Source organism: Notolepis coatsorum (assembly GCF_963971535.1).
Source record: "Notolepis coatsorum genome assembly, chromosome: 7".
Taxonomy (NCBI): Eukaryota; Metazoa; Chordata; class Actinopteri; order Aulopiformes; family Paralepididae; genus Notolepis; species Notolepis coatsorum.
The window spans coordinates 45,749,380-45,893,558 of NC_140171.1; the positions used below are offsets into that span (position 1 = coordinate 45,749,380).

Genomic DNA, 144,179 nt, shown 5'->3' on the forward strand with positions numbered 1-144,179 from the left:
GCCGAGGACGGGATCGACAGCAAGGAACTGCACCCCCTCTTCCGGGGTGACACTCCACCACCATCCCGGCGCCCTCCTCAAGCTTCAGCCCCTCCTGCCCTGGCGACGGCCCTCAGAGACAGAGACTCAACCGATTCGGTCATCACCTTGGCAACCTCGCCAGCTACCTCCAGCTGTTACAGCGACACAGACAGTTTGGAAAGCTTTGTGGCTAAAAACTCTGTGGTGGTGACCCAATGTATTCTGGGAAATATCAAGGGTCAGATAAGGACAGTGGCAGTCACCAATGATGAGCGGTAAATGGCTGCTTTTTTATATAGCGCTTTTATCCAAAGCGCTTTACAATTTGTTACTTACATATTACACATTCACACACCGACGGTGGAGGCAACCATGCAAGGTGCCAACCTGCTCATCGGGAGCAATTAGGGGTTAAGTGTCTTGCTCAAGGACACATCGACACGCTGCCCAGGAGTGGGAATCGAACCGGGAACCTCCGGATTGCCAGACGACTGCTCTACCTCCTGAGCCACTGTCGCCCCTCGGTGACATGGCGAGACAATGACAAAGAATACAACCATTGGGATTTTTAAATGGACAGGGTTCTATCTTCTGCACAGCAAAGCTGCCAGCTCAGCTCCCCAGTTCTGTGTGACTAACAGCTTTTTAGTGATTTCTTTTTCTTTTTTAACTGTCCCTTTCCTGTGAAGGTGCAAGCGTGACTTTGAGGCTCTCTGAGTTTCTTGGAAATTTGGTATTATTAGGGGCAAATGAAGGGGAATTAAACAATATAGAATTTTCAGATCTAAATGTGTTTTAGATTCATATTTGATTACAATGAGCATGCAGAATAGGTTCCAGAAAACATCATGCAGAATTAGAACAGAACTTTGTCCATATATAGTGCTACAGATCACCTTCTGTCTTGCCTGCTATGAAATGAACTTCAATGGCAGACATACCCCATGTTGCAGTTTTTCGATTTTGCAATTTGCTCATTGCAATTCTCCTACTTTCTTTTGTCAGACGAGGAGTGGAGATGGTCACACCCTGGCTTCGACGGATGTTGTGACACACTTGTACCAGACACAAATAAAGCATGTTTTAGTTTGCTGTTCCTTATTCAACATCCTCTTATTGCGCTCCAAGACTTGTCAGCACGATTTCTCAACACTTCCAAATGTTTTGCTGTCTCAGTTTATAGGAACACTCAAGTAGCCTAGTTTCTAAGTATTCAGCTAAAGGAACACGCCAACATTATGGGGAATGTGCTTCTCCAGAATCAGACAAGAAGACACAGTAGATATATATAATGTCCTCTCTGTGCGTCTGCAAACTAGCCTAACTTAGCACAAATTAATGGAAGTGGATACGGACCAGCTAGCCTAGCTGTTCGCCAAAATCACCTCTCCCAGAGTTTTAAGCTAGGCTAATGGTCCATATCCACTTCCATTCATTTGTGCTTAACTAGACAGCTTTCTACTGAACATGAAAATGGTATCCAATATCTTCTTGTCTGACTCTGGAGAATACGGTAAGTGCATTTCCCATAATGTTGCCGTGTTCCTTTAAGTGCAAAGCTCAGTGGGAAATGTAACAAATGTTGCAAAAGTGAAATGGCATTAGAGGGGCTGATTGTGAGAATACAGGGGTGTCATACAATGCAAACTCAAATTCACTATTTCCACTTCAATCTGATCTCATATCAACTCAATATAGTAGAAGAGGCTGAGAGTAAAGAGTGGATTTAATTGCTGCTGAGTCTACAGTATGCTTAGAGTACGTCATCTTGTAGGAATAACAATACTTCCCATTCAGAGCATAATTCAACATAGCCCTCAATATGTCATCAAGCATCACATTTAGGATACAGGCGGAATAGTCAAAGCTTTTGCTCCATCCGTCCATGTTGTTTCTGCCGTTCAGCAGCATGACAGATTGATAACAGGAAATGCATTTTTACAAGAGGGTACAAACAACACATTGAAGTATAAGTGTGATGAAAGAAAAGATGTTCTCCAGCCGGACAAGGCTGCTCCGTGACATCACCAGGAGAATCCCGACCATGGTAAAAAAAATATATATATATATATGAAATAATTGTTTTTTCCCCCCTAATACAGCTGTTGTGGGGAGTGGTGGGAAAGAGCGGGTCAGGTAGAGTCCTCAGAGTGGAAGAATGGGGTGTGGTTGACGCACACGCGTGTGCCTGTGTGTATGTGCAGGACCAAGTGTGTATTTATGTTAGATGTTCAAGTTTCAAGTTTATTGGAAAACATTATGAACAAGATATTACGATTTTTTTACACTACAAAATAAAACAACATTTTCACACAAATGTCTTGTGTGTGCTGATGTGTGTCGGCTGTGTGTATAGCCTTGTGGATCTGGTTCTCAGGCTATATATACCAGTAGGTGGATGTGGTGAAGACAATGACAACAGTGGTTGATGTGTGCGGTGGTTTGGTGGAGGTTAGGGTGGGATGTGGGATGAGGTTAGGAATGGGTTAAACCAGGAACAAAGAGGGAGGCAGAAAAGATGCATGTGTGTGTGTGTGTGTGTGTGTGTGTGTGTGTGTGTGTGTGTGTGTGTGTGTGTGTGTGTGTGTGTGTGTTTGCATGTGTGTTTGTGTGTAGGATGTAGTTGTGGTGGAGCTCCCAGAGGTATACAGTGGTAGAGGTGTCCTTTCAGCTGCAGGTGTCCAGGAAGCGTCTACAGTTAGTGCTGTCTCATCGACGGCCAACAAGCATCCTGGAGTTGGGACGTGGGAGGGACTGTGGTGGCAACTGTCAGATGGAAGAGGGCAGAGCATCGGGGGCGGGGCGTGCGGCATCAACACCATGGGGCTCTCAGACCCCCTAGACAGCCGGGCTTGCACACCACGCAACAGGAAGTTCTGCTTGCATAACCCTGCTACCACTTGCTCTGCCTGCGGTGGTATACCGCTCACCCTCCCCACCCACCCCATCCGCATTGCTCAACAGTGGCATGCCTCTGAAACCACAGGAGAGGTTAGGGGTTGAGGCGGGGTCACGGAAAGGAGAAGGGGGAGTAGCGGGGTATTCTGCTGTGAGAGGACTGATCTGTGACAAGCTATTACACTGATAAACATGTAATAATAATAATAATAATAATAATAATAAACTTTATTTGTATAGCACCTTTCATACAGAAACTGCAGCTCAAAGTGCTTCACAACAGAAAAAAGACAAAGATAAAATGAGCACAAAAGTGCAGACATAAAATCACAGTTTTTCACATTAGGATCTAACATCCCAACAGGCCACCTTGTTTATGGTTTGATTACATTTTAAATACAATCATCTGTTCTAAACATGTAGGAGTCATCTCTTCTAAACATGTAGGAATCATCTGTTCTAAACATGTAGGAATCATCTAATGTAAACACACAGGGATTATCTACAGTATGGCTCATCAATTTAGTAAGTAGCTATAAAAAATATATTTGGTATAGGAGAAAATGTTTTTTAAAGCTACAGTATTTAATATTACAGGTTTCTTTTTCTCAATTTAACCTAATGAGGCATTGATTAGCTGAACCAGGTATGCTAATCAATACCCCATTAAGTTGAATCAGGGTATGGCATGCTGGTGGCGAAATTGAACAAATCCATATACATAGAATGAAACTGTACATGAAATGACTGGGTTGTCCTCGAGGGGTTGTTGGGGAGCCAAACCTGTGTTCTTCTAGCCCTCTCACACAAGATTCACTTTTTGGAAAACACAATACACTGTAGTTTCTCAGGGCTTCCTGGTGGCATGGGGTGCATAAGGAGGCGGGGGTCAGTGGAGTGTTCAGGGGTGGCCAACCAGTCAGAGACTAAGAGCCACAAAAATTACTGTGGTACCACAAAGAGCCACACCATATACCAGCGTTTCTCAACCTTTTTTTTCAGTCACGGCACCCTTCATGTGTTTATAGGTCTCACCCTCTGGCCTCTGAAGTTGCTAATGTCTTTTTTATTTGGGCCTCACAGGGTTAAAAGTACCCTGTGAGACCCACGGTTGCAAAATTACAAAATCACTTTTAGCCATTTAAAAAAAAAATGTTTATTTAAATCTTTTTTAAGCACATGTGTAATTGGTCCTGTTGTTCAGCCTCACAATGCTATTTGATAGTAAATGTGTTTATATGTCCCACCCTCTGGCCTCTGAAGTTGCTAATGTCTTTTTAATTTGGGCCTCACAGGGTTAACCTCTTAAGCCCGAGATATACAGTAAAAGTGTATATTTTCAGCATTACGTTTGTTTACCAATTATTTTAACTGTTATTAGTGAAATATAAGATTATAGAAATCTCAGGGCATTGAGTCGGAAACCGGCGCATATTGACAGGAGGAAGTGGAGCAGCCAAAAGTGAGTGTAGTCTTTTGAAGGAAGAGACTCAGGGCTTTCGAATTTCGAAAAACTACCATACCCAGCTCACACCAGCCCCTGTCAATCATCTGACTTCTGGATTTACTTTTTTATTTCTCTTATGTTTTGGGATTATCTCCCACGAACCTGAACGTTATTGCCATAAAACAGAACACAGTTAGTTTCTCTACCTTTCTGTGAACGTCTTGCAAAAAACGGTGTTGCAATACGATGAAAAATGGTGGAGAAATTTACATTATAAAGAATATGGCAGAATTCAGTACTGTATCTACAAAACCTTCTGTTTAATCATCTTCCCTTTATTCATTTGCTTAGATTTTTCAGGTCTGGTCAATTTTAGCATGGTGTTATTCACAGTCAAAGAATATATATATTTTTTTTTAAATAGAATTGATATTCTCCTTTGGTTCATTACAATTTACTCAAGCCTAGTAACAGACGCACTATTTCTGACACTGATCCATATATGTCCCTAGATTCAGATACCAAGAACATGCAAATGGACCATTTAAAAAACTAAATGTTTATTCTACATCCTTATGGAATGAGTGACATGAAAAATTAAAAAAGTACAAAAAATAAAAAGTAAAGAAAATAAAAATAAAAGATTATAATCTTTTATTTTTATTATTATTATTTTTTATGGATAGAGGAGCCGCACATTGACGGGCAAAGAGCCGCATGCGGCTCGCGAGCCGCGGGTTGGCCACCCCTCTATCTCCTTCTGATGGAGGAGGCCCAGGGCGGCCTGAGGCCTAGAGATAATGCCCTCGCTCCTCTACCCCCACCCACCTCACTCTGCTGTGCCCCTCTTGCCATCAGATCCACACCAACTGGCACACATATATGTACGTTTCTGGATTTCAACATTGATTGACGGATCACACAGATATAGCCTAAATACCTACCGCATGGTAACTATGGTAAAAGTAACAGGCGATTTGGTTGTAGAGTAGCCCAAGCTTGCTTTAGCTTCAATGGGTTTAGGTTAGATGTTCAGGTTAACGAAATAATATGCCCCTTGTGAAACCTTTACTGTAGCTCTGTCAATTGGGATAGATGGCACTATCAGATGTATTAAACATGAGTCTTTGATAATGAACTGAAAAAACAAAGGAAATCATCATTTTTAGTTAGTTTTTTTTTAATCATTGAGTAAGCATGATCTCGGTGTCATGAGGTACATCAGACAATGTATAATAATGTTGCCAATATAAACCGCCCTATAAAAGACTTCATATAAAATAAACATCATTAAAAATCTTGTGAAGTGGGATGGCAAGAAGCAACAAAAGGTGTACCTGGAATGTACAGTTCACTAAGCAATGAACAGGAAGGAACAGGAATACAAGCTTTAGGCAGATTCTTCTATCCTCTGTGCTATTGTTAACTTTTTTTTATATTACTATCTATGACAATACTGTGCTAAAACATTATTCTGTCCCCATTCACCATACCCCCCCCCCCCCCCATCTATAGTGATTTCCATAAGTGACAGGGAATAAAATAAATAATTTCAACTAGTGTCTGTTATTTTTTTTCACCCTTTTCTTTGAAATGTAAACACACATACATAGGTCTATTATTTCTACATTCTCAAACATTTGGTGTGTGTGTTGTAACCAAAGAAAAACAGTTTTGAACGTTTTCTTAACAATCAGGTTTTTTTGTTGGGGAAATCAAGCCAAAAAATAAATCAATGTTGTTGTTCTTCATTTGTTTCTCCTGTCAAGATATTATGCATACTGTAGTATGTATAATATCAGAGGCTTTAGCTACACTTTAGCTGGTGTCGATGCTCACAGTTGCTCATCATCAATCTGTCCTTTAATTTTTCATTCTGTCTTCAGTCGCTTTTCTCCACTTTTCACCAGTGACTCCAACCCTTCATTCACTGATTTCCCTGCATCTTCTGCTGTTTCATCATCAGTCTCTTCTCCCGAGGTTTTCTTACTGAATCTCCGTCTGCCCACCTCAGTCACAACAGATCCAGCAGCTGCGCCCAAAGCTCCCCCTATCACCCCCCCCAAAAACACCCCCAGCACCAGTCCCAGCAGTGCGCCTCCTATAGCTACCTTTGGTACTTTCTCAGCGCTGGTCCTGACTTTCTCCCACACTGAACTCTGAGCCACCATTTTTACACCAGCTTTGGCCCCAGATCCCATCTGTCCCCACACAGGGCTCTGTGCCACCATTTTTACACCAGCATTGGCCCCAGATCCCATCTGTCCCCACACAGGGCTCTGTGCCACCATTTTTACACCAGCATTGGCCCCAGATCCCATCTGTCCCCACACAGGGCTCTGTGCCACCTTCTTTGCCCAGGTCCCAATCCCATCCCCTACCCGCTTGGAACTGACCACCATTTTGGCTCCAGTTCTTGCTCCAGTTGCTACCTTTTCCCACATAGGTTGCCCTTTCACCATTTTTGCTCCAGATCCTACCCAAGCAAAACCGCCTGCCATCAACTTATTTGCCCTTAACTTCCCCCACACAGAACTGCCAGACACCATTTTGGGGACATGTTTTGCCCCAGTGCCGACCTTCCCCCACATGGGACTAGTTGCCACATTCTTGGCCCTCTCACCAACCCACACAGAACTATCTGCCAACAACTTTGGAACCGTCTCTGCCCTGGAGCTAAACTTCTCCCACATAGAAAGAAAGAGGGAAGGAGACAGGTCAGAGGCCGTAAAAGCAGGAAGACTCTCCAGTTTCATGGTGCTCACACTCCTCTCTGCTTCATCCCTCATTTCCTCAATCTCTAATTCTTTCAGTTCCTCTTCCTCCATCTCTCTCAAGGTTGTCATGGGGGGACGGCACAGTCGTCTTTCAACGTCGAATTGTCCTCGTCCTCCTACCTCTATTCGTTCCTCTTCTCCTCCCCTCCTCTCCTTTGCAATCTCTTCCTGCCTCTGCCTCACTTTGTCCTCTGCCTCTTGAAAGGCAGGACAAGAGTAACAGCCTCCTCCCGCCTCTCTCACCGTCTGCTCCACCTTCTCCAACAACTCTGCCACACTGCTCCTCTCCTCTCCCGCTCCTCTCTCCATCACATGAAACCGGTCTCCGCATTTCTCCACCAGCCTCAGCAGATCACGCTGACCAGCAATATATGCCTCCACTCCATCTTTTCCTGCCTTCCCACTCGCCCTAAGTCGATCCACGTAGGTGAAGAGGACCAGGGTGTGCATCCCGATGGCCTCCGGCCCAAACACGCTCTTTAGGGCCGCCAGCGCCTGCAGCTCGGTCTGCGCAGGCCGGTCCACAGGGAGACACAGGAGGAAGGCGTGAGGGCCGGGAGTAGACAGCGCCACACAGGAGGAGATTTGAGCTCGCACCTCCTCAGGTGGAGACTCCGAACAGAACCAGTCCGGGGTGTCCACTACTGCTACCTACAGGATGAGAGAGAAAGAGAGAAAGATAGGGGACCGTTTTGTGAGGAGAGAGAGAGAGGACAGACATTCAGTAGACGAAAATATATATATATTTTTTAAACTGTCAAAATGTGAAAGTTCATGTAAATTAATTCTAATAAATAATCCCAACAACTTGACTGAATATAGTGACCTTTCTCCCTGCAGCCACTGCCCTCTTCTTCTCACACTCCTGAGTGATGGCCGTTAGACTGCCTGGCCGTGACACAAACTCCTCTCGTCCCAGGATGCTGTTGCCCACCGAGCTCTTCCCTGCTCCTGACCGACCCAGCAACACCAGACGCAGCTCAGGAGAGGAGGAAGACAAGGATGAGGGAGCGGAGGAGATGGCTGGAAGAGGAGAGGAGGTGGGAGAGGCCTCAGGAGAAGAACTCTCTCCAGTGCTGTTGATTCTGTGGTGAACTGAGAGAAAGACAGAGGCAGGATCGAGGTCAGACAATGCATTTCATTTGGAAAAAAGATATGCAATTAATATTTCTGACTCTGGGGTAAACCAAGAAAAATAAGGAGAAATGGGGAGCTCAGATGAGGAATTAGAAATGTTATCAATTACAATGACGAAACAACTTAAGTTAAACAATAAAACAAAGACACAAAAGGGGAACTATCTTATAAATGGCCTTTTCCTGTGTTTAGCATTGTTTTCTAGCAATGTGGGTTTGTATGATTGATTGATTGATTGAAAACTTTATTAACAGATTGCAGAATGGGTACAGTACAGTACAGCTCAATACATACAATTGTTAAGGGGATGCAGACCAGAGAAAGACTTTCGTCTTGTTTACAATGGGGTCTATGTCTCTAATTCTCATTTTGGCTCATTTGTCCAGTTCAGATGTCACGAGATTTCCCCCTACTGAACTAAGCCTCTGACGTGTAAGAATTCTCATCTGATAGTAACGCCCCCTCTATGTTTGTAGCCACCGCGCACACTCAACCATTATTTATTGCAGTACGCAAGCAAATGCGTGGAATTGAAGTTTAACAGTTAGTTAGCATTGGGTTAGCATTTTAAAACGTTATGATGTCGTGATCCGCCAGCAATGGGCCAAGTTTGTTTTGAGACCCGCCGAATGTTGTCCCAACTGCTCGGAGTCGGGTGTGTACCGCACATTTTTGCAAGGAGGACATTGAGAATCAAGGACTTTATAATGCTGGGATGATTTCCAGGATGTTACTAAAGAAGGGAGCTGTACCGAGTATTCGGGACCCGAAAGAAAATATCAGTAAGTACAAATTTCGTAATTAGTCATTGATTCACTGTCTGGGTTATATTTATTATGGACAGAAGTTGTCAAATCATTACTCAGCAACTGTCAACTGTCTGCACATGTGTCAATAGTGTATTAACATTACTATTTTACTGTAGCATTTCTGCGTTTTGCGATTTTCCTCTTTCTTATACAGTAGGAAGGGGGAAGAACACTATATCGTGGGTGTTCCTATGACTTGTATTCAGCTTACAGCTTCGAAACTCCACTTATTTCGTTTTAGAAAGTCAAAGCCTTTTAAATATAATCAAAACGTTCCCGCATTTCTGTCCGCTTTATCGTTTTATGACAGAAATCTGATAGTGTATGCGCGTTCACGCAAGGGCGAGTCGGATTCTGGCAGGGAGTCCGAATTTGGCACAACACCGGCCAAGGCATTATTTGTCGCCGAGTTGAGAGCTCCCTAGCCCCTTTCATGACTGTGATGCATGCCAACAAGGTTTGGCCGAGTGAATCCACAGTCCCTTGCTCCTCAATGGCAAACGACCTAGATTTACCTTTGAGCAGTGTTGACCAGTTTATAAAAATTATTTTAAATGTTTATTAGCAACGCCAAGCTTTCAAACCCTAACGTTTGTCTGTTCGAAACCCTCGTGCAACTGTGAGTACCTTTGAAATGTCTCTGTGATACTTGTATAACGAACGGTTCGGTTAGAACCAGTTCTTCAGGGTAAATCTATAGGTTGGTTTGCCATTGAGGAGCAAGGGACTGTGGATTCACTCGGCCAAACCTTGTTGGCGTGCATCACAGTCACGAAAGGGGCTAAGAGCTCCCCAGAGTTCAGACTACAGTTGGGCGATCGCCTACAATGGCGATTGCCTATAGCGAACTATTGAATATTATTATGAAGAGGAAGAGGACAAACGGTGATGATCCATCCATAACATAAGGTGCGTTTTCACCAGACTATGTTGGATTCTAGTATTTTCAAACAGGCTGGATGTAACGTTGGTTGGTGACTGTCACTCAAAGCGCTTTGCGAGTATGGGCGGAGCCCAGCCAAAAACAGCTTGGAATCTTGAAGTGGAAAAATGCTGCTTTAGAGTACTTGATTAGAAATACAAAACAATGAATTTTATTTGAAAGAAACCTTACAGATGTGTTCCATAGACTCACAGGAGTTGTGTAAAATTGCCCAAATAGTGAAAGAAATAGTAAGATAGTTACCCTTTAAACAATACTTACAAGTATTGGCCATTTTCATTGTTGGTCTGGTCTCTGATAGTTGTGAGAGTATAGCACCATCTAGAGAATTTTTTTATAATTACCAGACCTGCAAATTTTCAGAACTTACTATATCTCAGAGCGGTCAGGTGGCGTAGCGCAGATTGCGTTCGTCACCAACACCGGAGACGCTGGATTCGCCTGTTCGAATCCAGCTCACAGCTCCGGCATTGTCACCAGCTTGGCTGGCCGTTCACACTAATACAATTGGCTGTATTAGAGGGTGGGAAAGCTGGCGGGGTGGGTCCGGGTCGTTGTAAACAGCGACTCCTACAGTTCGGTCGGGGCGCCTGCTCAGCGCGGATAGGATCTAAGGGGGGTAGTGTGATCTTTCCACACGTTACACCCTCTCAGTGAGAGTCCGCGCTGCCAGGTGAAAAAAAGCGGTTGATTGGCTAGACGTGTGTCGGAGGAAGCACGTGATAGCCTCCACTCTCCCAGACCGACTGTGGGGGGTAAGTGCGCAGCGACCAGGAAGGGGATTGGGAATTGGCATAACGACAACAAATCGGAGGAAAAAGGAGGGGGAAAAAGATAATAATAAAAAAAAATAACTTACTATATCTCATTGAAAATAGGAATTTGTTCTTAACTGTTTCAGCGCCAATGATGAAAAAAGTCGGGTTATCTCGCCGGTGGTTGAGCGCCAATCACAAGAAAAGTCGGGTTTTAATCGTTATTTCTTTTATTCGCTATATCCATTCATAATTCATCCATCCAGCCTGATGTTATCATTGGGAATGGCTCTGAGATCGCAAACGGCCAATACCGCCACCTAACGCCTTGCGGCCCCTATTGCACCCCATTTGAAACGATGTGGTTTGTTTTCTTGGCCGAGCTGAGCTATGCAGGCGGGGTCTGAATACTCCGGCAAGGCAGGCGCTTCGAACGATGCATGGACTATTTTCCCACGATCTAATCGTGTCGGGGTGGTGTGTGTGTGTGTGTGTGTGTTGGTAGCGATCAAAAGCACGGAGGGGCCCGCGTCCCCTTCTCCCTTTCATGCGTGCATGATGAAAGATAATATCGATAATCTAGCGTTGATTTCAGATTGATTGTTGATCCAAGCGAGGAATGGCAACATGTTTATTGAATTTCACTAAAACGCTGTTTTCACGTCTTTTCCTGGGATTACTCAGAATCACTCAAACTATACTCATATTCACCACAGTATAAAACGGAAATGTACGGATGAAAAAATAATCTGTTTTTTGCATGTTGACCGAAAAAAACTCACTGACAATCGACAGTGTTATTAGATCCATAGCTATAATATTTAATATAGTTTTAGCACTCGCAAACACCGGCATTATCTCCATTGAACAGAGCGCTGGCATTCTTACCACAAGGTAAACAGCTACCTCTAGGCGCTGATTGAGTTAATTGACCTGCCAGTGCCTGGTTAAATAAAGGTTAAATAAATACACACCAAATATAAAGACATGGGCAGGGCACTGTTCTTTTTTTGATATAGTAGTATCAGGAATTGACAGAATGGGAAGCGTGTTGACCTTCCAAACACTAAGCATTCACCTGGACTTAGGTTCAAACTGGAGCTCCTCTCGACTTGCAGTGTACTGCCATTCTGGGGTTCTGGAGATGTCTGATATTCTGGTACAGGGGCTGAATCAAGCCTGTTAACCACTGGATCCGTAGACACCCTTTCCTCCGTCTCCTCCGTCTCCTCCGTCTCCTTGGTCTCCTCAGTCTCCTCTGTCTCCTCTGTCTCCTCTGTCTCCTCTGTCTCCTCTGTCTCCTCTGTCTCCTCTGTCTCCTCTGTCTCCTCTGTCTCCTCTGTCTCCTCCGTCTCCTCCATCTCCTCCGTCTCCTCCATCTCCTCCGTCTCCTCCGTCTCCTCCATCTCCTCCATCTCCTCCGTTTCCTCCATCTCCTCCATCTCCTCCGTCTCCTCCATCTCCTCCGTCTCCTCCATCTCCTCCATCTCCTCTGAGGCAGAGCTGGAGGCGTTCTCCTCTCCAATTTCTCCACTCGGCTGAGTCTCTGTGTTCCAGATCCGTCTGGATTGAAGTGGTGTCTCTTCTCTCTTCTTCTGGCGTTCTGGATGTGGCTGATATTCTGGTACAGGGGCAGTATCATCTGTCTCCTCCGTCTCCTCTTGTTCCTCTTGCTCCTCTTGCTCCTCTTGCTCCTCTTGCTCCTCTTGCTCCTCTTGCTCCTCTTGCTCCTCTTGCTCCTCTTGCTCCTCTGGCTCCTCTGGCTCCTCTGGCTCCTCTGGCTCCTCTGGCTCCTCTGGCTCCTCTGAGGCAGAGCTGGAGGCGTTTTCCTCTCCAACTTCTCCACTCGGCTGAGGCTCTGTGTTCCAGATATGTCTGGACTCAAGTGGTGTCCCTTCTCTCGTCTCTTCTCTCTTCTCTTCCAGCTGTTCTGTGTAACTCTCCAGCAGTTCTGTCTCTCTCTCTCTCACCTGTTCACGTCCACTGTTCCTCTGCACCATATTCTCTATCTGTTAAGTAAGGGATAATTCCAGATGGGCTGCACATTAACATAATATTAATGGAGGTGGAGGCAGAGAGGCACACTAATCATTATTCGATTATTCGATTAGATTCAAATGTATTGTCAAATGTATTATCATTATACAGCATTATAAAGAGGTTTAACCAGAGTGCAAATGTAACAGTAAAGTACAATAGCAATATACAATGTAAAAGTTATTAAACTGGAGAAGGTACAGTATAAATGGGTACTACTGAGTAATAGTGCTAATCAGATGTATGTACAGTGTTATAGTATTATTTACAGTGATACAGGTATAAAGACACTATATGTAATAAGTCATATTGGCCAGCGGTATAACTAGTAAGAGTAAGGAATATATACAGATAGATATTGTATATAGGTGTAAAAAGGATTATATTCAGACAGATGTAAATATATATATACTGTAAATAACTATATATCTTGAGTAATAGGGTCATGGTTTCTGCAAAGGGACATTGCTTTTAGAGTTTATCATATTTTGGTGCTTTGAGCGTCACAAGCCGAGTGCCATTCAGCTCCATTGTATTGAGAGTGACGGCAAATATCTCGACAGCAGATATCTCCAAAACTAAGCAAATCGCACTAAAATGATCCGAGTGGATAGATATTACTCCGGGTAAGGGGGAAAATCCACTGAAACACTGAAAAGAATAGAGGAGAGGAGGGCAAAAAAGACACAATAAACAAATGCAAAACTTGAGCAAAAAAGGGAGCAGCTCACAGAGACTACGAAGTAGCAAACAAGAAGGTGAAGAAAAGCATCAAACGCGACAAACAGAAATACATAGAAGACTTGGCGCAAGAAGCAGAGGAAGCAGCGGGAAAGAATAACCTCAAGGAACTCTACCTGACCACCAAGAAACTAACCGGGAGGTTTAGACAGACAAACACACAAATCCGTGACAATCAAGGACGACACCAAGGAAGAACAACACCAAAGGTGGACTGAGCACTTTAGGGAGCTCCTCAACAGAGAGCCCCCTGTCCAAGAGGTGGAGATTCCGCCAGCTGCACACATGCTGGAGATTAACTGTGCCCCCCCAACAAGATATGAGGTGAAAAAGGCCATCAATGCATTGCGACGTGGCAAGGCAGCAGGGCCAGATGATGATATTCCAGCAGAAGCTTTAAAGGCAGACGTTGAAACCTCAGCCACCATGCTACACCAGCTGATCAAAAGGATCTGGGAGAAAGAAGGAAATGTACCAACAGACTGGAAGGACGGGCTCATTGCTATTATACCCAAGAAAGGAGACCTTAAGAACTGCAACAACTATCGTGGGATTATGTTGCTCTCAACACCAGGCAAAGTGTTCAACCGCATTATCTTGGACAGACTGCGAAAAGGGGTCGATGATGAACTGAGAGAAAACCAAGCCGGTTTCAGGAACGGTAGATCGTGCAGTGACCAAATTGCCACCCTCAGGATCATCATCGAGCAATCCATAGAATGGCATGCACCTGTCTATGTCAATTTCATAGATTTTGAAAAGGCATTCGATAGTGTAGACCGCGAGCTGCTTTGGAAACTCATGGCACACTATGGAATCCCTAAAAAATACATCAGCATAATCAAGAACATGTATCAGGACATGAAATGCCAAGTGTTACATAACGGATGTGCACAAGAACACTTCAAAGTGCTCACCGGTGTGAAACAGGGCTGCCTACTTTCCCCCTTCCTCTTCCTCCTATGCATCGACTAGATCATGAGGCAAACCACAACCAATAAAAAGACTGGCATCCAGTGGAGTCTAACGGAGCACCTCGAAGACCTGGACTTTGCGGATGACATCGCACTACTCTCACACAACCATCAACAGATGCAAGACAAAACCCAGCTGCTAGAAACAACTGCAGCTGGACTTGGGCTCAAAATAAATGGACAAAAAACTCAAGTAATCAGAGTCAATAATAAAAGCACAAACCCCATAACCATCGGGGGCCAGACACTGGAAGAGGTTGACAAATTCACATACTTGGGTAGTGTTATAGCTGTGGATGGCGGGACTGAGGAAGACGTAAGGGCAAGAATAGGAAAAGCAAGAGCAACATTAAACATGTTAAACAAGATATGGAAAACCCGAAACATCAAACTCAACACCAAGCTCAAAATCTTCAACTCCAATGTCAAATCCATTATGCTATATGGCTCTGAAACCTGGAAAACCACCACTAACATCAACAATAAACTGCAGACCTTCATCAACCATTGTCTGAGACGTATCCTCAGGATCTTCTGGCCAAACACAATCACCAACATCAAGCTGTGGGAATGCACCAAGCAAGAATCAGTGGAGGTTCAGCTGACCAGGAGAAAATGGAGCTGGATTGGGCACACACTTCGAAGACACAAAACCGCAATAACCAAACAGGCATTAACCTGGAACCCACAAGGCAAGCGAGGCAGAGGAAGACCCAAAAACACCTGGAGAAGAGACACTGAGCAGGAACTCAAGACGAGGGGACTGACGTGGAAACAGCTGGAGAGGATGGCTCAAGACAGACAGGGGTGGAAACTTTTCATCAATGGCCTATGTTCCGAAAGGAATAAAAGGCCTAAGTAAAAGTAAGTAAGGGGGAAAATATATATACATATATTACATTTTTGGGGGTGAACTGCCCATGTAATGTACAGCTCGAAGGGCATTATCTTGGTCACACATCTGCATCAAATATATAATAATAATAATAATAATAATAATAATAATAATAATAATAATAATAATAATAATAATAATAATACATTTTATTTGGAGGCGCCTTTCAAAACACCCAAGGTCACCTTACAGGGCATAAAAACAGAACAGCCAAGATTAAAACACTGATCTTGGCAAAAGGGTCAGTGGAGTTAAAAACAAGACAAACAATGTAAACGTATGAAATATAAAACAGTGGCACACAGGGTGCAGTTATAGTGAGTATGCCCAGTAAGCAAGGCAGTTAAAAGACAAGGTTAAGAAAAGAATAAGATAAACAACAAGAAGTATAAAAAACAGTGAAGTTAAAATAACAGACAGCAGGGGGTATTGGGCAGTGATGGAGGTTATAGTGAATATGCGAACAGCTGGGTTTTCAATTGTGATCTGAATGATGAGAGTGAGTCAGACTGTCGGATAAGTGGGGGCAGGGAGTTCCAGAGTCTGGGAGCCGAGCAGCTGAACGCTCGCCCGGGCACCCATGGTACTGAGGCGTGAGCTGGGGATGGATAAGAGTCCAGTAGAGGATGAGCGGAGGGTGCGGGAGGGGGTGTAATCTTGGAGGAGGTCAGTGATGTAGGTGGGGGCTAGATTGTGGAGGGCTTTGAAGGTGAGTAAGAGGTTTTTGAAATCGATCCGGTAGTGCACACGGAGCCAGTGTAGTTGAATGAGGACGGGGGTGATGTGGTGGGATGAGTTTGTGCGGGTGATAATCCTAGCAGCAGAGTTTTGGATGATTTGGAGTCTGTTGATGAGTTTGGTGGGAAGGCCGGTGAGGAGAGCGTTACAGTAATCGATCCGGGATGTGACAAATGAGTGGACCAGGGTTTCTGTATTTGATTGGGACAGGGATGGGCGGAGTCTGGAGATATTACGGAGGTGAAAGAAGGCAGACCGGGTGGTGTATTTGATGTGTGGTGCAAAGGAGAGGGAACCGTCCAGAATGACACTGAGGCTTTTGACTTGGGGGGAGAAGGGTACAGGGAAGCCATCGATGGTGATGTTTGGAACTGGGGTGTTTTGTGATTTAATGAGGGTGGATTTGGAGCCGATGAGCAGGGCCTCAGTTTTGCTGCCATTTAATTTCAGGAAGTTTCTGCTCATCCAGCTCCTAATGTCCTCAAGGCAGGTGGTGAGGGAGGTGGGGGGAAGGGCAGAGGTGGGTGTGGAGGAGATGTAGACCCGTGTGTCGTCTGCATAGCAGTGGAAGTGGACCCCATGGTGATGGAGGATTGTGCCCAGGGGAAGGAGATATATGGTGAATAGGAGGGGACCCAATACTGACCCCTGGGGGACACCCAGTGAAACAGTTGAACACCCTGACTTGTGGGTCTTGAGTTGAACAAACTGTTGTCTGTCAGTAAGATATGATGTAAACCAGGAGAGTGCGACACCAGTGATCCCAATGCCAGCCAGGCGGTCCAGGAGTATTGGATGGGAGATGGTGTCGAATGCCGCACTGAGGTCGAGGAGGATGAGGATGGTGAGAAGTCCAGAGTCAGCTGCACGGGGGAGGTTGTTGGTGATTTTGACAAGGGCTGTTTCGGTACTGTGTTGTGGGCGGAAACCGGATTGAAAGGGTTCGTGGAGATTGTTTGCGTCGAGGTGGGATTGCAGCTGTGCGGCAACCACCCTCTCAAGGTTTTTTTAGATGAAGGGAAGGTTGGAGATGGGCCTATAATTATTTAAGTCGGCTGGGTCAGCACCAGGTTTTTTGAGGATGGGGGTGATTGCAGCCAGTTTGAGAGTGGGGGGTACGATTTCAGAGGCGAGGGATGAATTTATTATGTCCGTGATCATGGGTGAGATTGATGGCAGGCAGGCTTTGACGAGGGTGGTGGGAAGAGGATCGAGCTGACAGGTGGTGGTTTTGGCTTTACGGATGAGCTCTGAGATGGTGTATTCTGATGCTGGGGTGAAATTGGAGAAGGAGCTGATAAAATTATGGCCGGTGGTGATCATCCAGGGTGGATCACATGGGGAGGTGCATGATGAGGCCAGCTGTAGGTGAATGGTATGATTTTGGAATAAAAAAATTGCTGAAATGCAGTGCACTGCTCAGTGGAGATTTCTGGAGGGAGGGTTTGAGGGGGGTCGAGTAGGTGGCTGACTGTGGAGAAGAGGACTCTGTTGTTCCCTTTACCAGTGCTGATGAGGTTGGAGTAGTAGGAGGATTTGGCAGTGTAGAGAGCGTTCTTGTAATGGTGGAGGTGGTCAGAATACATTTGGGTGTGAACTGAGAGACAGTTTTTTTTGCACAGCCGCTCCAGTCGACGTCCTGTGGTTTTCAGCTGGTGGAGGTCAGAGGTGAACCAGGGGGCGGAGTGGGTAAATGAGACTGTGCGAGTTTTCAGGGGAGCCAGGGCGGTGAGGGAAGAGGAGAGGCAGTTGTTATAGTGATTCACCAGGTCAGCAGGGGATGGGGATGGGGGAGGGCTGGGGGAGGAATTGATCAGGGTGGTGAGATCTGTGGGTTTAATATTTTTAATATTTCTGAAGGAGATGTGCCGTTGTTCTTTGGTTTTAGAAAGGGGGGCCTTAATGTCGAAGAGCACGGCTTTGTGGTCGGAGATGGGGAACTCAGTGACAGCCAGGTTAGCGGGAGTGATACCAGTGCAGCAGAGTAAGTCCAGTATGTGACCTTTGTTGTGTGTTGGGAGGTTGACATGTTGTGTGATGTCGAGGCATTCCAGGAGTGAGGGTTAATTATAGTCCCTTTTGAGCCATGTCTTTAGGCTGGACTTGAATCTAACAGCATTGATTACGATTTTCAGGTCACTGGGCAGGCAGCTGCAGAATATAAAAATTACTACTTCCCCATACAACTCCTGAATCTGACTGGCACAAAGTCAGTTGAGCTACGCCTAGTTGGGTATGCATGGGTGTCCCTGATTCGGTTGAAGTAGTTGTTGAAGTACACTGGCACTACCCCGTGCACGATTCTGTGAACTAGGCACATCCCTATTTGGTTGACTCTGTCTTCCCCCTTTAGCCATCTTATGTTCTCAAAGTGTGATGGGTCAAGGTGGGTTCGGGCGGGTAGCCTTAGTATTACCCTGATTAGCTTGTTTTACAAGTACAGCTCAGTATCGATTTCTGAATATATGTATGATAACTTCTCTTCTTGAGCTGAACACCAGAGGGAAAATACTCTTAGTGATGATGTCATCAAGAGACCAAGCCTGGAACTGCTCCATAGACGGTGAATAGAGGAACAACCCATAGGACACTATGACTCATTTTACTGTGATATGAGTAAATCTTCTTATTCAGCAGTACACTTAAAGAGAAAATGTGGATGAAATATCTAAAAGAAATTCTGTGAGACCACAGATTTGGTCACCAATTAATTATCAACGGACCAACTCCAAAAAGTGTCACTTGATGATGACATGACAGCTTCATAGGGTGGTCGGACAGTAACCAGCTCCAACTCAACATCAGCAAGACAAAGGAGCTGGTGGTGGAATATCGGAGAGGCAGGAAGGGTCCCCCTTCTCCCATAATCCTCGGAGGGGAGGAGGTAGAGATGGTGGAGTCCTACAAGTTCCTCGGAGTTCACCTGAACAATAAACTGGACTGGTCGGACAACACTGAGGCCCTCTACAGGAAGGGACAGAGTAGGCTGTTCTTTCTGAGGAGACTATGGTCGTTCGACGTGTGCAACCGACTGCTGCTATCTTTCTACCAGTCGGTTGTAGCCAGCATCCTATTTTTTGCTGTGGTGTGCTGGGGGGGGGGGCGCAACATCAACTCGAGGGACTCCAGCAAGCTGAACAAGCTGGTGAAGAAGGCTAGCTCAATAGTGGGTGGTGAGCTGGATAACCTAGAGGTGGTGGCTGAGGATGAGGGAAAAGCTAGAAGCCATCCTGGAGAACCCCTCTCACCCCCTCTACAAGGAGCTAGCCAGAATGAAGAGCACGTTCAGCCTAAGACTCATCCCCCCCGACACACTAATATCACTGGACTCTCATCACTGGACTATCTTGTGTTTGTACTTTTTTTTTTTTTTTATATTATATTGTATTTGTATCTATACTATAAGTGTGTACATATAGTGTATATAGGACTGTGAAGCTATGCATCCCCCACCCTGTACCCCCCCCCCCATGCTGCTTTGACACCCGCATTTCCCCAAGGGGATCAATAGAGGATCATCTTACATCACGAGTCTTGATGCTCTGATTTCCTGCTTAGGAAGACAGTCTTTGTTTATAGATATTAATGATGATGATGAAGACTTTATTTCAGACTCAAGGTCCATATTACACATATACAAAACAACAACAAGAATACAATAACAAAATAAACAAGGCCAACAACATAGATTAAAATACATTAAAATACATAAAGGCATCAGTTCCAATGTTTCCACAAATCAGAGGAGTGCCTTGTATCACTTAGTTTTACATCACTAATGGCACCTATTATCTTGTTTTTTGACTCTAATAAACGACACACATTTAAACATCAGGTTCCTCAGCAGAGCATGGAAGGTGGGGACATTTGTAGCCACAAACAAATGGCTTGCACTAGTCCGTCTTGGGAGCTTAAGGAGGATCCTAAATGCATCATTATATGCTACCTGCAGTTTAATTTTTTTGCTGTGCTATAATTACACCATAGGTGTGCAGTATAAAATGGAGTACAATAGGCTCTGAACAGGCTTATTTTTACATTGTCTGTACACATATAACATTTTCGTGCCAGCATATTGGCCTGTGCATACAGTTTGCAGCACTGGTGCTGCACATCAACATCATCACACATGTCATCAGTGATATTGTGACCCAAATATCGCATACTCTTCACCACATCTAGAGCACAGTCAGACAGCAAGAAGGAGGGAAACTTTTGCTTCTGGTCCTCCTTAGTTTTCACTATCATAACACTATGATCGCCGTGAACGAGTTTACACGTCATTCCTAGCCATGCTCATTCTGCCGAAGACGGCGTAACTCGTCTTTGATGTCAATATTTCAAAAATCATATTTCCTTTCCGGAGCCCTGAGACACAGTGCAAAGCTCCACTCAACTCTCTAGCGGTTCAAGAGCGCCATCTGGTGGCCGATCGGCAGATCGCCAGCCGGAAATTAACCTTTGAACCGGTAGTGCTCATCCATATGTGGTCCGGGCACTCGCTATCGTTAGAGAGACTCCGTATTGACACAGTGAACATCGATCGGTGCAAATAACTCGAAAAAACAACATGATTTGGACGTATATACTATTATACAACCTGGAAATGGATCGGGCATTTCTCCATCCCATAATAGAAAAAATTCTGTTCCACGCTCATCTGCCAGCGGCGCGAGGAAGCCACGGTAAGATTCAGCGTTATTTTCTAACGTCTTCTATACTAACTGATCTGATGAACATATGACCCACTCTGGATGAATCATCTAACGCTGCCCACGGAATTATAAACAATCCCCCGCCCATCCGGTCATCATCAGATGATGCATAGAAACTTCTAGAACCACGTCCAGTTGACATTTTTTTATCTCGCACAGATTCCTACCAAACTGTATTTGATCATCTATATAATGCATTTAGGGCTATAAATCACGTTCTGAAGAAAGCTGCAGAAAACGATAAAAACATACTTATACTTTAGACCATATTTTAGTATGAATATGTGAATGAAAAAGTTTAACGTTGCTACACCCTGAACAATACATATAGGACATTGAATGGGCCATAATAATGGCAATTTAGCAATAGAATTTAAAAAGTTATAGCCCTGCAAAGAAGGGGAACTTCTCCATAGACAAATAAAGCTGGCGAGGGATGGTAAATTATGAATTTAACCCATGGCGATTAAAGTGATAACAACACTCTTTTTAGGGTTGAATTTGATATCATGTTGTATACCATACACAGAGCAGATTTTAAACAGTTGCTGTAAACCAGCACTATAGGGGGACAGTATGACTAAGTCATCAGCATAGATCAGATGGTTGATAAGGCTCTCCCCCACCATACATCCAGTCTTACATTCCCTTAGTTTAGTGGAGAGGTCATCCATACATTGAACAGGAAGGGAGACAAAATCCTGCAGAGAGTCTTAGGCCCCGTCCACACAAGCGCTGGATTTAATGTAACCATGATTGTATGTGCGCAGTTGCACTGTTCGGACACACACAACCGGGGGTTTGCTACAGAGTCCAGGGTGAAGTTTTGCGCGCATCCCCAGTTGCAGTGTGGGCATAGCAACCGAGGTTATTCCCAGTGTTTACAGCAGAGCTGTCGCAATTATTTCCCATGTTCACGGCAGACTGTCGCAAACAAGTGTGATCGACTGATGTCTGTTGTCGCATTCCTGACCCGACGCTCAGACAAGTTATTGTTATAAGGAACCCAGTCCAGACTGCATCCCCTTAACAATTGTTTGTATTGAGCCGTATTGTATTGTACCCATTCTGCAATATGTTAAATAAAGTTTACATCCATTCATTCTGCTAGCATTAATGATTGCATGAGCAGCTGGCTAACGTGAGCTAACGTTAGCTGCTAGCCACAATGCTATACTGTTATACTGGCATATTCCATTCACGTTAGCATGTAGCTAACAACATCGGAGATCTTTTTTGTGCGACTAAACTATCCGCTGGTGAATTGTGTTGATGTTAGTTTTGTTTCATCAACAAATGAGAGGCAGAACACACAAGTTCAAGTTTCTTTAATAGTTGTCATACAGAAGTACAGAATACTTTCATACAAAATGCTTCTTACTGTTACGCTCCAGAGACTGTGCTAGACAAGATAGTATCAAATAACATAGTATAGCATGTAATTTAGAAGAAGAAAATGAGGTCACAGTGTTCGGTATAGACATATGTACAATGTTCTGAGTTACCATATAATATACAATACTATGCAGTGTACTAATGTACAGTACTATATAGTGCAAAGCAGAAATGGGATGAGGTACAATTTAGGTACAATTTACAGTAAGGTGTACGAGTTGTAGTGCAATCCTTCATCAATAAATATAAAGTGTGGGGAGTGGGTGCTACAGTGTGTTTGTTTAAGTGGGTGTGTGCTATAAAGTGTGTGGAGTGGGTGCTACAGTGTTTGTTTAAAGTGAGTGTGTGCGTGTGGATGTGTGTGCTATGTGCGTTTGGTGGTTGTTGTTGTGTAGTGTTCATTGTTCGTTTAGCAGCCTGATGGCCTGGGGATAGAAGCTTCTTCTGAGTCTTTCTGTGCTCGCCTTGAGACTCCGGTATCGCTTGCCTGACCGCAGCAGTTCAAAGAGGCAGTTGTTCGGGTGACTGGAGTCTTTAATGATTCTCTTAGCCTTGCCCTTGCAACGCTTGTTGTAAATGTTCTGGAGGGTGGGGAGCCCCCCTCCAATTGTGCGTTTGGCTGAACGTGTCACTCTTTGTAGTCTGCTTCGGTCTTGTGCAGTGCTATTCCCAAACCAGGAGGTGATGTTGCCGGTCAAGATGCTCTCTATTGTACATGAGTAGAAGTTCTTAAGGATCTTCTGACTGACTTGGAACTTCCTTAGGCGCCTGAGGAAGTAGAGGCGTTGTCGTGCCTTCTTCACAACACTGTCAATGTGTGTGGTCCATGTCAAGTCCTCGGATATGTAGGCTCCGAGGTACTTAAAGCTGTTGACTCTCTCAACCGGTGCCCCGTCGATGCTGAGGGGGCTGTAGTCCTTGACCCCCGACCTCCTGAAGTCCACAATCATCTCCTTTGTTTTGCTGACGTTCAGGGAGAGGCTGTTTTCCTGGCACCATCCCGCCAGGACCTTGACCTCTTCCAGGTAGGCCCTCTCGTCATTGGCAGAGATCAGGCCCACCACCACTGTGTCGTCAGCAAATTTGATGATTGTATTGCTACTCCGCTGAGCCACACAGTCGTGTGTGTACAGGGAGTAGAGGAGGGGACTCAGAACACAGCCCTGGGGGGCCCCTATGTTGAGGGTGATGGATGAGGAGGTGCAGTTGCCTGCTCTCACCACCTGGGGTCTGCCAGTCAGGAAGTCCAAGACCCACTGGCAGAGGTCATAGTTCAAGCCCAGGTCCCTGAGCTTGGCTATGAGTATGGAGGGGACTATGGTATTGAATGCCGAGCTGTAGTCGATGAATAGCATTCTCACATAGTTCCCCTGCCTCTTGTCCAGGTGTGATGCTGCTGTGTGCAGCACATGGGCTATGGCGTCCTCCGTGGACCTGTTGGGGCGGTATGCAAATTGCAGGGGGTCCATGTTGATGGGGAGGGAGGAGCAGATGTAGCCCTTTACTAGCTTCTCAAAGCACTTCATGGCTATGGAGGTGAGAGCTACAGGGCGGTAGTCGTTGAGGCAAGCAGGCTTGGATTTTTTGGGTACAGGGATAATAGTGGACTTCTTCAGGCAGGTGGGGATGACAGCCTGTTCTAAGGACAGGTTAAATATGTCAGTGAATACTGGGGCCAGTTGGTCGGCACAGACTTTTAGGACGCGGCCGGGGATGCCGTCCGGACCTGCTGCCTTCCTGATATTCACTTTTTTAAAGGTCCGCCTCACCTCATGCTCTGTTACCCTGAACACTGCGCCTCCATCAGCAGCCGACCCCCCCCCCCCCCCCCATTGCCGTGGCTTGTGAGCTGGTGTTGTTATTACCAGCATCAAACCTCGCATAGAAGGTATTGAGGTCATTTGCTAAGGAGATGTCACTGTTCAGTTTGAGGGAGGCGCCTTTGTAGTCTGTCATCGTTTTGAGCCCCTGCCACATAGCTCTAGAGTCAGCTTGTTCAAACTGGAGTTCAATTTTATCCCTGTAGCGCCGTTTGGCCTCTGACACTGTCCTCCTTACGTTGTATCGCGCCACCTTGTGGTCATTCATGTTGCCTGCCACTAGGCCGTCGTTGTATGCTTTGGTGCGCTCTCTCAGAGCTTCATGGACGGATTTGTCTACCCAGGGTTTTTGATTTGGGTAAACTCTCATTTTGGTAGTGGGGATTGTTTCTTCCACCACAGTACAAACATAGTCCAGCACTGTCTCCGTGTAGACATTAATGTTATCTGTGTCGCGGAACACATTCCAGTCTGTGCAGTGAAACGCAGACTGGAGCGTCTCCTCTGACGTCAAATCCCATTTCTGCACCTCTCGCGAGACTACAGGAGTACTTTTGATTCTCTGTTTGTACATTGGTGAAAGAAAGATGGACGCGTGATCTGATTTACCAAAGCCACTATCAGAATGAGCCTTGTAGCCACCTTTAAATTGCGTGTAACAGTGATCTAGGATGTTACCGCCTCTGGTGTTGCAAGTCACATGCTGATAGAAGTCAGGTAATACCTTTCTCAGATTGGCGCTATTGAAATCACCCAGCACCAAAATGGCGGCGTTAACGTTCGCAGTGAATGTATCCGTTTGTTTATTGCACTTTTATTGCAGTTTCTTTCTTTGCTGAAAAATATATGCTCCGTTGGCTAAATGGCTAACGTAATTTAAAGATGGCGGCTTTATTTTGCAGGAAGTGTAGTGAGCGTTCAACCTTTTCTGATTGGTTGAAATGGCCTTCATGTCTGAACAACATCGCCGCCTACTGCTTTGGCATTGTACTACATGTATCGGTTGTTGGTTTTCCAGCCGCCGTGAGTACGCGATTATACGCGGTTATTCACCTGTGTGGACAGAGGTTTCTTTTTTTCAAACTTCGGTTACATTAAATCCAGCGCTCGTGTGGACAGGGCCTTACTCCATTACCCACATTAAAATTTGCTGACATCGAGTTACCCCATTTAACTTGTATAAGCTGATTGGCATACCAAAATGCTAAAATCCTAACTATGACCTTAGGAACCCCTTTTTGGGACAGTTTATGGAACAGTATGTTATGGTTTATTCTATCGAATGCCTTAGAGGCATCCATAAAGCATAAGAACATTGTAGAGTTCTGTCTTCTATACTTGGCTACTATTTCTTTTAAAGCATATAAGCACATGTCTGTTCCATGTTTTTGTTTAAAGCCAAATTGTTTATCACTGGTGAGAATGTACATTTCTATTCTATACAATAAGATTCTCTCCAGCACCTTAGATAGTATGCTGGCTAATTGGCCGATAGTTGTCTTTGCTGTTAATTTTACCTGTCTTGTCTTTGATAACAGACACAAGTTGAACTGCTATCATGGAGTCAGGTAAAATACCATGTTTTAAATTTGACTGAACTGTCAGAGATTTCCCTTTCAAGCGTTGTCCTTAATTCACCTCCACCCGCCTCCTTACCTTCTCCAGCAGCCTGCGAACCTGCTCCCTGTCCCGTGGCCTTCGGTTGTTGATGAAGTGGTATCTGCCCCCGCAGCGGCTGATCACCTCCCTGAGACCTGGGTCCTCACACTCCAGATAAGCCTGAGTGACAGAACTGGTTTATGTCCATTCCGATTTGCCATGCTTCGTTTGTATTTATAAAATGTTTTGCTCTCATAAGCAGTTGTTGATTTGTACAGTTTAACACGAGGGTAGTAGGTAGAACAAGTTACGTTTTCTCTCAAGTATTTGCTAAAAACTAAGATATGATGGGGGGGGGGGGGGGGGGGGGGGTTAGTTTATGTTAAATGGTGCATTTATATAGTGCTTTTAGCCAAAGTGCTTTACAATTTTGTTCCTCACATTCACTCACACTTTCACACTGATGGCGGAGGCAACCATGCAAGGTGCCAACCTGCTCGCTCAAAGACACTTCGAGATGCTGCCTGGGAGGGGCGGGAATCGAACAGGGAACCTTTCAATTACCAGACGACTGCTCTACCTCCTGAGCCACTGTCCCCCTAAAATGTGTTAACATTTTCTCAGCATTTTAGTATTTGTGTCCTCATACTATCTTTTTTTTTTGTTGGTGTTTTAAGGCTGTCAATCGATTAAAATATTTAATCGGATTAATCGCATGATTGTCCATAGTTAACTTACGATTAATCGCACATTAATAGCATATTTTTTATCTGTTCTAAATCTATCTTAACTCATTGGACGCCATGGACTTGAGCATTGTTTGTTCCTACCATGCCAACGGTCTAAGAGATAGGGATAAGTGGCGGTGTTTGCAGGGCTAGATCTATATTCTATCTTATAGCTATGGATACAATACTATGGCCCATTTGACATCAACTATCTATCGTTCAATATGTGAAAAAGAATAAATATTTTCATCCATACGTTCGCGCGTTATACCGTGGTGAATAAGTATAGTTTTAGGGTGATCCCGTCTAATCCCAGAAAACGACGATATGCAGCAATACGTGAATTTCACTAAAAGCGTTGGCGTTTCTCGCCTGGACACGCTACTATTCCCAAATCAAATGTATATGATATAATATTTTTTTTAAACGTTAATCTTGCGCAAAAAAATAATAGTGGCGTTAAAAGAATTGTGCGTTAAGCCGTTAATGCATTAATAACGCGTTGACTTGACAGCCTTTGTTTGTTTTAATGTTCTATGTTACAGTGATCTGAACAGTATGCTGCCTTCTTAATTGGCCAGGGTCCACTTGAAACAGAGATGAAAATCTCAATACAATTACCCTGGTTAAATAACGAATAAATACAAATAAATAAAATGGTTTCGATGTTTGGCAGCCTGGGATTTAGAGACGTTATAATATCACCAAGGTAAGAGTACAGGGGTCAGGTTGAGATACCTGCTCAGTGCGGCCCATCAGATAATCTCCACATGTCAGGAGGACCAGGGTCTGGTCCAGAACCCCCTCCCCAAACACCTCCTCCAGCTCCGCAGGCATTCTGCCCTCCACCTGGGGCCATAGGGAGGAGAGGAGGAATGTTGATTAGTAAGCATTGAAACATAGTGTATTATTAGTATAATATCAAGGGCTTTCTCATTCCTGAACGGATTTACGGAAAAAAATTGCTCTCAGGCAAATTTCTGCCAATTTAAGACATATTAGCGCTAGTAGCGCGATTCCCCCAAATTTTCCTGAGATCGGATTTGGCCGTGGCTAAGAGCAGAATTTAAGAGTGCTGAGGAGCACACTTATGATTGATTGACTGATTGAACATTTTATTAACTTGACAGACTGTGTTCTTCTTAATGGCTTTATTTGGGAGGAATCATAGTGATTCCTTCATGTCAACCCTATACAAGCCTCCTTGGAATTAATTACTTAATCATAATTAAAAGAAATATGACAATATGTGTACAATAAGAAATTACGCGGATGTTGGAAAAATTCATAATATGGATTCTTCTGATCACAAGGCAGCTGGATTAACCATATCTGAACCAGCTATTTTGGACAAATGTATAATTACTTTAATTACTCAGATATCCCCCTCTGTGGATTTTTTTTTGTCAAATCAGTTGTGCAATAGTCACTTTTGGTAAGTTGTTTCTATACAATTCACTTATATGAAATTTAGGTATGACACAGGACTACACAAGCATTTTGCATACAAATTATGCAGAATGTAATATCATAACTGTTTATTATTTTTCTTGCAATTGAGCCAATTTTCATTAGGTACGGTTCTGAGGTGTGTGTTCAACAGAATGCAGTAACGGGGGCGACTAGGTGATGTGTAGTGGGCAAGGCGCTCGCCACCAATGCAGGAGACGCTGGGTTCGAGCCCAGCTCTCCGCATTGCTATCAGCTTGGCTGGTCGTTCATACTAACACAATTGGCAGTGTTAGGGGTGGGAAAGCTGATGGGTGGGGATCGGACGTTGTGGACAGCGACTCCTACAGGTCGGTTGGTGCGCCTGCGCAGCAGAATCAGGAAGCGACGGGGGGGCCGTGTCCCTCCCAAGCAGACCCCCGCCGTTGAGAGATCGCGCTGTGCAGGTGAAAAGATGCGACGGCTGCTTCCTCGAGTACCGGAGGGGACACGTGATGTAAGGCTTCGTCCACATTGCAGCTGGCTGTTAGGCATGGCCTAACAGCGTTCGAGACAGGGGAGGGTAGAATTGGATGATACGAAATTGGGATGGGAGAAAAATAGAAAATGGGAGAAAAAAGTAGATAAAAAAAAACAGAATGCAGTAACAAAAACACGTTCACAAAATGTATGGGTTACTGAATGCTGAACTGCACTGTTATAATCACTAAGCCATTGTAAGACCATACCTGTGTCCCTGTATCACTTGTCTCTGCTGCCCTTTGATTAAAAAACTTCTGTATGTCCATTTTCCTTATTTTTTTTGCATATTTCAGTTAGTCACAGTAAAAGTCACCTAGTAAAAGTGAGATAATTGACAATATCAAAACATGCTAGGGCTGTACCGAATAGTTCGAAGCTTCGTTCATAATGTTGACATTATGAATGTCAACATAAAAAATTGTAATTGTAAAAGAATATATATATATTTTACTATTTTAATTTGCCAAGGTATGGCGAGTGCCATACCTTGCCACACCAAAACGAGGCCCCTGGCAAACACAATTATGCAATTATTGTGAAATGATAATAATTATTGAATGCCTTCTGTGGAATTTGTATTTCTTATTTGTTACATTATCTGTTTTAATGATTAATTATACATTTGAAAGAATGCAGGTCAACATGCAATATATCCCATTGATTGGTATACAATGGGACAGACCTTTGTTTGATATAGCTATAAACCTGCATTCCTTCTAATATATCATTAATCAATTAAACTGATATTGAAATACACTATATGCCTATACACCAACACTGAAATGACAGTAGATAAATAAATAAATAAGAACTAAAGCTAATCGCATGGAAATAGACTGCATTAATATTCCATAAGTCTTGTGTGTGCCAGTATAGCCTACGTGTCTAATGAATGAACAGTATATAGGCTTATATTATTCTAATTACTTGTTTCATTAGGATTTAGTACATACTATTATGCTCTGCCCTACATACAGTAAGTACAGTACACATATTAAGGCCGCCAGAGTCAGGCATACCAGCGGACTGCATGGTGGACTGTACCATGGTCTACGGGGTGGTCAGTGCAGTATATTTGCTGCTCTCCTAATAAAACAAGTCATTAGAATAATATAAGCATTTACTGCATTCATTCATTACGCGCGTAGGCTATACAGTACTGTGCGCGCGCGCGTGTGTGTGTGTGCGCGCGCGCTGCGGCAGGTGCACCATGAGCTGTACTATATATGATGACAATACATTAATCTAATCTCATTTTGATCGGTTGCAAAGCGCTTCCGCATATCGGCAACCATTTTCACACGGCTGCATCGTCAGTTGCATTCTAATGAGCTGGACAGGTGTGTCTAACTATTGCCTTTTTGCGATTTCATCTGCACAATTCCCTATTGGCTGCCTTATAAGGAGCTTCGGACGGGGACGCAAGTTCATGTTTCAGAGCGGTGCAATTCCTCATCGCGGCATCTCAGCTCAGATCGTTTGAGCCACTTAAGACATCTTCCCCACGCGTTGGGGACTCAGAGTGAACTTGTCGTAGATTCTGTCTCAGTCGGTTCCAAGATAAGTCTTCCAAGGGAACTCTTTGGAAAATGTGTGTATGTGTGTGTGTGTGTGTGTGTGTGTGTGTGTGTGTGTGTGTGTGTGTGTGTGTGTGTGTGTGTGTGTCTGTGGATTCAGTAGGAATATGGATATGCTATGTAAAGCAGCACCTGTCTTCAAGGCCTTCAGTAGGTTTTGTGATCTGCACGGTTTCAGCCAGCTAATCACCCAACCCACAAGGGTATGTGATTCAACACAAACCACCATTGACCTCATTCTGACCTCTGACAAGTCCATGATCTCCAACAAAGGGGTGATAGCATGCAGGTTAAGTGATCATTATAGGATTTTCTGTACCCGCAAAAAGCTAAAACAAAAGGCCGGCTGTCACAAAACAGTCACATCTAGGGACCTCAAAACCTACTATAGAGAGGCCTTTAACCAAGAACTGGAGAGCATGGACTGGTCAGATGAGCTTAGTGGTACACTGGTTGAAGAAACATGGCTTGGATTCAAAACCAAATTCACAACAATACTTAACAACATGGCACCCCTAAGAACCACCAGGGTTAAAAATCGCGCTGAGCCATGGATGCACACTGAAATACTGACCGCTATGAAAACCAGAGACAAACATTTTTCTGAACTTCATAAAAGTCAGACAAAGCTTACCAAAAGCTCAAACAGTGAACTCCAAGCTCACGTGGTTGAACTACAAATTCAAAGAAACAGACTAAGAAATGACGTAAACACCATGATCAAAACTGCAAAAAAGAATTTCATCAATGACAAAACTGAGGAAAACAAAAACAAACCCTGTGAACTTTGGAAATTACTCAACAACCAACTAGGCTGCAGCAAAAACGGAAGGTTATGTATATAACCTAGTTATATGAGTACTGGCTAAGCGTCCCGCTCTTAAAGCCTATCGAGATACCTCATCTCATGTACCTATTGTACTCCATCAACGGAAAAAACATGTACACCTACACCTGCCGGGTCCCGCCCCTATGGAGGCGTAGCCTATAAGACAGTGGGCCTGGTCACCAAACACTCTTCCTCGCCAAAAATCCCGTTTCCAGTAAAAGATCCCTAAAGAGGGAACTCAGGGCCGCTTAAGAGCGGGACGCTTAGCCAGTACTCATATAACTAGGTTATATACATAACCTTACGTTATATTATCGTACTTGGCCATCACGTCCCGCTCTTAAAGCCTATCGAGATATGGGTTAGAGCGGACGCGAGGCCCGACAGATGCACCCCCTGAGGACCCGTAAGCCCACATCAAGGGGTTTGGGGAGCCCCGTCACCCCATCCTTCCTAATGAAGGGGGGGGGCGCAGTCAACTCCACCTGAGTGCGAGCAAGAGGGAACTAGAACCCCTTGAACACACAGCACAGGCGGAACCACGTGTGACCTACACACTGTGGCCCATACCCACACACTCCTGCTACCCTACCAAAGGACGGGAAGCAGGAAAGGCCACATACCCCAGAACCGCCTGGGAGACAGAACCCCCAGTCATGTCCATGAGGTAAAACCTTACAAAGGGGCCCAGGGAGGACCATGAAGCTGCAGCACAGATGTCCTCCAACGAGGCCCCACCCAGGAGAGCGGCAGAGGCAGCCACCCCACGAGTGGAGTGCGCCCTGACGCCCCCAGGGGGATCCTGCCCAGCCAACGTGTAGCAGAGGGCAATGCCCTCGCACAACCAATGGGACAGGCGCTGTTTCGACAGTGCCTTACCGGCACGAGAACCACCGTGACAGACAAAAAGCTGATCGGTAACCCTGAGGTCCTGAGTACGGCTGAGGTAAATTCCCAAAGCACGGACCGGACATGACAGGTGAAGGCCCGCATCTAACTCACTAGTGTGAGGAGGAGGACAAAACGCCTGAACCACAATATCCCAGGAGCGGAAGGAACTCCGGATATTCTTAGGCATGAAAGCAGGATTAGGTCGCAGAGTGGCACCGCAATCGGCCCGAAAAGACAGGCACTCTGGACGTACCGAAAGAGCACAGAGCTCACTCACGCGTTTAGCGGAGGTGACAGCCAGCAGGAACGCAGTCTTGAAAGACAGCTGTCCCAACGGTGCCTGCTCGAGCGGCTCAAACGGGGCCAAGGACAACCGACCGAGGACCAATTGAAGATCCCAAGTCTGAGCCAAGGAGCATTGCACCGGCTTAACGCGTCGAGCGCCAAGCAGGAAACGCTTCACAAGAGGGTGGCTGAACAAGACATTCCCCTCAAACCCCTCATGATAGGAGGATATAGCCACCGCATATACCCTCACCGTCGAAGCCGACAGTCTACCAAGGAGAGACTGGAGATAACGCAGGACAGCATCCAGGGGGCAGGAGACTGGGTCCCGGCCCCCCGCCTTACACCACTCTTGGAACATACGCCATCTGCCCGCGTAAAGCGCGACAGTGGAGGGAGCATGTGCATTCCGGATGGTATCAACCACAGAAGGGTCCATCCTCTCCAGACTCACCCTCCCACCAGCCACACCAACAGTCGTTGGCCCAACATCGGGTACTGGAACAGTGACCCGTTGTGCTGTGAGAGGGCCGTCGCCGACCAAGGAATGACCCAAGGAGGAGCGACCAGAATCTGGATCAAGACCGGGAACCACACTGCCGTGCCCCGGTCCGGCGCGACCAGGATCACCGTCCTGCGCTCCCTCCGTATCCGCTCCAACAGCTGACCCAACAGCTGTACAGGAGGAAAGGCGTACAGAAGACCGGGCGGCCATCGAAAGGTCGAGAAGGCATCCACCCCCAAGGGGGGATGATCTGCTCGACTGACCGAGAACCACAAGGGGCACTTGTGAGAGCGTCGGCACGCAAACAGATCTACCAAGGCCTCCCCGAACCGATCCCAGATCTGTCTGACTATGTCGGGGCGGAGTTCCCACTCGTCGTAACGAGGACCGCCCCGAGACATCATATCCGCGCCCATATTCTCTGTACCAGGAATGTGGAGCGCCCTCAGACTGCGCAGCCTGCGAGATGCCCATAGCCAAAGTTCGACCGCCGCCCGGAGCAGGCGGATGGAACGAGTCCCACCCTGCCTGTTGATATACGCCGCTGCCGTCATACTGTCTGTCCTGACCAAAACGTGCTCGCCTACCACCAGGTGGTCGAACCGTTTGAGGACCAGGAGGACCGCCTTCAATTCCAACACATTGATGTGCGGGGTAGATGGGCCAGCATGAACCTCCGTCCAGCTGCCCCCCACTGCGTGGGTCCGACACGTCCCTCCCCAACCCGTGAGAGAGGCGTCGGTGAAGACCGTGACGTGTGAGCGCCTGCTGCCCATGGGGACCCCAATGGTGAGGATACCCAGCCTCTTCCAATGGGCGAGATCTCCCCATATCGACAAAGGAACCGTCAACCGTTTCCATTTGTCCCTCACCGGATCTATTCTCATAGAGAAAAACCACCTCTGTATCCTCCTCATGAAGAGGAGGCCAAGAGGAACCACCGTGTGAGCAGATGCCATCATACCGAGCAGACGCATCACTTGCAGCACCGTGACCGTCCCTCCCAGACGGAAACCCCCGAGCGCGCAAAGGATAGACACCCGGCGCTGCTCCGAGAGGGTTACAATCATGGGCCTCGACCTCAACGTCAAGCCCAAGTACTCCACCTGTTGACTGGGAAGAGGCGTACTCTTCTTCCAATTCACAGCAAAACCCAGCCTGGTGAGGAATTCCACCACCAGCCTGGTATGAGACCTGGCAACCTCCTCCGAACGACTGAGGAGTAGAATGTCGTCGAGATAGAATAGAACTCGTACCCCCCGACGACGTAAAGGCTCCAGCGCAGTCGCCACTCACTTGGTGAATGTGCGGGGAGCCAGAGAATAGCCGAACGGCAACCTCTGGTACTCGTACGCTACGCCCTGAAACAGGAACCGTAGGAACTTCCTGTGAGGAGGGAAAATCAGTTCTGAACGGTCTCGCTACAATCAACCGATTGAACGCGGACAGATCCAGTATAGGTCTGACCCCCCCTGTTTTCTTGGGTACCAGAAAATAACGGGAGTAGACGCCCGACATCGCGTCCTCTCTCGGAACCACGACGACGGCCTGCTTCGCCAACAGAGATTGGATCTCGTCGGCCAGGGCTGTCACTGCTTCTGACCCTGACAATAGGGTCGGCACCAAACCTGAGAACGGAGGGTGGGGTTGTGCGAACTGCAAAACAAGCCCCTCCCTCAACGTTCTCTCTATCCACCCCTCCAAACGGCATTCTTGTCGCCATATGTGAAAATAATCCCACAGCGCACCCGCCGTCAACTGACGCTGGGCCGCAAGGAACAGTAGATAGTTGGCCCGGTCCCTCCCGCTGTGCGACGCACCCAAGGGGGGACCCCGACAGAAAGGGCCGGTTTGATACGGGAGAAGCTGTCATCAAACTGGTTGACACACACCCCCCCCCCTGAACACCCCTCTAGCGCATGCTGAGGAGTTGTTCCGCAGCTAGACACGCAAGGCATGAGGACCCCATGGGCTCCTACACGGCGAAGCCCTGCAGTGATATTGCTACCACCCAAATCACGCTCGCCTCTTCTTTGCAGACCACTGCCGCTCTCACAGGAGTGGGAGGCATCAGCGCGATACCCCGCCTGGCGAAGGCGAGGCCGGGGTAACCCTTGCTGTACATTCAACAGAAGAGGTCTCGAGTCCCCCTGCTGACCACCGTAGCTAGTGGCAGCTGTAACACCAGGCTCATCCATCACACAACGTGTGGTGCAGGAGCCACGTGACAGCACAACATTCTCACGGACAGACCCAGGCTCAGCCATCAACTGGGTGTCAGCCCCTGTCCCCATGAGAAGTGAAGAATGGGGCCGCATGCGCTTCAAAGAAGGTTCGCCGCCCGCAGCCAAAGGAGAACGATCAGAGCCCCGCTTCCGTGGGTAACAGAGAGAGGATTGAACGGGGAGCGGGCTGCTTGCGGCAAAGTGACGATGGCTTGTTTTATCCAAGCCGAATTCACCCAAAATGGCCGATCCCTCGGCCGCCAAGGCTGTCGGCCTTGTGGAACCCTGTTGACTCTCCGCCCAGGGCACCACTGGCGGGGGAAACATGGCCGCCTGTCGAGGATCTCGCTACAGTCGTTGACGAGACCGTGCTCCCACCTCTGGCTGCACAGCGTGAGGCGGCGTAGGACCCAGATCAACAACCGCCTGCGCCTCCACAGAGCGACCAAAAAGACTTTCCGTGGAAAAAGGAGTCGTGAGGAGAGAAAACCTATCCTCTTCCCCAAGAGGAGACTGCTCCAACCAAACATGCCTAACAACAAACGTTGATAGCATCCTAATCCTCCCCGCAGTTATAGCTTGCGACTGAGTCAAGATCTCTATAACACCACAAACATGCAACATGTTTACAATGTCGGCTGGACCCATAGCCCTACTACCTGACGCCAATGTGGATAGGAAACTAGCCAGCTGAGCCATAACACTGGCCGTTGCTACAAACCATCCTGCAGCAGTATACCACTCATCCGTCCATACTGCCACCCTCCGAGCCGATTCGCTCTCAAGCATCGGCCGGGTGGGACATCGTTCATCCCCGCCGGGGCACAGGAACAAAGCTACCTGGCTACGTAGCCACGGTACACCCGGCCTGCACCCTGTTGTTAGCCCGTTTACCCGTAAAAAAGGTAAATAGGACTCAGTGAAACCCCCCACATTAGCAACCGACTGACCTTCATCAATGAAGCGGGCAAGAGGAGGGAAAAGCGCAATGTCCCGCGGCGGGGATTATTAGAACAATGACCCATTTCAGCGTCAACATTAGCATTAGCAGTAGTAGCATTAGTAGCATTAGCGTTAGCAGCGTGCTCCAGGATCGCCAGGAAAACGTCCACTGCAGTGGAACGTTCACCAAGCCACCCCGGCCCTGGCGCCGAAACATACTCCACAGCATTACCAATACCAACATTGATGTAACTATGGCGCGACCCCGGTCAGTCGCCTTTGGTTTAGCTCCGCGACGATTGTGCACATTTTTAGCTATTATGTTTGTTTTTTCGACTTTTTTTATTAAAACATCACTGGCGGGTATGTCATACGACCGCCAGACACTTATGGACCTAAACTCCGGACTCAAAGAGGAGTTGGTAGACACTTTATGCCCAGAATGGCTAACAGAAATCAAGCGGGAGAACGACAACAAAGGAAACGGCAGAAAGAAGCATAGAGGTAGACGAGGCGGTATCAGACTTAGATTAAAAAGATCTGCTTACCGTCCAGCAATTCCATCCATCTTTCTGGCGAATGCACGTTCGTTGGAGGGAAGGATGGACGACTTGAGAGCGAGGGTCCGATTCCAACGGGAGATGAGAGACGTTAACGTCATGTGTTTCACTGAGACATGGCTCAAGCCAGCGACGCCGGACAACAGCGTCTCTCCATCGGACAATTTCACCGTCCTGAGAGCAGATCGCACGGCAGCCTCTGGGAAGAGCATCGGAGGTGGGGTCTGCATCCTCACGAACAATCTCTGGGTTAATCCCAAGGAAGTACATGTCCTCTCAAGTTCATGCTCCCCAGATATGGAACATCTCCAGATCCTGTGTCGCCCGTATCACCTACCCCGTGAGTTTACCGCGGTCATTTTATCCGTCGTGTATATTCACCCACAGGCAAATACTGGCAAAGCGCTGGGGGAATTACACGACTACATCAACAAACAGCAGATCAAGCACCCAGAAGCCGCGACGATAGTGACTGGTGACTTCAATCAGGCAAACCTGAAAAAAGTGATGCCGACCTTTTTTCAGCACATCGCCTGCTCCACAAGAGGGGGGAACACACTCGACCACTGCTACACCCCGTTCAGAGCTGCCTACAAGGCTGTAGCGGCTCCGCCACTGATGGGCTCTACAAGCGCGAGCGATCACGACTCCATTTTTTTAATTCCAGCATACAAACAAAGATCGCGTGACGTCGTCGTGTCACGTGAGACAAAAAAGTGGTCTGACGAATCAGAGACCGATCTCTGTGACGCGTTCGCGGATACAGACTGGGACATGTTTAAAGGAAGCGCCAGTGACGTCAGCGAGTACGCTGATACCGTTGTTTGTTACATAGCAACAGTGGTAGACGGCATTGTCCTCACAAAGAAGGCGCGGGTTTTCCCAAACCAGAAACCTTGGGTGGACAGCACTATAAGAACAGCCCTAAACTCACGCACCACGGCTTATAACCTGGGCAGAGAGTCAGGAAATATGGAAGAGTACAAGGCTTCAGTCTACACTCTGCGCAAGGCTGTTAAACTTGCTAAGAGGACATATGCTGAGAAACTGGAGACACAAATGGCACAAAACGACACAAGAGGCTTGTGGAGGGGACTGAAGACAATAACTGACTACAAAGTCAGCGCCCCCTCAATGGGGAGCGACGACGCCTCTCTAGCGGACAAACTCAACTCCTTCTACGCTCGGTTCGGTGTAGACAGTGTCGCCGCTAGCCCTCTGGCTAGTGACGTCACTGGCGCACCGGCTGTTGTGGATGGGGGGGGGCAACCGCGGGGGGGCGGGGGCGCTCTCTCGTTGTCGGAACACAGTGTGAGAAGAGCATTTATGCAGGTGAACACCAGGAAGGCTGCAGGCCCAGATGGTATAACAGGACGCATACTTAAGTCCTGTGCAAACCAGCTTGCCCCGGTGTTCACCGCCATATTTAATCAATCCCTGGCGGAGTCAGTAGTCCCTGCCTGCTTCAAGATGTCTACCATCATCCCTGTACCGAAGAAACCCTCCCCAACATGTCCAAATGATTACAGACCGGTGGCACTCACCTCTGTGGTCATGAAATGTTTCGAGAGGCTGGTCAAGGACCACATTTGTGCCTCTCTCCCCAGTGATATGGACCCTATGCAATTTGCATACAGGACAAACAGGTCCACTGATGACGCAGTCTCCCAGGTACTGCACAGCACTCTCTCCCACCTTGACCGTCAGAAGGGGGGCTATGTGAGACTGTTGTTCATTGACTACAGCTCAGCGTTCAACACCATAGTCCCCACCAGACTGGTGGACAAGCTGATCGAGCTAGGCCTGAGCTCCGCCCTGAGCGCCTGGGTACTGGACTTTCTGAGTGAAAGACCCCAGGCGGTCAGGGTGGGGGGTCAGACCTCCAACACCATCACCCTGAGCATCGGGTCCCCCCAGGGCTGTGTTCTAAGCCCCCTGCTGTACTCACTCTACACACACGACTGTGCGGCCAAGTTCAGCTCCAACTCCATTGTGAAGTTCGCCGACGACACGTGGTGGTGGGGCTGATCTCGGACAACGACGAGAAGGCCTACCGAGAGGAGGTTGAGGTACTGGAACGTTGGTGCCAGGACAACAGCCTGCTCCTGAACATTGGTAAAACCAAGGAGCTGATCGTGGATTATAGGAGAGGACAGCAGGAGACACACACACCACTGACGATTAACGGGGCTACCGTGGACAGGGTGAGCAGCTTCAAGTACCTGGGGGTCCACATCTCAGAGGACCTGACATGGTCAACACACATAAACACAGTAGTAAAGAAAGCGAAGCAGCGCCTCTACCACCTGAGACAGTTAAGGAAGTTCAGAGTATCGGGGAAGATACTCCAGTCCTTCTACTCAGGAGCTGTAGAGAGCATCTTGACCGGAAACATCACTGCCTGGTATGGGAACAGCACGGCACAGGACAAGAAGGCCCTACAGAGTGTGGTGCGCTCAGCCGAGCGTACCACGGGTATTGCGCTACCTCCCCTGCAGGCTCTATACAACAAGAGGTGCAAATCCAGAGCCTGCAGGATAATGAAAGACCCCCACCACCCCAATAACAGCCTGTTCCAGCTGCTGAGGTCAGGCAGACGCCTGCGAACTCCAGCTACTAGGACGGAGAGGCTTAGGCTAAGCTTCTTCCCCCAGGCCATCAGAGCCTTGAACAATGAACATTGAGAGACACAGAAACTGAACTATCCACACACAAGCACATACACGACACGCACGCTGAGCACGCTCACACACTAGCAGCCACTTTAACACTCATGCCGCACACACGCACACTTATGGCCAGAGGAAAGGCCACTTAAAGTAGTATAGCATCAGGAACAGTGTATTGCACTACTAAAGCTACCTAGCATGTCCTATATGCTCTGTAAATACTAATGTACAGATACCGAGATGGCACACCATGTACCTGTTTATTGCACTGTTTTATTGGATTCTATTAATATGTTGTACCACTGTATTTTATTGGATTCTATTATATGTTGTACCACTGTATTGCACATCGTCGCGGGCAAGACCAGCCGCATTTCATTGTATACCTGTATGCCGTGACAATTAAAACTCTTGACTTGACTTGACTTGACTTGATGCCTGATGACACAGGGCCTACCTTTGTACAAGCCGGCTCGATAGCCAAACCTTGTACGCTGCCCCTTGGTCTGCTGCCGTCAGACGAGGAAACATCAACACAGGCCCGACATGTCGCTGAAACATGCCTCGAAGATGCCAGGGGTAAGCAAACCTCCGGTAAGCTTTCAACATTACGCAAATTCTCTTTTCATAACAACTAGTTAACATAAGGTGTACTGCATCCGTTATGATGGAAACGAAAATAGAGGAAGAGTGTTTGGTGACCAGGCCCACTGTCTTATAGGCTACGCCTCCATAGGGGCGGGACCCGGCAGGTGTACGTGTTTTTTTTCGTACAATAGGTACATGAGATGAGGTATCTCGATAGGCTTTAAGAGCGGGACGCGATGGCCAAGTACGATAATATAACCTAAAAACCAGATTTACAAACATAAACATAAAGACAGAAAACACGCTCATCACAGACAAACTGGATGTGGCCAAATACCTAAACATATTCTTTACAAACATAGTCACAACACTGGTTAATAAACTACCCTCCCACTCAGGGCATTATGGGGTAGAACACATAGTAGCATACTACAAAAACCTAGGGATCCGGAAAGACGACTTCAAACTGGAAATGGTAACAACAGATGAGGTACTCAAAAAACTGAGTGCCCTCCAACCTAACAAGGCCACTGGCCATGACAACATCCCCTCCAAATTCCTCAGAGACTCAGCAGCCGCCATTACCCCAGTCATCACACACATAATAAACCTCTCCATAAAACAGGGACACGTCCCCAAGGACTTCAAAATTGCGAGAGTGACCTCCCTGCACAAAAAGGGCAGCAAATTAGACCCAGGCAACTACCGCCCTGTTTCTATTCTTACCTCCATCTCAAAAGTCATGGAAAAAAAATTCTACGAACAGGTTGAAAAGTACCTAGCGGAAAATTATCTAATCTACGAATTCCAATCTGGCTTCAGAACATCCCACTCCACTGACACATGCCTTCTCTATTTGAACGACCACATCAAACAAGAGGTGGATGCGGGCAAATACTGCGGCATGGTTGGTCATGCTGGACCTACAAAAGGCCTTCGACACTGTCAATCACTCCATTCTGATTGACAAGCTAAAAGCAATTGGTTTTGATAGTCTATCAGTGAGCTGGATGCAATCCTACCTTGAGGGGAGAGAACAGATGGTGGAGGTAAACGGTACACTACACGACTAAGGTACCCATGTACATGTCAAAATACTTCCCAAAGGTCAGTGAATACCACAACCCGAACACCAGAGGGAGCTCCACAAATCATGTTAAACCCAGATTCGGCTCAAACAAGGGACTAAACACGTTTCGCAATTATGCTACATCAATGTGGAATGCCCTACCCAAAGCTGTAAAGGAATGTGAATCACTACCCACTTTCAAAACCACTCTCAAAGAGCACCTACGGGAGACTGCAATTCGAAACTGGCGCCTGTAAATGTCCTAACCAAACCCCCTCCAATGTACAGTAAATGTCCTAACCCAATAATACACGAGACCCTCTTCTTGGGACCAAGTAAGGTTTCGTCGATATTCCAATGTACAGTTTCCACCACCCCGCCTACCCAACCCCCCCACCCCCCACCCCACCCACCGACCCACCCCACCCACCCACCCACCCACCCAACCACCTCCAATGTACACCCCCCCCACCCCACCTCACCTACCCAACTTCCTCCAATGTACAGTTTCTACGTCAAATGTATATACTCTCTTTTTTAGATGCTTTTTGTATCACAAACAGTACTGTATTTGTAAATCTGGTATGTCATAAATGTATAGATGTAGCAGTACTGTCTATCTGTATGTCATGTATGTCATATATGTTATGATGGATTGAAAATGGGGGACCCTAATGTAAACAAGACGAAAGTCTTTCTCTGGTCTGCATCCCCTTAACAATTGTGTGTATTGAGCTGTACTGTATTGTACCCATTCTGCAATCTGTTAATAACATTTTCAATCAATCAATCAATCAATTGGCTATCTGGCTGTGTTATTCGCCTAGCTAACCGGCACATCCGCTTCCATTCATTGTGCTAAGCTAGGCTAATAACAATGGATAAGTCAGCCAGATAGCTCTACAGAACGAGTCAATGAATGAATCACGCTAGAAATACATAACGCCTACATGCTGGCTATGTGTGTGTTTGTGTGTCTGTGGATTCAGTAGGAAGCTATCTGGCTGCGTTATTCGCCTAGCTAACCGGCACATCCGCTTCCATTCATTGTGCTAAGCTAGGCTAATAACAATGGATAAGTCAGCCAGATAGCTCTACACAGAACGAGTCAATGAATCACTGTACATATTGATACTACAACTATGTACATACATCTGATTAGCACTACACCCAGTAGTACTCAATTTATATATTTGATTATAGTTAGTTGTACAGTACATCTTCTCTGTTCGCACAACATAAAAAAAAATTTGATGACAGAGGGGGCTGTGGTACATGACTGAGAGGGGGCTGGTACATGACTGAGAGGGGGCTGGCTGGTACATGACTGGGAGGGGGCTGGCTGGTACATGACTGAGAGGGGGCTGGTACATGACTGAGAGGGGGCTGGCTGGTACATGACTTGAGAGGGGGCTGTGGTACATGACTGAGAGGGGGCTGGCTGGTACATGACTGAGAGGGGGCTGGTATATGACTGAGTGGAGGCTGGGTACATTCCAGAAGGCAGCTTGGTGCATTGTGGCTGGTGACAGATGAGCTCCAACAGGAGATGGAGTCCATCACTTGCATTATGTATGGCCATGGTCGGATGAAGTCAGTTGATGCTGTGCGGGCCAAGATGCTGCAGAAAATGGTGGGTCTTGATAAAGTCCTGGATGCAAAATCCAAAGTAGACCTTGAATGCCTGCCTCTTCTCAAGGTCTGTCTCATCCCACATGTACAGCGAGTCAACTTCAGAGTTGCCTGCTACAAAAGAGCAGACCAGCCAATATTTGAGAGGCCCAAACCCTATGATCAGGATATGGGCTGGGAGAAGATGATGGATGAGGGGGTGTTAGAGCTTGTCTGGACAGTTGGACCCATCATCCCTCCTTCTCTTGTCGAGGTACTGGCCCAGAAAGCGGTGTGCAAACAATGTGGTACATGACTGAGATGGGGCTGGTGGTACATGACTGAGAGGGGGCTGTGGTACATGACTGAGAGGGGGCTGGTGGTACATGCCTGAGAGGGGGCTGGTGGTACATGACTGAGAGGGGGCTGGTACACATGACTGAGAGGGGGCTGGTACATGACTGAGAGGGGGCTGTGGTACACATGACTGAGAGGGGGCTGGTATACATGCCTGAGATGGGGCTGGTACACGACAGAGGGGGCTGGTAGATGTGAGGGGGCTGGTAGATGACTGAGAGGGGGCTGGTATACATGACTGAGAGGGGGCTGGTAGATGACTGAGAGGGGGCTGGTATACATGACTGAGAGGGGGCTGGTACACATGACTGAGAGGGGGCTGGTGGTACATGACTGAGAGGGGGCTGGTACATGACTGAGAGGGGGCTGGTATACAGGACTGAGAGGGGGCTGGCTGGTACATGACTGAGAGGGGGCTAGCTGATACTACATGACTGAGAGGGGGCTGGTACATGACTGAGAGGGGGCTGGCTGGTACATGACTGGGAGGGGGCTGGCTGGTACATGACTGAGAGGGGGCTGGTACATGACTGAGAGGGGGCTGGCTGGTACATGACTGAGAGGGGGCTGGTACATGACTGAGTGGAGGCTGGGTACATTCCAGAAGGCAGTCAGCTTGGTGCATTATGGCTGGTGACAGATGAGCTCCAACAGGAGATGGAGTCCATCACTTGCATTATGTATGGCCATGGTCGGATGAAGTCAGTTGATGCTGTGCGGGCCAAGATGCTGCAGAAAATGGTGGGTCTTGATAAAGTCCTGGATGCAAAATCCAAAGTAGACCTTGAACGCCTGCCTCTTCTCAAGGTCTGTCTCATCCCACATGTACAGCGAGTCAACTTCAGAGTTGCCTGCTACAAAAGAGCAGACCAGCCAATATTTGAGAGGCCCAAACCCTATGATCAGGATATGGGCTGGGAGAAGATGATGGATGAGGGGGTGTTAGAGCTTGTCTGGACAGTTGGACCCATCATCCCTCCTTCTCTTGTCGAGGTACTGGCCGAGAAAGCGGAGTCAGAAGAGCAAGAAGCTCTTAATAAGGAGGCAGATTATGCTAAACGTAACGTGGATGAGGAAGATGGAGAGTATGAGTGTGATGAGGAAGAGGATGAGATGAAGATTGGAGAGATAGACTTTGACGATCTCTTTGGTGATGATGATGATGATGATGATGATGATGATGATGATGATGATTAGTTTAGTTTTGAATGTTGTGCGAACAGAGAAGATGTACTGTAATAGTACTTTGTTTGAACCTTAACAAAACATATTTCACTGGATTTCAAATTGCATAGGAAATTGTGTTAATTTGTCTATGTAGGACGACTAAGTCTGTTCACATTAGTCTTCCACTTTTGGCCTTGTTTACACAAAATCTACAATATTTAGGGCATAACTACGGAAGCGTATTGCTGCCACACCAGAAACAGAAAGAAAAATATCCGTATCACGTTATAACGTGATAACTTCTTGTTTTAACATAAAAGTTTCACGTTATAACGTGATAACTTCTTATTTTAACATAAAACGTTTCACGTTATAAGGTGATATTTAAAAAAAAAAAAATTTATTTATCTTTTTCCCCCTCCATTTTCCTCCGATTTTCTCCCATCCCAATGTTAGTCGTATGCCAATTCCCAATCCCCTTCCTGGTCGCTGCGCACTTACCCCCCACAGTCAGATCATCTGGGAGAGTGGAGGCTATCACGTGCTTCCTCCGACACACGTCCAGCCAATCAACCGCTTCTTTTCACCTGGCAGCGCGGATTCTCATCGAGAGGGCGTAGCGTGTGGAAGGATCACACTATCCCACTCAAGTCCTATCCGCGCTTAGCAGGCGCCCCGACCGAACTGTAGGAGTCGCTGTTTACAACGACCCGGACCCACCCCGCCAGCTTCTCCCACCCTCTAATACTGCCAATTGTATTAGTGTGAACGGCCAGCCAAGCTGGTGACAACCCCGGAGCTGTGAATCCAGCTCACAGCTCTGGGGTTGGTGACGAACGCAATCTCCGCTACGCCACCTAACCGCCTCGATAACTTCTTGTTTTAACATAAAACGTTTCACGTTATAACGAGAAAATCATGTTTGAATAAGGAAACGATGTGCGCCGTCTGCGAGACCGGAACATTTAGGAATTATGGCTCGTGTACATGATTTGATTAAATTCTACTTCATGCTTGGGTTGAGACATGGCGAGATTATGCTATTATTGAGCACGGTGGATGATATTGTGATGTACGGATGCGTATTGCTGCCACACCAGAAACAGAAAAAAATATCCGTATGGCAGAATTCAGTACTGTATCTACAAAAACGTCTGTTTAATCATCTTCCCTTTATTCATTTGCTTAGATTTTTCAGGTCTGGTCAATTTTAGCATGGTGTTATTCACAGTCAAAGATAAAAAAATAAATAAAAATTGAATTGAATTGATATTCTCATTTGGTCAATACATTCCCTGAGATCCATAGATGTCCCTAGAATCAGATACCAAGAACATGCAAATGGACCATTTAAAAGAAAAAGTCTGTAAATGTTTATTCTACGTTTTTATGGAATGAATGAGATTTAAAAAAATAAAATAAAAAAAGAAATAAATAAATACAATTCATAATTTTTTTATTTTATTAATTGAGTTAATTAATAACGAGATACTTTGCTGTGTAATTAATTAATCTAATTAACGCGATAAACTGACAGCCCTAGTTTTAACATAAAAGTTTCACGTTATAACGTGATAACTTCTTGTTTTAACATAAAACGTTTCACGTTATAACGTGATAACTTCTTGTTTTAACATAAAACGTTTCACGGTATAACGTGAAAATCATGTTTGAATAAGGAAACGATGTGCGCCGTCTGCATGATTTTTTTCGTAGCCGTTGTAACGGCCAAAATGGATTTAATGTGCAGTGGATTTATGTGACCAGGGGGTGGCGCTTCTTTTATTTAAGCGTCAGGTACACCTGTATGAGGAGGAGTTTTGACCCGGAAAGGGCAATGGTTTTTGACCGCACGCACGACGCAACAGGCAGGTTAACGCAGGTCACAGGTCGCTGTTTGAACACGCCACAGGGCGAAATGTTTGTAGGCAATTAGGTATTGTATTAATTATTATTTAATCAGTTTAAGGAACAAAAGCGAAGATATCCTGTTTGCACGGTGAAGCAAATAAATATAATTTTCAAAGTAAAGCTGCCTGCATTGTATCATTGGGACAAGGACTGTTTGGTATCAGATCAGACAAATAGAACGGCGCGTCAGCCAAGTCCATCTACGGGATCAAATTGTTCAGTAGCTCCGTATAAGACGGGAGCTCCTTTAATAGCCGTAGTTTGCGAAGACGCTCTCTGATTGGCTAGCCCGCGTACAGCGAAGACCCTCTCTGATTGGTTTAGCTCCGACGGGCTCTGGGATAGAAATGTCCGCCTTGTACACACAAGATTGTTTGCACATTACATATATATTCTCCTAGAATACATATTTATGGACCACCAGCCCTGATTCCAAACTCTAAGCATAACCCACTTCGAAAGAGGGCCAAAGCATAACCACATTGAAGCAGAGAATATATATGTAATAATGTGCGTCAGACATTTCTATCCCAGAGCCAGATTAATTCTTCCTTCTGTACAGCCCCATGCATTTTAACACCCCTCTAGTGTACGCATACTCATCACAATATCATCCACCGTGCTCAATAATAGCATAATCTCGCCATGTCTCAACCCAAGCATGAAGTAGAATTTAATCAAATCATGTACACAAGCCATACTTCCTAAATGTTCCGGTCTCGCAGACGGCGAGACCGTCTGATTTTCACGTTATAATGTGAAACGTTTTATGTTAAAACAAGAAGTTATCACATTATAACGTGAAACGTTTTATGTTAAAACAAGAAGTTATCACGTTATAATGTGAAACTTTATGTTAAAACAAGAAGTTATCACGTTATAACGTGATACGGATATTTTTTTTCTGTTTCTGGTGTGGCAGCAATACGCTTCCGTAGAGATGTGATCTAAACATTTTCAGATTTTTTTGCATTTTCTTGTCCTGAAATAGAATCAAGATGTGTTTTAATCTTAAAAATAACAATTTTACTGAATTCCTTGGGTCAATATTGTTTGGGGAAATGTTTTAATTTGTCTCTAGGCTATATGTTGTGCTGTTTTCTTTTTCTTATTTTTCAGGTTTTCGTTCAGGATAGGTGTAATAAAGGGTTAAAAATAAACCCCATGGGACATTATTTCAACCTGTTACCTGTTAAAATCTTAAAATAGACACTTCAAGGATTAAGAAAAAACAGGTAGCGGGAAAAATTCCAGACACTGCAGGTGGACCTATGTTTCCATCTAGACTGCAAAGCTCACCCCAGACACTCAGGGCTGGCTCCTCCTCCTCACAGACACTCAGGTCTGGCTCCTCAGACACTCATGTCTGGCTCCTCCTCACTGAGCCCCAGACACTCAGGTCTGGCTCCTCCTCCCAGACACTCAGGTCTGGCTCCTCCTCACCGAGCCCCAGACACTCAGGTCTGGCTCCTCCTCCCAGACACTCAGGTCTGGCTCCTCCTCCCAGACACTCAGGTCTGGCTCCTCCTCCCAGACACTCAGGTCTGGCTCCTCCTCCCAGACACTCAGGTCTGGCTCCTCCTCCCAGACACTCAGGTCTGGCTCCTCCTCACCGAGCCCCAGAGACTCAGGTCTGGCTCCTCCTCACCGAGCCCCAGACAAAGCTGAAAACTATGGGGGAACGTGCCTTTTCAGCACTGGGCCCACGACTGTGCAATCAGCTCCCAGAAACAATTAGGGCCTCAGACTCCATTATGGTAAATCAAAACTGATTTACACAGTGCTTTTCTCTAAGGTCCCAATGTGTCTTACTCATGTGCTTTCCTTGGTCATTCTATTGTTATAATTGATCTGCTTTTTAATGTTTTATTATGATGTATATTTTTATTTAGTATGCCATGTTAAAGCACCATGAGATTACATACAAAGTGTGGTCTATAAATAAAGATTCTGTACTCTTATCACTGGACTATCTTGTATTTTGTAATTTTTTATATTATATTGTATTTATATTTTATTATAGTGTATCTATAGTGTATACTGTAGATACTGGACTGTATAGGACCGTGAAGCTATGTATCCCCCACCCTGTATCCCCCCCCCCCCCCCATGCTGCTTTGACACCCGAATTTCCCCAAGGGGATTAATAAAGGATCATCTTATCTTATCTTATTCATGACCTGGAATATGAATAGTCAGGCCATATGAATATGCACAAAGTACAAAACTACTGACCTCTGTGAACTGGCAAACAGGCACCAGCAGCAGGAATACATGTGGGCCGGGGGCCGTCAGCACTAGCGCCTGCTCAGTCTCCTTCCTCACATCGGCCTCCAAGTGGCCGCCGCTCCAGTACCAGCGTGGGGTCTCCACCAGAGTCAGCTTCCTGCCCTCACACGTGCCCTTTCTGAGTTGGCAGCTTCTGGAGGAGTCAGGAGGGGAGACGGAGGAATGCTGCCCCAGAATGGTGTCTCCCGACGAGGTCTTCCCACAGCCGATAGTCCCCAGCAGGACTAACCGCAGCTCTGGTGACGTGGAGCCACGGCGGCTCCCTCTGAAGTATGTACTCATACCTGGAGGGAGAGAGAGGAAGAGAGAGAGAGAGGGAGAGAGAGAAAGAGAGAGAGAGGGAGAGAGAGAAAGAGAGAGTGAGATAGAGAGCGAAAGAGAGAGTGAAATAGAGAGAGAGAGAGAGTGAAAGAGAGAGAGAGAGAGAGGGAGAGAGTGAAAGAGAGAAAGAGAGAGAAAGAGAGTGAAAGAGTGAAAGTAGAGAACAATCTTTCAATGTGTTTGAAAAACCGTAAAGCAACTGCTTTCGTTCTGAGTTGACTGAATTACCAAAAAAACAGACACTATACCTACAGTACAGTACATCATGTGAAAAACTCACTTTTTGTAAGCGGATACGGACCACTAGCCTAGCTGTGGACAAAAATCTTCTCTCCTGGAGTTTTAAGCGACAGTATAAGCGACAGTGGTCCGTATCTGCTTCCATTCATTTGTGCTAAGCTAGGCTAGCTTGCAGCCGGATAGCTTTCTACTGAACGCATAGAAAGGAAATTGGTATCTATCTTCTTTAGCCCCTTTCGGGACTGTGATGAACGCCAATATTAAGATTTTTTATAAACTGGTCAATGCGGCTAAAAACGGCTTTGGGTGCCTGATGCGCCTGCGCTATCACACCGTGTTGACCAGTTTATTAAAATTATTTAAAATGTTTATTAGCAACGCCGAGCTTTCAAACCCTAGCGTTTGTCTGTCCGAAACCCTTGTGCAACTGTGAGTACCTTTGAAATGTCTTTGCGACACCTGTACGACAAGGGTTTTGATAGAGAAAAGCGAGACACACTTAATTGGAGGATTTTTCAATGGTCGTATAAGGGACGGTGTATTCACTCGTCCAACCATGTTGGCATGCATCACAGTCCCGAAAGGGGCTACATCTTCTTGTAAGTAACGATTTGGTTCATGTCTATCTATATATCAATCTACATGTATGTTGAGAGTAGTATAGTGCCATATGACCAGGTATGGTATGAGGAAATAAAATGGTACATCTTTCTTTTGAAAACCCAACAGTGACATCGGACTAGCTCTTGCATGCTAGGCTAAGCTATCTTGGTACATTCCCTTTCTTGCGTTAAGTTAACATCATCACACAGCCAGACATGTTACAACGCACAATACAGGTGCACAGCGTTGGGGAACAGGAGCAGCTCATTTGCATTTAAAGGTACAGACTACAGAAACAAACAGCCCATTGAGAACAGGACTTTAACAGAGGGGTATAGTGGCATGCTTTTTTATTATTATACTTCTTTTAATTTTTTTGCAAGAAACTTCAAAGACATGTTTAGGGGACCTCAAGGACCAATATTAACTTGTTGAAAGGACTACAATATGGGACCTTTAACTAAAGCAGATAGTAGATTATAGGAAGCACAAGGAATGAATGTGTCTTCAGTCAGAGGCTTGTCTCAAATGGTAAATAGACTGCATTTATACAGTATAGCGCTTTTATCCAAAGCGCTTTACAACTTATGCCTCACATTCACCCATTCACTCACACATATACCCACACCAACGGCAGAGGCAACGATGCAAGGTGCCAACCTGCTCATCGGGAGCAATTAGGGGTTAAGGACACTTCTGACATGCTGCCCGGGAGGAGCCAGAATTGAACCAGGAACCATCCGATTACCAGACGACTGCTGTACCTCCTGAGCCACTGTCGCCACAGCTGTCTCACACACCCAGCTCCTGGTAAACCACTGTGAGGATGAATCCACATGAAAGAACGTGTGTTTTGAGGTAAAACACACAAAATACTGGGGAAAAACTGTGCATCTTCCCTGGTGTGCATGAGGGAACAGGGATAATTGGTAATAACCATGTTCCTGTTGAGACACGCCTTTTCTCCATTTCCCTCTTCCTCCATCCATTTACATGTATATGAGTGAACTGTTTGCCACACTGCCAGTCCAGTCCAACTACATTCTACCTTGACCAGTGTACAGTACTGTCTGTAGGCCTACTGATACACACACACACCCCCATAACACATACAACCAAACATTTACACACATCCAAAATATGGAACATAGACCATTGCAAATGGTATTGTGTAGGCCTACATTGCAAAGCGTGTTGAATTTCTTGAAGCCTACACTTTCTCATCATGTGTGAAATTGAAATAGTGTGTACTCACTTGACTACTGATAGGGCAGTGGAAACTCACATGGCATATGGCATAGAAAAAGTATTTAAAGATAGAAAGAAATGTGACTTAACACCATTACCACCATTGTAAAAGCTGCAAGGCCGATATTTGCATTCATTACATATGCAGTTTTTGTAAATATTCGTATAAATATAAATGTAGGTGTTCATCTTGTGTCTCATCTGTCCTTTCTTATTGTATATGTGGACTATAATATAACAGATTGCACACACATGTCAAATGTCAATAAATGACACTCCCACAGGAGAATCATTGTTCCACACAAGTACAACCTCTTATGTCCGACTTTTATTTGTAGATTTTAGTTCAGCATTTAATACGGTAGAGCTGCACCTTTTTAATTGAGAAGTTGAATGGGCTTAATGACCACCCTCTCATTATAAAATGGTATCATTCCTTTTTAACTAACCATACACAGCGGGTCAGTGTTAACGGCACTCTTTCAGAATCTAGAACCCTGAGCACTGGAGCTTCCCAGGGTATAGTAAGTTCCCCTGAGCACTGGAGCTCCCCAGGGTATATAGTAAGTTCCCCTGTGCTTTTTACCTTATATACGAACGAGTGCAGAAGCATCTATCCTAACAACCACATCATTAAATGTTCTGATGACACTGCCATTTTAGCTCTAATTAAGAATGACAGTGACCTATCTGACTATTATTCTGAAATCCTGTGGTTTGTAAATTGGTGGGACAATAACTGTCTGGTTTTAAATGTTAAGAAGAATGAGGAGATGGTGTTCGACCCCAGAGGTGTTGGGGACCACAGGCCTGTGGTCATCCACAAACAGTCCATCTCACAGGTCTCTTCATATAAATATCTTGGGATTTGTGTTGGTAACTCATTAACCTGGAACACCCATGTAGACAGCCTGTGTAGCAGACTACAACGACTGCACTTTCTACACCGCCTTAAGAGTTTATGGTGTAAATCAAAAATGAATGTTACTTTTTACCAGTCTGTATTAGAGTCTCATCAGATACGGTATTACAGCTTGGTTTGGTAACCTGTCTGTACAACTAAAAGTCCAAACTGGTATGTCTGATGCAGACATTTCATAGGGGTGAAAGGTCACCCATCCCTGCAGTCTATTTTTGAACAGGCTAATAGAATTGTCTCGGACCCCTCCCATGTTTTACATGCCGCGTATGAGCTACTGCCCTCTGGGAGGTTTAGAGTTCCACGCTCTAGACTAAACAGGTTAAAAAAATTCCTTTATTCCGCTTTCAGTTCAACTTTAGCGCCAGATAAATGGCCAGCAATTATCGAATAATCAATATTTGGTCATAATATTAGCGATAATCGATATTTGGTCATTCTATATATATATGTGGTGTACTTTTTTGTATATTTTATATTGTTTATCTTTTTTGTTTGGAGTCAGTTGCGTCATGTCTGTATGTGTGTTTGTGGCTGCAGTGTGGGTGTAAGCCCAATACAAGACAAATTTCCCAGCTGATGGGACAATAAAGTGACTATTGACTTGAAGTGCACATAGAATGGATGGAGCATTGTCTATTTAGGATCATTGGTGTGAAAGCTGTCAAGAATGCTCTGATGTAAATACAGAGGGAGCTAAACGGATGGGGCAGTGAGAACTCATGACATAATGCGCCAAAACAGCAGTCCTAGACATGCAAACATTTGGTGTAACTGCACTGACCGTGTGGTGGTAGTCACATGACAGTCAATGACGCCACACAGCTGAATCACTGAAAAAACAACCACTGATTTTGATAATTTAGAGATGAATCATAAGCATTATTCAACCTATATGAGTTGGCGCACACTTACCCAAAAGTCTTCGTCGTAGTCCGTGTGTATCCTTCTGTTGCGCCAGCCTTTATTGGAGTTTAATCATGTCTCTCCTTCAAGAAACTTCCTGCAGCTTAGGCAGCTCAGAAGCGCTCTCATTCCATCACACCCCTCCTTCAGTTTAAATGCATTTATAGGTGTGTCTCTCAGTTGCAGGGCGTTACCCGTCTGTCCACTACTCTTGTTTCTATCGCTGTCAATCACACTAAAGTACGTACTGATCTTTTTCTGTGTGCACTCATCCGTCTACACAGGTTACTAGGCATTCCATGCGAGGGTGGAGATATCACATGGAACAAGTGTGACTCACTCAATCTCACAAACCACTCCCTCGTGGTGGTAAGAGTTCATGGGAGTGCCTTAGAGCAAGACATTCACTCTCAAGCTCAGGTACACCTCGAGGGTGCTGGGTAATTTAATTTGTTAGACTAGAAGTCTTTATTTGTCATGCAGTTTTAACACACACACACGCGAGATGGGCGACCCACAGGAACACACACACACACATGCACTGAGTCGCCGATGAAATGTCTCTCTGCACTTTTCCCATCCCGTTGTCCTTCCCCCCATGGGCAGCCGGGAGCAGATAGAGCGTCAACGTGAGCCGCGCCCCGGGGACCAATCCAAGTGCTCCTGTCCGTCTTCGTCAAGGACGCCACAGCGTTAGCGATCTGTTGTGCATGTTTTTACATTGGGTTTATCTTATCGGGGGGGGGAACCCTTGCAAGCACGGGGAGAACATGCAAACTCCACACAGAAAGGCCTGGGAGATACCCCACCTGAGTACCTGGCATCATGGAAACCTGGTCCCTGGTCCAGGGAATCGAACCCTGGACCTTCTTGATGTGAGGCGACAGTGTTAACCACTACACCACCTTGCCGCATGCATCAAGATGAGAGGGCCCTGTGGTGCCAGGAGAACAGCCTCTCCCTGAACGTCAGCAAAACCAAATAAATTATTGTGGATTTTAGGAGGTCGGGGCTAGGGACTCTCAGCATATACGGGGCACCGGTCGAGAGAGTGAACAGCTTCAAGTACCTCGGAGTCCACATATCCGAGGACTTGACATGGACCACACACATTGACAGTGTAGTGAAGAAGGCACGGCAGTGCCTCTTCTTCCTTAGGCGCCTAAGGAAGTTCAAAGTGAGTCAGAAGATCCTTAAGAACTTCTCCTCATGCACAATAGAGAGCATCCTGACTGGTAACATCACCTCCTGGTTTGGGAATAGCACCGCACACGACTGCAGCAGACTGCAGAGTGGCCCGATCAGCCGAATGCACAATTGGAGGTGGGCTTCCCCCTCTCCGACATTTACACCAAGCGTGTACTTTATACGTGACAAATAAAAGCAAACTTGAAAACTTGAGATGCCTGGCGACACATTAATCTGAACATCGAAATGGAAGATGCAGAATAAAGAATACCCATTTAATGTAGGATAACAATACCATTCTGTAAATAGAGATTTACAGAAAAGTGTGTAACTCCATAACAAAGATAATTCATACATTTCCTCTACTAAATCATAAGACCATATCTTACAAAATCATATGAATCATGATATACTCATTGGGTTTATACAATAATCTCCTGCAAATAATCCCTACATGTTATACTTCTTACTGCAGACACTGACCACACATATATAATATTGAAATACATTATGAAAATAGAGGTGGCCAAGTGGCGCAGTGGGCAAGGCGCTCGCCACTAACGCAGGAGACGCTGGGTTCGAGCCCAGCTCTCTGCGTTGCTACCAGCTTGGCTGGTCGTTCATACTAACACAATTGGCAGTGTTAGGGGTGGGAAAGCTGGTGGGTGGGGATTGGACGTTGTGGACAGCGACTCCTACAGGTAGAAAAGACAATAAATCTAAGCCTGGAAAATAAGCCAGCTGTGATTCAAGGTTTACATTTTTTTTTAAAGATATGCTCATGGTACACCTTGAGGTTGCTGGGTATATACTGTATCAAGGCGCCTGGCAACACCTTCCTCTGAACCTTCATCTGAACATCTAAATGGAAGACGCATAAAGAATACCGACACAGTTTAATCAGGAATGAGTCACCTGCATAGAGAAAGTGAAAGTGAGATTACACAAGTCATAAAAGGAAGCTTGCCGTGTTGCACCTCAACATTCTTCCCCTGCATCTAATTAAATAACCTTCATTCTTTACAGTTGTCTATCAAGCTCCTCAGAACATGACTGCTAGCCAGGGATCGCTGTCAACATGTTTGTTCCGCATTACCTCTCTTGAACTCTTAATCTTAACGAAAGTTATTTTTGCGGTTACTGAAATAATTCTGAAATCGAAAGTGTTGTTCACCAGCCATGGTTTAAAAGGAAAGATAAGAGTATAGAGTATAGGGATGAGTACAGTATAGGGCATTGTGTCAAAGAAAGATAAATGAAAATGTAAGTCTGCATACAGTATAATGAACGAGTTATTTTTATTAAACAAACGTGAACAAACAAACTTCTATCTTACACATTCAACACAAAGTTGTAGAAATGTAGATTGCTAAGTGGAAAAAAACACTGATCAATTCCTTCAGTTTTTTTTTTTTTAATAAACAAAAATGGCCATGGCTCATCTTTTCACAAAGAGTTCAAATGATAGTGTCTTCCAAAATGCTGTGCGTTGTAACGTGTCTTCATCATTCACAAGCCAGGCATCACATAGGCAATGTTGTCCAGAGTGTTGGCCTTAAGAAGAAGCAAGAAGCCAATGAATATGGGCACGAATTACATACATAATACAATGGTGTGTGTGTGTGTGTGTGTGTGTGTGTGTGTGTGTGTGTGTGTGTGTGTGTGTGTGTGTGTGTCTCACCAGTGCATCTTGAGGACACGTCCTGAGCTCTGGTAGTTGTGAGGTGAGGCTGACTAGGGGAGCCAAGGCACACAGGAGAGAGTCCAGGAGAAGAGACAGACTACCAGACACTGTAACCATCGTCTACAGTGAGAGAGAGAGAAAAGGAGAGGGGGGGGAATTTACAGAAAAGTGTGTAACTCCATAAAAGTATTTATACATGCGCTACATACTCCTGTAATTCCTCTAATAAATCAGAAGACCATATTTTAGAAATCATATGAAACAAAAGAAAATATGCCATTTTTGTGCTGTTTTGATTCTGCTCACCCTAGTCCCTTGGAGCCTGTGGCCAATGAGGGTCAGGGATTCCCCCAGGAGGTGCAGATGAGCGGCAGCATCGATAGGACCCAGGGCATGACAGGATGGAGCCCTGAATCTAGACCTGGGGATGTCTGTGGCTGAACAGGTGGGACTAATGCTAGGGCTTGTGGGACTAGCGATGGATGAATCTAAACTAGGTATACAGGATATCACTGGACAAGCCAACGGGTTCACTGAACTGGCAATGGAGGCAACGGGACTATCCACAGAGGACTCAACCGCATAGTCTTTGTAATTTAGATATATCCAGTACTCTGGAATGGAGTCCTGTCCTGCCTGGGAGGAACAGAAAGGTGAATAGCATAGTATAGACCTGGGGAGTGAGGTTCCACTGTGATTTCCCCCTTTGCAGCTGCCCAGTGAAGCTCAAAACATCAGTACTTATGGCCATACCATATTGTAAGTCCATAATCTTTGACTGGCAGTGATTTCATTCCTTCACTGTTAAAAACAATAAAAGTTAAATGTTTTAACTTAAATTGTATTTTATAGCGTAATCTTTACTCCTTTCCATGTTAACTACTACATTACCCATAAGCCTTGCCAATCTTCGAAATGTAGTTCATTGTGCATTTTCGGTGCATTTAGTACACAGTCTTGTACCCATGACCTTTTGAAAAAGATATCTTAAATTTCCAAACACGGGTCTCATTTAATTATTCTAAACTCTGCCCCCATCAAATGTAAGACCAACTGAATTAGTGGAACCATATCAACCCAGTTACTCTGAGAAACTCCAATGGTAAAAGACCATAGGCAATAATGAGTCCGTAACCAAGCGGGTCTATCACATGACTTCCCCAGGTCTATAAGCAATAATTAAAACAGAAGACGAAGGTTGCTGAGGTTATTCAATAATTATTGATCAATGCTGCCCTCTGCTGTCGGAATTGAACCCAACAGGTGTCCTTCTGCACCAATCCAAATATTTACATTTAGTCATTTAGCTGACGCTTTTATCCAAAGCGACTTACAAGTTCTGTACAACAAGTCATCAGGAAGGGTACAACTCTATCAGCTGAGTAACAATGTTCATCAAAGTGTTGCGTGTTACAGTGTAGGTTAGTTTATTAGGACAAGTGCATGACAGTAAGGTTAGTTAGGGTTAGTTATTTTTATTTAATCACAAAATATTCACAAAACATTGAGAGCCCAGATTGATTTAGTGTTTTGTGGATGATATCCCAGGCAGTCTAGAACTGAACATTAAATAAATGTTAATCTTCTCTGTGTATGATGTATTATGGATAACAAAATAAAACATTTCCAGACAAACATCATCTAACTGACAGTATTGCTTCTTTTTCCTCACCTCTTCTCTTATTTCCCTATCCCTCCATCCAGCTGGTTGTACATAGATCTGATAGGCTGGCAGGGCACCAGGGGAACCTACTTGGTTGTTTGCCAAGCTGTGTTGGTAGAAATGATGGTTACCTGGGCAGAAAGGACAGGGCAGAGTAAAGCAGTGATGTAGTCAGGGGCATATAGCAGGCATAGGCCCACCTGTCCGCCAGATCACCACAGACGCATCATTTTACAACCAAGGTGACCAGCTGCCTCTAGACCACTGAAGCATGGTTCCCATGAAAATACATTAAAGTTTAAAGTAATATAATAATAATAACTTTATTTGTATAGCACTTTTCATACAGAGGTTGCAGTTCAAAGTGCTTCACAACAGTAAAAAATACAGGCATAAGCGAGCATAAAAAGATAGACAGGTAGAATCACAGTGTTTCACATTAGGATCTAGCATCCCAATAGGCTCTCCGCTTATAGTTTTCAGTAACACAAATAGTAAAAATAGTTTAAAATGATTCAGTTTAAAAATAGTAAAAAAATTATAAAATAGAACGGACATAAAAAATACAGGCATGAGCGAGCATAGCAAGATATGGCAAATCACAGTGTTTCACATTTGGATCTAGCATCCTAATAGGCTCTCTATTCAGTAATACTCCTAATATAACCTGAATGAGTTCTATTATGAGTCAAAATGTTCCTTACCAGAGTGTCTCCTTTTCTTGTTGTGCGATATGGCCATTTGGTTCTTAAGAAATGGTAAAGGGTAACAATTCTACATCAAGAAATTATATTATAATAACACTAAATATATTTATATGAATACATTGATTATAATTTCACCAACCAGATTAACCAGGGGTGTGATTATGGGACAGAGGGTCCTTGTATGATGCAGGTTGGATGACTCAGGGCTCCAGTAGTGATGTACGTTTGTTATTAGTATACTCTATGGACATGATGATGATGTTTTACTGCGGGTCCAGATTTGCTGATATGGGTTTGACACTAGCTCTGTTCTGTGAAGCGTGATGCGAGTCTGTGTGTGGGAGACTCTGAATGCTGTTTGAATTCTGGGACCATAGGTGAGTCAGTAAATTGATGTCTTCAGATACATTCTAGGAGGTATATATTTGAACTGAATCCAAAAGAGATGGGAATTAATTTAACTAATTTGACTAATGGACTGGGCTAGACTGACACCAAAGAGTTAACATTATCTATCTGTTAACCACCACTGCATATCTGATCTGCATACCACTTTGTGAAGTCTATTGGTGCTGTATTCCTCAACATCTAGCTCTGGCTCATCCAGCTCCTCCATTTCACTTAAGAAGTCTTTATAGGATCTTTTTCTCTCTCTCTGACTGCACCCGTCCACCAGACCAGCTTCTGCATCCATCTTCACACCTGGGCATGGGTAAATACAGTTGTCCTTTAGGCGTTAGGTCTTTATAAACGCTGTAGCAGCAAAACCAAAACCATCATCACCACAAAGGATCAGCGTAACAAGCAATTATGCAAAATAAGGTAGCCTACTGTACTGTATGGGCTACTTTAGATGGTATATAGACATTCTATGTCAGGGGCTATATGCTACTATCATATCCTATCATATTAAAGAGGTCTACCAAATAAAAACAACTTTTAGTAAACAAGCTACAGTAGCTACTAATTCAATAGGCGTGCACACGCACTGTGCTTGCAACAACCAGCGCCACACCACAGTCCTGCTGATTCACTGGGGAATGAATGAATGAATGAATGAATGAATGAATGAATGAATGAATGAAAACTTTATTTAACAGATTGCAGAATGGGTACAATACAGTACGGCTCAATACACACAATTGTTAAGGGGATGCAGACCTGAGAAAGACGTTTGTCTTGTTTCCATCAGGGTCCCCCATTTTCAATTCATATAGACATTTATGGCATAGGGACATATAGGTATTTAGTACTGATACATTTGTGACATAAACGGTATTCAAATATACAGTACTGTTACCCCTAGATCCTGACAGAGTATATACATATGATGGGGAGGGGACTGTACATTAGGAGGGGGTGGGTGGATGGGAGAGAGATATACATACGGCGGGGAAGGAATATATATATGCGGTGGGGAGGAGACTGTCTATTAGGAGGTGGTGGGGGTTTTGGGCATTTACGGTGGCCAGTTTCGAATTGCAGCCTCCCGTAGGTGCTCTTTAAGAGCGGTTTTGAATGTGGGTAGGGATTCACATTCCTTTACAGCTTTAGGTAGGGCGTTCCACATTGATGTGGCATAATTGCAAAACGTATTTAGTCCCTTGTTTGAGCCGAATCTGGGTTTAACATGATTTGTTGAGCTTCCTCTGGTGTAGTGGTTGTGGTATTCACTGACCTTTGGGAAGTATTTTGACATGTACATGGGTACCTTAGTCGTATAGTGTATCTTGTAGACCAGGCCCATTGCAAGTTGCTGTACTCTGTCGTCTACTAAGCCATCCTAGTTTGTCAAAGTGGGCAGGGGTGAGGTGGGTTCTGGGGGTAAGGTCAAGTAGTAGTCTGACCAGTTTGTTTTGTGATGTTTGTAATTTTGTTTTAAGCGCCTTTGAGGTGCTTTGGTACCATGAGGTGCACGCATAGTTGTAGTACCCTTGAATGAGTGCTCCTGCCTGCCAGAGTCTTCAGGGTATTCTTGTTTACCAGAGAGGAGATCCGGTACAAGAATCTAGTTCGTTTGGTTGACTTTTTTTATTACATTGGATGCCATTTTGTCACAGGAAAGATTTGCCTCTAGGATGGAACCCAGGTAGGTAATTTCGTCTTTCCTTGTGACAATATTGTCACCCACTGCAACTGAGAAGCCGTCGGTCTTGCTGAGTTTGTTATTTGAACCGAAGAGAATGGACTCTGTTTTGCCCATGTGTAATGATAGTTTGTTATCAGCAAGCCATATGCAGATTTTGCCTAGTTCCGAGCTGAGGGTTTTTTCAACCTGCAACTTGTTCTTGTCAGAGACTCAGACCAGCAGGGCTGAGTCGTCCGATAAACAGGAACAAGTTGCAGTCACAGGCTGACGACATGTCATTTGCATAAATTAGGAAGAGTAGCGGTCCTAGTATGCTTCCTTGTGGAACACCACAGCTCACTGTGAGGGGGGGGGGGGATAGAGTACCGAGTACCGTTTACCTCTACCATCTGTTCTCTCCCCTCCAGGTAGGATTGCATCCAGCTCACTGATAAACTATCAAAACCAATTGCTTTTAGCTTGTCAATCAGAATGGAGTGATTGACAGTGTCGAAGGCCTTTTGTAGGTCCAGCATGACCATGCCGCAGTATTTGCCCGCGTCCACCTCTTGTTTGATGTGGCCGTTCAAATAGAGGAGGCATGTGTCAGTGGAGTGGGACGTTCTGAAGCCAGATTGGAATTCGTAGATTAGATTTTTTTCCGCCAGGTACTTTTCGACCTGTTCGAAGACTATTTTCTCCATGACTTTCGAGATGGAGGTAAGAGGGAGCCATCGGGGCAGTGGGTCCTTCAAAACGGCATTTGTATTTCGGGAGTAAGTTAACACGTTTGCATAGAGCTTAAAACGTTCCCTTTCGTAGGGAGCTGTACTGTATTGTACCCATTTTGCAATCTGTTCATACAATTTTCAATCAATCAATCAATCAATCAATCAATCAAGGCCTACAGTATGATCACAAACAGGTTTACGCACCGCCGGTCGCCATGTAGTTAGATGTCCACGGGCCGCGGCGGCAGCAGTAATGGAGCTCGTCCAGGAGGTTCCAGGTCATGGCTAGAAGTAGCTGGTAAACCCAACCTGCACTCTGCTGCTCTACCTGTAGGCTACTGCGCTGCTGCTCAACAGCGTAGTGTGTGAGGTTGGGTGAAAATACCTTGTTATGCCAGAAAACAAATGCTCGCCAATTGGGCGTGACGTAATTGTAAAGATGTGAAATTACGTCGTTGATTTAGTTTCTACACTACATTGGTGCAATGTTTATAATCCCAGCACTGTTTGCCATAATATGGCGTTTCCTCTAACGGAGCTACGTAATCTGACACGTGATTGCATTTGCAGGTGATTTGTCATCATGCACAAATTAAATGACCAGCAGGACATTTCAAAACCCTCGTGTAGGCAACTAGGCATGGCAGGTCACCTGCAAATGCAATCACATGACAGATCGCATAGCTCAGTTTGAGGGAAATATTTGTAATATTTAAAAAAAAATATATATATATATTTTTTTTTTACAAACGATCGAGTGAATAATTGCAACTTTGCGCCATTGGCGCGACCAAGGTAGTGTAGTAACAAAGCCAACTAATTTCACATCTTTACATTACATTACATTTGTTTTAATTACATCACAATTGCAAAATGCCACGTCCTCCCTTATTTATGGCCAAGTATCTTTCTCACTGTTGTTTAGTATTTACTCATAATCAGAACTTTGGCCTTGATATGGAGAGTAATTGTTGGAAATCCCAACACATTTCTCTTTCAATTTAATTAAGTTAACATATTTGACCAATTAAGATTTTTTTGACCATGCATGTCTGGCATTTTAATTATTTAATTAATTTCTGGACTGCCCCAAGTTAAATGGAATTTCCACCGCAAAGCAACATTAAACTAATTTACCAGATTGAGGCATCATTTACGAATTCGCTCTAAAAACTATCTCTATTCAGCAAGGTGCTAATTTGGTAGAGCTATACTGTAACTGAGGGGTACAATTCCCTGACTGTATTACTAGATATGATACTTACTACCACTACCTTTGTACTTAATATTCGGCCACCCAGTACACGGCATAAATATATTATCATAAACACTCTCACGTAGATGAAACGGATCCAACACAAATGTACGAAGTCGAAACAGGTCTTTATTTCTACACAGCGATGGTGTGTAGAACAAGCACTTAATCACTTAATTACATTTATGAATTGAAATAGTATGCACTTTTATGGCAAAGAGTATTCGTCGGTATATCAATAGAGAATGTCCAATCTCTGAAGGCGCAGGTGGTAAATATACGACCTGGAATAGTTAAGGAATAACAGCAATGATACTTTAATGATTATATACTAGATACACTAGAGGGGGTTAATCCGGTCGCTTGTAAGCCGACAGGAGTAGGAGGGGGGGGGGGTAGAATCCGGCTGCCTCGTCCGGCCAAGGGTATCCCAGGTGAACCCACTGTAGTGCCGTTCAATGCGCCGGCGATCCTTGGACCACAGATGAAAGCAGGTGGACTCTTTGTGGGCCGGCTCTCTCCGGTCCACGGGGGAGAGACGTGAAGCGACCTCGTCTTGCAGAGCGTCTCCTCACCTTGCGTCCTCTCCAGGGGGGGGGGGTTCCAACACACGGCAGTGTCGGGGGTCTTTATCCATGGAATAATCAAAGTATACAAAGCATAATCCGTGCCTGGGAAGGCGGGCTGTCGTCGGTAGAATAATCCGGTATACAGGTCCACTCGCTCGTCGGCTCTGGGGCTCCTCGGGTGCAGCTTCACATGGGGTAAACCACCCTGGGTAAGCAGCCAGTTCTCTGCCCGAAACGATGGGGTACTGACTACGGTAGTATTCTCACCGCACGAAGCACTATATATTAACAGACTATTATTAGCTTAATAGACTACGTCCAACTCGACGATATAGTGCCAAATATGACTATTCAAATATTAATATACACGATGTCTCAATACCGATGGTAGGCGAACTTGGCCTTACTCCCACACGTGGCGTCGCGGGGAGGCTTTACGTCTGTGACTCTATTGGAGGGTAAGAAACTGGACTGAAAAGAAAGTCCTACTTTAGTAGCGCAGTATATATACGCACTATGAACAAATAGTCCCATTAGTGGTGCGGTAGCCAGATTCCTACGCGGAACTAGGACTTGTTCGTACATGTGGAGCGGTACGTTTGAACTGGGTCTGAGGGGTATGGCAGCCTGGCACCAAGGTCTCGACCAATAGTAGAATGGAGACTATTATGGGATGTTCAGTAGGCTAGAATGGATATTCAATGCATATTGTACAAGGAATATACAAGGGATATCAGGGAATATTAGAGAATATACAAATACAATTAAATATATATATATAAATAAATATATATATTCGGTTTAATCTGGCCCTTCACAACAGCCACCCCCTGATTGGTCCCAGACCTAATCAGTTAAACAGAGACAGATTAATCGCGTTGTCTATTTACACATAAGGGTTTGCTGTAGGGGTCAGTCAACTTCACAAAGTCATAGGGTTGTAGGGTCATGGTCATCATCGATTGTGTCTGGGAGTCGAGGCAGTTCTATGAGCCTCGCCACGGGACGGGTGTAAGTGCGACCCTGGACGAGCACTTCAGCTGCTCGGACCTTGCCGTCGGCACCGGTGATCACTTTGCTTACGCGGCCGGCCGGCCACATAGCTCTGGGCAGTGATTGATCAATAATCATGACGACTGTTCCTTCTGTCAAATTGTCTCTCTCCTTTACCCACTTCTGGCGGGTCTGTAGAGACGGTAGGTAGTGCAGTAGGAAACTGTTCCAAAACTTGTCGGCTAATACTTGGCTGTACCTCCACATTCGTCGGCCGTTCGCTTCTTCAGGCCGGTACATTGTCTGGGGTAATGCAGGATCTAGCCGCCCCATCAGGAGTGTGTTGGGGGTAACTGGGTCGATATCCGCCACATCACTGGAGACATATCCGAGGGGCTTCGAGTTAAGTACTCCCTCAGTCTCCGTGAGGACTGTCATTAGGACTTCTTCCGCCACAGTCTGGGCCCCAAGTACTGCGTACAGGGCTGTCTTTATGGAGCGCACTTCTCGTTCCCAAGTGCCACCGAAGTGGGGTGCGTTTGGGGGGTTGAATTGGAAATCAACCTGTGCTGGAGCGAGGTGGGTCTTAAGTTCTGGGCCCATAGCTTGGAAGCTCTCTCTCAGCTCTCTTTCGCCGCCTTTGAAGTTTGTCCCATGATCGGACAATAGGGTAGACGGTCTTCCTTTCCGTGATGTGAATCTTCGGAAGGCCATAAGGAATGAGTCTGTGCTCATGGTCGGGAGAAGCTCGATGTGTATCGCTCTGGTGGTCATGCATTTGAATACAATACCCCACCGCTTCTCGGTTCCTCTTCCTTTCTTTATGTGCAGCGGGCCAAAGCAGTCCATACCCGTTGAGTGGAATGGCTTGTCACCGATTCGGAGGCGACATGGAGGAAGGTCAGCCATCCTTGGTATGCTGGGCTGCGCGCGCCACTTGCGGCAGTCTAGACATGTTCGCTGGAAGCGTCGTACCGCCTCTCTTCCTTGTAGGATCCAGTAACGACGTCTGATTTCCGCGAAGACTCTTTCTGCTCCTGCGTGATGTACATCCTCATCGTATTTCTTTATAATCAGCTCTGTGACCTTGTGTCGGCTGTTCAATACGATCGGGTATTTAATGTCATCCGGTAGATTGGGGGCTCTGCGTAGGCGACCACCCACTCTGATGAGGGTATGAGCGTCGCTCTCGGGGGCCAGGTGAATTAATCTGCTGTCGGATGGGACGGGCTTTCCTCCCTGTAGACAGGCCAATTCATCGGGGAACAAGTCTCTCTGGGCTCGCTGCAGTAGAAGCAATTCTGCTTCCTCGTAGTTAGCTGCTGACATATCAGCGGGGGACTTGCACTCCGGGTGGTACCGCAGGAATGTTCTTTGTTGTGCACTCTCTATGGACGTGCAATCGTCTATGTTAGGGTCGGTGGAGGCTACGGTGCTCAATCCACAGAACACAGGCTTCTTCTTTTCCACCTCCTCTGGACTTGCTTCCCTCGGGATAGGCATGGGCCACTGTCCTTCCGGGAGTCTTAGGAATGCGGGGCCGTCACTGTAGACATTGCGACGGGTGAGGTCATCCAGGGGCATCCCCCGGGTGATGACGTCAGCTGGGTTCTGTTTTGTATCAACGTAGCGCCACTCTGTTTCTCCGGTTAACTCTTCGGTTAAGTCTTGAATCTCGGTGACTCTGACTCCCACGAAGACTTTGTACTTGCATGAGTCCGATTTGATCCAGGCGAGTACCGTCGTGGAATCTGACCACAGGATTGTTCTAGACACCGGCATGGTGAGCTCACGTTGGATGAGCGTGGCTAGGTGCGCTCCGGCTAGGGCTGCGCAGAGCTCTAGACGTGGGATAGATTGTTGCTTGCGTGGGGCTATTCTCGAGCGGGCGAGGACAAATGCTGTGTAGATCTCTCCCCCCTGGTCTTGGGCCCGCAAGTAGGCTACTGATCCGTATGCGACCTCTGAGGCGTCACTGAAGACGTGTAAGTCCATTTTACATGTCTCTGGCCTCACCGTGGGTGGGAAGTAGCTTCGGCGCATATTAACGCCTGGGAGTGAGTGGAGCTCCATCTCCCACTCTCTCCAGGTGGATGCAAGGTGTGCGGGAATGGGGTCGTCCCAGCCCTGGTCCTTGTCCCACAATGCTCGTACAATCATTTTTGCCCTGGTGGTGTACGGTAGAATACATCCTAGCGGGTCATATTGTCGGGCGAGTGTTGTGTACACACTCCGTCTGGTGGTCGGCGCCGCCGCCGGCCTTCCCTGCTCCGTAGTCAGGGGCTTGTGTCTGTAGTGAAGCGAATCTGTTTTGAATCGCCACACCAATCCCAGGGTCATCTCCTGGGCTTCTCCCGGGATTGTAGCCATCCAGGTCTCGCTGCTGGCTGCCTTGTCCTCGGAGGAGAGGCTGCGCAGTACTTGCGGATCGCTGCTGGCCCACTGCCTGAGATCAAAGCCGCCTTTGATCAATGAGGCGCGGAGTTTAATCAGGAGAGCCTCGGCTTCTTCCTGGGTTGAAAGGCTTTGTAGACAGTTGTCTACGTAGAAGCTGTTCTTTACGCTGTGTCGGACCTCTTCGTCCGCTGCTGGGTCCTCTGCTACATGTTTCTGTAGTGCAAATGTCGCACAGCAGGGGCTGCACGTCGTTCCGAAGGGGAGGACTTCCCATTGGTAGATGGCTGGGTGCTCATCTCCTGGCTTCTCTCTCCATAGGAACCGTAACAGGGGCTTGTCCGCCTCTACTAATCTCACCTGCAGGAACATTCCTTTAATGTCCCCGCTGATGGCCACCTTTTCCTGGCGGAAGCGGAGTAGAACGCCGAGTAGGGAGGGGCCGAGTGTGGGACCGGGCAGTAACTCTTTATTTAGATTTTGGGATCCGATCTGGTAGCTGCAGTTAAATACTATGCGGTCTTTACCGTTGTGATGGACCTTGTGGTGGGGCACGTACCACGATTCAGTGGTCTGGTCAGCCTCTTTAATGTCCATCTTTGTAACGTGTCCCGCTGTGATGAGCTTCTCAATCTCAGCGCGGTATACACTCTCTTGGGCGGGGTTCTTGGCTAAGCGCCGCTCCGTGTTCAGCAGGTACCGTTCTGTGGCGTCTGTCTTGGCGTGGAAAGTAGGCATTCCTTCTCGCCGCAGGAGTGGCGTGGCGTATCTCAACACGCCGTTGACCGGGACTCTCTTGGTCCCTGTCTCGAGGAGGTGAATGGCGTAAATGTCATCTTTAGAGCGAATGTCTTTCTTTCCGTTCTTAAAGGGCATTTGTTCCAAGGTCCATAGCCGCTCTACGTGTTGCAGGAGTGCGGTTTCTCCCTCTGTGACTCGGGAGTGGAGACATCTAGTGGCTGTACTTCGGTTGAGAGATTTGGCGAGCGGGCCTTGGAGAGTCCATCCCAAACGGGTCTCGACTGCTGCAGGACAGCCTCGGGGTCCGGTATGAACCCGGTCTATCGGGACAATGAGGTCTGCATGGTCGGAGCCTATCAACAGGGTCGGCATAGCATTGTCTATGAGCGGGATCGGTAACTTGCGCAGATATGCATATTTCTCCATCAGCTTGGCGACGGGGTATGTGTACCGCGACAGTCCTATTTCTTGGCTGGTGAAAGCGTCTGCAATCTGGTACCGTCGCTCAGGCTGGCCGCTTGCTGCGATAGAGAATGAGACATTCTCGCCCTTTATCGTCTTCAAATCTCGTCTTATTGTCCGAATTGTCATTTGGGTTTCGCTTCCCCGCAGCCCTAGCTGGGCCGCAGCGGAGGCGAGCAGCAGGGTCTTCTCTGACCCGTCATCGAGGACGGCGTAAGTGTCCAGGACTTTATTCTGGTAGCTTAGTGTCACACGCACTACTTTTAGGAGTACTCGGGCTCCACTGCTGCTGGCGGGATCGATGTACATGACGCTCGCTTTGCGGCTGGATGGTGCAGGTGAAGGGCGCCGTCTGTTACTGTCGTGAAGTATGTCCAGATGGGCTCCATCGCACTTGGTGCACCTTTTCTTTAAGCGGCATTCGGCTGCCATGTGTGAGCGCGCACAGCGAAAACAGCGCTTGTTGGACTTTATCCATTGACCTGCTTCCTCCGCGTTCAGCTTGGGGAAGGAGTCACATTGCGCTAGCCAGTGTTCTTTCTCACAGTAGGGGCACACTATCTTCCACTTCTCCGTTCTGGAGGGGGTACTGTGGCTCCTGCTGCTCGGTACTGACTCCGATTGGTGCATCACAGTCACCGATCTTCTTCCATCATTTAGTCGTCTGGTTCCTTCTCTGGAGCCAGGGGTGCTCCGTCCGAATGTATCTAGCCGTAGGCTGCTGACTTCTCTCGCCAGGAAGTCTGCTAGATCGAGGAGGTTCGGTTCGGGGCCATTCGGGTCTCTGTGGTCCCTCTGCCGCCTAAAGCGCTCCTGACGAGCGGGCGGCAGCTTCTCCAGGATCCTTTCCACATTTGAGTTGGCGTAAAGTTCATGCCTCCCCTTCTCTCTTTGCGCTCCCAACATCCCTACCAGGGACTGCACTCTGATGGACAGGTCGTCCAGTGCTCGATTGTCTATTGCTGGGGGTAAGCGGTCGATGTGTCGGATCTCCTGGATCACGTAATCCCATATGCGCCCATACCTCTGGTCCAATGCTACCAGCGCTGCTGTGTATGGGGTGGTGGAAGTCGCGTAGGCGAGCGCTATATTATGTGCGCGGGGTACCTTTAAGTGCTTCAGTAGGATGGCGTATTTGTGGCGTTCATCCAATACATCCACCAACATGGTCTCCAGACACATGCGGAGTTCTGTATACTGGGCCCGGTTCTCTTGGGTGAAGTCGGGTACCATAGGCGTGCCAATGTATGACGCTGACTGTGGATACATCGGCGAGCGTTGGGGGAGAGGCCTCCTAGGCGAGTCTCCTCCCGCTCCTTGGTATGGGCTGGTACCGGCAGTGTACCATGGCCCGCTTGTCCAGGTGCTGTTCCTCGGTGCGGGTCGTGCGTCGTGCTCACCCGGGTATAGAGTCGGGGGTCTGTAGCGCAGCTCCGCGGGAGTATAGCCTGGGCTGTACCGGGCCTCCTGGTCCGGTAGAGTACTGTGCTGTCTTCGGGCGTGGTTCTCCTCCTCTTCCTCTTCGTCTTCAGTTAGGTCATCCAGTGCTTGTAGTCTCTGGTTTAGCCTCTCCACAGGATATGCTGCTCCTTCCCGGTTGCTAGGTCTCGCTTGGACCGGTGGGGGGAGGTGGTCTGTGGGGGGTATAGACCTCGTCTGTTGGTCAAGTTCAGGGTTGTTTACTCGGCTAGGGGATGCCGCCCTGGAGGTGTGTCTAGACGAGTTCCTGGAGCCTCTGGCGGAGGGAGAGGGTGTTGTCCGTCTGATCAGCTGTTCTATTAGTTGCGACTGCTGTCTGTCGCGCGCTGCGTCCCGTTGAGCACCGGCTCGTTCTCGGGCCACATTCTCTTCCATCTGAATGCGTCTTATTTCTAGACGTATCTGCTCGTGTTCGCTTCGCTGCTGGATCTGCAGTCGGTCGCGTTCAGCAGCGGCGTTCAGGCTGATGAGGAAGGCCTGCTGTAGGGTCCTCTCTGCCTCGCTGGGAGAAGGCGGTTGTATAGGGGAGCCTTCCCTCGGGGTACTCCTTGCGGAGCCTTGGAGTTCTATCTCCACGGTGCTCTCCCCGTCTTCTTCCGTGCCGAGTTCTCTCTCGGTAGCGTTGTATTCCTCCCGGGACTCATCGGGGACTACTTCTTCAGTACTGGCGGGGTGTGAAGTCATGTCTGGTTCCCACTGGTCCCCACCGTGAACTTGGTCAGTTACATTAGAGCCCGTAGGGGCCTCTATGGTCGGGGTAGTCTGGGCGTTGGGGTTAGACATACTTTTACTTTCTAGTTTTACCGCGTTTACCGTTAGTAGAAGACTAGGTTGTTGACTGACAGCGTAAGCCTCTAAGTACTGAGGGAGCCGTCGTTCGCGCTGCGGGCGTTGGTTAGGAGGATCGTTTCGTGGAGTGTTCATCATAGGCCATTTCAATATTAATAACACTATATTAATATTACACTAATTACCCTCCGGCTCGAAGGACCAATTGTAACTGAGGGGTACAATTCCCTGACTGTATTACTAGATATGATACTTACTACCACTACCTTTGTACTTAATATTCGGCCACCCAGTACACGGCATAAATATATTATCATAAACACTCTCACGTAGATGAAACGGATCCAACACAAATGTACGAAGTCGAAACAGGTCTTTATTTCTACACAGCGATGGTGTGTAGAACAAGCACTTAATCACTTAATTACATTTATGAATTGAAATAGTATGCACTTTTATGGCAAAGAGTATTCGTCGGTATATCAATAGAGAATGTCCAATCTCTGAAGGCGCAGGTGGTAAATATACGACCTGGAATAGTTAAGGAATAACAGCAATGATACTTTAATGATTATATACTAGATACACTAGAGGGGGTTAATCCGGTCGCTTGTAAGCCGACAGGAGTAGGAGGGGGGGGGGGGTAGAATCCGGCTGCCTCGTCCGGCCAAGGGTATCCCAGGTGAACCCACTGTAGTGCCGTTCAATGCGCCGGCGATCCTTGGACCACAGATGAAAGCAGGTGGACTCTTTGTGGGCCGGCTCTCTCCGGTCCACGGGGGAGAGACGTGAAGCGACCTCGTCTTGCAGAGCGTCTCCTCACCTTGCGTCCTCTCCAGGGGGGGGGGGTTCCAACACACGGCAGTGTCGGGGGTCTTTATCCATGGAATAATCAAAGTATACAAAGCATAATCCGTGCCTGGGAAGGCGGGCTGTCGTCGGTAGAATAATCCGGTATACAGGTCCACTCGCTCGTCGGCTCTGGGGCTCCTCGGGTGCAGCTTCACATGGGGTAAACCACCCTGGGTAAGCAGCCAGTTCTCTGCCCCGAAACGATGGGGTACTGACTACGGTAGTATTCTCACCGCACGAAGCACTATATATTAACAGACTATTATTAGCTTAATAGACTACGTCCAACTCGACGATATAGTGCCAAATATGACTATTCAAATATTAATATACACGATGTCTCAATACCGATGGTAGGCGAACTTGGCCTTACTCCCACACGTGGCGTCGCGGGGAGGCTTTACGTCTGTGACTCTATTGGAGGGTAAGAAACTGGACTGAAAAGAAAGTCCTACTTTAGTAGCGCAGTATATATACGCACTATGAACAAATAGTCCCATTAGTGGTGCGGTAGCCAGATTCCTACGCGGAACTAGGACTTGTTCGTACATGTGGAGCGGTACGTTTGAACTGGGTCTGAGGGGTATGGCAGCCTGGCACCAAGGTCTCGACCAATAGTAGAATGGAGACTATTATGGGATGTTCAGTAGGCTAGAATGGATATTCAATGCATATTGTACAAGGAATATACAAGGGATATCAGGGAATATTAGAGAATATACAAATACAATTAAATATATATATATAAATAAATATATATATTCGGTTTAATCTGGCCCTTCACAACATATACCGTAGGCTACGTCATAATGCCATGGTGTAGGCCTACGTAGTTCTACCCTCGTTCAATTTAGAAGAAATACAACAGTGGAGTTTCCTGATCGAAATTTGACCTGGTCAAATGTGCAGACACATCAACAATGTCAGTTACAAATTTCTTTGACGTTAAATCAGACATTAAGCACCCCCCACAGCCCAAATGGAATGATAAAAAGAAACTGCCAGTCGACTATCGGCAAATTTTGGCCAATCAATCGACTATACAAATCCTTAGTCGGGGACAGGCCTACTATCCGCTCTACCTTTGAGTGAGACTTTCTCTGCTTTCCCCACAGATACGGCAACCTCCACCCTCCTCTCAGCCCTCTCAACCTCCTTCGACAAGCTCTGTCCCCGTGCCGAGAGGCCTGCCCGCCATTCCCCACCCAGTCCATGGCTGTCTGATGCAGTGAGAGAAGAAAGACGGGTCCTGAGAGCGGCCGAGAGGAAGTATAGAAAGTCTTTTTTCTTTCGATTTTTATTGGCGGTTGGCACAGCCTTCTTGGTGCATTACCGCCACCTACTCTAGCTTGATGTGGTCTTAACGTTGCAATACCGCCATCTTCTGGAACCCTTTACCTCCTACAATGTCCATTCTGCGTTCACCATCATGGAGTGCAGCTAATGCTGCTTCCTCCTGACTGAGTCCCCCTCTGTGAGACAGGCTTCGCCTCCTGTGGCCTGACTCTGGCCTTCTTGATCACTCACACCCCCCTTCTCTAACTCTCTAACTTGATCACCCACAACCCCCTTCTCTAACTCTCTTACTACTGCCGGCCATGTCAACCCCTTCATACCCATGTGTTGTACTGCTACTTTAACTATTAACTTTATCCTTTCTGTTTTACTGCCAACCATCGCTGTTGCATTTACTACTCCTGCCACAAAGGCCACTATATTCAACTTCTCCCCCCACACCCTCTCTTTCTCCTCCTGTACTTCCTCTACTGACAAATGCCCTTTTCTAAAACCCTGTTCCCTATCTTGCTTTCCCTGATCCTCCTGTACTACCGTTACTGCCAAATGCCCTTCTCTAAACCCCTGTCCCTTATCTCGCTTTCCCTGTCCTACCTTCCTAGCTGCCTCTGCATATGATATCCTATCTTCCCTTCTCACCTGCTGGACCTCTACCTCTCGTCTCATCGCCTCACAACCCCAATACGCTACACTATGCTTCCCACCACAACTACAACACCTCGGCTCCACTCCCTGGTCACATCTCCCATATTCATGTGTAACGGGGAAGCCCGTGAGTATATCCACAGTCACAGAAACAGGGGTGTTGACAAGTGACTGTGGCAGTAAGCGGGCTGGTAAGTTAAACTCACTTCCTCATAACAGGGTTAATAGACGCATAGGTACGGTACATAGCAGTGGATTCACTTCTTAGTGCAGCGGTCTATGTCGTCGCCCGCGGAGCGGGAGCTCCCCTGTTCGACTCCCCCTCGGGACATCAGCATTTAACATCAATGCAGAGTAACCCAATACGATCCGTCACACATGCTCCCCACTACATCTTGCACATCTCTGCTCCTTCCTACATGACTTAGCTATATGCCCAAACTCCTGGTACCTGTAACACCTCAACGGTTTCGGCATAAACTCCCTAACCCTATATGCCATATACCCTAAAAATACCTCTTTTGGACTAACCTCATCTTCAAACTGAATTACTATCGTCTCTGTCTCCTCCTTCTCTGCTCCTCTCTTCATCCTTTCCGCACTCTTAACTTTCCCATTACGTTCGTTACTCCTCAAATCTCCTACCAGCTGCTCTATACTAACCTTGATTGGAATTCCAGTAATTACCCCCTTGCAACCACCATCTCTTTTCTCCCCTACTCTCACTACTCTATAGATATTAACTTTGCCAACGCTCCTAATTTCCCTTGCCTTCTCTACCTGCTCTAAACTTACACACCCTATAAACAAGTTCCCATCCCCCAACATCCTTGCGTACCTTACCTCTCCTATCTGTGCTCTTATGTATTTTGACAGCTGTCTCGGCTCTATTTTCCTAACTCCCTCTTCTCCCTCAAATCGCACCACTATATTCAACCCTTCTGCAAAATCCTTCCCTCTACCCTCACCATCTGACCCACTTGAGCTACCTCCCCTCTCTTTCTTTTTCTTATGCCCTGGCCTTCCCCTCACTTTCCCTACTCTTCTTCTCCACCTTTCTCCACCCTTCACACCCGCTCTCCTCTCCCTCACTACACTCGATAATGTTGTTGTCACTATCCGTCTCATTACTTTTTGCATGGCCGTTCTCAACCCTGTCGGCGTCGCTCTCGCTCAACATACTTGCAGTTCCCGAACCATCACATGTGGTCCCCAACTCGTCAAACCAATACCCCTCCAGCACCTCACGCACGTTTAGACGACTGACTGAACTTCCACGTTCCAAAAAACCTGAAGCCAGACTTCCCTCTCCGTCTCTGATCCTACGTCGACTCCCAACATCCCGTGAGCAGTATAGAAAGTCACACCTCACTGGTGACATCACCACCTATCACAACCTCTTGTTAGCTTTCTCCAAAACCATTACTACTGCCAAAGCTTCTTTCTTTCACCATAAGATTGAGGCCTCGGCTAAGAACCTTCGCAAGCTGCACACCACCATGTCCTCCCTCCTCACTCCCCCTCCACCCCCTCCCCCCTCCTCTCTCTGCCGAAGACCTTGCGAGACCACAGCTGCTTCTCCCAACCCCTTCCCATTCCAAGTGCTGAATTGAGAACCTCATCCTTTACTCTGTCATCTTTCTCTCCCATTACAGACACAGAGGCCTTGACACTGGTAACGTCGAACAGTCCCACTACATGCCAGCTGGACCCGATACCCTCCCCACTCCTCCAGACCATAGCACCAGACATCCTCCCATTCCTACCGGAAACCATCAACGCCTCCCTCACCTTGGGGGTGGAGCCACACCCCTCGTAAAAAAAAAAAAAAACATGAACCCCACCAGCTAGACAACTATCGTCCTGTCTCTCTTTTCTCCTTCCTCTCTAAATCACTTGAACGTGCTGTATCCAACCAACTTACTGATTATCTATTACAGAATGTCCTCTTACACCCTAATCAGTCAGGCTTCAGGACTGGTCACTCCACAGAGACGGCCCTCATAGCGGTCACAGAGGCTCATCACTTAGCAAAAGTGAAGGGCTTCTCCTCTGTCCTGTTTCTCCTGGACCTGTCAACAGTCTTCGCCTGGATGACGACCAACCACCTCAAACTAAACCTAAGCAAAACTGAACTGCTTCACCTGCCGGCCAAATCCTCCCCGCTGACGGACCTTTCCATCACAGTGGAAAATGTAGTTGTAGCCTTGTCCCGACCGCCAAGAACCTTGGTGTTGTCAATCTCCGGGAGGGTCATCAAAGAGAAGCCGCCTATTCTTGGTCCTCGCTCCACAATGGTGGAACGAACTACCCACCACAGCTGCTAGGACAGCCAAAACCCGCTCAATATTTCGCCATTGACTAAAAACACACTTCTTCAATCAATATCTTAAATGAATACAAAAATAATTGTATAATAATAATAATAATAATAATAATAATACACTACTAACCTTCTTACTGTCTTATACTATCATGCACTCTACCTACTATACTAATATGTCTTTACTACTTTACTGCAGCACCTACGTTTCAGCACTGTTTGATGAACATTGTTATGAAAATGTTCACATCCTGATAGTGGTTACATTTCAAGTGAGGCTGTTTGTACAATATTGAGAATATTGGGGGGAAAACCTGCAAATGCCTCTAGGTGGCAGCATTGTCAAAGTAATCTTCCATAAGCCAAGAGACTCTCTCTCTCTCTCTGTCTGTCTCTGTCTGTCTGTCTGTCTGTCTGTCTGTCTGTCTGTCTGTCTGTCTGTCTGTCTGTCTGTCTGTCTGTCTGTCTGTCTGTCTGTCTGTCTGTCTGTCTGTCTGTCTGTCTGTCTGTCTGTCTGTCTGTTAAAAGTGGACAGTTTTTTAATTTGTTTATAATGTTGTTAGCGTGTCATTATACAAATAGACATCTCTATCCACTCAAGGTTTGCCGTCAAGCTGTATTCATAGTAGACAGGTTGTTTGTCTCCCACACTGACAGATTTGCATCACTGTTTACTGAGGCTGTGGGGAAATTAAGGTTATACAGTAGAACTTTTCACAAAGGTCACAAACCGAAAAGTTTTATAGGAATTCACCATTAAATCAACTACTCTGTATATAGGCCAACGCTAAGTATATAGGAATCCCCCATTAAATCTATAGGAATTCACCATTAAACGAACTGCTACATCCTCTATAGGCTAATGCTTAAGGCGGAGAAGGTGAAGACAAGAGAGATCAAGATTTGGAAAGAAGATGCTGTTGTTTAATTACAGGGATGTTTTGCTTGTACAGATTGGTCAGTGTTATTGTGATATTGATGAACGCACAGACACTGTATGTAGTTATATTGCATTCTGTGAAGATACTGTCAAGAAGCATGTTAAAGTGTATCCTAATAACAAGCCTAGGTGTTCTGTTATATATTTAGGATGTCTCTGGAGCAGCAGAGCATGTCCACTGGTGTCCTGGTGGCTGAAAGCAAACGTGCTGTATCCAACCAACTTACTGCTTATCTCTTACAGAATGATCTCCTAGACCCTAATCAGTCTGGCTTCCGGACTGGCCACTCCACAGAAACGGCCCTCATTGCGGTCACAGAGGCACTTCACTTAGCAAAAGCGAAAGGCCTCTCCTCTGTCCTGATTCTCCTAGATCTATCTGCAGCCTTCGACACAGTCAACCATCAGATCCTCCTCGCGGCCCTCGCAGGAATGGGAGTGGCTGGATCTGCGCTGACATGGCTGACATCATACCTCAATGACCGCTCCTACCAAGTGTCATGGAGAGGGACCCTGTCGGCCACCCGCCCCCTGCGGACGGGTGTCCTCCAGGGCTCGGTCCTAGGACCCCTTCTCTTCTCCCTCTACACTAAATCACTGGGTAACATTATCACGTCTCATGGCTTCTCATATCATTGTTATGCCGATGATACTCAACTCTTCCTCTCCTTCCCTCCCTCAGATATCGACGTCTCTGAGCGGATCTCGGCCTGTCTATCCGACATCTCCGCCTGGATGACGACCAACCACCTCAAACTGAACCTAAGCAAAACAGAATTGCTCCACCTGCCGGCCAAATCCTCCCCCCTGACCGACCTCTCCATCACAGTCGAGAATGCAGCTGTGACCGCGTCCCCGACCGCCAAGAACCTTGGTGTTGTCCTCGACGACTAGTTGAACTTCTCTGCTCACATCGCAGCGACAACCAGAACCTGCAGATTCCTCCTGAGCAACGTCAGAATGATCCGCCCCTTCCTGACAAAAGAAGCCACCCAACTCCTCGTCCAATCAACAGTCATCTCCCGCCTCGACTACTGCAACGCACTGCTCGCTGGCCTCCCGGCCACTGCCACCAAGCCTCTTCAACTCATTCAAAACGCAGCGGCCCGCCTGATCTCAAACCTACCGAAGTCGGCCCATGTCACCCCACTTCTTAGGGACCTGCACTGGCTCCCCATTGCTGCACGTATCCGCTTCAAGGCCCTCGACCTAGCATACCGTGCGGCAAAGGGAACCGCTCCCGCCTACCTCCGGTCAATGGTCTCTAACTACACACCCTCAAGACCCCTACGCTCTGCATCTTCTGGCCGCCTCAGACCTACTCTTATCCAAGCTCCGGGAGGGTCATCAAAGAGAAGCCGCCTATTCTCTGTCCTTGCCCCACAATGGTGGAATGAACTACCCACCCCAGTTAGGACAGCCGAATCCCGTCCAATCTTTCGCCGTCGACTAAAGACGCACTTCTTCAACCATTATCTGAAATAATGAAAAAATTTAAATAAAAAAATCTAACCCCAACTAACCTTAATGTCATGCACTTGTCCTAATAAACTAACCTACACTGTAACACGCAACACTTTGATGAACATTGTTACTCAGCTGATAGAGTTGTACCCTTCCTGATGACTTGTCGTACAGAACTTGTAAGTCGCTTTGGATAGAAGCGTTAGCTAAATGACTAAATGTAAATGTAAATGAAAGCAGAGCCCCAAAGGAGCTAAACGACTTCAGAGTGTGGTGTTGACATCACTGGTCATGAAGTCATTTGAAAGGCTAGTAAAGAAGGAACTGTTGGAAATGGTGGGGGAGGCTCTGGACCCCATGCAGTTTGCCTACAGAGCAGGGACTGGGATGGAAGACGCCTCAATCACATTACTCAACTTCCTGTACACCTAGAAGGTGCCAGCACACATGCTAGGCAACTGGCAATGCGTCTTGACGATTTTCCACTTACAAGATTGTGAATACCACAACAGTGGGTCATTCATATGGACTCCTTTTCAAGGCAAAACAGGAAATATTCTCATTAGCAAGGTTTTAGCTAAAATGCATGGGTTTGTGAAGTACTGAGCATACGACTGGATAAATGAGACTTGGATTAAACTGCACAAGTTGTGTTTGTAATGGGAGGTTTTGATATAGTTTTACTATTAAACTTCAATTCATCAAGTACAGTATTTCTACAGTTTTTTTGGGGGGGGGGGGTGTTCTACGTTCACCATGGAGACATACAACAAGAAGAAAAAAATCTTCATGAATACAAGGCACCACAGGGATCTTTGGGTGAATTATGCAGCATTATGCAGATTCGGGCATGATAAATATTTACATTTGCAGAGCCTGTAACAATTTATTTACAATTCTTTTTACTATATATTACTGTCAATTAATTAAAATCTTTAAGTGCATTAATCGTATGATATGCTTGTGTTAATCACGATTAACTCATATTAGTAAACTGCAGCTAAATGTGTCTGTAGGGGCTGCAGTTATAAATAAATGAAAGAAAATGGTTAGGGAAAGTAATCTTATCAGTCACTTCAATAATGTTTAATGGGTGATCCATTTTGTGAATACATTTGTTCTCTGATGTAACTATCTTTGTTGCCAGAAGACTCCTTCGGACAACCTCTGTTAATATTAACATTACTGCCATCATTACTGTACATGTTATCACTCATGAGCTATAAAGTCTGGAGCTGCGCTATTTACAATGAATAGGTGACTGATTTTGTGGACCTGCAGAATGTTTGTGTTCTTTTTTTATACCCAAATGTACTTGGGTACTTGTACGTGGGGCGACAGTGGCTCGAGAGGTAGAGCAGTCGTCTGGCAATCCGGAGGTTCCCGGTTCGATTCCCGTTCCTCCCGGGCAACGTGTCGATGTGTCCTTGAGCAAGACACTTAACCCCTAATTGCTCCCGATGAGCAGGTTGGCACCTTGCATGGTTGCCTTCGCCGTCGGTGTGTGAATGTGTGAGTGAATGTGTGAGTGAATGGGTAAAATGTGAGTAACAAATTGTAAAGCGCTTTGGATAAAAGCGCTATATAAAAAAGCAGCCATTTACCATTTACTTGAAAATTTACCGGTATACTCAGAATTCATTGTCTATGGAACAGGTTCAGGCTTTATACTTAATGACATCACAAATTTGCATTTAATAGGCTACTCTAGTGTTTCTGTTTGGGAGAGAACTGTTCATGTTCACTAATATCTTTGGACTGTCTTATACCATTGGAATGACATGTTTGAATTCTTAAATTAGGCGCAGTTCCCCATTAAGGACACAGGTGAACACTGATTCTCCATCACATATCTTCCCAGACGCCTGATAACATTATGCCAAGGACCATGAAAGTCTACCTGTCCTTCAACAAGAACATTGCAAAATATTATTCATTTTCTTTGATTTGCATTGACTCCTTTTTTCTTTTTAAAATACATTTGTTTAGTTGTGCTCTATTATGTGTACATTTATGTGAGGCAAATTGCACTTCTGTTAAAGGGGAACTCCAACATTTTGGGAAATTAGCTTATTTAACATCTTCCCTGGAGTTAGACAAGAAGATACATACCTTTTTTGTCTCTGTGCGTGCATTTAGCTTTGGGAATAGACGCTCCGTTAGCATAGCTTAGCTTCATCACTGGAAGTGAGGCAGATCCGTAGCCTTACAGTGCCTTACAGTGTATTGCAAGGTCTGACATTGACCAAACTTGATATGCATGACCTTGGTGGGCTCTAGGTCAACTCCTGAAAAGGGGGTCAATGTCAGACCTTGCAATCAAAAGTTAGGGGGCGCACTGAAATTATGGCAAGGGTTATTAGCCCCCTAACTTTTGATTGCAAAGTCTGACATTGACCCCCTTTTCAGGAGTTGACCTAGAGCCCACCAAGGTCATGCATATCAAGTTTGGTCAATGTCAGACCTTGCAATACACTGTAAGGCTACGGATCTGCCTCACTTCCAGTGATGAAGCTAAGCTATGCTAACGGAGCGTCTATTCCCAAAGCTAAATGCACGCACAGAGACAAAAAAGGTATGTATCTTCTTGTCTAACTCCAGGGAAGATGTTAAATAAGCTAATTTCCCAAAATGTTGGAGTTCCCCTTTAAGAATCACTCACGTCATACTTTAACCATTTATTGTAATAGCAGAATAAATACCAATGGAATTACAGTTAGTCTTGGCGGTAAGGGTGCTCCCTTACTTGTGGGTTACAACAGCAGCAAAACACTTGGCACAGACAGCTCCACGCATGATGGGCCAATCCCAATTCCCTTCCCTAGGCCCTAACGCTAGTTTTGGAGTGCCCTCAACTTAGTGGCACTTCAGAATGGAGCTACAAGGGGAAGGGGTTGAAATCATTACCTAGGAAATGGGACACCCATCCTTAAGTTATCAGTAATAAAATAATGTAAAGGACTCCTCTAGTGATACTGTATGTATATTTTGTATGTATCATCTTATTCGATTTTTGCAGGGCCTACCAACGTAACCTACACTGTAGTTTAACATATAATAACGATAGACCTACATATTTATTGTATGTATCAAACACAGCATTCTATTTACAGTGTATTTTGAGATTATGTTAATTGTGTTAACTCAATTGTGTTTTTATTCAATATCTTCGCAACACCAGTTCTCCGTAACGGCACAGGTCTCTCATTTTGACTGGCATTCTACGACCCCGGCTGCAGAGGAAACAACCCCAGAATGAGGAGCGGTGCAGGTTCACCGTATCGGATTGTTAAATTGACAGAACCATCGTGTCCGCCGTCAAAACATACCTGTAACCATAAATTTTTTGTAATAGTTGAAATATTTTAGGAACAGTGTGCATGTGGGGAAAAGTGAGATAGAAGGAAAGCAACACGTGATTCAGTGTTTTTCCTCAAAGGAAAATGTGTTAGTTCTGCAAAAACCAAATAGGCTGATTTGATTTGTAAAAGAATATACGGGTATGTACAAAATATATGTATCACTACAGAAAAGTAGGTCCTTTACATTCTCCCTTCTAACCCTACTTTTTGAATTAGCATCCAAAAACACTTGAAATGGAGGGCTACATGACCACTACGGTAGTGGCACTACCCCTCGATCCACAAAATAATCGTGACCCCCCCCTACCCTACGCAGCCACATGCAAAATGTGTCCTGCCATTTATGTGTATACATAAAGAAAAGTGGTTTGGTTTTATAGTCGGCTGAGTGCTCTTCTCCACCTCACATACCAACAAGCATAATCATAAATAATACATTGGAAACTTGCACATTCCTTCATTTCAGTCAGTAAACACAGCACTTTATTAGAACATACTGAATGTAAATTAATCATACCTCAATTGAGGTAGCATTTTATTACAAAGTGTTGAACTATTTACAGTATATTTACAGTAGAAAAATATTTTTCTTTACAAATATTTCACATTGCATAATGCTCTTCATAGCAATATTACAGTGACAACAAAATCCTCTTGCAAATAAACTTCTAATTCGCACGGTCATCTATAATAATAATAATAATACATAACATAAGCGCTTTTCATGATACTATGCACTATACTATACAATGATGGAAAACAAACTAGAAATACTGCCTTGCAGTTGCCTCCACCAACCAGTAGCCAGTAGAGGCTTAAGGGTAGAGGGCGGGGCAAACATAGACCAATAAAAGTGTATTTCCCTGCTGAGTCTAACAGCACCAGCTGTGAGTCTCTACAGTCTACAGTGCAATATATGGCGTTTGTGATTTAAGTCTTGATTGAGTAATCAAATGATTTCCTTAACACCACTTTGAGTCAAACTTCCTATCAGCTTACAGTATGTTCATTCAAAGACAGCTCTTGCTATCTCAGCTGTCTCCTTGCATCACACCACCACCCCATTCTCCTCCTTAGATTTTAGATGTTACTTTCAATAACAATCATAATAATACAAATAATGTAGAAATGGGGGGGGGGGGGGCACAACCTAGGTCTCCAGGCTTGGGCCATCATGTTTGGGCTGACACCAGTGTTAATCCTCTCCTTCAGAGTCAATAGATAAGAAGCTCACAGCAACGGACGAGGATAATGTGGATCTTGTTTTCTTTACAAAGCATAGATTCCCATGCTGACTGTGGCCAGGGCTACAAAGAGTCCCAGGATCATTTTGAAAAGAGGTGAAGCTTTGATCGCGGAGCTTGGAATCTGGAGAGTCTTAGCCATCATTTGTTGTCCTGGAGAAGGAAAAAAGGCAGGGATTTTTAGACAAGGACTAGTAACTAAAGTGGACTCGTTGTTAAGATTGTGCAAAGCAGATGTAACAAAATCCAGTTTTACAAGTTCACAGTCACTTTTTTATGTTAGTTAAAGAACCCAGGTGTGTCTTACCGTTGGCCAGTGTGGAGTGTGTTCTGTGTCTCTCGCTCTCAGTTACACTCAACATCTTCTGTAGTTCATCAAATACCTACAAGACAAAGATGAACACATCTACTATTAGCCTTTCAACAGCTCATACATGATTAAACAATCACATAAAGAAAAATCTTCACACCCTGGTCAAAACTACTGTTAACATACAGTATGTCCCAATCACCCCCTCCTGAATCTTTTGTCGTTAACAGCTCCCCCACTTTCTTTGTTTGCTGTCATCTACTTCCCTCATCCCAACTCTCATCCCTCCTCCTTACCTGGATATTAAACTCAAAGGCCCGGTTGGCCTCCTCCAGCACTCCGTTCCTCTCCTCCTCCGTCAGGTCGATGCTGTTCATCCTGCTACGGTACATCTGTTTGAACAGGTTGGCACTGGTCACGCCAGGGAAGGAGAAGAACGCCAGGCCATTCTTGTCCTTCAGCCCCAGAGACTTCTGGGTGAGGCGGCCAAGCACTGATCCCCCTGACAGGTCACCTAGGTACCGGGTGTAAGCATGAGCCACCAGGAATTCAGGGTTTTCTTTGCCAATCTATCAGGAAGAGAGGGTGAGAAGTGTTACCTCGATGCTGTGTAGAAAACTGTGTAGTTATCATATATACATAAGTTATATATTTTCTTTATATATATATATATATATATATATATATAACATGCAATTTAGTTGCTGTTACGTTTGCAGATTATGTTATTTTCATTGACTCAAGTTTATAGTTGCATGGGGTGTTATACTATGATATACTATGCAATTCAGATGCATGTAACATTTACCAATCATGCATACTTCATGAATATTATAGTCTGACAGTGTAAATGGAGTGTCGCAAGTTTCCAGGTGTTTACTGATGATATACCATCCAGTTGAGACACATACTTGTCTTAGCCTGTGAGTGTATCTTTTAGTGGCTGCAGGGACAACTATCTTCTCCCTCCAAGCCTGGCCATAGAAATGTTCCAAGTCCTTCTCGATTGACTCCAGTCTTGCCAGCTCAGTGGGAAAGAAAATAGGGGCAACACCAGGGTGGTTGGAGTTCCTGTCCAGCTCTTCTTCCAAAGCCTGGTAAATCTCATACAGCGAACACAAGAGGAGCTGAGGAGGAAAGGAGGACATGTAGAAGGAAAAGGAGAGTCAGTGGCAGTCCTTCTAAAAAGTCACATGAGGCGCTTCACACCTGTCCTCAGACAGCCTCCAACCACAAACCCTCCACTCACCAGCACCATGTGACCCCGTATGTTACTACGCTCTTATCCATTCCACCACCTAAAAATAATCCAATTCATGGGGCGAAGTGGAGCGTATTTAACTTAGGAGTGAGTTTACTCCAAGGGGCTGCCATCGCAAGGTTTCTACCTCATTACACTAGCTTACAAAAAGTATACAGGATATGCATTACCATATAACTACAGCAGCATGAAACAAAGAAGTATCAATTATTGATTATTAGTTGATATAGAGGAGGTGTGTGTGTAATATTTGTAGTATTACCTTATGCTGTGGCAGGGTGAGCTGTCCCCTCAGGTAACTCAGCATAAGCTCGGTCTTCTCTGCCCTGACATGGACCTCCTTGGTCATAGCTTTGATTTGCTCTGACAGATCCCTGTAGATTAGAAGAGAGAGGAAATTATGTTTATCCCAGCCAACTCAACATGTAAGGCTGTCTAATGTCTAACCAAAGTGATCTTTATACATAGTTAAAGAATCTTTAGCTATGTGTAAGCATAAGATCGCACTGGTGACAACATGTCACACTGACAAACATTGATAGAATCAGTTTTATTCACCAAGAGCACAAGGAATTTGGCCTGATGCTTGCTCACACAAAGAAGACAATAACGACCCATCTAGAACATTTTAGCCCTGGTTTACAGAAGAACTCACACAGCTACATCGGAGTAAGGAGGCTGCTTACAGGAGTAGAGATAAAAACCTATACAGAGAGGCCAAGCACCATCTGAAGAAAGCAATCAGGGCTGCTAAGCAGAGGCATTCTGAGAGGTTCTCAGCTAGGGACTCATCTTCAGTGTGGAAAGATCTCCAAGATATAACCAAAAAAGGAACACTGCCCACTTCCTGTACGAGTGCCAGCTGACCAACTGGTCACATCCTGCATGTGGAGCATAATAACTGAGCTCAGACAAGACCTTATTTCAGATCCAAGCTGTCAATAGAGACGTTTCTGTATTTCTTTTAGATGTAAGCCTGCTGATTGATTGATTGATTGAAAAGTGTATTAACAGATTGCAGAATGGGTACAGTACAGTACAGCTCAATACATACAATTGTTAAGGGGATGCAGACCAGAGAAAGACTTTCGTCTTGTTTACATCAGGGTCCCCCATTTTCAATTCATCATAACATATATGACATACATAACATACAGATAGACAGTACTGCTACATCTATACATTTATGACATATCAGACTTGCAAATACAGTACTGTTTGTGATACAAAAGTGTCCAGAAAAAGAGTGTATATACATTTGGCGTAGAAACTGTACATTGGAGGAGGTTGGGTGGGTGGGGTGGGGTTGGGTGGGGGCTGTACATTGGAGGTGGGGGGGTGTTGGGTAGGACACACACACACATTTTACACTGTACATTGGAATACTGACAAAGCCTTACTTGGTCATTTACTGTACAACTAGGTTAGGACATTTGTAGGGGCCAGTTTCGAATTGCAGTCTCACGTAGGTGTTTTTTGAGAGTGTTTTTGAAAGTGGGTAGTGATTCACATTCCTTTACAGCTTTGGGTAGGGCGTTCCACATTGATGTGGCATAATTGCGAAACGTGTTTAGTCCCTTGTTTGAGCCGAATCTGGGTTTTACATGATTTGTGGAGCTCCCTCTGGTGTTGTGATCGTGGTATTCACTGACCTTTGGGAAGTATTTTGACATGTACATGGGTACCTTGGTTGCGTAGTGTATCTTGTAGACCAGGCCCATTGCAAGTTGCTGTACTCTGTCGTCTACTCTAAGCCATCCTAGGTTGTCAAAGTGGGCAGGGGTGAGGTGGGTTCTAGGAGTCAGGTCAAGCAGTAGTCTGACTAGCTTGTTTTGAGATGTTTGTAATTTGTTTTTTAGTGCCTTTGAGGTGCTTTGGTACCATGAGGTGCAAGCATAGTCGTAGTACCCTTGAATGAGTGCTCCTGCTAGAGTCTTCAGGGTATCCTTGTTTACCAGAGAGGAGATCCGGTACAAGAATCGCGTTCGTTGGTTGACTTTTTTTATTACATTGGATGCCATTTTGTCACAGGAAAGATTAGCCTCTAGGATGGAACCCAGGTAGGTAATTTCATCTTTCCTTGTGATAATATTGTCACCCACTGTAACCGAGAAGCCGTCGGTCTTGCTGAGTTTGTTATTTGCAATGGACATTTCTGTATTTGAAGAGTTAATTTGCATTTGTATTTATTATCCTTTTATTATATATTTTAAATGTTCTCTTTAGCATATTTTTCTTATGATAAATCCTGTTATTTCTTTTTTTTAAATACATTTTAATTTCATTTAAACTTTTGTATCTGTTTTTGCAAATTAATTCTTAATTTATTTCAGTTATGTGCAAGTGTCATTGGTAATACATGCACTACTAACAATATTTTCTCATTCACAGTAAATCACATCATTTAATTCCTACCTGTCAGTCATCTGTTCTGCTGCTGTCTGAGTCGTCCTCTCTGTCTCCATAGCTGAAACTATGAGAGTACATCATCCTTTAGAAACATGCATTTCCATAGTCATTCTTTCAAAATGATCACAAACACCATATAGCAATCCATCCACTATATAAAGAAATGAATGGGGAAAGTAAGTGAAAGTATGAAAAAGTATATAAAGCTGTGAATAATTTTACTCACTGGTTCCTTCCAACAACGATCCCCTCTTTACTTGTCTTGACAATGGTCCTGTTCTCCGTCTCTCTGGGTGCTCACTGCTCAGTACAATCCTCCCCCTCTCTCGGTGCTCAGTACAATCCTCCCTCCTTCTCTCCGAGTGCTCAATACAGAATCGATCTCCTTCTCTCTGGGTACTCAGTACAGACTGTGCTACGTGTGTTATCCTCCTCTGTGTGTTCGGCTCCTCTTATATAGCCCCGGCTTCTCCCCCCTCCTTGGCCTCTCCCCCGCCCGGCACTCCCCTTTTTTGTCGGCTGAGTGAGAACAGGAAGCAGCTTGCCTGTTAAACTCTGGAACTCCATAAGAGCAAAACATGACAATGCAACTCCCAAGAAAACAAGGAGGTGCCAGAGCTAAACATGACAAAGCAATATGCAGATCCGACAATGGAAAGCAATAGGTTAGCCATAATTGGGTTAACATGATACAGCAACTTTGTGAACCGCTTGGAAAATCAGAGAGGGAGGGAGGAGCTTAGCATGACAAACAGAGTTTAGCATGATCAAGCAACTATAGGAATCCGAGTCCGACAGTAAACCGTGAAGTGGGGTGAGGGGGCTACGTGCTAAACATGACACCGCAGGATTCATAGTGGAACATGCTTTGGGAACAAGAGGAGGGACCAGCTCTTAACATGACCGTCCAAGTTTGAGAGATTGAAGTCAATGTTAAAACTTTTATGTTTTAATCATGCAAAGCCACTTTACCAGGGTTGGGAGGTTTACTTTATAAATGTATAAATGTATTCTGTTAAATATGACCTGTTGAAAAGTTTAACTTTATTCAGTAACTTACTCTAAGTATCACAATATTAAAGTAATGTAATCTGGTTACTTTCAGTTACTTTTGGATTACCTCAATGCCAAATGTGAAAAAAGACAAAAGAAAATATATCAATTAATTACTTAGTGCAAATAGTGCATTTAATGCTTTTTAAAGCTGCAGTAGGAAAGTGGGAAATAGCTAATAGGGCCAATGCTTCCTTCTCAATGGTCGAATAACCCCGCTGGTGTCTGTTGAATCTTTTGGAAAAGTACAACACCGGATGCTCTATACCGCCATCATTATCCTGGAGCAGCACAGCGCCTGCACCAAGATCGCTAGCATCCACAGCCAACTTAAAGGGTTTTGCAAACATGGGCGCCGCAAGGATAGGAGCACTGACTAAGATGGACTTGAGTTGTTGAAATGCAAAAGTGCACCTAGGAGTCCACTGAAAAGGAACTTTTGGACTCAAAAGGTCTGTAAGGGGAGCGGCTACAGCTGAAAAGTTTCTACAGAAGCCTCTGTAGTAACCCGCCATTCCTAGAAAACACCGGAGGTCTCGACGAGTACCAGGTTCTGGAAATGCAAGTATCGCTTCTACCTTGGAATGGACAGGACGGACCGGGACCTCTCCCCGTCCCACTACCTTCCCAAGATAGGTGACTGTCGCCCTGCCAAACTCGCACTTAGCCAAGTTCAAGTTTGCCTCGCTAAGCCGGTCGAAAACGTCCCTCAAGCTATCCATATGCCCCCCCCATTTGTCAGAATAAATCACAAGGTCATCAAGATAGGCCTCACAGTTAGCTACACAAGATAGTCATGGGTGCATTACGCATGCCGAACGCCATTACAGTATACTGGAGGAAACTGTTTGGAGTCACGAACGCAGAAATTAACTTAGCCCGCTCGGTAAGTGGTACTTGCCAGTAGCCTTTCAATAAGTCTAACTTGATCACATAAGAAGCACCTCCCACTCTATCAACACAGTCCTCCATTCTAGGCAAAGGAAAACTATCTGGTTTAGTGACATTATTCACACGGCGAAAATCTGTGCAAAATCTATCCGTCTTATCCGATTTATCAACCAATAAACAGGGTGAGCTCCATGGACTAAAACTGGGCTCAGCAATATTATTAGAGAGCATGTACTGTGTGTTTCACTACAAACCTAGAGCCCATCCTTTTAATGTTTCCATCCCTCACTATGTACCCCTATATAACTACCACTGACACACACCGGCCTAGGAGATGGCTCCTGACAGGGTCTCATAACACCCCGATCAGCATCTGGTGTGCCTACCAGGTGAAGGAAGGGTCTACACAAAGTTAGCCCAGCTGCCCTAGCTGGCTGGAAACACTCCGTAATTGGAGATTACCTTTTAACAAGAAGCGTCTAAAACATGGGCTGCACACACAAACATTCCTACTATTACGTTACCATTGACTACTGTAAAGTGCTCGTTTTGTCAATGTAACATAATATGAAACGGTAGCCAAAGTAACAAAAAGATCTATCCATGATTACACAGCATAGGGAGGATGTTAGGAAGGATAGGAAGGGTGATAGCAAGCATAGGAAGCATGTTAGGAAGCAAAGGAAGGGTGATAGGAAGCATAGGAAGCATGTTAGAAAGCAAAGGAAGGGTGATAGGAAGCATACTGTTGGAAGCAAGTTCCAACCACGAGGGGGCAGGGCTCCTAAAATCAGCAGGCAGCCTGCAAATTGTTATTTCCCCTTGTTACTATCGTCCTTTCATTTGCACTAGCACAGTTTAATGTGGAGATAGGTGTGTCTGTCATCCCAACTCTAGTGAGTTGATGGGCTCTGGAGAACTCCTCCACAAGGTCGATGGCGTGGCGAAGAAGATGCTTTAACATTACAGAAGAACAGCCCCATGGATGGAATATCATCTGCTTTTCTTACCAATGATCAATGGGACAAAACTAGACTTGGTTACAAGTTATAACTGAAAGGAGAGAGGACTTTGGTATTGTTTTGTTCTGACCGTTAAGAGTTGTATAAGAAGCTAATATATAATCTTCTCGGATAATCTTCTCTGGCAGAGAGCCATAATGATGATTGGTATTATCTTATCTCTAAGGCCATTATCAGAAAGCGATCACCTTATATTGCAAATAAATGATGCTAGATTGAAACCTTGGACCCTATCTAAACCACTCAAATGACTGGCTTATGCCTAAGGTCCCTTGTGCAAAATCTGAACTTGGAAAGTCAGCCTTTTGTTTTAGTGCACCAACTTATTCAGCATAAAATAAAATGTATTCTCTGTTGACCTATGGACATATTAGGGCCATGATCTCTCTGGTACTTATTTTTACTTTACTGTACGCCCCACTATCCGCTGGGTGCATAGCATACTATAACCGTTATCATGTTTTGTAACAGATTACTGAAGCATATTGGAATGTGAGGTTCTGATATGATTTGATTAATATTGTAACCGTTCCCTGGCCAGACTAGCCCTCCTACTCTAGTACTCCCCCCTCCCCTCCTGTACTGCGGTCAAGTGAGCCGTCTTTTGCTTTTGCGTGGTCAAGTGAGCCGCTCTTATTTTTCGAGTGCGCGATTAGTTCCAGGTTTACGGTAATGCATTCAAACAACCCTGGGACGCTGTTGTAATGAACCGACGTGACTTTTGAACACAGTCTCGCAAGTAGATCTTACAGAAATACTTAATATGACATTGAATGCGCATCGAATCAATAGGACGTTTAGTCTAATCAATAGGACGTTTCGTATGTGCAGTATTATTGAACATCGAATCAATAGGACGCGCAGTATATTCGACCACTAAACTAAAGCTACAGACAATTCCACAGAGGAACACTTCCGGTGAGGATTTCAAAGTAAAGGATGGCATGTGGTTCATTTCTATTATTTCATAAGTAGTTTATTACACTGCCATGTTTGTACTTAATACTTCTCAAGACTACTTGCACAAATAATATTAACTACTTTTACTGTGTACTTTGAGTAATTTGAGTTTCAAAGTCCTTTTTATAGAACAATGAGTATTTTCGACTAACTTTGATGTGGGATAAAAAAAGATTTTCCCATAAGCACTTTATGAAACTGCCATGGTTGTACTTAGTACCTCTTAGACTACTTGTACAAATTATATGAAATATTTTTACTGTGTACTTTTTGAGTAATTTTAGTTTCAAAGTCCCCAGAATCAGCATTTTCGACTAACTTTGATGTTGGATAAAAACAATTCTTCCCATAATCACTTTATGAAACTGCCATGGTTGTACTTAGTACCTCTTAGACTACCTGTACAAATTATATGAAATATTTTTACTGTGTACTTTTTGAGTAATTTGAGTTTCAAAGTCCCCAGAATCAGCATTTTCGACTAACTTTGATGTGGGATAAAAAAAGATTTTCCCATAAGCACTTTATGAAACTGCCATGGTTGTACTTAGTACCTCTTAGACTACTTGTACAAATTATATGAAATATTTTTACTGTGTACTTTTTGAGTAATTTGAGTTTCAAAGTCCTCAGAATCAGCATTTTCGACTAACTTTGATGTGGTATAAAAAAAGATTTTCCCATAAGCACTTTATGAAACTGCCATGGTTGTACTTAGTACCTCTTAGACTACTTGTACAAATTATATGAAATATTTTTACTGTGTACTTTTTGAGTAATTTCAGTTTTAAAGTCCTCAGAATCAGCATTTTCGACTAACTTTGATGTGGGATAAAAAAAGATTTTCCCATAAGCACTTTATGAAACTGCCATGGTTGTACTTAGTACCTCTTAGACTACTTGTACAAATTATATGAAATATTTTTACTGTGTACTTTTTGAGTAATTTCAGTTTTAAAGTCCTCAGAATCAGCATTTTCGCTAACTTTGATGTGGGATAAAAAAAGATTTTCCCATAAGCACTTTATGAAACTGCCATGGTTGTACTTAGTACCTCTTAGACTACTTGTACAAATTATATGAAATATTTTTACTGTGTACTTTTTGAGTAATTTGAGTTTCAAAGTCCTCAGAATCAGCATTTTCGACTAACTTTGATGTGGTATAAAAAAAGATTTTCCCATAAGCACTTTATGAAACTGCCATGGTTGTACTTAGTACCTCTTAGACTACTTGTACAAATTATATGAAATGTTTTTACTGTGTACTTTTTGAGTAATTTCAGTTTTAAAGTCCTCAGAATCAGCATTTTCGACTAACTTTGATGTGGGATAAAAAAAGATTTTCCCATAAGCACTTTATGAAACTGCCATGGTTGTACTTAGTACCTCTTAGACTACTTGTACAAATTATATGAAATATTTTTACTGTGTACTTTTTGAGTAATTTGAGTTTCAAAGTCCCCAGAATCAGCATTTTCGACTAACTTTGATGTGGGATAAAAAAAGATTTTCCCATAAGCACTTTATGAAACTGCCATGGTTGTACTTAGTACCTCTTAGACTACTTGTACAAATTATATGAAATATTTTTACTGTGTACTTTTTGAGTAATTTCAGTTTTAAAGTCCCCAGAATCAGCATTTTCGACTAACTTTGATGTGGGATAAAAAAAGATTTTCCCATAAGCACTTTATGAAACTGCCATGGTTGTACTTAGTACCTCTTAGACTACTTGTACAAATTATATGAAATATTTTTACTGTGTACTTTTTGAGTAATTTCAGTTTTAAAGTCCTCAGAATCAGCATTTTCGACTAACTTTGATGTGGGATAAAAAAAGATTTTCCCATAAGCACTTTATGAAACTGCCATGGTTGTACTTAGTACCTCTTAGACTACTTGTACAAATTATATGAAATATTTTTACTGTGTACTTTTTGAGTAATTTGAGTTTCAAAGTCCCCAGAATCAGCATTTTCGACTAACTTTGATGTGGGATAAAAAAAGATTTTCCCATAAGCACTTTATGAAACTGCCATGGTTGTACTTAGTACCTCTTAGACTACTTGTACAAATTATATGAAATATTTTTACTGTGTACTTTTTGAGTAATTTCAGTTTTAAAGTCCCCAGAATCAGCATTTTCAACTAACTTTGATGTGGGATAAAAAAAGATTTTCCCATAAGCACTTTATGAAACTGCCATGGTTGTACTTAGTACCTCTTAGACTACTTGTACAAATTATATGAAATATTTTTACTGTGTACTTTTTGAGTAATTTCAGTTTTAAAGTCCTCAGAATCAGCATTTTCGACTAACTTTGATGTGGGATAAAAAAAGATTTTCCCATAAGCACTTTATGAAACTGCCATGGTTGTACTTAGTACCTCTTAGACTACTTGTACAAATTATATGAAATATTTTTACTGTGTACTTTTTGAGTAATTTGAGTTTCAAAGTCCTCAGAATCAGCATTTTCGACTAACTTTGATGTGGTATAAAAAAAGATTTTCCCATAAGCACTTTATGAAACTGCCATGGTTGTACTTAGTACCTCTTAGACTACTTGTACAAATTATATGAAATATTTTTACTGTGTACTTTTTGAGTAATTTTAGTTTCAAAGTCCCCAGAATCAGCATTTTCGACTAACTTTGATGTTGGATAAAAACAATTCTTCCCATAAGCACTTTATGAAACTGCCATGGTTGTACTTAGTACCTCTTAGACTACCTGTACAAATTATATGAAATATTTTTACTGTGTACTTTTTGAGTAATTTGAGTTTCAAAGTCCCCAGAATCAGCATTTTCGACTAACTTTGATGTGGGATAAAAAAAGATTTTCCCATAAGCACTTTATGAAACTGCCATGGTTGTACTTAGTACCTCTTAGACTACTTGTACAAATTATATGAAATATTTTTACTGTGTACTTTTTGAGTAATTTGAGTTTCAAAGTCCCCAGAATCAGCATTTTCGACTAACTTTGATGTGGGATAAAAAAAGATTTTCCCATAAGCACTTTATGAAACTGCCATGGTTGTACTTAGTACCTCTTAGACTACCTGTACAAATTATATGAAATATTTTTACTGTGTACTTTTTGAGTAATTTGAGTTTCAAAGTCCTCAGAATCAGCATTTTCGACTAACTTTGATGTTGGATAAAAACAATTCTTCCCATAAGCACTTTATGAAACTGCCATGGTTGTACTTAGTACCTCTTAGACTACCTGTACAAATTATATGAAATATTTTTACTGTGTACTTTTTGAGTAATTTCAGTTTCAAAGTCCTCAGAATCAGCATTTTCGACTAACTTTGATGTTGGATAAAAACAATTCTTCCCATAAGCACTTTATGAAACTGCCATGGTTGTACTTAGTACCTCTTAGACTACCTGTACAAATTATATGAAATATTTTTACTGTGTACTTTTTGAGTAATTTGAGTTTCAAAGTCCCCAGAATCAGCATTTTCGACTAACTTTGATGTGGGATAAAAAAAGATTTTCCCATAAGCACTTTATGAAACTGCCATGGTTGTACTTAGTACCTCTTAGACTACTTGTACAAATTATATGAAATATTTTTACTGTGTACTTTTTGAGTAATTTGAGTTTCAAAGTCCCCAGAATCAGCATTTTCGACTAATTTTGATGTGGGATAAAAAAAGATTTTCCCATAAGCACTTTATGAAACTGCCATGGTTGTACTTAGTACCTCTTAGACTACCTGTACGAATTATTTGAAATATTTTTACTGTGTACTTTTTGAGTAATTTGAGTTTCAAAGTCCCCAGAATCAGCATTTTCGACTAACTTTGATGTGGGATAAAAAAAGATTTTCCCATAAGCACTTTATGAAACTGCCATGGTTGTACTTAGTACCTCTTAGACTACTTGTACAAATTATATGAAATATTTTTACTGTGTACTTTTTGAGTAATTTGAGTTTGAAAGTCCCCAGAATCAGCATTTTCGACTAACTTTGATGTGGGATAAAAAAAGATTTTCCCATAAGCACTTTATGAAACTGCCATGGTTGTACTTAGTACCTCTTAGACTACCTGTACAAATTATATGAAATATTTTTACTGTGTACTTTTTGAGTAATTTGAGTTTCAAAGTCCCCAGAATCAGCATTTTCGACTAACTTTGATGTTGGATAAAAACAATTCTTCCCATAAGCACTTTATGAAACTGCCATGGTTGTACTTAGTACCTCTTAGACTACCTGTACAAATTATATGAAATATTTTTACTGTGTACTTTTTGAGTAATTTCAGTTTCAAAGTCCTCAGAATCAGCATTTTCGACTAACTTTGATGTTGGATAAAAACAATTCTTCCCATAAGCACTTTATGAAACTGCCATGGTTGTACTTAGTACCTCTTAGACTACCTGTACAAATTATATGAAATATTTTTACTGTGTACTTTTTGAGTAATTTGAGTTTCAAAGTCCCCAGAATCAGCATTTTCGACTAACTTTGATGTTGGATAAAATCAATTCTTCCCATAAGCACTTTATGAAACTGCCATGGTTGTACTTAGTACCTCTTAGACTACCTGTACAAATTATATGAAATATTTTTACTGTGTACTTTTTGAGTAATTTCAGTTTCAAAGTCCTCAGAATCAGCATTTTCGACTAACTTTGATGTTGGATAAAAACAATTCTTCCCATAAGCACTTTATGAAACTGCCATGGTTGTACTTAGTACCTCTTAGACTACCTGTACAAATTATATGAAATATTTTTACTGTGTACTTTTTGAGTAATTTCAGTTTTAAAGTCCTCAGAATCAGCATTTTCGACTAACTTTGATGTGGGATAAAAAAAGATTTTCCCATAAGCACTTTATGAAACTGCCATGGTTGTACTTAGTACCTCTTAGACTACTTGTACAAATTATATGAAATATTTTTACTGTGTACTTTTTGAGTAATTTGAGTTTCAAAGTCCTCAGAATCAGCATTTTCGACTAACTTTGATGTGGTATAAAAAAAGATTTTCCCATAAGCACTTTATGAAACTGCCATGGTTGTACTTAGTACCTCTTAGACTACTTGTACAAATTATATGAAATATTTTTACTGTGTACTTTTTGAGTAATTTCAGTTTTAAAGTCCTCAGAATCAGCATTTTCGACTAACTTTGATGTGGGATAAAAAAAGATTTTCCCATAAGCACTTTATGAAACTGCCATGGTTGTACTTAGTACCTCTTAGACTACTTGTACAAATTATATGAAATATTTTTACTGTGTACTTTTTGAGTAATTTCAGTTTTAAAGTCCCCAGAATCAGCATTTTCGACTAATTTTGATGTGGGATAAAAAAAGATTTTCCCATAAGCACTTTATGAAACTGCCATGGTTGTACTTAGTACCTCTTAGACTACTTGTACAAATTATATGAAATATTTTTACTGTGTACTTTTTGAGTAATTTCAGTTTTAAAGTCCTCAGAATCAGCATTTTCGACTAACTTTGATGTGGGATAAAAAAAGATTTTCCCATAAGCACTTTATGAAACTGCCATGGTTGTACTTAGTACCTCTTAGACTACTTGTACAAATTATATGAAATATTTTTACTGTGTACTTTTTGAGTAATTTGAGTTTCAAAGTCCTCAGAATCAGCATTTTCGACTAACTTTGATGTGGTATAAAAAAAGATTTTCCCATAAGCACTTTATGAAACTGCCATGGTTGTACTTAGTACCTCTTAGACTACTTGTACAAATTATATGAAATATTTTTACTGTGTACTTTTTGAGTAATTTTAGTTTCAAAGTCCCCAGAATCAGCATTTTCGACTAACTTTGATGTGGGATAAAAAAAGATTTTCCCATAAGCACTTTATGAAACTGCCATGGTTGTACTTAGTACCTCTTAGACTACTTGTACAAATTATATGAAATATTTTTACTGTGTACTTTTTGAGTAATTTGAGTTTCAAAGTCCCCAGAATCAGCATTTTCGACTAACTTTGATGTGGGATAAAAAAAGATTTTCCCATAAGCACTTTATGAAACTGCCATGGTTGTACTTAGTACCTCTTAGACTACCTGTACAAATTATATGAAATATTTTTACTGTGTACTTTTTGAGTAATTTGAGTTTCAAAGTCCCCAGAATCAGCATTTTCGACTAACTTTGATGTGGGATAAAAAAAGATTTTCCCATAAGCACTTTATGAAACTGCCATGGTTGTACTTAGTACCTCTTAGACTACTTGTACAAATTATATGAAATATTTTTACTGTGTACTTTTTGAGTAATTTGAGTTTCAAAGTCCTCAGAATCAGCATTTTCGACTAACTTTGATGTTGGATAAAAACAATTCTTCCCATAAGCACTTTATGAAACTGCCATGGTTGTACTTAGTACCTCTTAGACTACCTGTACAAATTATATGAAATATTTTTACTGTGTACTTTTTGAGTAATTTCAGTTTCAAAGTCCTCAGAATCAGCATTTTTGACTAACTTTGATGTTGGATAAAAACAATTCTTCCCATAAGCACTTTATGAAACTGCCATGGTTGTACTTAGTACCTCTTAGACTACCTGTACAAATTATATGAAATATTTTTACTGTGTACTTTTTGAGTAATTTGAGTTTCAAAGTCCCCAGAATCAGCATTTTCGACTAACTTTGATGTGGGATAAAAAAAGATTTTCCCATAAGCACTTTATGAAACTGCCATGGTTGTACTTAGTACCTCTTAGACTACTTGTACAAATTATATGAAATATTTTTACTGTGTACTTTTTGAGTAATTTGAGTTTCAAAGTCCCCAGAATCAGCATTTTCGACTAACTTTGATGTGGGATAAAAAAAGATTTTCCCATAAGCACTTTATGAAACTGCCATGGTTGTACTTAGTACCTCTTAGACTACCTGTACAAATTATTTGAAATATTTTTACTGTGTACTTTTTGAGTAATTTGAGTTTCAAAGTCCCCAGAATCAGCATTTTCGACTAACTTTGATGTGGGATAAAAAAAGATTTTCCCATAAGCACTTTATGAAACTGCCATGGTTGTACTTAGTACCTCTTAGACTACTTGTACAAATTATATGAAATATTTTTACTGTGTACTTTTTGAGTAATTTGAGTTTCAAAGTCCTCAGAATCAGCATTTTCGACTAACTTTGATGTTGGATAAAAACAATTCTTCCCATAAGCACTTTATGAAACTGCCATGGTTGTACTTAGTACCTCTTAGACTACCTGTACAAATTATATGAAATATTTTTACTGTGTACTTTTTGAGTAATTTCAGTTTCAAAGTCCTCAGAATCAGCATTTTCGACTAACTTTGATGTTGGATAAAAACAATTCTTCCCATAAGCACTTTATGAAACTGCCATGGTTGTACTTAGTACCTCTTAGACTACCTGTACAAATTATATGAAATATTTTTACTGTGTACTTTTTGAGTAATTTCAGTTTTAAAGTCCTCAGAATCAGCATTTTCGACTAACTTTGATGTGGGATAAAAAAAGATTTTCCCATAAGCACTTTATGAAACTGCCATGGTTGTACTTAGTACCTCTTAGACTACTTGTACAAATTATATGAAATATTTGTACTGTGTACTTTTTGAGTAATTTGAGTTTCAAAGTCCTCAGAATCAGCATTTTCGACTAACTTTGATGTGGTATAAAAAAAGATTTTCCCATAAGCACTTTATGAAACTGCCATGGTTGTACTTAGTACCTCTTAGACTACTTGTACAAATTATATGAAATATTTTTACTGTGTACTTTTTGAGTAATTTCAGTTTTAAAGTCCTCAGAATCAGCATTTTCGACTAACTTTGATGTGGGATAAAAAAAGATTTTCCCATAAGCACTTTATGAAACTGCCATGGTTGTACTTAGTACCTCTTAGACTACTTGTACAAATTATATGAAATATTTTTACTGTGTACTTTTTGAGTAATTTTAGTTTCAAAGTCCCCAGAATCAGCATTTTCGACTAACTTTGATGTTGGATAAAAACAATTCTTCCCATAAGCACTTTATGAAACTGCCATGGTTGTACTTAGTACCTCTTAGACTACTTGTACAAATTATATGAAATATTTTTACTGTGTACTTTTTGAGTAATTTGAGTTTCAAAGTCCTCAGAATCAGCATTTTCGACTAACTTTGATGTGGTATAAAAAAAAGATTTTCCCATAAGCACTTTATGAAACTGCCATGGTTGTACTTAGTACCTCTTAGACTACTTGTACAAATTATATGAAATATTTTTACTGTGTACTTTTTGAGTAATTTCAGTTTCAAAGTCCTCAGAATCAGCATTTTTGAGTAATTTGAAATGTTAATTAAAAGGAAAAAGGAAAAATCTAAACCCAAGTACTAAGTACAACCATGGCAGTTTCATAAACTGCTTATGGGAAATTTTCTTTTTATCCAACATCAAAGTTAGTCGAAAATGCTGATTGATTCTGGGGACTTTGAAACTCAAATTACTCAAAAAGTACACAGTAAAAATATTTCATATAATTTGTACAGGTAGTCTAAGAGGTACTAAGTACAACCATGGCAGTTTCATAAAGTGCTTATGGGAAGAATTGTTTTTATCCAACATCAAAGTTAGTCGAAAATGCTGATTCTGAGGACTTTGAAACTGAAATTACTCAAAAAGTACACAGTAAAAATATTTCATATAATTTGTACAAGTAGTCTAAGAGGTACTAAGTACAACCATGGCAGTTTCATAAAGTGCTTATGGGAAAATCTTTTTTTATACCACATCAAAGTTAGTCGAAAATGCTGATTCTGAGGACTTTGAAACTCAAATTACTCAAAAAGTACACAGTAAAAATATTTCATATAATTTGTACAAGTAGTCTAAGAGGTACTAAGTACAACCATGGCAGTTTCATAAAGTGCTTATGGGAAAATCTTATCCCACATCAAAGTTAGTCGAAAATGCTGATTCTGAGGACTTTAAAACTGAAATTACTCAAAAAGTACACAGTAAAAATATTTCATATAATTTGTACAGGTAGTCTAAGAGGTACTAAGTACAACCATGGCAGTTTCATAAAGTGCTTATGGGAAGAATTGTTTTTATCCAACATCAAAGTTAGTCGAAAATGCTGATTCTGAGGACTTTGAAACTGAAATTACTCAAAAAGTACACAGTAAAAATATTTCATATAATTTGTACAGGTAGTCTAAGAGGTACTAAGTACAACCATGGCAGTTTCATAAAGTGCTTATGGGAAGAATTGTTTTTATCCAACATCAAAGTTAGTCGAAAATGCTGATTCTGAGGACTTTGAAACTGAAATTACTCAAAAAGTACACAGTAAAAATATTTCATATAATTTGTACAAGTAGTCTAAGAGGTACTAAGTACAACCATGGCAGTTTCATAAAGTGCTTATGGGAAAATCTTTTTTTTATCCCACATCAAAGTGAGTCGAAAATGCTGATTCTGGGGACTTTGAAACTCAAATTACTCAAAAAGTACACAGTAAAAATATTTCATATAATTTATACAAGTAGTCTAAGAGGTACTAAGTACAACCATGGCAGTTTCATAAAGTGCTTATGGGAAAATCTTTTTTTATCCCACATCAAAGTTAGTCGAAAATGCTGATTCTGGGGACTTTAAAACTGAAATTACTCAAAAAGTACACAGTAAAAATATTTCATATAATTTGTACAGGTAGTCTAAGAGGTACTAAGTACAACCATGGCAGTTTCATAAAGTGCTTATGGGAAGAATTGTTTTTATCCAACATCAAAGTTAGTCGAAAATGCTGATTCTGAGGACTTTGAAACTGAAATTACTCAAAAAGTACACAGTAAAAATATTTCATATAATTTGTACAAGTAGTCTAAGAGGTACTAAGTACAACCATGGCAGTTTCATAAAGTGCTTATGGGAAAATCTTTTTTTATACCACATCAAAGTTAGTCGAAAATGCTGATTCTGAGGACTTTGAAACTCAAATTACTCAAAAAGTACACAGTAAAAATATTTCATATAATTTGTACAGGTAGTCTAAGAGGTACTAAGTACAACCATGGCAGTTTCATAAAGTGCTTATGGGAAGAATTGTTTTTATCCAACATCAAAGTTAGTCGAAAATGCTGATTCTGAGGACTTTGAAACTGAAATTACTCAAAAAGTACACAGTAAAAATATTTCATATAATTTGTACAAGTAGTCTAAGAGGTACTAAGTACAACCATGGCAGTTTCATAAAGTGCTTATGGGAAAATCTTTTTTTTATCCCACATCAAAGTGAGTCGAAAATGCTGATTCTGAGGACTTTGAAACTGAAATTACTCAAAAAGTACACAGTAAAAATATTTCATATAATTTGTACAGGTAGTCTAAGAGGTACTAAGTACAACCATGGCAGTTTCATAAAGTGCTTATGGGAAGAATTGTTTTTATCCAACATCAAAGTTAGTCGAAAATGCTGATTCTGAGGACTTTGAAACTGAAATTACTCAAAAAGTACACAGTAAAAATATTTCATATAATTTGTACAAGTAGTCTAAGAGGTACTAAGTACAACCATGGCAGTTTCATAAAGTGCTTATGGGAAAATCTTTTTTTTATCCCACATCAAAGTGAGTCGAAAATGCTGATGCTGGGGACTTTGAAACTCAAATTACTCAAAAAGTACACAGTAAAAATATTTCATATAATTTGTACAAGTAGTCTAAGAGGTACTAAGTACAACCATGGCAGTTTCATAAAGTGCTTATGGGAAAATCTTTTTTTATCCCACATCAAAGTTAGTCGAAAATGCTGATTCTGAGGACTTTAAAACTGAAATTACTCAAAAAGTACACAGTAAAAATATTTCATATAATTTGTACAGGTAGTCTAAGAGGTACTAAGTACAACCATGGCAGTTTCATAAAGTGCTTATGGGAAGAATTGTTTTTATCCAACATCAAAGTTAGTCGAAAATGCTGATTCTGAGGACTTTGAAACTGAAATTACTCAAAAAGTACACAGTAAAAATATTTCATATAATTTGTACAAGTAGTCTAAGAGGTACTAAGTACAACCATGGCAGTTTCATAAAGTGCTTATGGGAAAATCTTTTTTTATACCACATCAAAGTTAGTCGAAAATGCTGATTCTGAGGACTTTGAAACTCAAATTACTCAAAAAGTACACAGTAAAAATATTTCATATAATTTGTACAGGTAGTCTAAGAGGTACTAAGTACAACCATGGCAGTTTCATAAAGTGCTTATGGGAAGAATTGTTTTTATCCAACATCAAAGTTAGTCGAAAATGCTGATTCTGGGGACTTTGAAACTAAAATTACTCAAAAAGTACACAGTAAAAATATTTCATATAATTTGTACAGGTAGTCTAAGAGGTACTAAGTACAACCATGGCAGTTTCATAAAGTGCTTATGGGAAAATCTTTTTTTTATCCCACATCAAAGTGAGTCGAAAATGCTGATTCTGGGGACTTTGAAACTCAAATTACTCAAAAAGTACACAGTAAAAATATTTCATATAATTTGTACAGGTAGTCTAAGAGGTACTAAGTACAACCATGGCAGTTTCATAAAGTGCTTATGGGAAAATCTTTTTTTTTATCCCACATCAAAGTGAGTCGAAAATGCTGATTCTGGGGACTTTGAAACTCAAATTACTCAAAAAGTACACAGTAAAAATATTTCATATAATTTGTACAGGTAGTCTAAGAGGTACTAAGTACAACCATGGCAGTTTCATAAAGTGCTTATGGGAAGAATTGTTTTTATCCAACATCAAAGTTAGTCGAAAATGCTGATTCTGAGGACTTTGAAACTGAAATTACTCAAAAAGTACACAGTAAAAATATTTCATATAATTTGTACAAGTAGTCTAAGAGGTACTAAGTACAACCATGGCAGTTTCATAAAGTGCTTATGGGAAAATCTTTTTTTATACCACATCAAAGTTAGTCGAAAATGCTGATTCTGAGGACTTTGAAACTCAAATTACTCAAAAAGTACACAGTAAAAATATTTCATATAATTTGTACAGGTAGTCTAAGAGGTACTAAGTACAACCATGGCAGTTTCATAAAGTGCTTATGGGAAGAATTGTTTTTATCCAACATCAAAGTTAGTCGAAAATGCTGATTCTGGGGACTTTGAAACTAAAATTACTCAAAAAGTACACAGTAAAAATATTTCATATAATTTGTACAGGTAGTCTAAGAGGTACTAAGTACAACCATGGCAGTTTCATAAAGTGCTTATGGGAAGAATTGTTTTTATCCAACATCAAAGTTAGTTGAAAATGCTGATTCTGAGGACTTTGAAACTGAAATTACTCAAAAAGTACACAGTAAAAATATTTCATATAATTTGTACAAGTAGTCTAAGAGGTACTAAGTACAACCATGGCAGTTTCATAAAGTGCTTATGGGAAAATCTTTTTTTATACCACATCAAAGTTAGTCGAAAATGCTGATTGTGAGGACTTTGAAACTCAAATTACTCAAAAAGTACACAGTAAAAATATTTCATATAATTTGTACAGGTAGTCTAAGAGGTACTAAGTACAACCATGGCAGTTTCATAAAGTGCTTATGGGAAGAATTGTTTTTATCCAACATCAAAGTTAGTCGAAAATGCTGATTCTGGGGACTTTGAAACTAAAATTACTCAAAAAGTACACAGTAAAAATATTTCATATAATTTGTACAAGTAGTCTAAGAGGTACTAAGTACAACCATGGCAGTTTCATAAAGTGCTTATGGGAAAATCTTTTTTTATCCCACATCAAAGTTAGTCGAAAATGCTGATTCTGGGGACTTTGAAACTCAAATTACTCAAAAAGTACACAGTAAAAACATTTCATATAATTTGTACAAGTAGTCTAAGAGGTACTAAGTACAACCATGGCAGTTTCATAAAGTGCTTATGGGAAAATCTTTTTTTATCCCACATCAAAGTTAGTCGAAAATGCTGATTCTGAGGACATTAAAACTGAAATTACTCAAAAAGTACACAGTAAAAATATTTCATATAATTTGTACAGGTAGTCTAAGAGGTACTAAGTACAACCATGGCAGTTTCATAAAGTGCTTATGGGAAAATCTTTTTTTATCCCACATCAAAGTTAGTCGAAAATGCTGATTCTGGGGACTTTGAAACTGAAATTACTCAAAAAGTACACAGTAAAAATATTTCATATAATTTGTACAAGTAGTCTAAGAGGTACTAAGTACAACCATGGCAGTTTCATAAAGTGCTTATGGGAAAATCTTTTTTTATACCACATCAAAGTTAGTCGAAAATGCTGATTCTGAGGACTTTGAAACTCAAATTACTCAAAAAGTACACAGTAAAAATATTTCATATAATTTGTACAAGTAGTCTAAGAGGTACTAAGTACAACCATGGCAGTTTCACAAAGTGCTTATGGGAAAATCTTTTTTTATCCCACATCAAAGTTAGTCGAAAATGCTGATTCTGAGGACATTAAAACTGAAATTACTCAAAAAGTACACAGTAAAAATATTTCATATAATTTGTACAGGTAGTCTAAGAGGTACTAAGTACAACCATGGCAGTTTCATAAAGTGCTTATGGGAAGAATTGTTTTTATCCAACATCAAAGTTAGTCGAAAATGCTGATTCTGAGGACTTTGAAACTGAAATTACTCAAAAAGTACACAGTAAAAATATTTCATATAATTTGTACAAGTAGTCTAAGAGGTACTAAGTACAACCATGGCAGTTTCATAAAGTGCTTATGGGAAAATCTTTTTTTATCCCACATCAAAGTTAGTCGAAAATGCTGATTCTGGGGACTTTGAAACTCAAATTACTCAAAAAGTACACAGTAAAAATATTTCATATAATTTGTACAAGTAGTCTAAGAGGTACTAAGTACAACCATGGCAGTTTCATAAAGTGCTTATGGGAAAATCTTTTTTTATCCCACATCAAAGTTAGTCGAAAATGCTGATTCTGAGGACTTTAAAACTGAAATTACTCAAAAAGTACACAGTAAAAATATTTCATATAATTTGTACAAGTAGTCTAAGAGGTACTAAGTACAACCATGGCAGTTTCATAAAGTGCTTATGGGAAAATCTTTTTTTATCCCACATCAAAGTTAGTCGAAAATGCTGATTCTGGGGACTTTGAAACTCAAATTACTCAAAAAGTACACAGTAAAAATATTTCATATAATTTGTACAGGTAGTCTAAGAGGTACTAAGTACAACCATGGCAGTTTCATAAAGTGCTTATGGGAAGAATTGTTTTTATCCAACATCAAAGTTAGTCGAAAATGCTGATTCTGGGGACTTTGAAACTCAAATTACTCAAAAAGTACACAGTAAAAATATTTCATATAATTTGTACAAGTAGTCTAAGAGGTACTAAGTACAACCATGGCAGTTTCATAAAGTGCTTATGGGAAAATCTTTTTTTATCCCACATCAAAGTTAGTCGAAAATGCTGATTCTGAGGACTTTAAAACTGAAATTACTCAAAAAGTACACAGTAAAAATATTTCATATAATTTGTACAAGTAGTCTAAGAGGTACTAAGTACAACCATGGCAGTTTCATAAAGTGCTTATGGGAAAATCTTTTTTTATACCACATCAAAGTTAGTCGAAAATGCTGATTCTGAGGACTTTAAAACTGAAATTACTAAAAAATTACACAGTAAAAATATTTCATATAATTTGTACAAGTAGTCTAAGAGGTACTAAGTACAACCATGGCAGTTTCATAAAGTGCTTATGGGAAAATCTTTTTTTATACCACATCAAAGTTAGTCGAAAATGCTGATTCTGAGGACTTTGAAACTCAAATTACTCAAAAAGTACACAGTAAAAATATTTCATATAATTTGTACAAGTAGTCTAAGAGGTACTAAGTACAACCATGGCAGTTTCATAAAGTGCTTATGGGAAAATCTTTTTTTATCCCACATCAAAGTTAGTCGAAAATACTCATTGTTCTATAAAAAGGACTTTCAAACTCAAATTACTCAAAGTACACAGTAAAAGTAGTTAATATTATTTGTGCAAGTAGTCTTGAGAAGTATTAAGTACAAACATGGCAGTGTAATAAACTACTTATGAAATAATAGAAATGAACCACATGCCATCCTTTACTTTGAAATCCTCACCGGAAGTGTTCCTCTGTGGAATTGTCTGTAGCTTTAGTTTAGTGATCGAATATACTGCGCGTCCTATTGATTCGATGTTCAATAATACTGCACATACGAAACGTCCTATTGATTAGACTAAACGTCCTATTGATTCGATGCGCATTCAATGTCATATTAAGTATTTCTGTAAGATCTACTTGTGAGACTGTGTTCAAAAGTCACGTCGGTTCATTACAACAGCGTCCCAGGCTTGTTTTAATGCATTACCGTAAACCTGGAACTAATCGCGCACTCGAAAAACAAGAGCGGCTCACTTGACCACGCAAAAGCAAAAGACGGCTCACTTGACCGCAGTCCTCCTGTCCATCCAAGGACTCATGAACAGCCCCCTCCTTTTCACAGACTGCTACCTCCCCCTGCTGGACATTTATCGCCACTACCCCTTGTCTTCCTTCTGCACACCTCCATGATTATTGTTTCCATGTCCCTCTGTGTCCTTCACCTGCTTCTATGTCTCTTGCCCTTCATGTTCCCCTGTTAAGTGTTATGTTCCTAGTTGTTAGTTCCTTGTGTTGTTGTATGGTTGTTGTTATGTTTACTCTGTCTAGTGTTTCAGTCTTTGCTTGTGTCTGTTTCCTTTCTGGTTGTCTCTCTTCCCAGTCGCGGACTGGGACCATAATTCCTACCGGGAATTTGACTCAGACAAATTAACGAGCAGGAATGACTCGACTGTTAAGTTTGCTGAACAACTCACAGTTTAGCAGGGCAGCACAGACCACAGATCAGATCAATCACCATGGTAAGTTAACAGACGAAGAAAGTGCCAACACACAGCCCAATGCCTGATGCTGCACAGCGGCAGTTTTAAACAACAACATTATATATTGTCCCTTACCTTAGATGCGCCGCGCCTGCTGCATGCATCCCACAACTTCATCTCCAACTCCAAATGTGGCCTTTCTCTCCAGGTTGTCGCGGATGAAGGTCTTATTAGGGCATCAATGTCCAGGCGGTGGCGGTCACATAATCTTTTGTTGAGGCTTCCCAAAAAAGTCTGACATTAATTTTTGCCTTATTTGGAGAGGTGGTCAGCTTTGTGTGAAATGTCTCAACTTAAGTTGTAGCTACAGAGCCGCCGTGTGTTACGACAACAAAGAACAGGTTAAAACCAACAGGTGATTAGTTCCTCCCTGACGTAGTGACCTTACAAATGTTTACGTTTCTTACATGTTGCTGTTTTATTTTAAATGTTTATCTTTTTATTTGTTTCCATTAGTGTCTCAATTGAAATAAACAAATTAATGAATTAAATTAATTGGTTTTTGGATAACTTTATTTATTCTTGGGTAGGAATGCTAATATGACGTTACATGTTACCTATTTGTTCACTATAATAGAATTCAACATTGCCTACATAACTGCAAACAGGAAAAAGTTCAAACAAAAACAAAACATGCAACTGTAGAAAAGCTTCAAATCACAGCAAACATTATTTAAAGAAAAGTGCTTCATATTAGTGTGTGAACTCTGTCGAAAGGTGATGGGCAAATCCTTTTTTTTTTAAACTCTTGAACTAAAAAAACAAACATCTGGAATTTACTATTGAATGAGCAGAAATAAGAAAAAAGTTAAATTGTAATTAGTTTAATTACAGCAACCAACACTGTCTATAGCTAATTTCACTGTTCATAACAACTGCAGGGGGTGCATTTGTATATAACTCGCCCATTTATACAGTCAACAGCTGCAAAAAGAATTCTGATTGTATACAAGTCAATAGGAAAATGACCCAATTTCTCGATTTCTTAATCTTTATGCTTTCTTTCTTTATGAGTTTATGCCTGGTCTCAATCGCTAGTTCCAAGTCTTCTTCGAGTCAAATAGATGATAAAAGGACTAGCAGCATCTCTGACTAGTGCCTTTTTTGTGTGTGTCTTGCCGGAGTTTTGGGAGCAGTCTGTGGCAGCGTGGTTCGCTCAAACAGAGGCACAGTTCGCCCTACGAGGGGATAACGACGACGCCGCGAGATATAACCACGTCGTCTCCAGCCTCGGGAGCACTACAGCGGCGAGGACGGTAGGATTCATTACAGCTCCACCTGCCTGGAATAAGTATGAGGCGTTTAAGACGCACCTCCTTAAGACTTTCGAGCTGTCGCGACCAGAGCGGGCCCGACGCCTGTTCGCTATACAGGGCTTGGGGGACAGCAAACCTTCGGAGCACATGGAGATGATGTTAAACCTGCTAGGTACAGAACGGCCTGATTTCCTGTTTACCGAACTGTTTCTCAGGCACATGCCGCCACACGTGCAGACGGCACTTGCCAATACAGCGATTACTGATCCCCGTGCTTTGGCAGAAGAGGCGGACCGCTTCTACCTGGCCACTCGACACTTAGCCCCAGGGCTAATAGCCTCGACACACGGTTACACGCCGCAGGGGGGAGGGGCGAGGAAGAACAGGAGCACCGCTGCCGCAGGCCTGTGTTTTTACCACGCACGTTTCGGCGCGAGGGCGGCAAGATGCCGTTCCTCTTGCACTTTCGTCACAGCGGATAAACGCCGACACCTGCGCCCAGTAGCAGCGGTGAGCGCAGGTAGGTCGAACCGGCTGCTTTTCATTAGAGACACACTCTCCGGCTGCAAATTCCTCTGCGACACCGGAGCTCAGAGGAGCGTCCTGCCAGCGACAATAGAGGACACCGCCGGCGACAATAGAGGTCCACGCCTGACGACCGCCAACGATACCCCTATCCGCACCTACGGTACAAGAACCGTGGAACTGTGTTTTGGGGGACAGCGGTTCACGTGGGACTGCCTCACGGCAGACTTTTCGTTCCCACTACTCGGGGCGGATTTCCTGGGTGCACACAGGCTCCTCGTGGACATTAGACATGGCCGCCTAATAAACGAGCAGACACAGGCTTCGTTCGAATGTGTCCGCGAGGAGGCGACAGACGGCGGCCTTCTTACGGCTTTCACCGACCACAAGCCCCTCACGTTTTCTGAATCAAAGGTAGCGGAGCCGTGGTCGGCACGACAACAGCAACAGCTCACGTATGATTCAGAGTGCGCCGCGGATATGCCACAGGTCGCAGAGAAGCCCAACGTAGTCGCAGACTGCCTCTCCGGAGCCGCTACCCCGGGACCCGCCTACGACTAAGTGACCTCGTCGACGTCTGTGCCCCCGGGTGTCGGAGAGGACGCGGGCGCGTGTGCCGCCCCTCCCTCCCCGCCCATGGCTTTCCACACTCACCGTGGCCGGTTCGTGCCCCCGGGCGCCGTGGAGGGCGCAAACGCTTGCACCGCTCCCCCCTTCGCGCCCCCGGTTGTCCGCACACGCCGCGGCCGGGTCGTTGTCTCTCCCCGCCGTGGGGATTTTGACTATGGGTGAATTCTGGGGGGGCTTGTGTAGTGATCGTAATGGTACATAATTCACCCACGGAACTATTGTTAGGAACATTCTAGAACATTAGGTCCGCCCGAACATTCTGGAACGTTTGTGATGATGTCATAGCAGGACATTCTAGAACATTAGGTCCGCCCAAACATTCTGGAACGTTGGTGATGATGTCATAGTAGCACATTCTAGAACATCGAACATTCTTATTGGCAGTCATTCTGGCTTTCCAGTAATGTACTGTATCGTGTGCAGGGGCGTAGCTGGGGGCGGGTAGCTTAGGATGATTCCAAGGGCCCAGCACTGGGGGGGGGGCCCACATTTTTTTTATTTTTATTTTTTTTACTAGACATCACTCAGGTGTATTATTGATGCTCTCATTGATACTATGTTTGTTTCTGAAGTGTGTGTGTGTGTGTGTGTGTGTGTGTGTGTGTGTGTGTGTGTGTGTGTGTGTGTGTGTGTGTGTGAGATATATAGAGAGAGAGGGGGGGCTTTGGTAGACTATTGCATTGGTCCATTCATTGAAGATGAACGCAATGCGACATCCTTTACTAGGCTCACCCACCAACAGTGCAGGTGCTGAACTGCTGATCCGAATGTATAGGTAAAAACCATATTATGCGTTTTCATCAATAAAAAAATGGCTTACGTGCGCTCGCATTCACTGGGGGCCTACAAATACATTCTTTCATGGGGCCCAGAATCTGGAGCTACACCCCTGCGTGTAGGTGTACTCAATAAATACTATTCGCTCTGCCTCGAGCCACCGTCTCCGATTCCCATCTCTCGGCACTACAATATACAAATAAATTAAATAAAAAACATTGCCAGTCTGACAGGGCCAGGCCATGCCAGTTTGCCAGGCCACCGGGAAAACTCCCGGTGCTCCCGATGGTCAGTCCGCTAGCGTCTCTCCCCATGTGTGTCTCGTTTAGCTGATTGCCCTGCTGTGTCTCATGTTGTTAATTAGTCTGTCTATATATGCTGTGTGTTTCCTGTACTCCTTGTCGGTCCATTGTTTCTGTTTGGTGTCCATGTTTGCTGTTGCTGTCTAATGTTCCTGGCTGTTGCTTCTTGTTCCTGTTCTCTGTTTTTGTACCTTGTCTCCCGTGAGCCTCCACCCTTTTGTCAGTAAGTGTTAGTGTTTTTGTTATCTACCATCTTTGTTTTCGTGTACAGTTTGTCTCATTTTGTTAGTGTTTTATTTGTAGTTAGATTGTGTTTGTTTTCCCTACCAGCTCTGCTGTGGTTTTTAGTTCATCGTTTTATGTTTCGCCCTTTGCCAGCCATTGCTGTGCTTCCTTGTTTTGTTACTGAAAGTAAAGCTCTATTTTTGAATATGCTTTGCTCTTGCTGCTTGTTTTACACTGATTTGATTTCTTACTGATGTAAAGCACTTTGAACTGCAATCCCCTGTATGAAAGGTGCTATACAAATAAAGTTATTAAGGCAGCTGGGTGGCGTAGCGGAGATTGCGCTCGTCACCAATGCAAGAGACTCCGGTATCGAATCTCGGCATTGCCTTCGGCTTGGGCCGGCCGTCGTACTAGCTCATTTGGCAGAGTCAGCGGGTGGAAGTCGATGGGTGGGGATTGGACGTTGTGGACAGCGACCCCCTACACGTCGGTTGGGAGACGCCTGCACAGCAGAGACAGGAAGTGGCGAGGGTAGTGTGAGCCTCCCATGCGTTACACCTCGCCAATGAGAGTCCGCGCTGGCAGGCGAAAAGATGTGACAGGCTGCCTCCTTGTGTGCCGGAGGGAACACGTGATGCAAGGCTTCTATCCTCTCTACAACCGACCAATGGGGGGCATAGTCGAGCAATGTTCAAGACAGGGGAGGGGAGAATTGGATACACGAAATTGGGATGGGAGAAAAAGAGAAAAATAAAGAGAAAAAGTGGATAAAAAAAACAAATAAAGTTATTATTATATGCATATCTGTGTTTTAACTAGTTATTGCTTGTGAATATCCAGCGCTAATCTCACCAACTAAAAGGCTGAGGTGGATGAAATGTGGCACACGGGTGTTTGTTTTCATGCCAATTGGATAAAAGGGGACCTGGCCTATTGGAAAAAGGTTGCCGCTATTACGAATTTGCTCTTGTTTTAACTGGCATGTAACACAACATTGTTGAAAAATCAACAGATTTTTTTAGTTAAGTAAAGGTTAACTGACTGGTTAAACGTACTCAACGAGAAGACATCATTTATTATCAACAAGCACCACGCGTTGGAAAGAGCTTCACACCATATTCCCTCACTGGCATCTTTTCTTGTTCGGTTGCCCTTACAACTATTATTGGGCAGCTGACAAATTCACAAATTTCTGTTCTGGTATCACTGAGCTGCCACCCCCTGGTGCTAAATTGAAGCCAAGTCATGCACATCATCTTCTCTACCCGCCCTCTTATGTACCTCATACCCTATACATCCATATCCCGACACATGAGAAATCCTGTTTTTTTAGCCACCCTTAAAATTTGGTATATATTTTTGGTATACTTTCAAATTCTTCCCTGTTAAAATGTTAGGCCCCCTAACCACCTGTGTCCCCCTTCTCTTTGGATTCTGCCTTTTCCCCGTGGAAAAGGAAGGGAATTCCTTGCTTTCCTGACCTTTCTCATGACAATAGTTTTTCTACCTTTTGAGTCTCTAATGTGTACATATAATCTGTCATGCTTACATCACTACCGTTATCTTCAGGTACAGAACTTTGTAAGGACTCAATTCTCCTCATTCCCTTCGCCACCAGCATTACTGCCTTGGGAGGAACTATTCAAGCTTAACCCTGATCAGAAGTCTCTCAGGTGTATCTTTCCATCGTGTCATTTAATCATGAGGTTTCTCACAAAGCTATATCTGCTTGGGAGGTAGAAATGGATGTTGAACCTTCAGATGATTGGCGGCCAATCAACTCTACTACTTCATGTGTTCGATTGAGCCTCATGCAGTTTAGTACTACATAGGATTAACTCTACTACTTCATATGCTAGATTGAGCCTCATGCAGTTTAGTACTACATAGGTTCCATTATTCTAACGCCAGACTAGCTGAGATTGACCCCAATGTGAACAACAGATGTGATCGATGTAGCCAGGCCCCTGCTAACCATAGCCATATGTGTTATTCTGCCCAAAACTCAACCATTCTGGGAAGTTTTCTTTAAAATCCATATCCGGCCTCCTGGAAACTGATTTGCAACCACTTACGTGGGTAAACTCTGGAGACTACCTGAGTAGCCCTCCAACCTCTTCCACCCGACGGGACTGGTACCGGTCCCGAAATGCCATCTGGTCATAAATCAATATATTTTAGACTGTTGTATAAAAGTAGCGATTTTAATTTCAAACGTATTCAAGTATAAACATCATAAACATGTCATAACAGCATTTGGAATGTATATTATCATCAATACGTTAGTTTAGCAATAGGTTAAAAGTGTCATTAGATAGATTTAACGTTTCGATTTGGTCAATTCTATTTCGCGAGGGCGACCATTTTGGATATTGTGAACCATGGGAATTGTAGTCTTTTTGCGTTGGAACTTTTCAAAACGACACTTCCTGAAAGGATCTATGGGGTTCAAGGTTCAGAGTTCTGTATGAATTATTTCAATAACTGTTATTATTCGGGATAATAAGCCATAAAAGGTAAAGTTTTTGACAAATATTGAACGGCTAATTAGTTTCTCTTCCCTATTGTTAACATGTAGGAACAATTAGATCTGAAATTAGTTTCAAAACGGTTGCACTGTGGGGGAAATAAAAAAGTACAGTAGATTACAGTAGATTTCATTATCTTATGCACGCCTGGTGATACTAAATCCAAATTGAACTCTGCCATTTGAAAGATAATATATGTATATATATAAATGTGCGAATTGGCTGCTATAAGGTAATTTATAAGCCTCCTATTCTATATTCTATAATAATATTTCAAATTGCATTGGTCCGGATGGGAGAATTCAGTAATGTATCTACAGAACCTTCTGTTTAATCATCTTCCCTTTATTCATTTCCTTAGATCTTTTGTACACATGATCTCAAGAAGGTATGAGATCAGTGGCAGTTTTTAATGTTTGGTCATTATTAGCATGAATGAATGAAAACTTTATTTAACAGATTGCAGAATGGGTACAATACAGTACGGCTCAATACATACAATTGTTAAGGGGATGCAGACCTGAGAAAGACGTTTGTCTTGTTTCCATCAGGGTCCCCCATGGTGTTATTCACTGTCAAAGATGCAAAGATGCAAAGAAAAATCACAATTAATATTCTCCTTTGTTTCATCACAATTTAAGCAAGCCTAGTAATAGACACAATATTTCTGACACTGTGAATACATTCCCTGAGGTCCATAGATGTCCCTAGATACCAATAATATGCAAATGGACCTTGTAGAAGTGGAGCAATATACCATTTACCTAGGTATATATTTTAGGCGGATTTTCAGAAAATATTCCACGGGTGGAAGAGGTTTATCTATTTCCTCCTGAGCATTCCTTTGCCCCTCTATTCCATATCTCTTTTCCTACGGGTATATGTGTGTGCGGGATGGGATATTGTGGGAGTGCATTAGGGTAGTTATAGATTATGATGTTGTTGTCTTTGTTTGTGTGTAGCCTATCTTGAAATAAAAAAGATGAATAAAACTGTTTTGAGTGAGCCTGAGGTGCTGCACACACTAGGTACAGTTGTTGTAACTATGTGCTTTTTTAACCATAAAACATGCAAATGTTTGTAAATAGACCACTAAAATGTACTCCAAACGTGTTCGACTATGAATCCTTGAAGCTGCGGTGTCACGTTTAGCACTTAGCCCCACGTCGCTGCACGGTTTCAGATTCCTCTAAAGTTGCTTGATCATGCTAAACTCTGTTGTCCCTCCCGCCTGCGTGTAGCTTATTCCCGCGTGACTCTGATCTTCCCAAGCAGTTCCCAAAGTTGCTGTATCATGCTAACCCAATGGTGCTTTCTATAGTTGGATCTTCATATTGCTTTGTCATGTTTAGCTCTGGCACCTCCTTGTTTATCCCCTACTTTTTCTTGGAGTTGCATTATCATGTTTTGCTCGTACGTCCCCTTGTGGAGCAAGCTGCTTCCTGTTCTCACTCAGTTGACGAAGAAAGGAAGGGCCGGGGGGAGACAATAGTATCCACCTGCAGACCTGGAGACCAGCGCTTACAAGCCCCCGCACATACAAGCACCGCACATAGCAACCCCTCGCTTCCATTGGCTGATTTTGGTGACGTGATTTTTGCACGTTGCACTGCGGGATTGATTGATTGATTGATTGAAAACTTTATGGTGACGTGATTTTGTGTCACGTTGCACGTTGCACTGCGGGATTGATTGATTGATTGATTGAAAACTTTATTAACAGATTGCCGTATGATTTGGGTCACGTTGCACTGCGGGATTGATTGATTGATTGATTGATTGATTCATTGATTGATTGATTGATTGATTGAAAACTTTATTAACAGATTGATTGATTGATTGAAAACTTTATTAACAGATTGTAGAATGGGTACACGTGACCTGACCGATTGATTGATTGATTGATTGATTGATTGATTGATTGATTGAAAACTTTATTAACAGATTGCAGAATGGGTACAGTGACCGATTGATTGATTGATTGATTGATTTATTGATTGATTGATTTATTGATTGATTGATTGATTGAAAACTTTATTAACAGATTGCAGAATGGGTACAGTGACCGATTGATTGATTGATTGATTGATTGATTTATTGATTGATTGATTTATTGATTGATTGATTGAAAACTTTATTAACAGATTGCAGAATGCAGTACAGCTCAATACACACAATTGTTAAGGGGATGCAGACCATGCAGTACTGTTACATTTGTGACATACAGTAAATATATACAAGGGGGAGGGAACTGTACATTTATGATGAATTGAAAATGGGGGACCCTGATGTAAACAAGACGGAAGTCTTTCTCTGGTCTGCATCCCCTTAACAATTGTGTGTATTGAGCTGTACTGCAGATATATTTCAATTGCCTTACTTATTTACATAAGTATTATAGGCCTACAGCAGTATTGTACAGACAGTCTGTGTGAAGTCTGTGTGGTTATCCAGCTGCACAAAGGCAGAGCAAGAGGCTCTACAGAGGGTGGTGAAGGCGGCAGGCAGGATTGTCGGGACTCCTCTATCAAACATCACCTCCGTCTTCACCTCCCGCTGCCTCCACCGCTCCAAGTGTATCATCAAGGACCAGTCTCACCCAGCACATCACCTCTTTCAGCTCCTTCCCTCAGGGAGGAGATACCGGTCCATACATGCCAAGAGTTAAAGATTTAAGAACAGCTTTTTCCCCCAAGCAGTCAGACTGTTAAACGCTCATTGACTGTCCCCTCACGTGCACCATGCACTTACCTGGACTTGATAATCACTGTTACCACTCATCATGCACTTTATTTAAAATATTCTGTTATGTACAGTGTTATATGTGTTTCATGTATGTATATATTGTACTACGGTCTGTGGGAGCTCCCCTGAAATTTCACTCACGGTCATATAAGAGTTTTAATGTAGACGGTTTTATTAATGAAATGTTGGGTATAAACTGGGAGGAGGTATGTTGTGAGGATGACCCAGAGGTTGCACTGGACTTATTTATGTCAGAAACAAATCAGCCCCATGGATAGATAGTAGCTTTTAATGAATTTTAATGAATGAGAGAGACATACTGTAGCCAAAAAAGCATCAGTGTGTTCCAGTTCTGCAGATGACAGACAAAAGTACCGTTCCTTACGTAATCAAGTCACAAAGTTAAATAAGGTGAGAAAAAGGGAATATTTTAAACCATGGTTATATGATGTGAGAAATGATGGTAAAAATCTATGGAATGTTTTAAATCAAATTATGGGTAGAAAATCCAATGTCTGTACACCTTTTGTTGAGTCATATGGAATTGTCCTAACCAAACCATGTGATATTGCCAACCATTTTAATGATTTTTATGCAAGTAAGATATCTCAGCTCAGGCAGGGAATGCACATCTCAAACAATACAAAATCAAATGACATAATTAAGAATATCATAATGAAAGATAAAGGGTGTACATTTGATTTTCAACAGGTTGAGGTTAGTGATATTGAAAGGTTACTCCAGGCTCTACCTGACAGCAAGTTAGCTGGCACAGACAACTTGGATAGTAAATTATTGAGAATTACTGCTACGATCATAGCAAGTCCAGTGTCATATTATTAATAGATGTATACAAGTGGGACTATGTCCAAAGATATGGAAGGAGGCTAAGGTTACTCCTTTACCCAAAGACTCCAAATCAGTTTTTAATGAGGGCAACTCCAGACCTAATATAGAAAATGTAATGTACATATACGTTGTATACATCTATTAATAATATGACACTGGACTTGCTATGATCGTAGCAGTAATTCTCAATAATTTACTATCCAAGTTGTCTGTGCCAGCTAACTTGCTGTCAGGTAGAGCCTGGAGTAACCTTTCAATATCACTAACCTCAACCTGTTGAAAATCAAATGTACACCCTTTATCTTTCATTATGATATTCTTAATTATGTCATTTGATTTTGTATTGTTTGAGATGTGCATTCCCTGCCTGAGCTGAGATATCTTACTTGCATAAAAATCATTAAAATGGTTGGCAATATCACATGGTTTGGTTAGGACAATTCCATATGACTCAACAAAAGGTGTACAGACATTGGATTTTCTACCCATAATTTGATTTAAAACATTCCATAGATTTTTACCATCATTTCTCACATCATATAACCATGGTTTAAAATATTCCCTTTTTCTCACCTTATTTAACTTTGTGACTTGATTACGTAAGGAACGGTACTTTTGTCTGTCATCTGCAGAACTGGAACACACTGATGCTTTTTTGGCTACAGTATGTCTCTCTCATTCATTAAAATTCATTAAAAGCTACTATCTATCCATGGGGCTGATTTGTTTCTGACATAAATAAGTCCAGTGCAACCTCTGGGTCATCCTCACAACATACCTCCTCCCAGTTTATACCCAACATTTCATTAATAAAACCGTCTACATTAAAACTCTTATATGACCGTGAGTGAAATTTCAGGGGAGCTCCCACAGACCGTAGTACAATATATACATACATGAAACACATATAACACTGTACATAACAGAATATTTTAAATAAAGTGCATGATGAGTGGTAACAGTGATTATCAAGTCCAGGTAAGTGCATGGTGCACGTGAGGGGACAGTCAATGAGCGTTTAACAGTCTGACTGCTTGGGGGAAAAAGCTGTTCTTAAATCTTTAACTCTTGGCATGTATGGACCGGTATCTCCTCCCTGAGGGAAGGAGCTGAAAGAGGTGATGTGCTGGGTGAGACTGGTCCTTGATGATACACTTGGAGCGGTGGAGGCAGCGGGAGGTGAAGACGGTGGTGATGTTTGATAGAGGAGTCCCGACAATCCTGCCTGCCGCCTTCACCACCCTCTGTAGAGCCTCTTGCTCTGCCTTTGTGCAGCTGGATAACCACACAGACTTCACACAGACTGTCTGTACAATACTGCTGTAGGCCTATAATACTTATGTAAATAAGTAAGGCAATTGAAATATATCTGCAGTACAGCTCAATACACACAATTGTTAAGGGGATGCAGACCAGAGAAAGACTTCCGTCTTGTTTACATCAGGGTCCCCCATTTTCAATTCATCATAAATGTACAGTTCCCTCCCCCTTGTATATATTTACTGTATGTCACAAATGTAACAGTACTGCATGGTCTGCATCCCCTTAACAATTGTGTGTATTGAGCTGTACTGCATTCTGCAATCTGTTAATAAAGTTTTCAATCAATCAATCAATAAATCAATCAATCAATAAATCAATCAATCAATCAATCAATCGGTCACTGTACCCATTCTGCAATCTGTTAATAAAGTTTTCAATCAATCAATCAATAAATCAATCAATCAATAAATCAATCAATCAATCAATCAATCGGTCACTGTACCCATTCTGCAATCTGTTAATAAAGTTTTCAATCAATCAATCAATCAATCAATCAATCAATCAATCAATCGGTCAGGTCACGTGTACCCATTCTACAATCTGTTAATAAAGTTTTCAATCAATCAATCAATCTGTTAATAAAGTTTTCAATCAATCAATCAATCAATCAATGAATCAATGAATCAATCAATCAATCAATCCCGCAGTGCAACGTGACCCAAATCATACGGCAATCTGTTAATAAAGTTTTCAATCAATCAATCAATCAATCCCGCAGTGCAACGTGCAACGTGACACAAAATCACGTCACCATAAAGTTTTCAATCAATCAATCAATCAATCCCGCAGTGCAACGTGCAAAAATCACGTCACCAAAATCAGCCAATGGAAGCGAGGGGTTGCTATGTGCGGTGCTTGTATGTGCGGGGGCTTGTAAGCGCTGGTCTCCAGGTCTGCAGCTGGAAGCATCTCGGGGGAGAGGCCAAGGAGGGGGGAGAAGCCGGGGCTGTATAAGAGGAGCAGAACCATAGAGGATGATAAACAGTAAACACACATACAGTAGCACAGTCTGTACTGAGCGTGAGTGAGCACCCAGAGAGAGGGAGGATTGTACTGAGCACACGGAGAACAGGACCATTGTCAAGACAAGTAAAGAAGGGAATCTTTGTTGGAACCAGTGAGTGAAATGATTTACAGCTTGATGTACATTTTCATACTGCACATTCATAACTCTATATTCAGTAACAGCACAGAATATATTTAAGTTTTAATAACTTTTATAGTGGATTGCTATATGGTGTTTGTGATCATTTTGAAAGGATGACTATGGAAATGCACGCTTTTAAAGGATAATGTGCTCTCATAGTTTCAGCTATGGAGACAGAGAGGACGACGCAGACAGCAGCAGAACAGATGACTGACAGGTAGGAATGAAATGGTGTGATTTACTGTGCTTCTTAACTCATTCAACTTAAAGTGATTGACATTGCATGGAAAAGAGTTCTCTGTAAGCATGGCATTTTTTTTAAATTCTGTATTGTTAGTAGCATGTATTACCTACATGTAATAATGGCACTTTATTAATTAATTAACAATTAATTTGAAAAAGCAGATATAAGTTATTCTTAAAATGAAATGAAAATGAATAAAATAAAAAAAAGATATAATAAATAAAATAAAATAAATAAAATATACAATAAAAGGATAATGAGGATAATAATACATTATGCAATAATACAACAAAATACAAATGCAAATGAACTCTTCAAATACAGAAATGTCCATTGATGGCTTAGATCTAAAAGAAATACAGAAATTGACATTTATTTGAAGGATAAACCCCTTGAGATATGCTATCTCGTTTTCGAGGGGGTCCTTAACATAAGATACAAAACATACAATACAATACATAACAAAACAAAACACAGGACAACAAAATACACTTATACACTGACAGGCGCTCTCCCAAGCTCACCCCCACAGTCCACACTGATTCCTCCCAAGAGGATCACCAATATATATATGTTCCCATATAAAACACATACAAAATGATAGTTTGAGCTGTAAACATGTAAACCCTAACACAGTAAATCAGTAACAAGTGCAAGTAGTCTGTAGATGAGTAAACAAAGATTATCTTAAATAACCGGTAAGAAGTGAGAGATCTGAGTGAACTAGGCAGTTTGTTCCAATCAGCTGGTGCTTTATATTTAAAGGCAAGTCGACCAATAACTTTGGTGGTTCGAGGTATGGTAAAGAAAGGATGATCCGTGTGTCTTAAATTATAAGTTGAACTATATGGAATTAGGAACTGCTTTAGAGAGGGGGGATAATTCAAGTAAATACATTTGTAAACAAAAAGCAACCAATGAAAATGTATTCTGAATTGAGGAGAAAGCCAGTTTAACGACTCAAACATAAGACAGTGATGGGTTCTATAAGGACACCTCATATAAATCTGCAAACACTATTATAAGTGACATTTAAAGGACGGAGGTTTGATAGTGTGGTGTTCTGATAGACTATGTCTGCGTAGTCCACTATTGGAAGTACCAGCTGTGTAATGATTATTTTTCTAACTTGGAGAGAAAAACAGTTAATAGAACGATACAATATTATAATTTTTTTTATCCACTTTTTCTCCTTATTTTCAAATTTTCTCCCATCCCAATTTCGTATTTTTTCCAATTCTTCCCTCCCCTGTCTTGAACGTTGCTAGACTATGCCTCCCACTGGTCGGCTGTAGTGAGGATAGAAGCCTTGCATCACGTGTCCCCTCCGGTACACGAGGAGGCAGCCTGTCGCATCTTTTCACCGCAACAGCTCGAACTCTCAGTGGCGAGGAGTAACGCGTGGGAGGCTCACGCTGCCCCCGATACTTACTGTTTCCACTGTACCGGCGTCACCCAACCGACCTGTAGGAGTCGCTGTTCACAACGTCCAATCCCCACCCACCGGCTTTCCCACCCTCTAACACGGCCAATTGTGTTAGTATGTCGGCCGGCCAAGCCGGTAGCAACGCCGAGAGCTGGGCTCGATACCAGCATCTCCTGCGTTAGTGGCGAGCGCCTTGCTCACTGCGCCACTCAGACGCCTACGATACAATATTCTCAGGCTACAATTTGTTTTCTTTATCACAGCATCAATATGTGACTTGAAAGTGAGTTGAGAATCAAGCCAAAGAACCAGGGCCCTCATTTATCAACGTTGCGTACGCACAGATATGTGCGTAACCCGTGTGTACGATCATTTCAAAGCAGTGTGTGACTTATCAATTTGAACGTGTGCTTGACTTTGTGCGTATATTTACACTCAGCTCAGGGCATGCGTACCTGCCGCCCGGCGGTAGAATATGGATACTGCATACGGACGGCATATGCTTTCATCAGTTTCATGCATTAGTTTCAACGCGGAAATAAGCTTTCGTTCATTAGTTTGACTGACGTATTCTGTATGACCCCTGTAATTCATTATAGTTCATTGTAAAATAGCAACAGTAGTGTAATTATGGTCAAAACCCTATAAATAGCATTTGGAATAATAGGTCTTTCCTTCTTTTTTTTATTGATCTTTTTCCCCCTCCATTTTTCCTCCGATTTTCTCCCATCCCAATGTTAGTCATATGCCAATTCCCAATCCCCCTTCCTGGTCGCTGCGCACTTACCCCCCACAGTCAGATCATCTGGGAGAGTGAAGACTATTACGTGCTTCCTCCGACACACGTCCAGCCAATCAACCGCTTCTTTTCACCTGGCAGCGCGGATCCTCCCTGAGAGGGCGTAGCGTGTGGAAGGATCACACTATCCCACTCAGGTCCTATCCACGCTTAGCAGGCGCCCCGACCGAACTGTAGGAGTCGCTGTTTACAACGACCCGGACCCACCCCGCCAGCTTCTCCCACCCTCTAATACTGCCAATTGTATTAGTGTGAACGGCCAGCCAAGATGGTGACAACCCCGGAGCTGTGAGCTGGATTCGAACAGGCGAATCTTGGTGACGAACGCAATCTCCGCTACGCCACCTAACCGCAATAGGTCTTTCCTTCTGAATGAATGCAGCATGGTTTATATATAGCGTTATCTTATCGGAATATACGAGGTGCACTGACTGCGCTCCGCGTAACTCAACTCGTTATTATTTTGCGCATAGATTGCAGAAATACGGGAACGTTTATTATATTTAAAAGGCTTTGCCATTGTTAAACGAAATAAGTGGAATTTTGAAGATGTAAGCAGAATACAAGTCATATGAACACGCACAATATAGTGTTCTTCCCCCTTCCTACTGTATAAGAAAGAATAAAAAATGCATTGCAACGAGAACAGAGGTTATTTGTTGAGTTTATGTGTATTACAAAACCCTTGCAATAAATGTGTCTTAAATGAATGAAAAGCATACATGCTCTGGATATACAGGTAGCATATATCGTGTGGGTGATATGACTTGTATTCTGCTTACATAACTTCAAAATTCCACTTATTTCGTTTTACAATGTCAAAGCCTTTTAAATATAAATCAAAACGTTCCCGTATTTCTGCAATCTATGCGCAAAATAATAACGAGTTGAGTTCTAACAAAGAACGTATTACATGCTGGGTAGGCTCATAGAGTAAACTGTAAATAAAATAGCCTATAACATTATAAAGGATATGGGCTATAGCAGGGGTTCCCAACCTTTATTCCCCAGAGCCCCACGATTCCTGGGAGACATATAGGAATATGATATGATATATTATATATGCGCAAGTTACTGTTGCATAATGTAGGCTATGGCTGCTATTATATGTAATTCATATAGGCTATCTAATACCGACAACAAAATAGATTGTATGCCTCTACAGATCATATTATACCCGGTAGCCAATCAAACAAAACTAATAAAGGCATTCATATTCCAGCATGGTTAGAATGACACACCAACGCCAAACAGTGGTTAACAGTCTTTATTAGTATTTTGAGCTGTCCAGGCAGAATTGCAGCAATGGTCTTAGGGAGTCGTTGATATTTGACATCACCGTGTACAAGTCTGCCAGCCTTTTATTTATCCCATAACACGCTTGTGGAGTTTCTCAGAGTTCACTCGGGTTAGTCCATTATTTCACATCCCATGGGGGGTGTTTCATTACCATATATGGATAATCATGCACGAGCATTGACGGTAAGAACAAATGGTATTTATCAATATGGAGTGTGCGTAGGACCCGTGTACGCACGGTTGATAAATCCTGATATTTCTATGTGTACACACATTCTAAATTCCGTGCGTAGGAACGGATATAGAACACTTTCTATGCAACGTTGATAAATGAGGGCCCCAGGTACTTATATTCATCGACATTCTCGAGAGGAGCACCATCTAAAAACTTAATCGACAAATTATTTGATATTTGCAACAAATTGTATCTAGTACCAAACAGCATACTATAGGACTTCTTCTTATTTAATAAAAGTTTGTTAATAGCTAACCATTTCTGAACAGCATCAAAATGAGTCTGTAAAGCATACTGAATTTGTTGGATATCAGACTTAGAGGAATAAATCACTATCGTCAGCGTATAATTGAGTAAGACAGTCAGATGGTATCTGGGTGAGATCATTAACAAATATAGAAAACAATAATGGTCCTAAAGATGAACCTTGAGGAATACCCTTGTCCATAATCAAAAAGTCAGACTGTTTACCCTGATATGATACACACTGGCGTCTATGGTGGAGATATGAGTTGAACCAAAGTAAAGAATGATTAGAGACACCAATAGCACACAGTTTGTCAAGAAGAACATAATGGTCAACCAAATCAAAGGCCTTTGTAAATATTGCACCAGTGACCATGTTATTGTCCATTGGTGAACATCATTGGTCAATTTCAGAAGGGCTGTGGTTGTGGAGTAGTAAGGTCTGAAACCAGATTGGCATGGGGATCAAATATGAGATTAATTAACATAATGGGATAATTGATAAAAATATTAGTTTTTCAAAGACTTTTGCTATACTATTAATAATTGAAACTGGTCAATAATTATTGAGGTCAGAAGGATCACCACCTTTATGCAATGGAATGACATGACATGTCCAGCTTAATGGAGTTTCATTAGTTGTTAAAGATAGATTAAATAAGTCAGACAAAGGATATGATAAAACATGAGAGGCAAGTTTGATGAACTTGATCTCCATACCATCTGAACCACAGCTATTACCCAAGCTTAATTCATCAATGACCTTCTGAACATCAAGTGGACGAATACTTCTCAAGGAAAAAGAGCTGGTGTTATTAAGAGGCACATCAGAGTAGGAAGAGTCATTACATTTTAGTCTGCAGACAGAATTAAAGTGCTGATTAAAGGCAAGTGCAATTGATGAGGGATCATTGACAACTTCATTATTAATTCTAATATGAGTGAGACTTATAGTTGACTTCTTAGTTATAGTGTTGATTCTCTTCCAAAACTGTTTTGGATTGCTAAAATCATTGCTTAAACAATCTTTGAAATAGTTGGATTTAGCATTTCTTGTTTTAGTTGTACATAAGTTCCGTATTTGTTTATATGCATTGAAGTCGGCAGAGTCCTTTGTCAGGCGATGCTTTTCCCAAGCCTTATCTCTTTGTTTATACAGATTTATAAGTTCACTATTAATCCAGGGCAAGATGTCTCCAGGGCAGAAACGTCTCCATTGACAGCTTGGATCGAAAATAAGGTTTCCTGTATGAGCTGAGTTATTAATTATGCTCCACATGCTCCACCAGTTGGTCAGCTGACACTCATACAGGAAGTGGGGAGTGTTCCTCTTTTTGTAGTTGGTTATTTTTTGGAGATTTTTCCACACTGAAGATGAGTCACTGGCTGAGAACCATTTTCAACCTCTCAGAATGCCTCTGCTTAGCAGCCCCTGATAGCTTTCTCCAGATGGTGCTTTGCCTCTCTGCTTTTATCCCTACTCCTGTAAGCAGCCTCCGTATTTTAGCTGTCTTGAGTTCTGCTGTAAACGGGGTCATCCGTCCCTATGTTCCCCGGGTCCTATGTTCCCCGATTGATTGATTGATTGAAAATGTTATTAATTTTTATTATTTTATTAATTATTAATGTCCGCCTTGTTTCGAACTGGTTATGGTTAGGCCCTCTTTCGAAGTTGGTTAAGGTTAGAGTTTGGAATCAGGGCTGGTGGTCTGACTATCTATCGCTACCGGGGAACATATGGACCCGGGGAACATAGACATGCTCCCCTGTAAACCAGGTCTAGATGTGTTGTTATTGTCTTCTTTATGAGCAAGCACCAGGCCAAATTCCTTGTATGTACTTGCAGAATAAAACTGATTCTATCAATGTTTGTCAGTGTGACACATGTTGTCTGACCAGTGCGATCTTATGCTTACACATAGTTAAAGATTCTTTAACTATGTATAAATATCACTTGTTGAGTTGGCTGGGATAAACATCATTTTCTCTCTCTTCTAATCTACAGGGATCTGTCAGAGCAAATCAAAGCTATGACCAAGGAGGTCCATGTCAGGGCAGAGAAGACCGAGCTTATGCTGAGTTACCTGAGGGGACAGCTCACCCTGCCACAGCATAAGGTAATACTACAAATATTACACACACACCTCCTCTATATCAACTAATAATCAATAATTGATACTTCTTTGTTTCATGCTGCTGTAGTTATATGGTAATGCATATCCTGTATACTTTTTGTAAGCTAGTGTAATGAGGTAGAAACCTTGCGATGGCAGCCCCTTGGAGTAAACTCACTCCTAAGTTAAATACGCTCCACTTCGCCCCATGAATTGGATTATTTTTAGGTGGTGGAATGGATAAGAGCGTAGTAACATACGGGGTCACATGGTGCTGGTGAGTGGAGGGTTTGTGGTTGGAGGCTGTCTGAGGACAGGTGTGAAGCGCCTCATGTGACTTTTTAGAAGGACTGCCACTGACTCTCCTTTTCCTTCTACATGTCCTCCTTTCCTCCTCAGCTCCTCTTGTGTTCGCTGTATGAGATTTACCAGGCTTTGGAAGAAGAGCTGGACAGGAACTCCAACCACCCTGGTGTTGCCCCTATTTTCTTTCCCACTGAGCTGGCAAGACTGGAGTCAATCGAGAAGGACTTGGAACATTTCTATGGCCAGGCTTGGAGGGAGAAGATAGTTGTCCCTGCAGCCACTAAAAGATACACTCACAGGCTAAGACAAGTATGTGTCTCAACTGGATGGTATATCATCAGTAAACACCTGGAAACTTGCGACACTCCATTCACACTGTCAGACTATAATATTCATGAAGTATGTATGATTGGTAAATGTTACATGCAACTGAGTTGCATCTGAATTGCATAGTATATGCTATATGCTATTTGCTATATGAAAATAGCAAAAGTCATACCTCTGTTCAAGACTGAAGATAAACACCACTTCACAAATTATAGGCCTGTTTCTCTACTTCCTCAGTTTTCAAAAATATTAGAAAAACTCTTCAACAACAGATTAGATAAATTCATTGATAAACATAATTTACTCACCGATAGCCAGTATGGATTCAGAACACACCAGTCAACATCACTAGCATTAATAGAACTCATTGAAAAAAATCACAAATTCCATAGATCAAAAAAAACATGTAGCTGGAGTATTCATTGACCTAAAAAAAGCATTTAATACTATTAATCATGATATATTAATCAGGAAATTGGAGAGATATGGGATCAGGGGGGTAGTATTGGACTGGGTGAGAAGCTATCTAAATAAAAGACAACAATTTGACAATGAGAGATTATAAATCTGAATGTTTGGACATTGCTTGTGGTGTCCCCCAGGGGTCAGTGTTGGGTCCAAAACTGTTCATCTTGTACATTAACGAGATATGTAAAGTATCCAATATATTTAAATGTATTTTATTTCTTTCATGTTTTACATATATAGTTTTTGTTTTTTTGTTTTGCATATATATATATATATATATATATTTTTTTTTTTTCCTTTTTTTATGTTTTAAAATAGTACACTCATTTGAGTAGTGGAAAAGGGGTAGGATTAAATAAGTGTATACTTCTTCCTACTCCTTTTTTTTTTTTTTTATTATCTTTTTTCCCCTCCATTTTCCTCCGATTTTTCTCCCATCCCAATATTAGTCGTTATGCCAATTCCCAATCCCCTTCCTGGTCGCTGCGCACTTACCCCCCACAGTCGGTCTGGGAGAGTGGAGGCTATCACGTGCTTCCTCCGACACACGTCCAGCCAATCAACCGCTTCTTTTCACCTGGCAGCGCGGATTCTCATTGAGAGGGCGTAGCGTGTGGAAGGATCACACTATCCCACTCAAGTCCTATCCGCGCTTAGCAGGCGCCCCGACCGAACTGTAGGAGTCGCTGTTTACAACGACCCGGACCCACCCCGCCAGCTTCTCCCACCCTCTAATACTGCCAATTGTATTAGTGTGAACGGCCAGCCAAGCTGGTGACAACCCCGGAGCTGTGAGCTGGATTCGAACAGGCGAATCTAGCCGCTCCGGGGTTTGGTGACGAACGCAATCTCCGTTACGCCACCTGACCGCCCCCCTTCCTACTCCTTTTCAAACATGTAGATTGAGTTGTGTTTTGCTTTTGTTATTGTTTGTTTGTATTCATTGCATGTTCGAAATAAAGATTTCAAATCAAGTCAAAATATATCATAGTATAACACCCCATGCACCTAACAAGAAGAAACGTATTTGTAAAATTACATAATCTGCAACCGTAACAGCAAATAATTGCATGTTAACTACAATGATAACTACACAGCATCGAGGTAACACTTCTCACCCTCTCTTCCTGATAGATTGGCAAAGAAAACCCTGAATTCCTGGTGGCTCATGCTTACACCCGGTACCTAGGTGACCTGTCAGGGGGATCAGTGCTTGGCCGCCTCACCCAGAAGTCTCTGGGGCTGAAGGACAAGAATGGCCTGGCGTTCTTCTCCTTCCCTGGCGTGACCAGTGCCAACCTGTTCAAACAGATGTACCGTAGCAGGATGAACAGCATCGACCTGACGGAGGAGGAGAGGAACGGAGTGCTGGAGGAGGCCAACCGGGCCTTTGAGTTTAATATCCAGGTAAGGAGGAGGGATGACAGTTGGGATGAGGGAAGTAGATGACGGCAATCAAAGAAAGTGGGGGAGCTGTTAACAACAAAAGATTCAGGAGGGGGTGATTGGGACATACTGTATGTTAACAGTAGTTTTGACCAGGGTGTGAAGATTTTTTTAATGTGATTGTTTAATCATGTATGAGCTGTTGAAAGGCTAATAGTAGATGTGCTTTTTTATTTTTATTTATTTATTTATTTATTTATAATTATTTTTATTTTGTTTATTTGGACGGGACAATGCAAAATTAATGAACACCGTGGAGTGTAAAAATTGCCGGATTTAGCACGAGGCTAATTTCCATCCGTTGTCCCCAAACATAAAAACAGGACTTATAGAAACAGTAAGACATGTACAAATACATAAAAACAGGACACATAAAAACAGTAAAAAATTTACAAATACATAACAGCAATACACAGAAATACTAGTGGCTAGAGATATGTCACATGTGGTCACATGACTGGTTGGTCTTCAGCCATTTTTGTTGTTGCCCTCTAAAAGAAGCAAGGGGGGAGCTTTTCCATATGGAAATGTTTGACTGCCTTTTATGGACAGGACGTTTCGGCCAAACGTGGTCCGTCTACGTTGGACCATGCAGTCACCTCTGGTGTCTGACCTGGTGCAGAGTCCAGTGTTTTTCTTTTTCTTTTTGTAGATTAATTCCTGTACATGAGGGGGAGCTAGTCTATGTAGGCATTTGTAGATGAAACAAGCGCTTTTTAAGACTTTGAAATTTTCAAAGCTCAAAAAGCTATGTTGTTTCAGAATATTGCAATGGTGGTATGCCAATGGTTTCCTGGCAAATACCTTGATGGCTCTATGATAAAGCTGTTCGATGGGTTTCTTTGTCTTGTAGGTATTTGATGAACTACAGAAGATGTTGAGTGTAACTAAGAGCGACAGCGAGCTGCAGAGACACATACCTGTAACACACTCCACACTGGCCAACGGTAAGACACACCTGGGTTCTTTAACTAACATAAAGTAGTGACTGTGAACTTGTAAAACAGGATATTGTTACATCTGCTTTGCACGATCTTAACAACAACTAAAATGTTTAAACGTGTTTATCTTTAACTGGAAACGTAAGGGGTTACTAGTCCTTGTCTAAAAATCCATACCTTTTTTCCTTCTCCAGGACAACAAATGATGGCTAAGACTCTCCAGATTCCAAGCTCCGCGATCAAAGCTTCACCTCTTTTCAAAATGATCCTGGGACTCTTTGTAGCCCTGGCCACAGTCAGCATGGGAATCTATGCTTTGTAAAGAAAACAAGATCCACATATTTCTCCTCGTCCGTTGCTGTGAGCTTCTTATCTATTGACTCTGGAGGAGAGGATGGTGATGATAAGGGAGGATTAAGTGAAGGCTTATTGGGCTTGTATGCAGCAAAGTGATGTCCGCACAACGTCGTTGATACCAAGGTTGACACACACTGGTGTCAGCCCAAACGTGATGGCCCAAGCCTGGAGACCTAGGTTGTGCCCCCTCCCATTTCTACAGTATTTGTATTATTATGATTGTTATTGAAAGTAACAAATATAAAATCTAAGGAGGAGAATGGGGTGGTGGTGGGATGCAAGGAGACAGCTGAGATAGCAAGAGCTGTCTTTGAATGAACATAATGTAAGCTGATTTGTACTGTAAGTTTGACTAAAAGTGGTGTTTAAGACTTAAACCACAAACGCCATATATTGCACTGTAGACTGTAGAGACTCACAGCTGGTGCTGTTGGACTCAGCAGGGAAATACACTTTTATTGGTCTATGTTTGCCCCGCCCTCTACCCTTAAGCCTCTACTGGCTACTGGTTGGTGGAGGCAACAAGGCAGTATTTCTAGTTTTGTATTTCTACTTAGTTTTCCATCATGTTTTTTTCTTTCACACCTTTGTTCTAATTTAGCTTGTTTCTTGTTCTTTGTAAAGTGTAAAGTGTAGATAACCATGAGAATTAGACGTTTATTTGTAATAGAGGATTTTGTAGTTATCACTGTAATATTGCTATGCAATGTTTTTATGTAGCCAATAATGCAATGAATGAATGAAAATGTTTATTTAAAATGGACACCACAGCCACATTGGACCAGCCACAGTGGACAGACCAGATGCGCTGTTTCGCGTGTTTATAGCACAAGTGCTAGTTTTCGACACAAATTATTGCAATTATTGCACCAATGTGCAATATTTGTAAATAAAAAAGGAGGCCGGGGGGTTATGTACTGTACATATTTCTACACTTTGTAATAAAATGCTACCTCAATTGAGGTATAATTCATTTACATACAGTATGTTTTAATAAAGTGTTTACTGACTGAAATGAAGGAATGTGCAAGTTTATGTGGCACACTGATGAAGGCCGGATGGCTGAAAACGTTTTGTGCGCTATAACAACTTGAAAATAAAAACAACGATATTCCGAGTGCGGTCCCTACTTCCTTTTTTGCAACTTAATTAATGTTGGACTACGCACCTGTCTGAGCGCAGTGGTTACCCCCTTTTTCTACTAAAGTTGATGTGTTCTCATTACACTTGTTGGTATTTGAGATGGAGAAGACCACTCAGCCAGCTATAAAACCAAATCACATTCATATACACTAGTAAGGATTTGAAGTGTAGCCTACAGTCTCGTGATTACAAAATTGACCTTTCTCACTGTTTACAACTCTCTACTCATAATCACAATTGGCCTTGATATGGACGCATTTCTGGAAACCCCAACACATTTTTCTTTAAATTAACATTTTATTAGGCTTACTTGGAGAATGTTTTTTCCCAAGTTAAAGCTGCAGTAGGCAACTTCGGCAAGTTTACCTGCCCAGCTGAAATAGAGCAAGCTTTGCACCACTTTTTAAGCCCATGCACAATGTTTTCTACAGACTCCCAGAGGCAGCAGCTTTAAGCTGAATAAAATATATATATATATGTGTGAAATAATCCTCTTCAGTCCCCCAGACGCTGTCACCACCCTTACCAACAGTCTTGGAAACCTGTCCTCCCTGGTCAAGCCTTATGTCAAGAACCTAGGTGTCATTTTTGATCCACAATTTAAATTCGACAGGCAAGTGAACTCAGTGGTAAAGGCATGTTTTTTCCAACTACGCACCATTGCCAAACTCAAAGCCCTTCTCTCCCCTGCAGACCTTCAGAGAGTCATCCATGCTTTCATTTCAGATTAGACTACTGCACCTCCCTCTATATAGGCATTAACCAGTCTTCCCTGTCCCGTTTACAACTGGTACAAAACGCCGCTGCCAGACTGTTGACCGGAACCCGCAAGAGAGACCACATCACCCCTGTCCTTGCCTCCCTTCATTGGCTTCCAGTACGCTACAGGATAGATTTTAAGGTTCTCCTATTTGTTTTTAAAGCCCTTAAAGGGGAACTATTTTACTATTTCTTTCACTATTTGGGCACTTTTACACAATTCCTGTGAGTCTATGGAACACCTCTGTAATATATATATATTTTTTATTCATTGTTTTGTATTTCTAATCAAGTCCTCAAAAACAGCATTTTTCTACCTCAAGATCTCGAGCTGTTTTGAGCCTGGGCTCCTAAACCACTGTGTGGCCTGCGCCGCCTCTTGAACATTAACATGCAGCAGTGACTATATGACATCACATAATATAGGCACATTTTCAAACGACTCAGTTCAGTGAGGGTGAATATTGTGAGAGGAGAATTGGAAGAATGCGCCAATATGAGAATTTTGAGACATAGATCATATTAATATAAGTTCACATAGCTAGGAAACAATGCTAAACACTCAAAAAGGCCATTTATAAGATAGTTCCCCTTTAATGGTCACCCCCCCTCCTACATCTCAGACCTCCTATCCCCCTATTCCAACACCAGGTCCCTCAGGTCAGCCGATCAGAGGCTCCTGACAGTCTGGAGGTTTAACCTCAAGCTCAGGGGGGGCCGTACCTTTGCTGTCGCAGCCCCTGAACAGTGGAACAGCATCCCCACTTCCATTAGGCTTGCCCCCTCGATAGATGCCTTCAAATCTAGGCTCAAACCCCACTTCTACCTACCTTTCCCGTTCACTGACTCATGCCCCGTTTTCCTGTGTGCTTGCCTGTGTGCCCTGCCATAAAACGGAGTGTGATTGTTGTCAATATGTATCTATGTATCTACCCTCTGTACAGCACTTTGGTTGACACGTGTCATGTTAAATGTGCTATATAAATAAATCTGATTGAAATCTGATTGATATACAGCTGAGCTGGTACATACTTTTTGACGAGGAATGTGATGGTGGTCTTAGTTTTCCAATGTGATCCCAGGAACACCACTTACTTGGCAGGCCAAAAACATCTGATTGGTTATTGATGCAGGGAGCTGTTGTTTTTGGCCAATCAGAGGTTTTTGACCTGCCAAGTGGTGTTCCCAGGATAGGACATCTACCATCATCGTGTTCCTCATCAAAAATATTGGCGTTGGAAAGTCCTAATCTGGTAGAGTTATGTCATACTGACATGGTGTTGGCCTACGTAGCTCTACCCTCATAAATTTTTTTAAGAACTACAACAATGGTAATGCAGGAAACTGGAGCATGTGCAGTAGTTTAAGGGCTATATGTTCAATATATCATTCATGAGCAGTGGCAGCACGTTCCCCCTCTCCTGCCATAGCAGTCACTGAGTGAGTGTTTATTGTGCATGCTGAGCCAGTTACAGGCCACTGAGTGTGTGTTAGCTTGCTTCGTTAGCATTATATTAGCTTTTGTGGCTTGCAGTGTTTCTCGTGTAACCAGAGTGGCCCCTGTGTTGCATGACACGTAGTACTGTTCGTCGTGTGGGGGGGGGTGCACGTAGGTATAGTGCTGTTCGTCGAGGGGGGGGGGGGGGGGGGGGGGGGGCGTGCACGTAGGTCGTCGTGTGTGTGTGGGGGGGGGGGGGGGGGTGCACATAGGTATAGTACTGTTCGTCGTGGGGGGGGGGGTGTGCACATAGGTATAGTACTGTTCGTCGTCTGGGGGGGGGGGGGTGCACGTAGGTATAGTGCTGTTCGTCGAGGGGGGGGGGGCGGGGGGGGGGGCGGTGCACGTAGGTCGTCGTGTGTGTGTGGGGGGGGGGGGGTGTGCACATAGGTATAGTACTATTCGTCGTCTGGGGGGGGCGGGTGCACGTAGGTATAGTGCTGTTCGTCGAGGGGCGGGGGGGGGGGGGGGGGCGGTGCACGTAGGTCGTCGGGGGTGTGTGGGGGGGGGGGGTGTGTGCACATAGGTATAGTACTGTTCGTAGTCTGGGGGGGGGGGGTGCACGTAGGTATAGTAGGCTACTGTTCGTCGTGTGGGGGGGGGGGGTGCACGTAGGTATAGTACTGTTCGTCGTGTGGGGGGGGGGGGGCACGTAGGTATAGTACTGTTCGTCGTGTGGGGGGGGGGTGCACGTAGGTATAGTGCTGTTCGTCGTGTGGGGGGGGGGTGCACGTAGGTATAGTACTGTTCGTCGTGTGGGGGGGGGGGGGTGTGCACGTAGGTATAGTACTGTTCGTCATGTGGGGGGGGGGGTGCACGTAGGTATAGTACTGTTCGTCGTGTGGGGGGGGGGGTGCACGTAGGTATAGTACTGTTCGTCGTGTGGGGGGGGGGGCACGTAGGTATAGTACTGTTCGTCGTGTGGGGGGGGGGTGCACGTAGATATAGTACTGTTCGTCGTGTGGGGGGGGGGTGCACGTAGGTATAGTGCTGTTCGTCGTGTGGGGGGGGGGGGTGCACGTAGGTATAGTACTGTTCGTCGTGTGGGGGGGGGGTGCACGTAGGTATAGTACTGTTCGTCGTGTGGGGGGGGGGGTGCACGTAGGTATAGTACTGTTCGTCGTGTGGGGGGGGGGTGCACGTAGGTATAGTACTATTCGTCGTGTGGGGGGGGGGGTGCACGTAGGTATAGTACTGTTCGTCGTGTGGGGGGGGGGGGTGCACGTAGGTATAGTACTGTTCGTCGTGTGGGGGGGGGGTGCACGTAGGTATAGTACTGTTCGTCGTGTGGGGGGGGGGGTGCACGTAGGTATAGTACTGTTCGTCGTGTGGGGGGGGGCACGTAGGTATAGTACTGTTCGTCGTGTGGGGGGGGGTTCACATAGGTATAGTGCTGTTCGTCGTCTGGGGGGGGGGGGGGGGGGGGGCGGTGTACATAGGTATAGTGCTGTTCGTCGTGTGGGGGGGGGGCGGTGTACATAGGTATAGTGCTGTTCGTCGTGTGGGGGGGGGGGGGGGGGGGGCGGTGTACATAGGTATAGTGCTGTTCATCGTGTGGGGGGGGGGGGTGCACGTAGGTATAGTACTGTTCATCGTGTGGGGGGGGGGTGCACATAGGTATAGTACTGTTCATCGTGTGGGGGGGGGCACATAGGTATAGTACTGTTCGTCGTGTGGGGGGGGGGGGTGCACGTAGGTATAGTACTGTTCGTTGTGTGGGGGGGGGGGGTGCACATAGGTATAGTACTGTTCATCGTGTGGGGGGGGGGTGCACATAGGTATAGTACTGTTCATCGTGTGGGGGGGGGGTGCACGTAGGTATAGTACTGTTCATCGTGTGGGGGGGGGGTGCACGTAGGTATAGTGCTGTTCGTCGTGTGGGGGGGGGGGGGGGTGCACGTAGGTATAGTGCTGTTCGTCGTGTGGGGGGGGGGTGCACATAGGTATAGTGCTGTTCGTCGTGTGGGGGGGGGGTGCACATAGGTATAGTGCTGTTCGTCGTGTGGGGGGGGGGGTGCACATAGGTATAGTGCTGTTCGTCGTGTGGGGGGGGGGGGGCACGTAGGTATAGTGCTGTTCGTCGTGTGGGGGGGGGGTGCACGTAGGTATAGTACTGTTCGTCATGTGGGGGGGGGGGCACGTAGGTATAGTGCTGTTCGTCGTGTGGGGGGGGGGTTCACATGGGTATAGTGCTGTTCGTCGTGTGGGGGGGGGGGGGTGCACGTAGGTATAGTGCTGTTCGTCGTGTGGGGGGGGTGCACGTAGGTATAGTGCTGTTCGTCGTGTGGGGGGGGGGGGGGCACGTAGGTATAGTGCTGTTCGTTGTGTGGGGGGGGGTTCACATAGGTATAGTACTGTTCGTCATGTGGGGGGGGGGGTGCACGTAGGTATAGTGCTGTTCGTCGTGTGGGGGGGGGTGCACGTAGGTATAGTACTGTTCGTTGTGTGGGGGGGGGTGCACGTAGGTATAGTGCTGTTCGTTGTGTGGGGGGGGGGGGTGCACGTAGGTATAGTGCTGTTCGTCATGTGGGGGGGGGGTGCACGTAGGTATAGTACTGTTCGTTGTGTGGGGGGGGTTCACATAGGTATAGTACTGTTCGTCGTGTGGGGGGGGGGGGTTCACATAGGTATAGTGCTGTTCGTCGTGTGTGGGGGGGGGTGCACGTAGGTATAGTGCTGTTCGTCGTGTGGGGGGGGGGGGGTGCACGTAGGTATAGTGCTGTTCGTCGTGGGGGGGGGGGTTCATATAGGTATAGTGCTGTTCGTCGTGTGGGGGGGGGGGTGCACGCAGGTATAGTGCTGTTCGTCGTGGGGGGGGGGTTCACATAGGTATAGTGCTGTTCGTCGTGGGGGGGGGGGTTCACATAGGTATAGTGCTGTTCGTCGTGTGGGGGGGGGGGGGGTGCACGTAGGTATAGTGCTGTTCGTCGTGGGGGGGGGGGGGTTCACATAGGTATAGTGCTGTTCGTTGTGTGGGGGGGGGTTCACATAGGTATAGTGCTGTTCGTTGTGTGGGGGGGGGTTCACATAGGTATAGTGCTGTTCGTCGTGTGGGGGGGGGGGGTTCACGTAGGTATAGTGCTGTTCGTCGTGTGGGGGGCGGGTTCACATAGGTATAGTGCTGTTCGTCGTGTGGGGGGGGGGTGCACGTAGGTATAGTGCTGTTCGTTGTGTGGGGGGGGGGGTGCACGTAGGTATAGTGCTGTTCGTTGTGTGGGGGGGGGGTTCACATAGGTATAGTGCTGTTCGTCGTGTGGGGGGGGGGTGCACGTAGGTATAGTGCTGTTCGTCGTGTGGGGGGGGGGGTGCACGTAGGTATAGTGCTGTTCGTCGTGTGGGGGGGGGGGGGGGGGGGCGGTGTACATAGGTATAGTGCTGTTCGTCGTCTGGGGGGGGCGGGGTGCACGTAGGTATAGTGCTGTTCGTTGTGTGGGGGGGGTTCACGTAGGTATAGTGCTGTTCTTCGTGTGGGGGGCGGGTTCACATAGGTATAGTGCTGTTCGTCGTGTGGGGGGGGGGTGCACGTAGGTATAGTGCTGTTCGTTGTGTGGGGGGGGGGGGTTCACATAGGTATAGTGCTGTTCGTCGTGTGGGGGGGGGGTGCACGTAGGTATAGTGCTGTTCGTCGTGTGGGGGGGGGGGTGCACGTAGGTATAGTGCTGTTCGTCGTGTGGGGGGGGGGGGGGGGGGGGGGGGGGCGGTGTACATAGGTATAGTGCTGTTCGTCGTCTGGGGGGGGGGGGGGTGCACGTAGGTATAGTGCTGTTCGTCGTGTGGGGGGGGGGTGCACGTAGGTATAGTACTGTTCGTCGTGTGGGGGGGGGGGTGCACGTAGGTATAGTGCTGTTCGTCGTGTGGGGGGGGGTGCACGTAGGTATAGTACTGTTCGTCGTGTGGGGGGGGGGGGGGGGGGCGGTGTACATAGGTATAGTGCTGTTTGTCGTCTGGGGGGGGGGGGGGGGGCACGTAGGTATAGTACTGTTCGTCGTGTGGGGGGGGGGGTGCACGTAGGTATAGTACTGTTCGTCGTGTGGGGGGGGGGTGCACGTAGGTATAGTACTGTTCGTCGTGTGGGGGGGGGTGCACGTAGGTATAGTACTGTTCGTCGTGTGGGGAGGGGGGGGTGCACGTAGGTATAGTGCTGTTCGTCATGTGTGGGGGGGGGGGTGCTCGTAGGTATAGTGCTGTTCGTTGTGTGGGGGGGGGGGGGGGTGCACGTAGGTATAGTACTGTTCGTCATGTGTGGGGGGGGGGGGGGTGCACGTAGGTATAGTGCTGTTCGTCATGTGGGGGGGGTGCACGTAGGTATAGTACTGTTCGTCATGTGGGGGGGGTGCATGTAGGTATAGTACTGTTCGTCATGTGGGGGGGGGGGGTGCACGTAGGTATAGTGCTGTTCATCGCGTGGGGGGGGTGCACGTAGGTATAGTGCTGTTCGTCGTGTGGGGGGGGGGTGCGCGTAGGTATAGTACTGTTTGTCGTGTGGGGGGCGGTGCACCTAATCACGCACCAGTATTAATAGTGTGTGACTGACAACAACCCCTGCCATTTTGGCGTAAGTGAGTGGCGCATGTAAGCATACGCCCATTATGATAGCGTGTGATCACCCGCACCATTTTGGTGCTAGAACATTAGCAGTGCAGCTGGTAGGTGTAGGTTCCCCTACCCACCGGCTGCAGCGTGGCACGTAAGGGCCCCAACACCAATCCGGCACCTGCAACTCGCTGTCGGAAAGTCCAAACTGTAGAGCATTGCGTTAGTCCGATACACAAGCTTGATACGTGACGGCCTCCGTACTACTCTGACGTCACTCAGGAAGTAAACACCGGTCAGGATAGCAGCATATACGACTAGTCTGTATTGTGTCATCCCCTGAAAGCTACCTATATTAAATCACCATCTATGCTCACCTGCCTACCTCTCGTCTTTTCTACATGGTGTCAGACATTGTGGACACAGTCGTCAACCCGCGTCCGAAAGTGAAAAGTGAAGGTTTAGGAGGTAGCCTATAACTAGGCTATATAACACGCGAGAGACTCCCGCCAACCGGAGACTCACATTCAGCATGGCGGAAGGATTCGGTAAACCGGGTCCACTCGTGTTTGATAGCCACGTTGCAGAGAACTGGAGAATATTCTAGCAAAAGTATGATATATTCATTGCTGCCGCACACTATGACAAGCCGCCTCGCTCTCAAGCTTTCATCTTGCTAAACCTGGCTGGCTCGGAAGCCATAGAGCGGGAACGGGCATTCGTATATGCAGCAGCCGTGTTCGATGGAGAAGAGGGGGAGGGAGAAGAAATTGTTCCCGCCCAATCAAGAGAAGACCCGGAGTGCCTGAAAAGAAAATTACGTGAGTTATGTAATCCACAAACAAACGTCACAATGGAAAGGCACAAGTTTAATACAAGAAGCCAGAAACAAGATGAGACAATTGAAGCCTATGTCAGCGATTAAAAAATCAAAGCAAAGAGCTGCCGATTCGGAGATTTGCGCGAAGAACTAATCAAAGACAGACTTGTGTGTGGCATAATGAATGATGGCATGAGAAAGCTACTACTCCGTGACAGCGAACTAACTTTAACCAAAGCAGTCGAGATATGTCAGATCCACAAAATGACAGAACAACACACTAAAACACTGGCTGCAGCAAAGCAAAGCACAACCAACGTATATAGCCTACGGCACAAGATGAAAGAACGTGCTTACAAGAAAAAGCCTAATACAGAGCATTCAACTCGGTCCATAGCCAGCTGCAGCAACTGTGGAGGCAGCCACGAGGCCAAACGAGAAAGGTGCCCTGCATTTGGTAAACAGTGTCACGGATGTGACGAAAATGTCAAGCAATACTGCAAATCCACTCCAGGAAGTCACAGAGACAATCAACAACACCAATACAGAAAAAAGCATGCTGTAAACCAGATTGACAGAACAGTATCGTCAGGCGACAGCGACGACTCGTTCTACTGTGATGGGGTCACAGTAGCGACGGACACAGTCAATACTGTGGGATCACCAGCGACACAGAAGAGTGAAATATTCTGCAGAGTCCAGGTCCACGGAATCCCTGTCGAGCTCAAAGTGGACACCGGAGCCAAGTGCAATGTGATATCTTGCAAAACGTTCAACCAAGTGAAATACAAGGAGAGAGCTCCAGAACAGCTAGGCTGATTGCTTACGGAGGAAATTAAATATGCACCTTGGGGACAGCAACCCTAGCATGCGACATACTGTAGCAGATAAGTCCCACTCCCTACAGTTCCACGTGGTGCAACAAGACGTTCAGACGCTGCTGGGTTTACAAGACAGCCTTAGCATGGGACTGGTCACACTCAGTAAGGAGATACACCAGCTACATCTGACAGACGAGGAAAGTTTTTCACACAAGATGCTTTCGGACTATTCAGATCTCTTCAAAGACGAGGTGGGTAAGCTCCCCTACACCTACTCCATGAAAATCGACCGAGAGGCCACGCCTGTCGTCAGGCCAGCACGCCGGATCCCAGTCGCTATGCGAGAGAAGGTCAAGATGGAACTGGCCAGGCGCTCAAACGCCCACATCACCCAATGCGCACCGTGGAGGAAGTAGCAGCGCATATGCCAAACTCAACCGTGTTCTCAACACTGGATGCCAAGAGTTCCTTTTGGCAAATACCACTGGATCACAAATCATCGCTACTGACCACATTCAGCTCACCATTCGGACGATTCCGTTTCCTCATAATGCCCTTTGGCATAAGCAGTGCCAGTGAAGTCTTCCAACACACAATGGAGCAAATCTTCGCAGGATACCCCTGTGCAGTGATAGTCGATGACATCATCATTGGAGGAAGCAGCGAGAAAGAGCATGACGAAAATCTCAAGAAAGTCCTCGACAGAGCATGTGAAGTCAACCTGAAGACTGAAGGAAGTCGGCTATGTTGGACACCTGTTCACAAGTCAGGGTCTAAAGCCAGACCCATCAAAAACGCAAGCGATCAGCGAACTGCCTGCACCAGAAGATGTAACGGCTCTGCAGCGGTTCCTCGGCATGGTAAATTACTTGGCCAGGTTCGTCCCAAACTTCAGTGAAATCTCAGCCCCCTTGCGACACCTAACGCACCATGACACGGAATGGTGTTGGTACAAGCAGCACCAAGATGCATTCAACGCGCTGAAACAGTGTCTCTCAAACCCGCCCACGCTGATGTACTACGACGTCCGCAAGCCTGTCACACTCAAACGAGCTCAAGGAACACACAGAAAGGGACCCAACCCTGCAGAAAATATGCAACATCATCAACCACGGATGGCCTGCGAGGGAGTCGACGCTGCCAGCAGAGGCTCGCCAATACTTTGCATTCAGAGATGAGCTCACAATCGACGATGGCGTCATCATGAAGGGCTCAAGAGCCGTCATTCCCAAATCGCTGCAAATGGACTACATCACGATCCTGCATAGAGGCCACCCTGGCACAGAGTCAACCAAGCGCAGGGCGAGGGACATTGTGTTTTGGCCTGCCATGGCAAAGGATATCGAGGAGAAAACGGCATCATGCCACGTCTGCAACAGCACAAAACAACACCAACAAAGGGAGCCACTCAAGCTGCATCCTATTCCAGACTTACCGTGGTCAACCGTGGCGACTGACATCTTCGAGTGGAATGGACATCACCACCTGGTGCTGGTCGACTCATACTCAGGTTGGTTCGAGGTGGACCTGCTGCGTGACATCACATCCAACACTGTGATAACAAAACTGAAAAGACACTTTGCTGTGCATGGGACCCCACACAAAGTGATATCGGACAACAGGGCCCAGTTCACAAGCCAGCGCTTCAAGGAGTTCGCCTCGGCCTGGGACTTCGACCATGTGACCAGTAGCCCGGAGTTCCCGCAGGCGATTGGATTAGTGGAGAGAGCTGTGCGCAGCGCGAAGCAACTCATGGAGAGGTCCAGACGGGACGGAACAGACGTCTTCCTAAATCTGCTCAACCTCCGTAACGTTCCACGTGACCAGTCACTTGGGTCACCGGCTGAACGGCTCATGTCAAGACAGACACATACCACCCTACCCATCTGCAAGACACTACTGGTTCCTAAGGCGAAGGACAACAAGATGATCAAAGCACAGCTCGAGAAGAAACGCAGCGTTGAGAAGTCGTGCTATGACAGATCAAGCAGGCCCCTCCAGTCACTGGCCCAGGGACATGTAGTGAGGTTGCAGACTCCACATGGATTCGACCGGATGGGCACAATCAAGAGCATCTGTAAGGAACCAAGGTCCTACGTCGTGGAGTCAGAAGGAGGAGAGTACAGAAGGAACGGGAGACACCTTCTTCCCGTCTCGGAACCGGAACCGCCACAGGGTGACCTCAGCGACCCCTGCGACCCCAACATCACTCTCCAACCTCCGACTGGCCAACCCGAAGGCAACAGTCATCTCGTCACCGAGGAGGCAGACACTCAACAACACGCCCGAGTACAAGAGACTGTTCAAAAGACTCACCCGTCTTTTGAACCACTCAGTCTCCGCACATCTCACGGGCAGGCCGCGTCTGCAGGCCAAACAGTAGATATGTGTAGTGGTTGTCACAAGGACTGTTCAGAAAAAAAAGAAAGAAAAAAAAGAGTAATGATGTTTGTTGTGAAGGGCCAGATTAAACTGAATATATATATTTATTTATATATATATATTTAATTGTATTTGTATATTCTCTAATATTCCTTGATATCCCTTGTATATTCCTTGTACAATATGCATTGAATATCCATTCTAGCCTACTGAACATCCCATAATAGTCTCCATTCTACTATTGGTCGAGACCTTCGTGCCAGGCTGCCATACCCCTCAGACCCAGTTCAAACGTACCGCTCCACATGTACGAACAAGTCCTAGTTCCGCGTAGGAATCTGACTACCGCACCACTAATGGGACTATTTGTTCATAGTGCGTATATATACTGCGCTACTAAAGTAGGACTTCCTTTTTCAGTCCAGTTTCTTACCCTCCAATAGAGTCACAGACGTAAAGCCTCCCCGCGACGCCACGTGTGGGAGTAAGGCCAAGTTCGCCTACCATCGGTATTGAGACATTGTGTATATTAATATTTGAATAGTCATATTTGGCACTATATCGTCGAGTTGGACGTAGTCTATTAAGCTAATAATAGTCTGTTAATATATAGTGCTTCGTGCGGTGAGAATACTACCGTAGTCAGTACCCCATCGTTTCGGGCAGAGAACTGGCTGCTTATCCAGGGTGGTTGACCCCACGTGAAGCTGCACCCGAGGAGCCCCAGAGCCGACGAGCGAGTGGACCTGTATACCGGATTATTCTACCGACGACAGCCCGCCTTCCCAGGCACGGATTATGCTTTGTATACTTTGATTATTCCATGGATAAAGACCCCCGACACTGCCGTGTGTTGGAACCCCCCCCCCTGGAGAGGACGCAAGGTGAGGAGACGCTCTGCAAGACGAGGTCGCTTCACGTCTCTCCTCCGTGGACCGGAGAACGCCGGCCCACAAAGAGTCCACCTGCTTTCATCTGTGGTCCAAGGATCGCCGGCGCATTGAACGGCACTACAGTGGGTTCACCTGGGATACCCTTGGCCGGATGAGGCAGCCGGATTCTACCCCCCCCCCCTTCCTACTCCTGTCGGCTTACAAGCGACCGGATTAACCCCCCCTAGTGTATCCAGTATATAATCATTAAAGTATCATTGCTGTTATTCCTTAAACTATTCCAGGTCGTATATGTACCACCTGCTCCTTCAGAGATTGGACATTCTCTATTGATATACCGACGAATACTCTTGCCATAAAAGTGCATACTAATTCCATTCATAAATGTGATTGATTTGATTAAGTGCTTGCTCTACACACCATCGCTGTGTAGAAATAAAGACCTATTTCTAATTCGTACATTTGTGTTGGATCCGTTTCATCTACGTGACAGTGTTCATCATAATATATTTATGCCGTGTACTGGGTGGCCGAATATTAAGTACAAAGGTAGTGGTAGTAAGTATCATATCTAGTAATACAGTCAGGGAATTGTACCCCTCAGTTACAATTGGTCCTTCGAGCCGGATGGTAATTAGTGTAATATTAATATAGTGTTATTAATATTGAAATGGCCTATGATGAACACTCCACGAAACGATCCTCCTAACCAACGCCCGCAGCGCGAACGACGGCTCCCTCAGTACTTAGAGGCTTACGCTGTCAGTCAACAACCTAGTCTTCTACTAACAGTAAACGCGGTAAAACTAGAAAGTAAAAGTATGTCTAACCCCAACGCCCAGACTACCCCGACCATAGAGGCCCCTACGGGCTCTAATGTAACTGACCAAGTTCACGGTGGGGACCAGTGGGAACCAGACATGACTTCACACCCCGCCAGTACTGAAGAAGTAGTCCCCGACGAGTCCCGGGAGGAATACAACGCTACCGAGAGAGAACTCGGCACGGAAGAAGACGGGGAGAGCACCGTGGAGATAGAGCTCCAAGGCTCCGCAAGGAGTACCCCGAGGGAAGGCTCCCCTATACAACCGCCTTCTCCCAGCGAGGCAGAGAGGACCCTACAGCAGGCCTTCCTCATCAGCCTGAACGCCGCTGCTGAACGCGACCGACTGCAGATCCAGCAGCGGAGCGAAGAAGAGCATATACGTCTAGAAATAAGACGCATTCAGAGAGAAGAGAATGTGGCCCGAGACCGAGCAGACAACCAGCGAGCAGCTGCTGGTGCTCTACGGGACGCAGAGCGCGACAGACAGCAAGCGCAACTAATAGAACAGCTGATCAGACGGACAACACCCTCTCCCTCCGCCAGAGGCTCCAGGAACTCGTCTAGACACACCTCCAGGGCGGCATCCCCTAGCCGAGTAAACAACCCTGAACTTGACCAACAGACGAGGTCTATACCCCCCACAGACCACCTCCCCCCACCGGTCCAAGCGAGACCTAGCAACCGGGAAGGAGCAGCATATCCTGTGGAGAGGCTAAACCAGAGACTACAAGCACTGGATGACCTAACTGAAGACGAAGAGGAAGAGGAGGAGAACCACGCCCGACGACAGCACAGTACTCTACCGGACCAGGAGGTCCGGTACAGCCCAGGCTATACTCCCGCGGAGCTGCGCTACAGACCCCCGACTCTATACACGGGTGAGCACGACGCACGACCCGCACCGAGGAACAGCACCTGGACAAGCGGGCCATGGTACACTGCCGGTACCAGCCCATACCAAGGAGCGGGAGGAGACTCGCCTAGGAGGCCTCTCCCCCAACGCTCGCCGATGTATCCACAGTCAGCGTCATACATTGGCACACCTATGGTACCCGACTTCACCCAAGAGAACCGGGCCCAGTATACAGAACTCTGCATGTGTCTGGAGACCATGTTGGTGGAGGTATTGGATGAACGCCATAAATACGCCATCCTACTGAAGCACTTAAAGGTGCCCCGCGCACATAATATAGCGCTCGCCTACGCGACTTCCACCACCCCATACACAGCAGCGCTGGTAGCATTGGACCAGAGGTATGGGCGCATATGGGATTACGTGATCCAGGAGATCCGACACATCGACCGCTTACCCCCAGCAATAGACAATCGAGCACTGGACGACCTGTCCATCAGAGTGCAGTCCCTGGTAGGGATGTTGGGAGCGCAGAGAGAGAAGGGGAGGCATGAACTTTACGCCAACTCAAATGTGGAAAGGATCTTGGAGAAGCTGCCGCCCGCTCGACAGGAGCGTTTTAGGCGACAGAGGGACCACCGAGACCCGAATGGCCCCGAACCGAACCTCCTCGATCTAGCAGACTTCCTGGCGAGAGAAGTCAGCAGCCTACGGCTAGATACATTCGGACGGAGCACCCCTGGCTCCAGAGAAGGAACCAGACGACTAAATGATGGAAGAAGATCGGTGACTGTGATGCACCAATCGGAGTCAGTACCGAGCAGCAGGAGCCACAGTACCCCCTCCAGAACGGAGAAGTGGAAGATAGTGTGCCCCTACTGTGAGAAAGAACACTGGCTAGCGCAATGTGACTCCTTCCCCAAGCTGAACGCGGAGGAAGCAAGTCAATGGATAAAGTCCAACAAGCGCTGTTTTCGCTGTGCGCGCTCACACATGGCAGCCGAATGCCGCTTAAAGAAAAGGTGCACCAAGTGCGATGGAGCCCATCTGGACATACTTCACGACAGTAACAGACGGCGCCCTTCACCCGCACCATCCAGCAGCAAAGCGAGCGTCATGTACATCGATCCCGCCAGCAGCAGTGGAGCCCGAGTACTCCTAAAAGTAGTGCGTGTGACACTAAGCTACCAGAATAAAGTCCTGGACACTTACGCCGTCCTCGATGACGGGTCAGAGAAGACCCTGCTGCTCGCCTCCGCTGCGGCCCAGCTAGGGCTGCGGGGAAGCGAAACCCAAATGACAATTCGGACAATAAGACGAGATTTGAAGACGATAAAGGGCGAGAATGTCTCATTCTCTATCGCAGCAAGCGGCCAGCCTGAGCGACGGTACCAGATTACAGACGCTTTCACCAGCCAAGAAATAGGACTGTCGCGGTACACATACCCCGTCGCCAAGCTGATGGAGAAATATGCACATCTGCGCAAGTTACCGATCCCGCTCATAGACAATGCTATGCCGACCCTGTTGATAGGCTCCGACCATGCAGACCTCATTGTCCCGATAGACCGGGTTCATACCGGACCCCGAGGCTGTCCTGCAGCAGTCGAGACCCGTTTGGGATGGACTCTCCAAGGCCCGCTCGCCAAATCTCTCAACCGAAGTACAGCCACTAGATGTCTCCACTCCCGAGTCACAGAGGGAGAAACCGCACTCCTGCAACACGTAGAGCGGCTATGGACCTTGGAACAAATGCCCTTTAAGAACGGAAAGAAAGACATTCGCTCTAAAGATGACATTTACGCCATTCACCTCCTCGAGATAGGGACCAAGAGAGTCCCGGTCAACGGCGTGTTGAGATACGCCACGCCACTCCTGCGGCGAGAAGGAATGCCTACTTTCCACGCCAAGACAGACGCCACAGAACGGTACCTGCTGAACACGGAGCGGCGCTTAGCCAAGAACCCCGCCCAAGAGAGTGTATACCGCGCTGAGATTGAGAAGCTCATCACAGCGGGACACGTCACAAAGATGGACATTAAAGAGGCTGACCAGACCACTGAATCGTGGTACGTGCCTCACCACAAGGTCCATCACAACGGTAAAGACCGCATAGTATTTAACTGCAGCTACCAGATCGGATCCCAAAATCTGAATAAAGAGTTACTGCCCGGTCCCACACTCGGCCCCTCCCTACTCGGCGTTCTACTCCGCTTCCGCCAGGAAAGGGTGGCCATCAGCGGGGACATTAAAGGAATGTTCCTGCAGGTGAGACTAGTAGAGGCGGACAAGCCCCTGTTACGGTT

At 44.3% G+C, this 144,179-nt stretch overlaps 5 protein-coding genes across 7 annotated transcripts in view; 2 read left to right on the top strand and 3 right to left on the bottom strand.

Annotated features, from left to right (window-relative positions):
- Nucleotides 1-1,097, top strand: part of lyl1 (LYL1 basic helix-loop-helix family member) — a 7,571-nt gene extending 6,474 nt beyond the window's left edge. For both annotated transcript variants that reach the window (XM_084318875.1, XM_084318876.1), the window contains exon 3: nt 1-1,097. This exon is cut by the window's left edge and continues 248 nt beyond it. In XM_084318875.1, the coding sequence (XP_084175001.1) occupies nt 1-300 (300 nt within the window). In that variant the 3' untranslated portion in view covers nt 301-1,097.
- A 5,140-nt stretch (nt 1,098-6,237) lies between these two features.
- LOC311231641 (uncharacterized protein) lies at nt 6,238-52,237 on the bottom strand (the record flags this gene model as incomplete). The annotated part of the gene is made up of 7 exons (XM_084318269.1): nt 52,122-52,237; nt 47,822-48,159; nt 27,168-27,278; nt 25,759-25,881; nt 11,866-12,796; nt 7,970-8,238; nt 6,238-7,794 (listed from the first exon to the last, which is right to left on the bottom strand). Exons 2-7 carry the CDS (start codon nt 48,155-48,157, stop codon nt 6,238-6,240), a joined length of 3,327 nt encoding a protein of 1,108 aa, XP_084174395.1. The 5' UTR covers nt 48,158-48,159; nt 52,122-52,237.
- A 2,493-nt stretch (nt 52,238-54,730) lies between these two features.
- On the bottom strand, nt 54,731-60,604 carry hmgxb4b (HMG box domain containing 4b). Of its 2 annotated transcripts, XM_084318111.1 has the most exons (7): nt 60,358-60,604; nt 57,905-58,056; nt 57,352-57,394; nt 56,657-56,778; nt 55,291-55,620; nt 54,982-55,104; nt 54,731-54,854 (listed from the first exon to the last, which is right to left on the bottom strand). In XM_084318111.1, exons 1-7 carry the CDS (start codon nt 60,434-60,436, stop codon nt 54,810-54,812), a joined length of 894 nt encoding a protein of 297 aa, XP_084174237.1. In that variant the 5' UTR covers nt 60,437-60,604; the 3' UTR covers nt 54,731-54,809. The 2 variants fall into 2 exon arrangements, with proteins under 2 accessions (XP_084174237.1, XP_084174238.1); XM_084318112.1 differs by lacking the exon at nt 55,291-55,620.
- Nucleotides 60,605-80,214: 19,610 nt separating this feature from the next.
- LOC311231951 (heme oxygenase-like) lies at nt 80,215-85,322 on the bottom strand. The gene is made up of 7 exons (XM_084318592.1): nt 85,168-85,322; nt 84,948-85,005; nt 82,795-82,906; nt 82,183-82,398; nt 81,568-81,840; nt 81,269-81,344; nt 80,215-81,114 (listed from the first exon to the last, which is right to left on the bottom strand). The coding sequence occupies exons 2-7, from the start codon at nt 84,995-84,997 to the stop codon at nt 80,987-80,989; spliced, it is 855 nt and encodes a 284-aa protein (XP_084174718.1). The 5' UTR covers nt 84,998-85,005; nt 85,168-85,322; the 3' UTR covers nt 80,215-80,986.
- A 31,663-nt stretch (nt 85,323-116,985) lies between these two features.
- Nucleotides 116,986-128,382, top strand: LOC311231417 (heme oxygenase-like). Its single transcript, XM_084317997.1, has 7 exons — nt 116,986-117,107; nt 117,297-117,354; nt 123,392-123,503; nt 123,900-124,115; nt 125,736-126,008; nt 126,901-126,994; nt 127,183-128,382. Exons 2-7 carry the CDS (start codon nt 117,305-117,307, stop codon nt 127,308-127,310), a joined length of 873 nt encoding a protein of 290 aa, XP_084174123.1. The 5' UTR covers nt 116,986-117,107; nt 117,297-117,304; the 3' UTR covers nt 127,311-128,382.
- The last annotated feature ends 15,797 nt before the right edge of the window (nt 128,383-144,179 follow it).

What these genes read in the sequence shown, in the direction of transcription:
- LOC311231417 (XM_084317997.1), top strand. Translation starts at nt 117,305, where the DNA reads ATGGAGACAGAGAGGACGACGCAGACAGCAGCAGAACAGATGACTGAC. An exon ending in ACACTCACAGGCTAAGACAA is followed by an intron (nt 124,116 to 125,735) that starts GTATGTGTCTCA and finishes TCTTCCTGATAG; the next exon opens with ATTGGCAAAGAAAACCCTGA. An exon ending in ACACTCCACACTGGCCAACG is followed by an intron (nt 126,995 to 127,182) that starts GTAAGACACACC and finishes TTCCTTCTCCAG; the next exon opens with GACAACAAATGATGGCTAAG.
- LOC311231951 (XM_084318592.1), bottom strand. Translation starts at nt 84,997, where the DNA reads ATGGAGACAGAGAGGACGACTCAGACAGCAGCAGAACAGATGACTGAC. An exon ending in GCAGAACAGATGACTGACAG is followed by an intron (nt 82,907 to 84,947) that starts GTAGGAATTAAA and finishes TCTAATCTACAG; the next exon opens with GGATCTGTCAGAGCAAATCA. An exon ending in ACACTCCACACTGGCCAACG is followed by an intron (nt 81,115 to 81,268) that starts GTAAGACACACC and finishes TTCCTTCTCCAG; the next exon opens with GACAACAAATGATGGCTAAG.
- hmgxb4b (XM_084318111.1), bottom strand. Translation starts at nt 60,436, where the DNA reads ATGACCTGGAACCTCCTGGACGAGCTCCATTACTGCTGCCGCCGCGGC. An exon ending in TAACTACATGGCGACCGGCG is followed by an intron (nt 58,057 to 60,357) that starts GTGCGTAAACCT and finishes ACCCATGCCCAG; the next exon opens with GTGTGAAGATGGATGCAGAA. An exon ending in CAAGAAAAGGAGACACTCTG is followed by an intron (nt 56,779 to 57,351) that starts GTAAGGAACATT and finishes CTTTCTGCCCAG; the next exon opens with GTAACCATCATTTCTACCAA.